Source organism: Salvelinus fontinalis, chromosome 10, assembly GCF_029448725.1.
Source record: "Salvelinus fontinalis isolate EN_2023a chromosome 10, ASM2944872v1, whole genome shotgun sequence".
Taxonomy (NCBI): domain Eukaryota; kingdom Metazoa; phylum Chordata; class Actinopteri; order Salmoniformes; family Salmonidae; genus Salvelinus; species Salvelinus fontinalis.
The window spans coordinates 21,676,340-21,820,518 of record NC_074674.1 but is presented as its reverse complement, the minus strand read 5'-3'; the positions used below and the strand labels follow the sequence as shown (position 1 = coordinate 21,820,518).

Below are 144,179 nucleotides of genomic sequence, written 5' to 3'. Positions count from 1 at the left end.
AGGCAGAGCCACTGAGAGATAGGCGCAGCTGCCACTGGGTCCATTACGACTCAAAAAGGCTGTAGTGCTCAATTACATTTGGAGCTGTGTCCTATTAATGACAACAGCGGGGAGATTTATTGTGCTCTGCCATGTTGCAGCTTCACTGACTGTATGGAAGAGGGAGCGACTGAGAGATGGGAGTGGCCAACCCTGAGTTCATTATGGCTCAAACCGCTGCAGCGTTGGGTTGGGTGTTGTTTAGAGTAGACGGCGTGACTGTGCAGTTCAAAGTCAAATTCACCATACGCATTGACCCAATAACAGGGCTCCTAATAATGTTCTTCACCAACTAAAGCCAACCTCTTTTTCGCTTCCATTGAAAGCGATGACGTCAGTCTACTCACTCCAGTGATGCATGGGTGTGAGCAAAACCCAACCCAAGACCCCAGCAGTCATTCAGTCATGCTGGATGATTTCTCTTCGTGCATCAGTAAGCTAAACTGCTCAAGGCTTCTCTTCGGTACCTTTTTATAAACCCAGGTGACTCACCTTCAGTCTCCGAGTCAACTAAACTCTCTCCCACGACAACAACGCAGTGAAGTCTCATTCTGTTGCCATGGTAACCCAACCCCACAAAGCGCAACAACAGCACATAAGGTAATTGCTGAAAAAAAGGTCATATGGTCTGGGTTGCTGATCCTAGATCTGTCTCTTAGGCACACACATACACACACACACTCTCTGCCATGCAGAGACTTAACACATGAGATTAGAGAGATGCAGGATCACATATTACAATACTCACCTGGTTACACACGGAGAAAGAGAGGGAGGGAGGACAGGTGGGGGGGTTAAATGGTGGTAGAGAGAGAACAATAGTGAGGGTAGAGAGAAAGAGAGGATAAAGGGAGGTGGAAAGGGACAGCACGGAACTTAGAACGAGAAAGAGAATGGCAAAGTAACCTCCAACTGAGAGACTGAAGAGGCTCATATTCAGAGAGACAAAGGGAGAGATGTCTGAGAGACGAGAAATGAGAGAAGCAGATTGGGGATCTGTAAAGTGTCTTACTCTCCAGCTGCACAGAGAGACAGACCACTGGCTTCTGTCATCTACCCACTCTCCTTCTCTCTCTCCTTTTCTCTCTTCCTCTCTCTCATTCTCTCTCCCACCACTAGCTCACAGAAAAAGGCAATTATCGTCAGTGTCACTATCTATTAACCAACACCTTAATGGGAGATGACAAATGATGGAGTGCATTGGACATCACAGCCCTCCACCCACTCGGCGTGTGGGTCCGTGTCCATCTGGACAACAACAACTAATACACTGAAAAACACCATTACAGAGGAACAATACTTTCCTTGTGTAGTTTTGTAAACACGATTGATTAGCCAATATTACTGTTATACAGAGTATGAACCTTCAACTTCACATTAGCCCATGGCAACCGTTGTAACATTTTGCTTAAGGTAACCTGCGCATGGCCCAATGGATTCTCTACCCTATCAAGGCTGTACTGTTCCATCTCTTCTCGTCTTTCCTTTCTGGGCACATAGCTACTCAGTAGTACTTCTGAAGACATTTCCCTTGGCGTGGAACCCTGCATGTTTGATTCAGCCAACAGATGGTACATGCAGTAAACATAAAGCCTTGGCTATGCGCTTCAAGGCTACTTGAAAATAAACTACAAAAGAGAGGATAAGAGGAGGTTAGAGAGGCACTGTGGGAAGAGTGATTCAAAACAACACATCTGTGTTTTCAACACAGCATGGAACATGTCAAGTCCTCTTTGGGTTATTCAAGTCATCTTTGTGGTAGATTAGACATGGACAAATGTCCAAACACCTAGTTGGAAGTGTGTTTGCGGGTGCGGCTATGTCGGCTTCAGTCTAAGGTTGAGTGACAGGATCTTTCCACATCAAAGTCAAGTGGACACTCTTGGAAGCACATTTGATGTGCTTTTAGAAACAGCTAAAACTGTCACGTCAACCACCACCTTTATTGTAGATGCACAAATCCCCAGCTGAATCTATAGTAGGAATTGTGTGTTCGTTGGATGGTGGTATGTTTTAGTGTATGAATACAGTAAACTCCCTGTCACGTTGTTTAAATGATTGGAAACAGGCGCAGGAATACGTAATAGTAAAAGAAAATACGAAGCCCAAAACAAACAGTATGCAACAACACAGGGATGTAACCCAAACAAAAGAGTGAGGTTAAACCTCTAAATACACGGGACGAGACCCATAATAACAAGTGCACACTAACACGGTAGCACGCAAGCTGATACAACAGAGCACAGGTACTCACAAGACCAACGGACATGGAAACAATAACCGACCAAGACAATTGTGAACAAAGTGCACAATTATACAATTACTAATCAGGGGAAATGGGACCTCCGGAACTGGGACATGGAATGAGCAACAGTACCCGAGGGATCCGTGACACTCCCGTTGACTATGTCCCAAATGGCCAAATGACCTGGTCATGTGGTGCCAGGACAACAACCTGTCCCTCAATGTGATCAAGACAAAGGAGATGATTGTGGACTACAGGAAAAAGAGGACCGAGCACGCCCCCAATCTCATCGATGGGGCTGCAGTGGAGCAGGTTGAGAGCTCAAGTTCCTTGGTGTCCACATCACCAACAAACTAACATGGTCCAAGCACACCAAGACAGTCGTGAAGAGGGCACGACAAAACCTATTCTCCCTCAGGAGACTGAAAAGATTTGGCATGTGTCCTCAGATCCTCAAAAGGTTCTACAGCTGCAGCATCGAGAGCATCCTGCCTGGTTGTATCACTGCCTGGTATGGTAACTGCTTGGCCTCCGACCACAAGGCACTACAGAGGGTAGTCCGAACAGCCCAGTACATCACTGGGGCAAAACTTTCTGCTATCCAGGACCTCTATACTAGGCGGTGTCAGAGGAAGGTCCTAAAAATTGTCAAAGACTCCAGTCACCCTTGTTGGAATCGGCTAAACTTTGAACATTGAGATATTAAATAAATGATAGAGACGAAGCCTTGAATAGAACAAATCTGTAGCAACGCAGAAGGCTTTGGAATGTGTTTGATAGAGGAGAGCGATGTGTTGATACAGGTAATACAGATGGATATCTGTGGATTAGGTGAAGGAGGGGTTGAGGTCAGGAGGTGAGGGGTGAGGTCCGTTCCCCTTAAGGGAGTAATCAAGGTTCGTATCTGGTTACCTTCTTTCTCTTGGGCATAAACTAAGGAGGGAGTGTCTTAAGTAGGATGTATATAACTGTGATGTCTGAAATGTTTTGCTGTCTGATTACAGCTGTACAGAACCTTTGGGAATAATTAAACTTGGTTAAAGCTTCTCTAGTGTCCGTGTGTCGTTTACTCTGAAAAATAAGAACCTAACACCCTATTCATAGATTGTTCTCTCTGCTACCGCACGGCAAGCGGTACTGGAGCGCCAAGTCTAGGTCCAAGAGGCTTCTAAACAGCTTCTACCCCCAAGCCATAAGACTCCTGAACACCTAATCAAATGGCTACCCAGACTATTTGCATTGCCCCCCCCCCCCCCCCCCCCCCTCTTTTACACCACTGCTACTCTCTGTTGTTATCATCTATGCATAGTCACTTTAATAACTCTACCTACATGTACATATTACATCAACTAACCGGATGCTCCCGCACATTGACTCCGTACCGGTACCCCCTTGTATATAGTCTCGCAATTGTTATTTTACTGCTGCTCTTTAATTATTTGTTACTTTTATTTATTTTTCTTATCCGTATTTTTTTTTAAACTGCATTGTTGGTTATGGGCTCGTAAGTAAGCATTTCACAATACAAGGTCTACATACGCCTGTTGTATTCGGCGCATGTGACTAATACAAATTGATTTGAAATTAGACCTTATTCCCTATGTAGTGCACTACTTTTGTCCAAAAGTATTGAAAACTAGCCTATTTCTGCTTCCCCTCAACACTCATTCTAACGTTACACTTCTTGATTCTCTTTTTTACAGGAATCTCCTACAGCTTGGATGAAGTAGGGGAAAACAGGAAAAGAATTACACAAGTTATCCAGCCTGCTGACTAAAATGTTAAAAGCCAATGTTTTGCTGTCTCTCTTTCTATCTCTCTCCGTCTGTCTGCCTGACAGTTGAGGGGCAACATAGTCAATGTACTTACTAAGCTAAGTCTAACTTAGTGAAGACCTTAGGTAGTGGTTAATCATGATTCGTCTCTGTCTTTACAGTTCCAGAAACCTGTCAATGACCTGATGCATGGCCCAGTATTTCAATGCATGTAATGTCTGTGGGTGAATTATGAAACAATTACTGCATGCAGATGGGCAAGAAATTGCAATGTAAATTTGTTTTTTTTGCCATTGCTTGATCTATTTTAAATGTAGGAACATGTTGCAGATTTAAACTTGAATTGGTGCCTATGGAAACAAATAGAGATGTAATGAACCATTTTTTCAATATCCAACTTTTTCCTCTGCAATACGTTTTACAGTAGGTAATACGCTGTAGTCAGGTGGTCATTACCAGGTTGTGATGAGGTCTTCATTATCACCAGTACATAAGTGTGGTCAGAAATATGACGAGCTGGTCAGACAGGTCACAATTAGAACAAACTGGTCATATGGTGGTCACGAAGGGGGTTTGGGAACCCCTGATCTAACCAAGCATGTATAGGATATTCCAAGTGTCCATGTGACCTTTGAATAGGAATAGTAATAGTTTAAACAGAGCCACACCCCAAACTGACCCCTGTTCTTGTGACGAGCGCGCTGAGAGTCGGGAAGCAAGTTCAGCGAGTGAGTGTTTTAATAAATAAACGCAACTAAATACAAAACAAGAAACACAAACAACGCTAAGACATGACACAGGAACAGAAACAGTGACGCCTGGGGAAGGAACCAAAGGGAGTGACATATATAGGGAAGGTAATCAGGGAGGTGATGCAGTCCAGGTGAGTCTGATGACACGCAGGTGTGCGTAACGATGGTGACAGGTGTGCGCCGTAACGAGCAGCCTGGTGACCTAGAGGCCGGAGAGGGAGCACAGGTGACAGTTCTACTGATTCCAAGTTTCATGTTTTAATGTCACCTGCAGTGAAATGCCTTTCTTGCAAGCTCTAAACCCAACAATGCAGTAATCAATGTACTACTAAAAAGAACATAAGGTAGAATAAAAACACAAGCAATTTAAGTAGGAAATAAGAAGAACATAAGAAAGTAAGAAGCTCCAGTATATACAGGGTTAGTTCCATATTTACAATGTGCAGGGATACTGGAGTGATGGAGGTAGATGTGTATAGGGGTAATGTGAATAGGCATCAGGATCTATGATAAACACAGTAGCGGCAGTGTAAATTAAGATTGTATGCGAGTGTGTGTGCATGTGTGTGTTGAGCAGTGGCGGTCGGTGGCGTTTAAGATTTTTTTTCATGAACATGGCCTAAGATTAAAAAAAGTATGAACATGGCCTTATTTATATTACAGCATATTGGATGACTGTCATTCATATTCCAATCACCCAGCTCAATGTAACAAAATGTTTCCCTATGTCCATCATGAGGTTGCTACAACCTAGCCTACGAATGAAAGTTTACAACGTAGGTCGAGAGAAATTAAAGTAATCAAGGTGACAGACATTGATACATTCAATGCCGCCTTGCACACTCTCGCCTGCATCTAGCTGATCTAGGGTGTAATCATAGTCCAAACAGTTGCAAACAAGAGTTTCTATTGGACTAATTCAGATATGTTTATCTCCGTTTCTTTCCGTTTGCTTACGTTTAAGAAATGTTTTTCAACAGAATCGGCGGAATGAATACACCCCTGATCACCCGCAAACATAGTTCACTTTCATAGCAGGCCTATTCAAACGGGATGATCACTTTGCTCATTGTATAATTCCTTCTCGCATCTCCACTTCTCACCTGTGCCCTTCACTTGAGCACAACACAACAGCTGTCTGTGACCAGGCAAAAAAAAACTTTCCAAGCCAAACCTTCATACCATAACCACTAACTGTAACACACACCCTAAATTGTTGTCACCATATTAGTTAACATCATAGTCAACATAACTACTAACACGTTGGAAAACCCACTACAATCATGCAGTAGAGCGTACAGCAAGCAGTTTAACAGTTACACCTGCGGGCCACGGTGGCAATAAATTATTATCTGGAATGATGGAGTTGATGTGTGCCATACCTAGGGCTGTTGCGGTGACCGTATTACTGCCAAACCGGCAGTCATGAGTCATGACCGTTGAGTCACGGTAATCTCCTTTTATGCACTCTGGACATGCATTAGTCGTGAGTACCCAACTGGCTCAGGATCATCAGGTCCTTATGGCTGGGTACTCAGGGCTCTGTTGTTCCTCTAACCACTCTGACGTCAATGCAAATGCAATGGAAAATCACATCAAGCACTTATCATCAAAACAGTATGTGCTTTTAAAACTCACCTCAATTTGAGGAAAGTTCACCAACAGGTTGAAACGGAGTGGAAAACATGGTCACTGTGGATGTTGTTTCAAAACCTAACACAATGAAACAGACAGCGCTTTCTAAGGTGATGATTCATTCAAAACCCTCATATGCATATTAGAGCTTATGCATAAACATAGGCCTACAATATACACTGCTCAAAAAAATAAAGGGAACACTTAAACAACACAATGTAACTCCAAGTCAATCACACTTCTGTGAAATCAAACTGTCCACTTAGGAAGCAACACTGATTGACAATAAGTTTCACATGCTGTTGTGCAAATGGAATAGACAAAAGGTGGAAAGAGCCCTGCGTAAAAGATGTTAGTATTGTCAGAAATGCTACAAAAAAGGTAGCACATCTTTAGTTTTTATTGGGCAGAAATGTGCACGTGAGAGCAGTAAACTGGGTATTTAATGACATCTGTTGCCCCTACAAACATATTTAGTCCAAATGGATGTAAGTCTAATGGTCAACTTATGGACGCTGTAGCCTCGTTTTAGTCTGACGTCTAGAATTTGAGCTAGGTTTGTGCCCAAACAATTCTGACGACCCTATTTCTTTAAAAAAATGTAACCTTTATTTAACGACCCTACAAAAAATAATGTATAGTGGTTCTTGGTAAAGGCCGGACAGTCTCAGAACATTTCATATTATTCTGTATGTAAATCTGAGACACTCCATTTAGTATGATATGTTACATTCGTATGGTATGTATTCATTTCTGGATGTCCATCACCTATTTCGTATGATATGTTACAAATTATCAAAATGTACAATATGCTACAAATGTGAAAAATGTACAATATGTTACGAATTTGCAAAAGGTATGACTTGTTATCAATTCTAGCTAGGTGGCTAGGTGGCTAACGTTAGCTATCTCGCTAACGTTAGCTAGGTTAGGGGTTAGGGTTAGGGTTTAGAGTTAAGATTAGGATTAAGTTTAGGAGTTAGGTAAAAGGGTTAAGCGTTAGGGGAAGGGTTAGCTAAAATGGTGAAGGTTAACTCTGTAAGGTCTGCAATGACTGACATACTAGAGGAAAACTGATGATGCACTACCCAATTTCGAAATTGCACCTTGTGCATTCTACTTTCAGGAGTAAGTTAAAAGCCGGACTGAGTTCCTTAAAAACAAATATTTCTGTATTACAATTAAAAACAAATTTGCTAAAATCTCTAAAAACATGTAATCACTTTGCCATTGAATTGCAAAGCTGGAGAAATGAGAGTTTCAGTCTCCTGTTGTCACGTTCGTTCAGAATCGAACCCAGAAGCAGACCAGGACAAGGAGCGTAGAAAGAGGGTGAGTATTTATTTACAAGTAAAATGTGAAAGAGTAGATATATCCAGATGGCGTAGCGGGCAGCGGTGGTGAATTGAGGGGAGGAGATAGGTGAATCCAATGGAGTAGCGGAATCCTCCGTCAACCAGGCGGGAATGGGGTGAATGATCCGGGTGAGTAACTGATGGCAAAACAAACGAAGGTAAGTTCAAGGCAAGCAATACGTAAACAAAAACAACAAAACAAATACTATCCAACTTGAGTCTGATACTATGGCACAACATACTGTTCATGGCTAACGATCCGGCAGGGAATGGATGTCAGGTCAGAGCTTTTGAAGGGGAGAGGTGATGATCAGGACAGGTGTGCAGATTACTGATGGGATACAGGTGCGGGTGAACATCAATCTCCCAACAAGCTAATTCGCCCGGCAACCAGACAGGGTGCGTTCCAGGACACCGGAAACACACTCCAGGACAGAAACACAGGCAAACACAGACTCAGGAAGCGGGATTCGTGACACCTGTCTATTAGAACAGAGAAGGAGAGAGATCGAAGAAAGTGAATCTCATTCTAGTTCTGTGAGAGAGATACTGGCTCGCTTCTCTCTCTTACGGCTGAGATCCTCTTAACTTCTCAATTCGGATAGCCACGCTTGTTTTGCCATCATGTTGTTTCTAGCAAGCTAGCAAGTAGGCTAGATAGTGCTAGGTACCAACAGCCAATCTAGTAGGGGCTGGAAACTATAACGACCTTCGATTGGTCAATATCAAAGCAATGTTGTGGAGTATTTACACAAAGTTCAGCTTTCCCCAACTTTGTCCTGCCTTGTTCAGTTACCTTGCCCATGCTCGCCTCGCCCAACGGTCCCCCGCCGACTTTGATTCCTTCATTGAAAATGAATGGACTTTCGTTGTTTAGTCTCCCCAACATGCTATGTGGATCTCTTGTGTTAACGCAATGGCTACGCCTGAGTTATGTTTAAATGTTACGCAAACCTAAGCATGGGTGGCCCAAACCAATTCTTAGATTATCAGGCGCGGGCTATCGCATGGCATTTTTTTTAGGGGGGATGAGAATTAACGAGGAGGGAACTCAAATTAACTCTGATCGCTTTTAGTCGAATATTTATTATACAAACAGTGAAAATTATTTTGTACGCCACGAGAGGTACCGGATCCGGCCAAACAGGTTCTGGAACGAAACAGACCAAAACTGAGAGGTGCCGGATGCTGTTCCAGCAGGTTCCGGCTCAAATTAAACACTGCCAATATATCATACTCAATGGAGTGTCACAGATTTACGTACAGAATAATAAGAATTTCCCTGAGACCACGTTGCACCTAAAGGTCAAGTGAAGAGATCAAATCTGATCAAACACACAATATTGATGATTGATGTGTCCCTCATATGCCTAGTAGCCACACCGCCCACTCCTGACTCATTGCATTACATTTCACATTACTACCCTCACTCACGGCTGTATGGGACACCGGCGGAGAATCCACACCCGCATTATATTGTGGTGCTAACTGGGAAACCCTGGCGGAAACACACAGACACACACACACACACACACACACACACACACACACACACACACACACACACACACACACACACACACACACACACACACACACACACACACACACACCAGTAGTTTTCTTCCTGCAGGTCATACATTAAGCTAAGTGCTTCCCGTGGTTGTTGGAGTTTGTAAAGGAAGACTGGACAGCCTGGGGTGGATTCCACTCCTCTTTTCATTTCCTCCCACTTCCTTTTATTTCCTCTTTTCCCCTCTTACCACACTCCCATCCCCCTCTTTCTTACTCTCCCCTCTACTCCCTTCCTTTTGTCTCGCCTCATCTCCTTTATCCCCTCTCCTCCCTCCTTATTGGTGATGGGAGGAAAAAGAGAGAAAACAAGGAGAATGGGGACAAGCGGCAGATGGGGGGAGAGAAGAAGGGATGAGAGGGAGGGGGAAGACAGTAAGGAAATAGGGAATGGGAGAAGAGAGGGAGAGGGGAAGATAGGAGAAAGAGAAGGGAAAGAGACGAAGGGATAGTGGGGAAAAGAGAGAGCAAGGGCGTAAGAGAGGTTATCCCCTGGGGAGATATTTGAGCATCATCAGGTTTGTGTTGTAGTGAGAGATGGTCCTTTCACAGCTCTCTGTATTGTCCCTTACAGTCTCCCATTGGGATTGCATTAGGAAGGACAGACACACCAGACATTAGTTAAGATACATTATACACTGTGCCTATAAAACCAGGATGTCAAGCCAGCTAATATGTACTTAGCTCACTGCAGTAGTTTAGATACTATTGTTACATGTGATTGTCGAAATACGGTACATGTGTAAAAGAGAGTATGGTTATGGACCACATATGAGTGTAATGTGTTTTGTTCTACTTTAGGCAATGACGGATAATGAAGGAAAGAAGATGCTCAGTTCCCTTGGTGAAGAAAGGAAAATAGGACAACAAGCAACAGCCAACATGACCTTAACTCACTGCAGATCACACACACACACACACACACACACACACACACACACACACACACACACACACACACACACACACACACACACACACACACACACACACACACACACACACACACACACACACACACACACACACACTCACACACACACGCTGTTACTCAGAACTCAGACACAGAGTGAGATCATTGTTGCAAATCTAAAGATACAAAGCGCAAGATGACAACAATCCTGAGAGAGAAAGAGAAGGGAGAGAGAAAGATATATATATCCATATTTTTACAAGTTACGTTTCACTGTATGTACAAAAAAAGACAAATAATAGACAAGTAATAGAAGCTATAAACCAGACCTATAGCTTCGTATAGTGGCCATAAGATTAGCCAATTATTGTAAGCAACACGCACATTTAGACAGGTAAAAACCTCCTTCTATCTGTTGAATGTGTCTTTGTTGTTATTTCTGGACCAGTAGCTGCTGACGTCTGGAGGAAAACCTCTGGGAGCTGCTTGACATTTTGGCATTTGCAGAGCCAGAATGTTCTTGGACAAAAGTTAACGTTTAGAAATGCGACAATGCTAAATATCACGCCATTCAGAGTGAATTGTTTGTTGTCATGGAACTTTCCAGAACGGAGCATGAATAAGCGTTTTTGTTCACAGCTGTTCAATGACAAGTTAGTGAGAAGAGTCGGCATATGAAGCATCGATATGTTTCTGTGTGTCTGTAAGTCCCTCTGGGAATTAATTCATAGCATGTCGACAAATGTAAAGGGTTAGAGTTACGCGCGCGCACACACACACACACACACACACACACACACACACACACACACACACACACACACACACACACACACACACACACACACACACACACCTCAGTGGAGAAAAAGATCAATGATATGCATGATGTGGATTTCCCTTACACATTTTTTTTTAAATCATGTGGAAAAAATCCCATATGTATATGTTTTTATTACAGTATATATTTTTTACACGTGTATAAAGAACATTTGTCTGACAGACTGCTCGGTGTTGTATAGTGAGGCTGCCTCTTGAGTCTGTTACTGTTCTGAAGAGCTGTGTTCTGTGACTCTCTGTCTGGTTCTTAAAGCAGCAATGTGTCTCTCTGCCTCTGGAGGAAAATAAAAGGAACAGGGACATCCCCACCACTACATAACATCTCTGTTCTCTAAGGACTGCTGAAAGGGTGAGAGAAAAAGAGAGACGGGAAGAGATCTATCTCCTTCCTTTTGACCCCTTCACCCTTTCTCCTCATCTCTATTCCTCTCTCCCTTCCCTCACAGCCCTCCTTTATTCTCCTCTCTTCCTCCACACTCCCCCCTTCCTCTCTCCTCCCCCACCTCAGTGACTCTGGACCTCTGGGTGTTAACAGATGTAGTTAACCTTGCTGTAAACCCCCCCAGCTACTATCCTATAGTCCTGCTTGTCTCACAACTTAATGCGATGTATGCATCATTCAGCCTTCAGAGGCTTGTTTATAGGCCCTGGTCTGGGAACTGTGGAATGAGGAAAGCGATGGATCAAATGCCTGCTAGAGGTGGATAGGAAATGATGGGCTGAAGGAAGATAGGAATTTATCGATGGAAACACCCATCAAGGAGCCTTGGTCTGAACGGGAATGTAGATTTTATTAGCTGTGACCCTCTCTGTAATCACTAGCAGACTGTCATCAGAAGTGATTAGCAAGTACATGCTATTTGTTCTTAACTCGTTCACTGTTGGTTAGGAGTACGGTTAGATTAGACTGAGAGCCTTAGATAGATAGAGCCACCACTAGCCAGTGGTTAAAATCCATTTTGTTGGAGAGAAGGCTCTATCGTTTTGTCAGCATTGCCAGAGAGTGACGAGTGTCTGTCAGTTCAGTGTGCGCACTACAATATCACGGAGTCAGAGGGGAAGTGCTGGAGGCTTAAAGCTTCCTCTTCACATTAAGTGGAAAGAAAAATGAATTCACAGATGAACAAACACACTATCGATATCAAGATATGGAGAGCTAATATATGGATGAATTAATGAAATGAGAGTTTTATCAACAGAGGGGCTTTCATGACAGACATTTTTTAACAAGGCAAGTCAGCTAAAGAACTAATTCTTATTTACAATGACGGCTTAGGAACAGTAGGTCAACTGCCTTGTTCAGGGAAGAATGACACAAATTTACCTTGTCAGCTCAGGGATTCGATCTAGCAACCTTTCGGTTCCTGGCCCAACGCTCTAAAAGCTAGGCTACCTGCCACCCCTATAGGAAATGGGATATCTGAACGCAGCAATTATGTTGAAGCTGATGGTATTGATGACCTCAAACTATTTACTTTGATGCATTGAGAGTTGGGTTGAGTTTATTATTGCCATGAGTTTATTATGTGTGGAGACTGTGTGAGTGCGGTGGGTTGGAAGTAAAGAGAGACACGAAGAGAGTTTTTGGCAAACAAGAGGACCAGCAATATGTAATTATCACCCACTCTTTTTACACCCACAGGTGTTTTGTGTGTGTGTGTGTGTGTGTGTGTGTGCGTTAGCATCTCTCAAAAACGGCCCCCTACTCCTCCTTTCGAAGCCTACTCACACACACACACACACACACACACACACACACACACACACACACACACACACACACACACACACACACACACACACACACACACACACACACACACACACACACACACACACACACACACACACACACACACACACACACACACACACAACCTGATTGGGAGGGGAGGACAGAGATGAGAGGAGTGTGTAATTATAGCGAAGAACAAAGCACTGCATGGTAAAGCAGACCTTAACAACCTCCTATGTTTTCAGCCTCATCTGCATGGAATTATGTGCCCCGCTAAGCCATGTAATTGGTGATCAATTAAACTCCATTTCACACCTCTACCTCCACTGATGGAACAACTTGAAGACTATCACCTACACATGCTGCCCCCGGGGCCTTCATCAGGTGTTCTGGGAACCACCTCGGAAAATGTCAACGTTCTATTGAAGGATTGGGATTTTTGAACTGCTGGAAAATAAAAGATGACTTGTTGTGAAGGAAAATGGATAGAGTATGAAGTTATTGTGTGTGCGTGTTTGTGTGTGTGTGTGTTTGGGGATGGTGCAGCGGTCATGCCTCTGCGTGTCAAGGGACGGCTGTGTGAAAAGTGAGTGTTGTATGTATTTAACGCTCAAAGTCAATGTCTGCGTGCGTGTATAGTGGTGTACCACTGCAGGTCCCCTGGGCACCAGTTCAAGTAGCCTATGTAGGCTACATGCGGCTACAGTGCATCTCGCATAGCCGCGGGAAGTAGGGGTGCTGAGACTGCTGCACTACCCCCTGAAAAATCAAAAAACAAATAATAATACATTCAAAAATATATGTAATTTTGAGAAGATAAAATCTCACAAAAGTAGTGCACTGGGCCTAGTCCTGTATTAGTGGATCGATATAGAAATCTGTGGTGCCGGCAAAACTACACTTGTGCAACAGTCGGCATGGGTTTGAATCCGGTCCACTGCCCTTTAACTCACCCTTCCCCGCCTTTCCAACACTGTTCTATCTCTCCAATAAAATGCTTTTTAAAGTATCAAAAATAAATTCCATATGCTGAGATTCAGGTCAGAGATTTTGAGGTGGAAATTAAAGACTTCAGAGGACATTTAAGCCTCCAATACATAGTTCGCCATTTCACTTTTGATTCACACATTGAGTGAGTGGAGGAGTTTCACCATTGCATCGTTATTTTGCCATGAATTTAACTAAAAAGTGGGCGAGCATCCACACTGGAGGTAAGTTAATCGTTTTACAGTAGGCCTCCATCTGTCAATCAACTGATGGGGTTTTAAAATCTGAGTCGCTCTCTTTCGTGCCATTGCATTCCAATCTGAGGGCTACCTCATTATTCTCAATTTCATCTTGTCTTTAAATCTGATATTATAGACCTCTGTGTGCAATTACACTGAAAACTAATTGTGTTGGTCCCACGTTTCATGAGCTCAAATAAAAATGTCTGTCAAATGTGGTGCACAAATCAAATTTAATTTGTCACATGCGCCGAATACAACAGGTGTAGACCTTATTGTGAAATGGTTACTTACAAGCCCTTAACCAACAATGCAGTTTTAAGAAAATAGAGTTAAGAAATAAATTCAAGAAAAGAAAAGATTTACAAAATAACAACCATGAGGCTATATACAGAGGGTACCGGTACAGAGTCAATGTGAAGGGGTACAGGTTAGTCGAGGTAATTTGTACATGTAGGTAGGGGTTAAGTAACTATGCATAGGTAATTAACAGCGAGTAGCAGCAGCTTAAAAACAAAGGTCAATGCAAATAGTCCGGGTAGACATTTGGTTAATTGTTCAGAAGTCTTATGGTCTTATGGCTTGGGGGTAGAAGCTGTTAAGGAACCATTTGGACCTAGACTTGGTGCTCCGGTACCACTTGCCGTGGAGATAGCAGAGAAAACAGTCTCTGACTTGGGTGACTGGAGTCTTTGAAATTGATTGTGCCATCCTCTGACACAGCCTAGTATAGTGGTCCTGGATGGCAGGAAGCTTGGTCCCAGTGATGTACTGTGCCGTACGCACTACCCTCTGTAGTGCCTTATGGTCGGATGCCGAGCAGTTGCCATACCAGGTGGTGATGCAACCGGTCTGGATGTTCTCGATGGTGCAGCCGTAGAACTTTTTGAGAATCTGGGGACCCATGCCAAATCTTTTTGGTCTCCTGAGGAGTAAAAGGTGTTGTTGTGTCCTCTTCACGACTTTCTTGGTGTGTTTGGAACACGATAGTTTGTTGGTGATGTGGACACCAAGGAACTTGAAACTCTTGACCCCCTCCACTACAGCCCCGTCGATGTGAATGGGGGCGTCCACGATCATCTCCTCAGTCTTGGTCACGTTGAAGGAGAGGTTGTTGTACTGGCACAACACTGTCAGGTCTCTGACCTCCTCCCTATAGGCTGTCTCGTCGTTGTCAGTGATCAGGCCTACCTCTGTTGTGTCGTCGGCAAACGTAATGATTGTGTTGGAGTCGTGCTGGCCACACAGTCTTGGGTGAACAGGGAGCACAGGAGGGGACTAAGAACGCACCCATCAGGGGCCCCCATGTTGAGGATCAGTGTGGCAAATGTATTGTTGCCTACCCCTACCACCTGGGGGCGGCCCGCCAGGAAGTCCAGAATCCAGTTGCAGAAGGAGGTGTTTAGTCCCAGGGTCCTTAGCTTAGTGATGAGCTTTGTGGGCACTATGGCGTTGAACAGCATTCTCACATAGGTGTTCCTATTGTCCAGCTGAGAAATGGCAGTGTGGAGTGCAACTGAGATTGCGTCATCTATGGATCTGTTGGGGAGGTATGTGAATTGGAGTGGGTCTATGCTTTCTCGGGATGAGAGTGTTAATGTGAGCCATGACCAGCCTTTCAAACAAATGTGTCTACATCTCTATTAGTGAGCATTTCTCCTTTGCCAAGATAATCCATTAACCTGACAGGTGTGGCATATCAAGAAGCTGATTAAACAGCACAATCACTATACAGGTGTACCTTGTGCTGGAGACAATAAAAGCCACTCTAAAATGTGCAGTTTTGTCACACAACAGAACGCCACATATGTCTCAAATGAGGGACCGTGCAATTGGCATGCTGACTGCAGGAATGTCCACCAGAACTGTTGCCAGAGAATGAAATGTACATTTTTCTAACATAAGCCGCCTCCAACGACGTTTTAGAAAATGTGGCAATACATCCAACCAGCCTCACAACCACAGACCACGTTTAACCATGCCAGAACCTCCACATCCGGCTTTTTAACCTGCACAAACTGTCAGAAACCATCTCAGGGAAGCTCATCTGCATGCTCGTCGTCCTCACCAGGGTCTTGACCTGACTGCAGTTCGGCGTCGTAACCGACTTCAGTGGGCAAATGCTCACCTTCGATGGCCACTGGCACACTGGAGAAGTGTGCTCTTCACGGATGAATCCTGGTTTGAACTGTACCGGGCAGATGGCATATAGCGTGTATGGCATTGTGTGGGCGAGTGGTTTACGCTGTGAACAGAGAGCCCCATGGTAGCGCGGGGTTATGTTACGGGCAGGCATAAGCTACGGACAATGAACACAATTGCATTTTATCAATGGCAATTTGAATGCACACAGATATCGTGACGAGATCCTCAGGTCCATTGTCGTGCCATTCGTCCACCGCCATCACCTCATGTTTCATCATGATAATGCACAGCCCCATGTCTCAAGGATCTGTACACAACTCATGGAAACTAAAAATGTCTCAGTTCTTCCATGGCCTGCATACTCACCAGACATGTCACCCATTGACCATGTTTGGGATGCTCTGGATCGACGTGTACGACAGCGTGTTCCAGTTCCCGTCAATATCCAGCCACTTTGCACAGCTTTTGAAGAGGAGTAGAACAACATTACACAGGCCACAAGTAACAGCCTGATCAACTCTATGCGAAGGAGTCGCGCTGCATTAGGCAAATTGTGGTCACACCAGATACTGAATCGTTTTCTAATCCACACCCCTACTTTTTATTTAAAGGTATCTTTAACCAACTGATGAATATCTGTATTCCCATCATGTGAAACCAATATTAGGGCCTAATGAATTTAATTAAATTGACTGATTTCCTTATATGAACTGTAACTCAGTAAAATCTTTGAAATTGTTGCATGTTGTGTTTATATTTTTGTTTGTGTAATTTTAATAGTCTAAAGTAGAATATAGTTTAGGTGCATTTCAGATACACTTATGTTGTGGAAACCAATTTTGGTCTAGTTTTATTAAGCCATATAATGCATTCGAGATACATTTTTGTACGTTTGAATGTTGCAGTAATAGGACCATAGGCCTACAGTACTGTAGCAGTAAGACATTTATTAATATTCTGTCTGGTGTTTTTAGCGTTTGAGCGAGCGACAGGGAGGATGATTTTGATAGCTGGCACTGGTCCAAATGATTTGACTGCCCCCGCATGGAGAGAAATAGAACTGCGTGTTTTCAGTTCCTGTATCTAAATCACAATGTATTTATTTTAGTTATTTAACCTTTATTTAACCTTTATTTAACCTTTATTTAACGAGGCAAGTCAGTTAAGAACAAATTCTTATTTACAATGACGGCCTACCCCAGCCAAGCCCGGACGACGCTGGGCCAATTGTGTGCCACCCTATTGGACTCCCAATCATGGCCGGATGTGATACAGCCTGGATTCGAACCAGGGACTGTGGTGATGCCTCTTGCACTGCGATGTAGTGCCTTAGACCGCTGCGCCACTCACACAAGGCTCATTTGAATTTCCTGATGCCCAGGAAAAAAAGTGCAACAAAAGTGTGAGCAAATTAAGATCCAACATCTGTAGGAAATGTGGGGGCGGTGGGGGGTAGATGAGGTAGGACAGTGGGTGGGTTGATCAAATCAAAGGAGCAGGTTGTCTAATAAAGATGCTATGAAACACACCAGATGCCCAGAGCCTGACTTCTAACATGGACACGTTACACAACTCATATTAATTAAATAATGCCGGAGCAATTAGTGGCTGTGGAGCCAGGAGTGTGTGTTTATGCATGGTGTGCACGCGTGTGTGTGTGTTGGTGTGAGAGAGAGAGAGAGAGAGAGAGAGAGAGAGAGAGAGAGAGAGAGGGAGTGTGTGTGTGTGTGTGTGTGTGTGTGTGTGTGTGTGTGTGTGTGTGTGTGTGTGTGTGTGTGTGTGTGTGTGTGTGTGTGTGTGTGTGTGTGTGTGTGTGTGTGTGTGTGTGTGTGTGTGTGTGTGCGTGTGCCAATCTGTGCATGTGAGTGTGTAGATGAAACAGCAGCTGGTCGATATAAATGCACATTTATTAGCATTTTCATTTGAGTTGGAAAAAAGGGAGGTCCTTCCTTGCTTCCTTCCTCTCTACTTGAGATTTCTCTCTCTAATGGTTTTTTTTCGAGAAGAGAAGAGTAAAAAAAAGAGATGCTGGAAAAGGAGAGGAACAGGGGGAGAGGATAGGAGAGAAAAGGAGAGGAGAGGATAGGAGAGGAAAGGAGAGGAACGGGAGGAGAGGATAGGAGAGAAAAGGAGAGGAGAGGATAGGAGAGGAAAGAAGAGGAACGGGAGGAGAGGATAGGAGAGAAAAGGAGAGGAGAGGATAGGAGCGGAAAGGAGAGGAACAGGAGGAGAGGATAGGAGAGGAAAGGATAGGACAGAAGAGGAGAGGATAGGAGAGGAAAGGAGAGGAAAGGAAAGGAGAGGAGAGGATAGGAGAGGAAAGGAGAGGAGAGGAACGGGAGGAGAGGATAGGAGAGGAAAGGATAGGACAGAAGAGGAGAGGAGGATTCATTCACCAGAGTTGATAATGGAGGTTGTCTAGCCAAGCAGAATAGATGGCGCTTTTTGGGAAGATGGGATTTTCTACCCACAAGTCTCTGGGGTCCTCTTCAGAGCCTAAACAATCAACACACACACAAGCACACACGCACACACAGTTTGTCTGTTCTCATTTGACCCATGATGAAGGATAAACCTATTAAGTATGCATCATTAAAAGTACAATTATACTTGTTTCATTTCTCTATTTGGAAAGTTAATGACACATGTAAAAACCCTACCAGGCCTGCTTGGATGATAAATCATTATTGAATTCACTGAATAAGTCAAGTGTCTATCTCTTGCTTAGGATTGTCCTCAGAATTCCAGGAAACAGTGAGTCATAATCTGACAGAAGTATGTGTCAATGCAAGGGTGAAGTGGATTAGTCTATCTATGCACAATAGTTCAACAGTGTTAGCTAGCCTACTGAACAGTAGTATTTGGGGAATTATAGGGTCAACTCAGACACACTCTCACTATATTCAAATCAAATATTATTTGTCACCTGCTTTGTAAACAACAGGTGTAGACCAACAGTGAAATGCAGAGATGCAGAGAGAAAAAAAGACAAATGATAGAAAAATTAAAACACGAGGAATAAATACACAATGAGTAACGATGACTTGGCTATATACACGAGGTACCAGTACTGAGTCGATGTGCAGGGATACAAGGTAATTGAGCTAGATACTGTATGTACAGGTGTTGGTTCCACTTTTCTGGGCTCCGTTATTTACTTAACAAATAAGGAACACTCAAAATGTGCATATATAAAATTAAGATATTTTAATTAGAATACAGCTGTAGACAGAAGTTAAAGATCAAACATCAGACATACAACTGATGTATCTCCTGAGTTCTGCCCCGAACAGAAGAAAGACAGGATCTTATATACCCTGCACCTTATGGTGTGATCTCCTATATCACCTTATGGTGTGATCTCTTATATCACCTTATGGTGTGATCTCCTATATCACCTTATAGTGTGATCTCCTATATCACCTTATGGTGTGATCTCCTGTGTCCAAACCCTGCATGTGCAGCTCAAAGAACAAGTTATTCTTAACACAAAGTTTCTGAGAACCTGTCTCAGTGGCATGCAAATCTGCCCTTGTTTCAGAGAAAAACAGACACTGTCTCTCTGTGTCTCGCTATCACCCTCAGTACCTTTCTCACCTTCTTTCACAAACGCACTATACAGGGGTGCAACTTTCATTGGGGACCTGGGGGTCATGGCCAATCCACATTTGAAATTGCATTTTTGTCCCTCCTAGTTTTATCTTTGCAATGTGATACAAAAAGCGGCAACGGTGTGCTTTAAACAGTCTTTGAACGACGGGGACGGTCTTAGAACCACACGGACACCGCAGAGTAGGCTGACTGGCTGTGTGAACTGCGAAGGCAAAGCTTCTAGAAGGCTGGCTGAACCAGCATGGGACAGTTGAGCATAGTTCAGTGTGTATGTGTTGTGTTCTTTCACCGAAGTTGTAAAAGCAAGAGGAGCAGAAACTGGCTACTCTTTAGTTGACTGATGTAGCTGGCAAGGTAACTGCTGTTTAACTTAACAGAAAAAACAAAACTAGTGTTTATTCGCAATGCTGAGCTACTATTGTAACTGACATGTAACATTAGCTAATGTTTCATCCTCTCTCGACTGAGGTGAATGAATAAGCTACACTAGCTAGTAACTACCACAGCCAGGTCAGCTCTAGCCTCTAGTTATCTGTCAGAAAGAGATATGAGGTGGCAATTATTACTATCTAACAGCTGTTGTTTGTATGGAAATGTTTAGTAGCCTTTGTCCCGTTTCAGAAGTAAATTAACTTGGCTAGCTTAGGCCAGTTTATGTACCGTTAGAAAGAGAGCTGGCCAAAAGTTGGTTAACGTTAGCTATTATTTTTGCTTCAATCATTATATTACTGGGTAAAATAACGTATAATTGTACACCAAGGTAATTCTTTATCATGCCTCATTTTAGGAGGATCAGACAGGGGTCTCAGCACTGTCAGGCAGACAGGGAAGACCAGTCTGTGACAAAGATGAGGTGAATTTTTGCAGATACAACACTTTATTCTCTCTGTCTAGCGAACACTGGACAAGCCAGATGCTATTTTAAGGCAGTCTGACAAACCTCCAAAGTTGATTTCCAAACTGTATCAAGGGTCGATAGAGGCTTTTACAGGGCTCTAACTCCTCTGGCTCCACAATGAGATAGGGTGCCTGCTTAGTGGAGTCTGCCACTAGCACAGTCAGTGTAGTCAGCTCAGCTATCCCTATTGAGACCGTGCCTGTGCCTTGATCTCTGATCCGAATCTTGATGTGACTGGCCTGACTGAAACATGGTTCAAGTCTGATGAATTTACTGTGTTAAATGAGGCCTCTCCTCCTGGTTACACGAGTGACGATATCCCCTGCGCAGCAAATTTCAATCCCCCCCCCCCCCCCCCCAAAAAATGCCTGCATTTTTGTATTTTGAGCTTCTATTCATGGTATCTATGCAGCCTACTCAATCACTTTTTATAGCTAGTGTTTAAAGGCCTCCTGGTTCATATACAGTGTTCCTCACGGATTTCCCTGAATTCCTATTGGACCTTGTAGTCATGGCAGATAATATTCAAATTTTTGGGGACTTTAAATATCAACTCAGAGGGTTTTGTCCAACATGTCTCCAAACCTACTCATTGCTACAGTCATACCCAGTATCAATATTGAGGATCTAAATGCTTTTTCTCATAATCCTGGACTATCGGACTACCATTTTATTACATTTGAAATCGCAACAAATAATCTGCTCAGACCCCAACCAAGGATCATCAAAAGCCGTGCAATACATTTTCGGACATCCCAAAGATTCCTAGATGCCCTTCCAGACTCCCTCCACCTTCCCAAGGACATCAGAGTGCAACAATCGGTTAACCACCTAACTGAGGATCTTAATTTAACCTTGCATAATACCATAGATGCAGTCACACCCCTAAAAACAAGAACATTTGTTACAAGAAATGTACTCTCTGGTATACAGAAAATACCTGAGCCCTGAATGAAGCAAGCTTCCAGAAAATTGGAACAGAAATGGGACTCCACCAAACTGGAAGTCTTCCGACTAGATTGGAAAGACAGTAACGTGCAATATCGAAGAGCCCTCACTGCTGCTCGATCATCCTATTTTTACAACCGAATTGAGGAGAATAAGAACAATCCCCCCAAAAAATATATAAGGTTGCAAAGCTAACTAAAAAGCAGCATTCAACAAGGGAGGATTGCTTTCACTTCAGCAGTGATAAATTCATGAACTTCTATGATGAAAAGATCATGATCATTAGAAAGCAAATTACGGACTCCACTTTGAATCTGTGTATTTATCTAAAGTTCAGTTGTTCTGAGTTTGCACAGAACTGCCAGGGATCAATGGAGACACTCTTGACACATTCATGAAAATAGTCATGCCTCTAAACCGTCAAGCTGCATACTGGACCCTATTCCAACTAAACTACTGAAAGAGCTACTTCCTGTGCTTGGCACTCCTATGCTGAACATAATAAATTGCTCCCTACCACCGGATGTGTACCAAACTCACTAAAAGGGGAAGTAATAAAGCCCCTCTTGAAAAGCCAAACCTTGACACGGAAAATGTAAAAATGTATAGGCCTATATGAATCTCCCATTCCTCTCAAAAATTGTAGAAAAAGCTGTTGCGCAGTAACTCACTGCCTTCCTGAAGACAAATAATATATACAGTCTGGTTTTAGACCCCATCATAGCACTGACACTGCACTCGCGAAGGTGGTAAATTACCTTTTAATGGCGTCAGACCAAGGCTCTGCATCTTTCCTCGTGCTCATAGACCTTAGTGCTTCTTTCAACACCATCTATCACCACATTCTTTTGGAGAGATTAGAAACCCTAATTGGTCTACATGGACAAGTTCTTGCCTGGTTTAGATCTTATATATTGGAAAGATATCAGTTCTTCTCTGTAGATTGTTTGTCCCCTGACAAATCAATTGTAAGTTTTGGCATTCCTCAAGGTTTTGTTTTAGGACCACTATTGTTTTCACTATATATTCTACCTCTTGGTGATGTCATTCAGAAACACAATGTCAACTTTCTCTGCTATGCGGATGACACACAGCTGTACATTTCGATGAACATTGGTGAAGCCCCAAAATTGACTACCCTGGAAGCCTATGTTTTTTTTTTTTTTTTTTTTTTTTTTTTTTGTTTTTTTTTGGGGGTGGATCAGCTTAGTATTGCGGAAAGAATGTTGCTTCCAATGTAATTGTCTGCATCATTTCCATTCCCCCATATTTTTTTGGGTAAATATATATATCCATATACGTATGCATACATATACACATATATACATACACATACCTATATAGACATACATACTTTTTTAAAGAATATGCCTTTATTATTATTCCCCGCGACCCTACCACCAATCCCCCAATTGGAGTAAACTTATAAACACTTCTGCTTTTACCTTCAATTTCTACATCTTATACCTATCTTACAGACACAGTCCACTTTACAATAGTTCTCTCTTATTTGTTCTTAGTCCTTCCTCTATTTCTGTTGTCCATCCAATTTTATTTCCACTTGTAACTGTGCTATTTCACAAAAGCTCCGCACCTATACACATTTCACAGATCCCGTATGCCCTATATTGTTTATCTTGTTATTAGTCCCACCCTTCAGCTCCACCCAACCCCTCCCATCTATCTTCCAACATCATCCATTTCGGATTTCTATTTGCCATACATTTCTCAACTGTGCTGTGATGCTTCACAAAAGACCTGAACCTTCCTATTCTCATAGCTTCTACAGATTGTAAATTAAAAATAAACATCTTTGCCAAAATAATTATTATATTATTGATTGATTGACTATGGCTTTTCAAATCCCCCAGTATTGCTATCTGTAGCGTTAGTTTTAGGCAAATGTTGCAATTCTTCAGCCATTCCTGGACCTGTGACCAAAAACGAGCTACATATGGACAATACCAAAATAAATGATCTAATGACTCTGCCTCCTCACATGTTTCAGACATAAGGAAGTGTATGGCGGCACATGTTTTACTTTTAAACTTGGACAAAACAGAGATGCTAGTTCTAGGTCTCACGAAGAGATTGACTGTTGGATCTGACAATTAACCTTGATGGTTATACAGTCGTCTCAAATAAAACTGTGAAGGACCTCGGCGTTACTCTGGACCCTGATCTCTCTTTTGACGAACATATCAAAACATTTTCAAGGAGAGCTTTTTTACATCTTCGTAACATTGCAAAAAACAGAAACTTTTTGTCCAAAAATGACAAAAAATCGAATTCATGCTTTTGTCACTTCTAGATTAGACGACCGCAATACCTTACTCTCCGGCTACCCAGATAAAGCACTAAATAAACTTTAGTTAATGCTAGAGTCCTGACTAGAACCCTAAAATTTGATCATCTTACTCCAGTGCTAGCCTCTCTATATTGGCTTCCTGTTAAGGCTAGGGCTGATTTCAAGGTTTTACTGATAACCTACAAAGCATTACATGGGCTTGCTCCTACCTATCTCTCCGATTTGGTCCTACCTACATACCTACATGTACGCTACGGTCACAAGAAGCAGGCTTCCTTATTGTCCCTAGAATTTCTAAGCTAACAGCTGGAGGCAGGGCTTTCTCCAATAGAGCTCAATTTTTATGGAATGGTCAGCCTATCCATGTGAGAGAGGCAGACTCGGTCTCGACCTTTAAGTCTTTACTGAAGACTCATCTCTTCAGCAGGTCCTATGATTGAGTGTAGTCTGGCCCATGGGTGCGAAGGTGAACGGCAAGGCACTGGAGCGACGACCTGCCCTTGCTGTCTCTGCCTGGCCGTCTCCCCTCTCTCCACTGGGATTTTCTGCCTCTGTCCCTTTTACGGCGTCTGAGTCACTGGCTTACTAGTGCTCTTCCATGCCATCATTGGGGGGTTGCGTCACTTTAGTGAGTTGAGTCACAGATGTAATCTTCCTGTCCAGTTTTGCGTCCCCCTCGGCCTCTAGTGGTGTTTCCTCCTAGGTTCCCGCCTTTCTAGGAAGTTTTTCCTAGCCACTGAGCTACTACATCTGCATTGCTTGCTGTTTTGAGTTTTAGGCTGGGCTTATGTAGAGCACTTTGGGACATCTGCTGATGTAAAAAGGGCTTTATAAATACATTTGATTGATTTTCCCGATGACGCAAAACTTGTAAAACAAAAATGTGAGGAATACCTGGTAAAAGCTATCGATGATGATGCATGGATACAGATATGTTTGAATGCCCAGTCATGTTCATATCATCATAGACATAAATTACTGCAGTTGAAGACCATCCATAGAACGTACTATATATGCCAGTGAAACGGAATAACATGCAGTTAGAAATGTCATTCCTCTGCTAGAGCTGTAAAACACTAAAGGGGACATATTTCCATATGGTCTTGTCGAGGCTGGCTGAATTCTGGCAAATAGTATGTTATTATATCACAGATTCTCCCTTCTGCCTGTTTTTGTTTGCTTTGAAAAGTTGATACTGGAGACTGTTATCTGAAGAAACTGTGTAACCAAGCATTTATATCGGCTAAGCAATCCATTGCCATTAATAGGAAGGTTGGATATCCTCCCACAATATCAAGTTATACAGTTGAAGTCTGAAGTTTACATACACCACAGCCAAATACATTTAAACTCAGTTTTTCACAATTCCTGACATTTAATCATAGTAAAATTTCCCTGGCTTAGGTCAGTTAGGATCTCCACTTTCTTTTAGTTAAAACTTCTTATGGCTTGGGGGCAGTATATTGAATTTTTGCCTGACTGACTTGCCCAAAGTAAACTGCCTGTTACTCAGGCCCAGAAGCTAGAATTAGATAGAAAACACTTTGAAGTTTCTAAAACTGTTAAAATAATGTCTGTGAGTATAACATAAATGATATGGCAGGCGAAAACCTGAGGAAAATCCATCCGGAATAATTTTTTTTGAGCTGACATGCCTTTCCAATGAAAGTCTATGGGTCTATATATAAACAATTCCTTTCAGACTGCAGTACCTATGGCTTCCAATAGATGTCAACAGTCTTTATACAGGGTTTCAGGCTTGTTTCTTGAAAAACTAACAAGTAATAGTAGTTTTTCCAAAGTGACCTCAACAGGAAAAGTAAGCTTTTGGCGCACGTGAATGAGGGCACGCTCTTCGTTATTTTCCTTTCCTATTGAACACTGTTCTTTCCGTCTGAAATAGTATCATTTATTTACATATTAGGGTACCTGAGGATTGTTTAGAAACATTGTTTGACTTGTTTGGATGAAGTTTACCGGTAACTTTTTGGATTCCTTTGTCTGCATGTTGAAGGAGTGGATTACTGAAATAAATGGCGCCAACTAAACTGACTTTTTTGAATATAAAGAAGTATAAAGAAGGACTTTATCGAACAAAACAAACATTCATTGTGTAGCTGGGACCCGTGGGATTGCAAACAGAGGAAGATCTTCAAAGGTAAGTGATTTATTTAATCGCTATTTGTGATTTTTGTGAAGCCTGTGCTGGTTGAAAACGTATTTTGATGTGGGGCGCTGTCCTCAGATAATCGCATGGTATGCTTTCGCCGTAAAGCCTTTTTGAAATCTGATTAACAAGAAGTTAAACTTTTAAATGATATAAGACACTTGTATGTTCATGAATGTTTAATATTACGATTTTGTCATTTGATTTTGGCGCCTTGCAATTTCACCGGATGTGATCCCGCTAGCGGAACACCTAGCCCAAAGAGGTATTTTAAGAATGTGAAATGTCAGAATAATAGTAGAGAGAATGATTTATTTCAGCTTTTATTTCTTTCATCACATTCCCAGTGGGTCAGAAGTTTACATACACTCAATTAGTATTTGGTAACATTGACTTTAAATTGTTTAACTTGGGTCAAACGTTTCGGGTAGCCTTCCACAATCTTCCCACAATAAGTTGGGTGAATTCTGGCCCATTCCTCCTGACAGAGCTGGTGTAACTGAGTCAGGTTTGTAGGCCTCCTTGCTCGCACACACTTTTTCAGTTCTGCCCCACACATTTTCTATAGGATTGAGGTCAGGGCTTTGTGATGGCCACTCCAATACCTTGATTGTGTTGTCCTTAAGCCATTTTGCCACAACTTTGGAAGTATGCTTGGAGTCATTGTCCATTTGGAAGACCCATTTGCGACCAAGCTTTAACTTCCTGACTGATGTCTTGAGATGTTGCTTCAATATATCCACATACTTTTCCTCCCTCATGATGCCATCTATTTTGTAAAGTGCACCAGTTCCTCCTGCAGCAATGCACCCCCACAACATGATGCTGCCACCCCCGTGCTTCACGGTTGGGACGCTGTTCTTCAGCTTGCAAGCCTCCCCCTTTTTCCTACAAAACATAATGATGGTCATTATGGCCAAACAGTTTTTCTATTTTTGTTTCATCAGACCAGAGGACATTTCTCCAAAAAGTACAATCTTTGTCCCCAATGTGCAGTTGCAAACCAGTCTGGCTTTTTTATGGCGGTTTTGGAGCAGTGGCTTCTTCCTTGCTGAGAGGCCTTTCAGGTTATGTCGATATAGAACTCGTTTTACTGTGGAAATAGATACTTTTGTACCTGTTTCCTCCAGCATCTTCACAAGGTCCTTTGCTATTGTTCTAGGATTGATTTGCACTTTTTGCACCAAAGTACGTTCATCTCTAGGAGACAGAACGTGTCTCCTTTCTGAGTGGTATGACAGCTCCTTCCTGAGTGGTATTACGTCCCATGGTGTTTATACTTGCGTACTATTGTTTGTACAGATGAACGTGGTACCTTCAGGCATTTGGAAATTGCTCCCAAGGTTGAACCAGACTTGTGAAGGTCTACCATTTTTTTCTGAGGTCTTGGCTGATTTCTTTTGATTTTCCCATGATGTCACGCAAAGAGGCACTGAGTTTGAAGGTAGGCCTTGAAATACATCCACAGGTAGACCTCCAATTGACTCAAATTATGTCAATTAGCCTATCAGAAGCTTCTAAAGCCATGACATCACTTTCTGGAATTTTCCAAGCTGTTTAAAGGCACAGTCAACTTAGTGTATGTAAACTTCTGACCCACTGGAATTTGGATACAGTGAATTATAAGTGAAATAATCTGTCTGTAAACAATTTTGGAAAAATGTATTGTGTCATGCACAAAGTAGATGTCCTAACCAACTTGCCAAAACTATAGTTTTTTTTAACAAGAAATTTGTGGAGTGGTTGAAACACTTAGGTTGGGGTCATTAAACCTTGTTTATGTAAACTTCCGACTTCAACTGTTTATCACTGGATTTTATTTATTACAAGATTAAGGTTATACTGGGCAACTTTCATAAGGTATGGATGCCTTATATGGAATACAGTATGACTAAAGGAGTCTGTATTAAAAACATGCCCACGTCAGGGGAGATACCTATTTAGGCGATCCCTAGCTGCTGGGCTGCTAAGTCCTGACCCTGAGGGTCTGCTGTCCTGTAGGTTGTCACTCTGGCCTTGGCCTAACACACCCCAAACCAATAATGAATGTTTCACTAAGATCCTAAAGCTGAGTGGTGTGTGTTTGGTTGGAAGGCTGCAGGGCCGTGGACCCCTAGAGACAGGGCGGAGCGACCCAGCTATATTGTGTGTAAGTAAAAATAGCTTTACATTACTATTAGTCCTATGAGATTAATTAAATGGAGGATTTGCTGTTTTTGTGTGTTAATGTATATTTGATGTGTATGTGTTTTATTTAGTTTTGTTGTTTTGTTTCCAAACCTTTCCCTTGGGAATATTATTTTTAATGCAGGCAGCTTGGGCTGGCTGGCCGGTCTGGCTGAAAATGTATATAGAGGATGTTTTAACAAAGACAATCAAAAGTCTTTGTATTTGTAACGGGTGACGCTCTCCTCATCCTCGGATGAGGTGAGGAGAGAAGGATCCTCAGACCAAAACGCAGGCTTTGGGAAATAAGCCATCTTTATTTAACAACGATGATGGCAACACGAAACGAAACAAAACACTTTCAAACTACAAAACAAGAAAACGACGTTGAACGAAACCTGAACATAAACTTACATAACTAAACATAAACTTACGTACAGGAAACGGACGACATCGAAACGAAACGAAACAAACAAACGCTACAGTCCCATGTGGTACGAACATACATACAGACATAGGAGACAATCACCCACAAACAAACAGTGAGAATGCCCTACCTAAATATGACTCTTAATTAGAGGCGAACGCAAACCACCTGCCTCTAATCAAGAGCCATACCAGGCAAACCAAAACCAACATAGAAACAGATAACATAGAATGCCCACCCAACCTCACGTCCTGACCAACTAACACACAAAAACTAACATAAATAGGTCAGGAACGTGACAGTACCCCCCCCACAAGGTGCGAACTCCGGACGCACCAGCACAAAGTCTAGGGGAGGGTCTGGGTGGGCATCTAACCACGGTGGTGGTTCAGGCTCGGGGCGCGGTTCCCACCCCACCATAATCCATCCTAACTTCCTCCCTCCAAGAATGTCCACCCTCTTTTGACCCCCACAAAATTCCCTTAACAACATATCTAATAGGGACAACACCGGGACAGAGAGATAAATCAAGAAAGAGGGATAGATAAGAATATAGAGATAGATGAAGATAGAGAGGGAGATTAGGATAGAGGGGCAACTCCGGACTGAAAGGCAGCTCCGGACAGAGAGACAGCTCTGGACTGATGGGCAGTTCTGGGTATCCAGCCTTTTCAGGCTGAAGGACAGCTCATGGCTGACTGACGAATCTCGATGCTCATGGCTGGCTGACGGCTCTCGACGCTCATGGCAGGCTGACGGCTCTCGACGCTCATGGCAGGCTGACGGCTCTCGACGCTCATGGCAGGCTGACGGCTCTCGACGCTCATGGCAGGCTGACGGCTCTCGACGCTCATGGCGCTCTGACGGCTCTGGCTGCTCATGGCTCTCTGACGGCTCTGGCTGCTCATGGCGCTCTGACGGCTCTGACTGCTCATGGCGCTCTGACGGCTCTGGCTGCTCATGGCTCGCTGGCGGCTCTGGCAGATCCTGTCTGGTTGGCGGCTCTGGCAGATCCTGTCTGGTTGGCGGCTCTGGCAGATCCTGTCTGGTTGGCGGCTCTGGCAGATCCTGTCTGGTTGGCGGCTCTGGCAGATCCTGTCTGGTTGGCGGCTCTGGCAGATCCTGTCTGGCTGACGGCTCTAGCGGCTCCTGTCTGGCTGATGGCTCTAGCGGCTCCTGTCTGGCTGACGGCTCTGTAGGCACATGGCAGACGGGCGGCTTTGCAGGCTCATGGCAGACGGGCGGCTTTGCAGGCTCCTGGCAGACAGATGGCTCAGACGGCGCTGGGGAGACGGATGGCTCAGATGGCGCTGGGGAGACGGATGGCTCAGATGGCGCTGGGGAGACGGATGGCTCAGATGGCGCTGGGGAGACGGATGGCTCAGATGGCGCTGGGGAGACGGATGGCTCTGGCCGGATATGGCGCACTGTAGACCTGGTGCGTGGTGCCAGAACTGGAGGCACCGTGCTAATGACAAGCACCTTCCTACTAGTGCGGGGAGCAGGGACAGGGCACACTGTATTCTCAAAGCCTACTCTATCCCTGATGCGTGGTACCGGCACTGGTGACACCGGGCTGAGGACAAGCACATCAGGATTAGTAGGGGGAGAATATACAGTGTGTACAGGGCTCTGGAGACGCACTGGTAGCTTAGTGCGTGGGGCCGGAACTGGAGGCACCGGGCTAGATACACGCACTACAGGGAGAGTGCGTGGAGGAGGAACAGGGCTCAGGATACGCACTGGTAGCCTAGTGCGTAGTGTATACACTGTAGGTACTAGGCTGGGGCGGGGAGGTGGTGCCGGAAATACCGGACCGTGGAGACGTACTGGCACTCTTGAGCATTGAGCCTGCCCAACCTTACCTGGTTGAATGCTCCCGGTTGCCCGACCAGTGCGGGGAGGTGGAATAACCCGCACCGGTCTATGTAGGCGAACCGGGGAAACCATGCGTAAGGCAGGTGCCATGTATGCCGGCCCGAGGAGACGCACTGGAGACCAGACGCGTTGAGCCGGCCTCATGACACCTGGCTCAATACTCAATCTAGCCCTACCAGTGCGGGGAGGTGGAATAACCCGCACTGGGCTATGCACTCGTACAGGAGACACCGTGCGCTCTACTGCGTACCACGGCGCCTGCCCGTACTCCCGCTCTCCACGGTAAGCCTGGGAAGTGGGCGCAGGTCTCCTACCTGCCCTTGGCCCACCACCTCCTAGCCCCCCCCCCAAGAAATTTTTGGGAATTACTTACGGGCTTTTTCGGCTTCCGTGCCAGACGCGTTCCCTCATAGCTCCGGTTCCTCTCTCCGGTAGCCTCCGCTCTCCTCAGTGCCTCCAGCTGTTCCCATGGGAGGCGATCTCTACCAGCTAGGATCTCCTCCCATGTGTAGACACCCTTTCCATCCAAAACATCGTCCCATGTCCATTGCTCCTTTCTCTCCTGTCCCTTACTCCGTTTCGTTTTCCCTTGCCGCTTGGTCTTAGCGTGTTGGTGGGTGATTCTGTAACGGGTGACGCTCTCCTCATCCTCGGATGAGGTGAGGAGAGAAGGATCCTCAGACCAAAACGCAGGCTTTGGGAAATAAGCCATCTTTATTTAACAACGATGATGGCAACACGAAACGAAACAAAACACTTTCAAACTACAAAACAAGAAAACGACGTTGAACGAAACCTGAACATAAACTTACATAACTAAACATAAACTTACGTACAGGAAACGGACGACATCGAAACGAAACGAAACAAACAAACGCTACAGTCCCATGTGGTACGAACATACATACAGACATAGGAGACAATCACCCACAAACAAACAGTGAGAATGCCCTACCTAAATATGACTCTTAATTAGAGGCGAACGCAAACCACCTGCCTCTAATCAAGAGCCATACCAGGCAAACCAAAACCAACATAGAAACAGATAACATAGAATGCCCACCCAACCTCACGTCCTGACCAACTAACACACAAAAACTAACATAAATAGGTCAGGAACGTGACAGTATTGTTGATTTTTTTTTAGGCAATTGGTTGAAGGTGCAACACAATATTTATTATTGAATTACCTTTGATCTAGTTCAGTCTTATTAATCACTTAAACATATGTAATAATGATCTCTTACCTAGCTTGATGACTGTGGCTTATTTTGCTTACTTTTTGTTCTAAATAGAGACGGCATATTGGATTGTGTAAAAATGCAGGAAATTTGCTTAAAATGCCTTAAAAAAAATGATTGGGGGAGGACCCCCAGAGCCCTCGCCAGGTTATGTCCCCCCACTACTAAAACCAAAGTGGCACCCCTGGAATAATATCAATTTTATTTTTTATATAGCCCTTCGTACATCAGATAATATCTCGAAGTGCTGTACAGAAACCCAGCCTAAAACCCCAAACAGCTAGAATGCAGGTGTAGAAGCACGGTGGCTAGGAAAAACTCCCTAGAAAGGCCAAAACCTAGGAAGAAACCTAGAGAGGAACCAGGCTATGAGGGGTGGCCAGTCCTCTTCTGGCTGTGCCGGGTGGAGATTATAACAGAACTATGCCAAGATGTTCAAAAATGTTCATAAGTGACAAGCATGGTCAAATAATAATAATAGATAATAGAACTGAGCTGCAGGGATACTCTCTATCTTTCCAGCTGTACCTACTATATTAAGCAGGCAGCATCAGCTCAGTAGTGGCCAAGCTTCTGGAATGACTTCTCTCAGAATATATCTCTATCCTTATACATCTTTCACATTACCATGTACGATAAATAAACGTCTTGTAGACTCACTCGCAAGTTTTATTCAGATTGATTCAGACCGAGTTTCAGTCAACTTGGAACACTTATACTAATTGTAAAACGGAATGCACAACGAGTCTGATTTCCTATTCAGTTGTAATAAACATGATGTGTGTTTTGATCGCGAATATTCGCTGTTAGATGTTGTGGCCTATTCCTCTGCATCAAAGTATTGCTTTATTATTTGAATATCCTCTCAACGTAGCAGCCAGTGTCCCATCCAACCCTCATCCCTCCCCGCATCAGATACTAGACAGATTGTTCCATTATAGGGGATTGCCCACTACTATTATTGATTTCATTCACCCTATTCCATCGTAGGCTAGGATAATGGATAATTAAATGAAAAACACAATACAAAGATATGTACACCTTATAAATCCCGGAGTGTCTCTTGGGACTCAACAATCAATCAACACAGACTACACCCCAAATGTGTAGTACTCGTTCTCTCTCTCTCTCTCTCTCTCTCTCTCTCTCTCTCTCTCTCTCTCTCTCTCTCTCTCTCTCTCTCTCTCTCTCTCTCTCTGTTTTTCTTTCCCTCTCGGCGTCTCTTCTCTTTATTGGAGTACTGCAGAGGCACCGCTGCATCGTGCATCGTGTAGGAGAGGGGGAGAAAAAAAGAAGAGAGAAATAGCACTCCTTGCGCGGTCACTAACTACCTCAGCTTCTGCGTCGCGAGGGGAAACAGGAAATATCCGCTGGAGAAGGCTGGCTCCCTGCGCTGTTTTACCGAACTGTCCATCTTCGGTAGTCTGTGAGTATAGTTGTTTTCCTCTCTTTATACTTACATTTGACTTCAACTCTTTGATGCAAACCCTGTGTATTGTGAGTGCCCTATCCCAGTGATTCCTTTTATTTTTGCCAGGTTTACCGTTGGATAAATGTAGATTTGAAATGTGTATCAAACCGTAGTGGGTACTCATCTGCACTATAATATCTCATCAATAGCTCGAAATACGCTATTTATTGTCATGTATGATAAGACATGAATGGAATAAGACGTTCGCATATTTTGGGAAAACTTTTAAAAGGTATGTCACGTTTCTAAACTTCAAACGGTGTAGTTTGCCATCCGCTGTCCTCCGTGTAATTCAGCAGCTGTCGCTGTTGGAGAGGGACACTTTGATCAACACGTCTCACCCTGCTGAGATCACAACACCGTACATGAATTATCACACATTTAGCTGTATTCATGTAGGCTACTCTAGGCTACAAGATGCTTAATTTATTTAAATTGAATTAATATAGTTATGCTGTTTAAACTTTAACAGTTTTGCAGAAAGGCAATTGACTAATTAACGAATTCACACTCTCTTTCATTCTAATAAACAACATTTTGTACTGAAGGATAATGAAATAAAGAACACAGTACAAAGATATTTACACCTTATAAGTCCCTGAGCGTCACTTGGGACTCATGAACCAATCAACACACATTACAACGAATTTGTATCACTCTCTCTCGCTCTCTCTCACTGCACACACACACACACACACACACACACACACACACACACACACACACACACACACACACACACACACACACACACACACACACACACACACACACACACACACATACACACACATACACACACACACACGGACACACACACGCACACACACGCACACACACACACATTATGCATAAAGAGAACAGATCCATCTACAGCAGAGAGAGCGAGCGAGAAAGAGATTGAGTTTGATGCAGATAGTAGCCTAGACTCATAGACTAGGCGTAACATAGTACATATAAATTAGTATGATATGTTATGTTTGGTATGGTTATATAAGACAAGGTTACTTGTTAAAGCAAAAAATGAAATGGATGGGTTTGGTGTATAGCGCAAACATCCAGCAACCCAAGGGTTGAGCGTTCAAATCTCATCATGGACAATTTTAGCATTTTAGCTAATTTGCAACTACTCAACTTGTTAGCTAACCCTTCCCCTTACCCCCTTAACCTAACTCATAGCCTAGCTAACAGTAGCCACCGAGCCACCTAGCTAACGTCAGACGCACCAAATGCATAACATATACTGTACTTATTGCAAATTCGTAACATATTGTACTAATTGCAATTCATAACATATATGAAATACAGGAGCATGTGCCTTGGGTTAAGTGCCTTGCTCAAGGGCACATTGACCGTTTTTTCAACTGGGCTCAGAGATGCGAACGCGCTTAAACCATTAAGCTACCTGCCACTGAGACGTCTGTAGATAGGAGAGCAGTTAGAGGATAGAGGAGGATGGAGGTTTGAATCCCGTCCACAATGTCAGGACAAGCCCTAGAATCTCATTACAGAACGCGGCTTTCGTCAAAAGGCCGGTCGGTGATTGATGTCCTTCCTGGCCGGGTTTACTGTGACCAAGTAGCAGCAGCGCAGCCTCTCACGAGCTGATAGAACCGCGGTAGTAAAGGGGGAACCCGTGGTGCGTGAAACGACCAGCAGAGAGAGGGGGTGGGTAGAACGAGAGCCAGAGAGAGAGAAAAGAAAGAGAGGAAGAGAGAAAGAAGGAGAGAAAGAACACTCAAGATATTCTCTCTTTGCCCAGTACTACTATCTCTGCTTCCATTGTTGGTGCTGAACATACACAACACCCCGCTGTCTCTCTTTGTACTGTAACATTGGCGATGTGTCCATTTGATGGAGACCGACACTAAACAGTTGAAACAGTTAATTATGGGAGCTTGAGCAGGACTGAACGTGGGCGTATTGACATTTCCCTGGCTCAGCTATACATCGTGGGCGTGTGTCTCAAATGGCACCCTTTTCCCTATAGTGCGCTCCTTTTGACAAGAATCACCAATGGGCCTTGGGTATAGGGAATAGGGTGCCAATTGGGACTGACTCTGGAGAACGTTATCTGGCTACCAGACAGACATCTACCTTAATTAACTCAATGTTGACTGTAAATTGGAATAGAGGTATATCAACGTTGGAATAGAGTGTATCAACTCACGAAAAGATTGTTCCATTGATTATAGTAGTCACATTTAATGTAATTGGGACTTTCTATAAACTAGGGTACCAGTGAAGAGTTCCAATGCTGGACAACTTGTTACAGTGGAAGTCATTCATAATAATATGCCACTTTGTTTAATGTCATTACATCAAGATATAGGGGGGGGGGGGGACATAAAACCTATGTTTAACTCTTTATCATGGTTGGTGACTTGACGGATTTAGTCGAAAATCGTTTAACATAAACATAATTTTTCTGTCTTTGCATTTATGGTAGAGTAAGTTGTCGCTATATCATAAATTAACCATTAATTAGTTCAATTATACATTGAATTTGAACCCTGTAAGAATACTGGATCTTGCTGTCGGACATCTCACAAATGCAGTGTAACTATGTAACATTTCATGTATTATGTTACTGGGTGAAAACAGTTTTCGTGGGCATACAAATCCAAAATAATAAATGCAATTGCAAAATCGAATGCTTCTAACCGAAAGAGTCATATTACCTTGATAATTAAAACCTAATTCGATACAGTCAATGACGTGGTTGATCAATAATGATGTTTAATACTTGTTGGATGCACACTTGGTGTTGAGCTGCAATTATGCTGTGATAATTTCACACGTCATCATCTGATCCAGGAAGGAACGCGAGGAACAGGAACAGCTGTTGTGACAGCGCGTGCAATGCTACGACAGCCCGAGTGCTGAAAAAAAGGTGTTCACTAGGAATGTCCAGAATATTTAGGTGTCTCATTCGTTAAACAGGTGAAGACAGTTGTGAATGGATTCACGTCGGGTCTAATATCCCTAGTGAATTGATGTTCATCATCTGTTGTCTGCTTGATTTACAGCAAGGTCTCCTTAGATTTAACAGAGAAAAGCATCAAGGTAATGAGTTCACGTTTTCATATGTTTTTAGCCCTGGGATTGAACACGTGTGTAGTATATATTATTGCGCAACACTATTCCTATGAATTATTCTTGATATAATGACAACACATTACGTAGCCTCGTGGGCTTCTTCACACTATGATCTGGTAATGAAATAACATGACGAATACATTTTGTTCTCCATGTTAGACCTCCAATTTTAAACAACACGGGGCTTGAAGTAATCTACTTGAATTTGAATTTGGAGCTCCGAAATTCAAGTAGGAATAGGCCTACCTTGAAATTCAGACATTTCCTCAATTTGGTGCTTGAAAAGTCCTTGTAATTATTGTAGCCAATTTCTAACTTCTCCTGCTACCTTATAATTATCCGTGATTACATTTTTGATACGTTTTTGTGAGAGATGTGACCAGTTTCGGGTTGTTTCCCGCCGCTTCAATTGAAGGGTGTTGTTGAGCTAATCTGTTGCGGTTAAACCACGTGCGGTTATTATGAGGATGACAATATCTATTGTTGGCTTCAACTTGGCTTCTCATAAAAATCCTCCCATTACAAAAGTAACCTGGTTTTTGGTCGTTTTCTCATTATAGAAACAGATGGCGAGATTAATGCTCCCGCTACTCATGGTTTTATTATGTTTGCCTGTGTGGGCAACATAGGCTACAGAAAACCGGCATGGATGCGTTCATTCAATTAATTTAGTCAGGCAAGTACACATTATTCTCACATATTTTAGGTATATAATAATAATTATAAAATCAATGCATTTACAAGGCCTAAACAATTCATTATTCTGAAAGTGTGTTAATTGCCTACTTATTTATTTATTTTTTACACTTTTTGCATGTTTTTTTTGTTGGGAGGGGGGGGGGGGGGTGTTCTATATTAAGCCCTATATGTGCATACATATAAATTATGGCATTTTAGTCATTTAGCAGACACTCTTATCTAGATCGTTTTACAGGAGCAATTAAAGTTAAGTGCCTTGCTCAAGGGCACATGGACATATTTTTAACCTAGTCGGCTTGGGGATTCAAACCAGCAACCTTTAGGTTACTGGCCCAATGCTCTTAGCCACCAGGCTAACTGCTCATTGAGGTATTTGAAAATACAATTAAGTGCTTGAGAAAGTCCCTGAATGGCCTTGAATTTGACTCGCCGATGTCTGTATCAACCTTGCTTAAAGGATGTATTGTCCTAGGTCGATGTTGAAATTGGAATTATGGGTCAATTTGCATATATTCCTCTATTCCTGGAGCTGCATAAAAATCATTTTTATTTTTTGTTTCAAACCATTTAGAAATGTTGAGCCCAATGTCACACATTGGCCCCATTATTGATGGAAAGACCAAATTCCTTTTTGATACTTAAATTTTATGGTCTTTATGTCAGTATTGGTACATACATTGAACGCCGACTGCGAGCCAGGCCTAATCGCCCAAACACCAGTGCCCGACCTCACTAATGCTCTTGTGGCTGAATGGAAGCAAGTCCTCGCAGCAAGGTTCCAACATCCAGTGGGAAGTCTTCCCAGAAGAGTGGAGGCTGTTCTAGCAGCAAAGGGGGACCAACTCCATATTAATGTCCATGATTTTGGAATGAGATGTCCGACGAGCAGGTGTCCATGTAGTGCTTGTGATAGTCATTGCTAAACAACACACACACACACACACACACACACACACACACACACACACACACACACACACACACACACACACACACACACACAGTCCTCAGTGCCTCTATGAAACCAGTTTGATCTCTTACAGCTGTTGTGCAGTCATCCCCAGCAGCCAGTCAACCCACACAGCCATCCATCACCATATTACTGCACGCAGCCAGGCAGCTTGGTGGGTGTTGGTGCGTGCCCACGTGTGTGTCCTGAGACTATGACAGCTTTCATGCAGTGTGTGTGTGTGTGACTCCATAAATACATAATTGAGTCCCAGTGTAATGAATGGTTGTTATACTGCCCTCTGTCTTAAGCAGTCAGTAACCAATCACCAGACAATGCTATGTGGAGTACAGTAGGGAGACACACAAAATGTCGCAATGTGACATCACTGAGACTATGACGTCATAGCGCCAAGAGAGGCAGAGCAGTGAATTTACACAACTTTTTCAGCCAGTACTTTTTCACCTCTGGACCAATCATTAAAAAAAAATATATATATATAGTTTTCTTGTTTTTTATTTCTATTTTCCAATTGATGCAGGATGATTAAGAACAAGCCTGTACTGTAACCTTTGTTGCCCCTGAGAGGTAGAGTTTTGGGGTTGGCTGGGATGAAATGATTAAAGAGGGAATGAGAGCATGGGGAAACCACGTCTGATGCTACTGCAGTATCCTGCAGCTACCTAGACAAGAGGACGGGTGTCGTTCCTTCTTCAAACATCCTTATAAGGAAACATCGCCACCCTGCACACACACACATTCACTCCCTGAGGAATACCTGGGTAGTGTTCAGAAAGCACGAAAAACAGGAGGAAACATTTTTTTTTAAACGTTAAAGGTACTACATATATCTAAACAGTTCTCTCCAATCAGAATACAGATTTTTCTTTTAAAAACTTTCTGTTTGCAACCCTGGTTGGATATGGAAAGCTGCATGTTAGTCATTGAGCAGACACTCTTATCCAGAGCGGAGCTATCAGGTTTAAGTTTGTATTTTTGTTTTAATTTAAAAAAATTATCCCACCATCTCCTACAGAACGGGAAAAATCTCCCCTGCTCTTTGAGCCACTGTGTGTGCATGCACGTGTGTGTCCGTGCGTAGGTGTGTGTGTGTGTGTGCGTTCGTGCATGCACGTGTGTGTGTGATTAATGAAGGTGGCTGGGTGGCGTCAGCGGGCCATGACAGCCCCACTAGGAGGAAATCATTTGTCCCCCTCAGCAGGCTCCTGATTCCAGCCAGCAGGAAATGTGCTGATTGCTTAAAACACATCTTGAGGCTGCGGCAGCTATATTAACCCCAATCACTGCACTAGGCACAGCAGCTACGCAGGGAGAGGGACGTGGAAAGGCATTTGACTCTGGATTTGAAATTGGAAGGGTACAGTGTGTGTGTGTGTGTGTGTGTGTGTGTGTGTGTGTGTGTGTGTGTGTGTGTGTGTGTGTGTGTGTGTGTGTGTGTGTGTGTGTGTGTGATTTTCTGTTCGCACCTGCGTCAGTGTGTGTTTATACTGATGTACCATATAAATCCATAGTGTGTTATCTGTGACGCTCAAGGTGCATAGTTGTGATTTATAAATGTCAGCATTAATGAGCATTAGCATATTAACTGTAGTAGGAAGGAATGGATCCACCATCATACGTAATGAAATGTCAACAGACAGACATACAAGGCCTTTAAGTCCCAGATTGCCTGTATGAAGATGACTTTGAAGCGTTTTTACACTGTAGAGAGAGCGAGGGAGAGAGAGAGGGGGAGAGGGAGGGAGAGAAGGGGAGAGGGAGAAAGAAGGACAGTGTGGTAAAGTGACGAGTCTTTCAATCAACCTTTACTAAAACATTTCACGGGTATTCCTATTCCACAGTCTACATCCCACCCCTACCTTGGCTGCTTGGTTATCCCATCCTCACCGGTATTCTTACCCCGTTTTGTAAAAGGTGTGCCGAAATTAGTCAGGTAGAGTTAATCAGCTATTCCCTCAACCTCCCCCCCTGGGTGCAAAACCTCAGCCTCCAGTGTGATTTTGGTCTGTTGTCCTGGTCAGACCCCCACTGAGCCGTCAGACACTGTGTTAAGGGAAGGAGGAGTACTGTAATTGATTTTAGGGAACTTGTCTAACATCCCAAATGATACGCTGTTCCCTATATAGTGCAGTACTTTTCACCAGGGGCCATGTAGAGAATAGGGAGCCATTTAGGACGCAGCCTCCGAGACAGCTCTCTCCTCTCTAGATGGGCCATATGAACAGGAAGTAGAGATATCTTTGTGTTTGTTGTCCTGGTGGTACATTATTGCTGTATGTTTATGGTTTGTTGCATTGTGGTTGAGGTATTTTACTTTCTTTATTGGACTGGGTTGATTGGTGCAGTGAAGTAGAAAGATACACCACATAACGTGGTTGTGTGAACACACGTCACATACTATACACATACAGTACACATGCTGCATGGGCACACACATGCGCACACACGCACGCACGCACGCACGCACGCACGCACGCACGCACGCACGCACACACACACACACACACACACACAGAAACAAGACTTCCTTCTACACTACACACACAGACATCTTCACACGAACACACACACACCCCAAATCCACCAGCAAAGACAAAGTTAGTCAGAACAATGCTGCTTTCCACTCCATTTGACTGCTGCAATGCAGCAAAATCTCCAGGGCTGGTTGAGGTTGGTCTAGACCCCAGCTTCAATGCTCCTGGTAGCATGACAGATGCATCCTCATGTCTTATCTCAGTCCTGGGACCAGAGGTTAGCACAAACACCATACATCATCCTGTCATCTGCCTATACAGGGGCCTCAACCCACACTCAGCCCTCTCTACATATGAAGGCTACTACGCTCCACTCTACACTTCTTCTGTATACGCACAGTATACAGATACAGTGCATTCGGAAAGTAATCCATCCCCTTCACTTTTTTTAAACATTTTGTTACGGTACAGCCTTATTATAAAATTGCTGAAATAGTTTTTTCCCCTCGTCAATCTACACACAATACCCCATAATGACAAAGCAAAAACAGGTTTTTAGAAAATTTGCAAATGTATTAAAAACAAACAACAGAAAGATCATATTTACATAAATATTCAGACCCTTTAATCAGTACTTTGTTGAAGCACCTTTTGGCAGCGATTACAGTCTCGAGTGTTCTTGGGTATGATGCTACAAGCTTGGCACACCTGTATTTAGGGAGTTTCTCCCATTCTTCTCTGCAGATCCTCTCAAACTCTGTCAGGTTGGATGGGGAGTGTCACAGCACAGCTATTTTCAGGTGTCTCCAGAGATGTTCGGTCGGGGTTCAAGTTCGGGCTCTGGCTGGGCCACTCCAGGACATTCAGAGACTTGTCCCGAAGCCACTCCTGCATTGTCATGGCTGTGTGCTCAGGATCAACTTCCAACCCGACTTCGCTATTAAGTTACATTTTTCACGTTGACTTTTTTGTACAGAAAGTTCATACTATTATCACATATTTGACCCAGCGCCTCTTTTCAGTCTTATATAGCAACATTAGAAATAGTGTGTTTCACATTGGATAAAAGTGCAGACTCAAAGCTACAAAATTGTATATCATAGACTGCAGTTGAGGAACAATGGCAAAATAATTATGCTTTGATAGTGAATAAACTTGTAACCCCACTTGTTTTGAATGTTTTGGTACACCCTGCTTGAGAGCTCTTCTTTGTCTACTCCCACTCAGCATTGTTCACACCCTCTTACGCCTTAATCCCACACATCTCTTTAAGGATTCACATGTGAGGCCATGTGCTAAACAGGGTGAGTAAGGTAGTGTAGTAAACAAGCAAAGATTTCAAGACTAAATGTGGTGAAAATAGTAGCCTACAATAAAGAAAAACCCAAGGTAAAAAAAATATTTATCTAGTCCTTGGCCTATATATTAATCTGACTTTGAAGCAGGTCATGTTGTTCTTCCCATTACCTTCTCTGGTAAACACACACTATATCAAATGAAATCCAAGTCTGTTTGTCACATGCACAGGATACAGCAGGTGTAAACATTACAGTGAAACGGTTACTTGCATATTTCCATAGTAACAATATCAAAAACAGAAATTGTACAGATAAAAAAAACTATAACAAAAAGTGTCAATTCCAGTAGAGAAAGAAGTAAATAATATACAGCGTGTACAAGAACAATATCAATAAGGATATCAGTGATACTGGTGATAGATGAGGTAGTTACAGTACATGCATACAATCAGGGCTAAAGTGGCTGAGCAGCAGGATAAAACAAATCTATAGCAGCAGCAACGGTATGGTGTGTGTGTGTGTTAGGAGAGAGTCATGTGAATGTGCATAGAAATGGTCCGTCCGCACCACGCATAAACAAGGGAATCTATATTCGGAGAGCCTGTTTCTGTTCTGCCCTTGACTTAGGTCAATGTCCGTGCCCTCTTCATCGCCAAACTTCCTGATCTTCTCAAAAAGCTACATTTGTCTAGTCGTGTCCAGTCCAGGTGGTGCTTGTACAGGCAGACCATCTATAAGAGGGAGGACATCAGCGTTTTGCAGCAGCAGAAACCTGGTCCCGACAGTCTGAACGCTCCTTGACAACACCAGGCTCCAGAGCCTCAAAGCTGTAAAACAGTCAAATAGACAAAACATTTACAACACAATACAACCTTAACACAACATCAATTCACCTCCCAAGTTTCGATAATAAACAATAACCTCATACAATGCAATGAAAATGATATTCACCTGAAGTGCTGGTATTGCTTGATCTGTGGCAGCGGCTTGAAGTACAGAGTCAGGTGTTGTTGCCAGCCATAGCTTTCCACCAGCACCGTACCATCCTCCAGTCCAACCAGCTGTGGGATGTTGACCCGTCACAGTACTGTCCTTCACAACACCAGAAATCTGAGGATCTGCAGAGAAGAATGGGAGAAACTCCCCAAATAACGGTGTGCCGAGCTTGTGGCGTCATACCCAAGAAGACTGAAGGCTATAATTGATGCCAAAGGTACTTCAACAAAGTACTGAGTAAAGGGTCTGAATACTTATTTAAATATGATATTTCCGTTTTTTTTAAATACATTTTCAAAAAATTCTAAAAACCTGTTTTTGCTTTGTCATTATGGGGTATTGTGTGTAGATTTATGAGGGTAAAAAATGATTTAATACATTTTAGAGTAACGCTGTAACATAACAAAATGTGGAAAAAGTCAAGGGGTCTGAATACTTTCCGAAAGCACTGTATTTAAAGTACCCGTCAAAAGTTGACACACCTACTCATTCAATGGTTTTTCTTCATTTTTTACTTTATTTTTTACTATTTTCTACATTTTAGAATAATAGTGAAGACATCAAAACTATGAAATAACACATATGGAATAATGTAGTAACCGTAAAAGTGTTAAACAAATCAAAATATATTTATTTTTTAAATCAGGAATTTCCTGATTTAATTTCAGTCAGATTCATTTTCAGTCAGATAGAATAAGCAAGGCCCGATCATCCTCCAGAAAGTAGTCAATCACAACTTTTCCCCACTGATCTTTGTCAGGGCAGCAATGTTGTTGAGAGCATTAGAAACACTTTGTAAGTTCTCCATGATATCTTTCAAAAAAGCTGCAGTAGCAAGGATTATCTACACATACTGAGCAGCTCACGTTATAGACAGAAGCATGCTACATGGCAGACCAATCTGAACTCATCTCTTGGCATGTCCAGCCATCCATTATCTCAGCCAATCATGGCTGGCGGGAAGGTTCCTGACTTTATCCGTGGTGAAACCAACTTGGCTCGTAATTTCACAATTTTATTCGTATTTACAGATGGCATGCAAGTTTGCTATTAAGGCACATGAAAGTTCACATGTTCCAGAAAGCATTTCTGCCTAAAAACACATTTAGATAACAAAAATTGTCCAGTGAAGTAGTGACGTGCGGCATACGCCTAGCTTCCTGAAATGGTTCACATATGACCATCAAGCACTTTTGGATATCAGATCGACAGTTACTAACCTCGATTTTGACTTAAAATCTGACTCAGCTATTCCCTTGTTCACACTGAACCCTATTCCTTTGTTTCATGGGCTATTAAAATGACGCTGGCGTAGGCACAGTAGATGGGCTGGCGTCCTGGTGAGACTGAGACAAAGTTAAAATCGACCAGTACTCACCTCCGTTTTATCGGCAAATGTCCAGCCACTCAAGAATAAGATGGATGAGCTTCGTTCGAGAGTCTCCTATCAGAGAGACTTGAAAAGCTGCAACATTATATGCCTTGCAGAAACTCCATGCAGCGGCATGATCAACCGACAGTAGCCTCGGGTTCATCCTGCCCAGCGCCGAGGGGTGTGCCTCTTCATAAACAACAACTGGTGCACTGTTTCCAGTGTGAAGGAAATCCCTCGCTTTTGCTCACCTGATATAGAATAAGCTGCAGACCTTTTTATCTACCGAAAGAGTTCTCGTCTGTAATTATCACAGCTGTCTACATCCCTCCACAAGCCAACACCACTTTGGCAATCAACAAACTGTATGGGGCTATAAACAAATAAGAAACCGCAAACCCAACGGCAGCATTTCTGGTGGGCGGAGACTTTAACGCAGGCAGACTTAAAACCGGTCTACCTCACTTCTACCAACACGTCTCCTCCGCCACTAGGGTCGCTAAAACTCTAGACCATGTTTATTCTACCCACAGAAACACATACAGAACTAGGGATGTTAACAGTTAACCGTTAATCCATTAGCCGACAAAAATACATTTGACCGGTCATGCTTATCGGTCTATAGGTTAATTTGCATAATTTTGAGGAATTCAATTGGCGTGTGTATTATTCCATTAGTCGTTAGGTATCTTATCACACGCACACAGCATACAGAGCCTAGTTTGAGGAGCAGAATGGCCTATCACCTGTCAGACAGCACGAGAGCAGCTCCTCAAAAAGCTGGTACTGGAGTGAAATATGCTTTTATAAGCCCAGTCATTGCGCAACCAATACTTCTAAATGCAATCACGTGTTAATTGTTTTGATGGCCACAATTCATGTATTAAAACTGTTTTGATAGTCTCGATTAAAAATAGCTACCATTTTATTTCTCAATCTCAACTCATAATTAAAGCACGTCTCCCATTCGCCATTCAAGTCATTGGTTGCTTTCAATGGTAGCCATGATATCAATGTGTTACCCACCACTTTACAATGTGAGTTTGAGGGATTAAAATGGCCCGAAAGTTGCTAAAGATGTCAGCCACCCAAGCCATAGGCTGTTCACTCTGCTACCGTCCAGCAAACGGTACCGGAACATCGGTTCTCAGACTAACATGCTCCAAGACAGCTTCTACCTCACAGCTACCTTCATGTACATATCTACCTCAGATACCTTATTATTATCTATCCGGATGCCTAGTCACTTTACCCTACCTTCATGTACATATCTACCTCAGATACCGTATTATTATCTATCCTGATGCCTAGTCACTTTACCCTGCCTTCATGTACATATCTACCTCAGATACCGTATTATTATCTATCCTGATGCCTAGTCACTTTACCCTGCCTTCATGTACATATCTACCTCAGATACCGTATTATTATCTATCCTGATGCCTAGTCACTTTACCCTGCCTTCATGTACATATCTACCTCAGATACCGTATTATTATCTATCCTGATGCCTAGTCACTTTACCCTGCCTTCATGTACATATCTACCTCAGATACCGTATTATTATCTATCCTGATGCCTAGTCACTTTACCCTGCCTTCATGTACATATCTACCTCAGATACCGTATTATTATCTATCCTGATGCCTAGTCACTTTACCCTGCCTTCATGTACATATCTACCTCAGATACCTTATTATTATCTATCCTGATGCCTAGTCACTTTACCCTGCCTTCATGTACATATCTACCTCAGATACCGTATTATTATCTATCCTGATGCCTAGTCACTTTACCCTGCCTTCATGTACATATCTACCTCAAATACCTTATTATTATCTATCCTGATGCCTAGTCACTTTACCCTACCTTCATGTACATATCTACCTCAAATACCGTATTATTATCTATCCTGATGTCTAGTCACTTTACCCTGCCTTCATGTACATATCTACCTCACATACCTTATTATTATCTATCCGGATACCTAGTCACTTTACCCTGCCTTCATGTACATATCTACCTCAAATACCTTATTATTATCTATCCTGATGCCTAGTCACTTTACCCTGCCTTCATGTACATATCTACCTCAAATACATTGTACAGCACCTCTGCACATTGATCTGGTACTGGTACTCCCTTTATATAGCTTCATTCTTGTGTATTTTATTCCTCCTGTGTGTTACTATTTAAATGTTTGTGTTATTTCTTTAATGCATCCTTGGGAAGGGCTCCAAAACAAGCATTTCACAGAAAAGTCTACACCCGTTGTATTCGGCGCATGTGACATATAAAATGTGATTACATCTTTGATTTAGTGGTGAAGCAGGATGGAACACACATGCTCAAGACAGAATACACACACTCTAGACCAGTCTAGAGACGGAACACAGAAACTAGATGGAACGTACCGTAAAGGACTAGATGGATCAGACCTAACCGGAACTCGTAGACCCCCAAACAGATCACATGGGTGTCTCAGACCCATTCCAGTCAGAGAGTGTATGGAATGGATCCACTTTTATTTAGCCCCTTCTCTCTGTCCCTTGTTTCCGCCTTTTACGTTCGTTTCCTTCCATTGACGTCACAGACAGATCCCCTGATAATGTTGAGGGAGAGTTATAGCTAGCACACTGAAGTCCTCAAGGCTTCCTCACTAAATCTACAGGCACAAACAGTCCACTCTGCAGAGAACCTGACTTTAGAGACTGACACTGAGATGGGACATTAAACCTGAACACTGCTGGATCAGAAATTAAGCAAATGTATCTCTCTCCACAGAAAGATGAGCTGTGACCAGACCTAAAGACAGCGTGGATGGTGATCTCTCCTACTGGAACTCAGCTGTCTTCACCTCTCAACCGTGTGACTGCTCCCATCCCACTGCCATAGAGATCTGCTCTCCCTCACACCAGCAGCATCAGCTAGCTATCCTAGCCAACGCTAGTATCATTTGAACCATCTCCGAACTTACTGTCATTTGCTGCAGCTGAGTTGCCCTGTTGTAACTTACATCAGAAGAAAGTAAGAACTTAAGCTAATGTTTGTTACTTTCTAATTTTCTCTCACACTTAGGTCAGCTTTTTTGGCAGTTCTTTTTGCCAGTGAGCATTGGTTCCCAACTGACCTAGCTGGTTCGATAAAGGACAAATAAAGACAGGTAGATAGAATCAGAGTCAGCAAGATGGATGAGCCGTACAACAACAGGACGTCACTGGTGAAGGGCGCCAAGGACATCGCCAAGGAGGCCAAACGTCATGCCGCTAAGAAGGTCAGCAAGGTCGTCAACCGCGCCGCGGACGAGTACTCCTCCCAACGCAACTACAGCCAGTTCCAGAATGAGGACGAGGACGATGATGATGGACGCTACGCCTACACGCAGCCCGACGGCAACGACCACTTCCTCGGTGGTCTTACCGCCAAAGACGAAGACGGGGAAGACTACGCCAGTGACGCCACTGAGGGTCACGATGATGAAGATGAGATCTATGAGGGGGAGTATCAGGGGGTGCCTGCTGACGGGAAGCCTAGGGACGGGCATGATTCTCTGGGTCAACTTGTCTCAGACAGCATGAGGGACCGTAAGGACCTGGAGCAGGAGAGACAGGCGGACGAGGAGGAGCTGGCCCAGCAGTATGAGCTGATCATGCAGGAGTGTGGCCACGGCAGGTTCCAGTGGCAGCTGTTCTTCGTGCTGGGCATGGCGCTGATGTCTGATGGAGTGGAGGTGTTCGTGGTGGGGTTCGTCCTGCCCAGCGCCGAGCTGGACATGTGTGTCCCCAACTCTGGAGCAGGGTGGCTAGGTAAGGTGTGTGTGTGTGTGTGCGTGTGCGTGTGCGTTTGCGTGTGTGTGTGTGTGTTGATAGAAACTAGTGATTGGGGGAAATAACAATACAGTTATATATCGGGACATTATTTTTGATGATATATCGTATCGTGTCATTTTGACAACAGAGCAATATTATTTTTGCGCTAGTTGGAATTGTCCTTTGATAGCATGTTCCCCATGTTCTTTTTCAATAGTGAGCCAATTTGATTTCAGCACTTTTATTTCCATGACTGATCAAAACTCGTTTTCTCATGGCTCTTTCTTGTACCTCAGCAGCAGACATACAGTGCATTCGGAATGTATTCAGACCCCTTGACTTTTTCTACATTTTGTTACACTACAGCCTTATTCCAAAAAGGATTAAATAGATATTTTCCCTCATCAAATTACACACAATACCTATAATGACAAAGCAAAACAAGCTTGGCACACCTGTATTTGGGGAGTTTCTCCCATTCTTCTCTGCACAGCGTTGCTGCACAGCTATTTTCAGGTCTCTCTAGAAATGTTTGATCAGGTTCGATCAAGTCCGGGCTCTGTCTGGGCCACTCAAGGACATTCAGAGTGTCACGTTCCTGACCTATTTCTGTTAGTTTGTTATGTGTGTTAGTTGGTCAGGACGTGAGGTTGGGTGGGCATTCTATGTTTTCTGTTTCTATGTTGGTTTATGGGTTGCCTGGTATGGCTCTTAATTAGAGGCAGGTGTTTGGCGTTCCTCTAATTAAGAGTCATATTTAGGTAGGCGTTTTCACAGTGTTCGTTGTGGGTGATTGTCTTCCGTGTCTGTGTCTGTACACCACGCGGGACTGTTTTCGGTTTGTTTGTTCCTCGTTCATTTGTGTAGCCTATGTTTCCTATTCGTGCGTTCTTCTTGTTTTATGTAAGTTCGTCGTCTAGGTCTGTCTACACCGTTTGTTGTTTTTGTTAGTTTAGTCAAGTTTCGTGTTTTTCGTTAATAAATCATGTCTATGTTATACGTTTGTAGCCTGTGTGTGCACTTCGTTCTTAGCTTCACGATCGTTTTCTTGTTTTGTTTAGTGTATAAGTGTTTTTGTTTCGTTTTGCCTTCGTATTCATTAAAAGGAATATGGCTTATTTTCCTACTGCTGCGTTTTGGTCCGTCAATCTTCCACACGATCGTGACACAGAGGCTCCCAAGACATCTTCTGTGTTGTTTTTGCTGTGTGGTTAGGGTCGTTGTCCTGTTGGAAGGTGAACCATTGCCCCAGTCTGAGGTCCTGAGCGCTCTGAAGCAGGTTTCCATCAAGGATCTCTGTACTTTGCTCTGTTCATCTTTCCCTCGATCCTGACTAGTCTCCCAGTCCCTGCCGCTGAAAAACATCCCCACAGCATGATGCTGCCACCACCACGCTTCACCGTAGGGATGGTGCCAGGTTTCTTCCAGATTTGACACTTGTCATTCAGGCCAAAGAGTTCAATCTTGGTTTCATCAGACCAGAGAATCTTGTTTCTCATGGTCTGAGAGGTTTTTTAGGTGCCTTTTGGCAAACTCCAAGCGGGCTATCATGTGCCTCACTGAGGAGTGGCTTCCATCTTGCCACTCTACCATAAAGGCCTGATTGGTGGAGTGCTCCAGAGATGGATGTCCTTCTGGAAGGTTCTCCCATCTCCACAGAGGAGAGTGACCATAGGGTTTTTGGTAACCTCCCTGATCAAGGCCCTTCTCCCCCGACTGCTCAGTTTGACTGGGCGGCCAGCTTTAGGAAGAGTCTTGGTGGTTCCAAACTTCTTCCATTTTCTTGGGGACCTTCAGACCTCCAGATCTGTGCCTCGACACAATCCTGTCTCGGAGCTCTACGGACAATTCCTTCGACCTCATGTCTTGGTTTTTGCTCTGACACCTTATATAGACAGTTATGTGCCTTTCCAAATCATGTACAATAAATAGAATTTACCACAGGTGGACTCCAATCAAGTTGTAGAAACATCTCAAGGATGATCAATGGGAACAGGATGCACCTGAGCTCAATTTCGAGTCTCGTAGCAAAGGGTCTGAATAAGGTATTTCTGTTTTTTAAGGTGAATAAATCTGAAAACCTCTTTTTGCTTTGTCATTATGGCGTATTGTGTGTAGATTTATGATTAAAAAATGTATTTAATCAATTTTAGAATAAGGTTGTAACGTAACAAAATGTGGAAAAAGTCAAGGGGTCTGAATACTTTCCAAATGCACTGTATGGTGAGCAATATGTTTGGAATATCGAATCACAATTAAATCACAGTATCGAATCAAAATACATATAGAATCGTGATAATCGTGATAATCGCAAAACATATCGTATCGGCCTAAGTATCATGATAATATCATATCGTGAGGTACCTGGCAATTCCCAGCCCTAGTAGAAACAGGGGCAGTGAGGACATTGGATGCCATTTACAACTGTATTCTCATTGCGTTCGAGCATGTTGAGTTATCATGCCTCCTATGGAACGCCGTTTTGGTCTTTGCGTGTCAAATGACTGCAGTTTCTACTGGTCATTGTTTTCAGGCTGGTTGTATTGGTGCTAGCTAGTTACCAAGCTAAAGCTAGCTACCCCAGAAGTTGCGGTCGAACAAATAATGCCTTATTACCATCGCGGTATTGAAAACACATCGTTCGTGGCCAGTGTGTCTAGGTCACAAAGGTTCCTTAATAGCTTCTACCCCCAAGCCATAAGACGGCTGAACAATTAATCAAATGGACACCGCCCTTTGTTTTTACACTGCTGCTAATAGTGTTATTTGACGCGTAAAATAGTGTTATTTGACGTGTATCTTTTTTGACACGTAAAGACCCAAACGGCGTTCCATACCCACCCGCTATTTGTATACCTGAGTAGGAGGTGTTTTCTTTCCTTCCGCACTATGTTGTTAGTGTCTACAGAACTATGAATTCCAAGGCCACATAAACCCAGATGCAGTTAACACGTCATCCTGTCTGAGGTAATGGTGACTCACACTAAAGAAACTGAGAAACCACCCACTGCGCAAGCCAATTCATCACCAAGTCATTTCAACGAGGATAATTGGGTAATATTTGTTTGAAATTCAGGTGGCAGGTGCTCAAAATGAGAAAAAAAACTTCTGTAGCAAACATTTTTCTTTTTTTTGAGCATAGCCCTATTTATTTCTGCAGCAACATATTCACTCACGCAACCTGACAGAGCTTGAGAGGATCTGCAGAGAAGAATGGGCGAAACTCCCCAAATACAGGTGTCCCAAGGTGTGCCAAAACATATAATAATAATAGAAAAAAAGAACACAATAAAATAGCAATAATGAGGCTATATATACAGGGGGTACCGGTACCGAGTCAATGTACGGGGGTACAGGTTAGTCGAGGTAATTTGTACATGTAGGTAGGGGTGAAGTGACCATGCATAGATAACAACAGCAGGTAGCAGGTAGCAGCAGCTTAAAAACAAAGGGCGGTGTCAATGCAAATAGTCCAAGTGGCCATTTGATTCATTGTTCAGCAGTCTTATGGCTTGGGGGTAGAAGCTATTAAGGAACCTTTGTGACCTAGACTTGGCACTCCGGTATCGCTTTTCGTGCTGTAGCAGAGAGAACAGTCTATGACTTGGGTGACTGGAGTCTTTGACAATGTTTTGGGCCTTCCTCTGACACCGCTTAGTATATAGGTCCTGGATGGCAGGAAACTTGGTCCCAGTGATGTACTGGGCCGTACGCACTACCCTCTCTAGCGCCTTATGGTCGGATGCAGAGCAGTTACCATACCAGGTGGTGATGCAACTGGTCAGGATGCTCTCGATGGTGCAGTTGTAGAACTTTTTGAGGATCTGGGGACCCATGCCAAATCTTTTTAGTCTCCTGAGGGGGAAAAGGTGTTGTCTTGTCCTCTTCACAACTTTCTTGGTGTGTTTGGAATATAATAGTTAGTTGTTGATGTGGACACCAAGGAACTCAACCCGCTCCACTACAGCCCCGTCGATGTGAATGGGGGTGTGTTCGGGCTCTCCTTTTCCTGTAGTCCACAATCAGCTCCTTTGTCTTGCTCACATTGAGGGAGAGGTTGTTGTCATGGCACCACACTGCCAAGTCTGACCTCCTCCCAATAGGCTGTCTCATCATTGTCTGTGATCAGGCCTACCACATTGTCTAGTCAGCAAACGTAATGATGGTGTTGGAGTCGTGCTTGGCCACGCAGTCGTGGGTGAACAGGGAGTACAGGAGGAGACTAAGCGCGCACTGCTGAGGGGCCCCAGTGTTGAGGATCAGCCTGGCAGATGTGTTGTTGCCTACTTTTAACACCTAGGGGCGGCCCGTCAGGAAGTCCAGGATCCAGTTGCAGAGGGAGGTGTTTAGTCCCAGGGTCCTTAGATTAGTGATGAGCTTTGTGAGCACTATGGTGTTGAACGCTGAGCTGTAGTCAATGAACAGCATTCTCACATAGGTGTTCCTTTTGTCCAGGTGGGAAAGGGCAGTATGGAGTGCGATTGAGATTGGAGCGGGTCTAGGGTTACCTGGGATGATGGTGTTGATGTGAGCCATGACCAGCCTTTCAAAGCAATTCCTGGCTACAGACGTGAGTGCTACGAGACGATAGTCATTTAGGCAGGTTACCTTTCTTTTCTTGGACACAAGGACTATTGTGTCTGCTTGAAACATGTAGGTATTACAGACTCGGTCAGGGAGAGGTTGAGAATATCAGTGAAGACACTTGCCAGTTGGTCTGCACATTCTCTGAGTACACCTCCTGGTAATCCGTCTGGCCCCACGGCCTTGTGAATGTTGACTTGTTTAAAGGTCTTGCTCACATCGGCTACGGAGAGCCTGATCACACAGTCTTCTGGAACAGCTGGTGCTCTCATGCTTGCTTCAATGTTGCTTGCCTCGAAGCGAGCATAAAAGGCATTTAGCCCGTCTGGTAGGCTCGCGTGACTGGGCAGCTCTCGGCTGAGTTTCCCTTTGTAGTCCATAATAGTTTTCAAGCCCTGCCACATCCGCCGAGCATCAGAGCCGGTGTAGTAGGAATCAATCCTAGTCCTGTATTGACGCTTTGCCTGTTTGATGGTTCGTTTGAGGGCATAGCTGGATTTCTTATAAGCATCCGGATTAGTGTCCCACTCCTTGAAAGCGGCATTTTAGGCTTTAGCTCAGTCCAGATGTTGCCTGTAATCCATGGCTTCTGGTTGGGAAATGTATGTACAGTCACTGTGGGGACAACGTCATCGATGCACTGATTGATGAAGCCGGTGACTGAGTTGGTATACTCCTCAATGCCATTGGATGAATCTCGGAACATATTCCAGTCTGTGCTAGCAAAACAGTGCTGTAGCATAGCATCCACGTCATCTGACCACTTCCGTATAGAGCGAGTCATACTACATCCTGCTTTAGATTTTAGCTTGAAAGTAGGAATCAGGAAGATAGAATTATGGTCAGATTTGCCAAATAGAGAGTGAGGAAGAGCTTTGTACGCATCTCTGTGTGTGGAGTAAAAGTTGTTTAGATTTTTTTCCCTCTGGTTGCACATGTGAAATGCTGGTAGAAATTAGGTAAAATGGATTTAAGTTTGCCTGCATTATGGTCCCCGTCCACTAGGAGCACCGCTTCTGGATGTGCATTTTATTTTTAGCTTATGGCCTTACACAGCTCGTTCAGTGCGGTCTTAGTGCCAGCGTCGGTTTGTGGTGGTAAATAGAAAAAAATACTAAAAATATAGATGAAAACGCTCCTGGTTGATGGTGTGGTCAACAGCTTATCATAAGGTACTCTACCTCTGGCAAGCAATACCTCAAGACTACCTTAATATTAGACATCACGCACCAGCTGTTACTGACAAATAGACACACACTCCCACCTCTTGTTTTACCGGACGTAGATGTTCTGTCCTGCCGATGCACGGAAAACCCAGCCAACTATTTGCTGTCCGTGTCGTCGTTCAGCCACGACACTGTGAAACATAAAATATTACCGTTTTTAATGTCCCGTTGGTAGGGTAGTCTCGAATGGATCTCATCCAGTTTATTCTCCAGTGATTGCACGTTGGCCAATAGAATGGATGGTAGAGGTTTGTTACCCACTCGCCGACGAATTCTCACAAGGCACCCTGATCTGCGCCCCCTGTATTTCCTTATTTTCATCATGCGAATGACAGGGATTTGGGCCTTGTCCGGGAGCAACATTATATCCTTTGTGTCAGACTAATTAAAGAAAAAATCTTTGTCCAGTTCCAGGTGAGTAATCACCCAGAAGCTCTTTTCGGTCATAAGAGACGGTAGCATCAATATTATGTACAAACTGTGTTACAAGCAATGTGAAAAAACACACAAAATAGCACAATAGGTTAAACAGCAGCCATCCACTCCGGCAACATTTTTCTGGACAATAATCACGATTAGATAAATCAAGTTCTTGACCTCAGCTGAATCTGGTAATGAATGGTGTGGGTGGTGTGAGCTGAGGAGACTAAATTACTTGGTGTTACCGTAGATTGCAAACTGTCATGTTCAAAACATATAGATTCAATGGTTGTAAAGATGGGGAGAAGTCTGCCTGTAATAAATAGATTCTGTGCTTTTTTGACACCACACACAAGTGCTGCAAAGAAAGCTGCTGCTGGCCCAGAGCAGAGCTGAACGTCTTGCTCTTCATTGTAATCAGAGGGCTAAGAGGGCTGCCACCAGGGGTCTTTTCACAGTCCCCAGGTCCAGAACAAATTCAAGGAAATGTACAGTATTATACAGAGCCATGAGTGCATGGAACTCCCTTCCATCTTTTATAGCGCAAGTAAACAGCAAACCTGGTTCCAAAAACAAATAAAGCAACACCTCACGGTGCAACGCCTTTCCACCTTGTGACCTACTTGCTGTGTGTATGTACTGACATGTATGTGTAACTGATAGATGCACTTACACACACACTCTACATGTTAATGTTTTAAATATAATTTTTTTAATCTGCCATTGGAGTTGGCCAAGGATGTGTTACGCATTTTACGTTTGTAAGATAGCCTTAACTTTAGGCTATTTGCTTCATTACTCAACCAAATATCAACATTTAAAGTAGATGTATCTACTGAATGGATAGTTCCATCTGAGCCACTGGCATAATTAATCCCGTATTTTCACTTGTATTTTTGGTTGAGTTGGAGACGTGAATCCAACATATAATTTGTTAACATGTCGACAAGTTAATAGGCTATTTATTGTGTTTCAAGTGGGATATTGTCACGACTTCCGCCGAAGTCGGCTCCTCTCCTTGTTCGGGTGGCGTTCGGCGGTCGACGTCACCGGCTTTCTAGCCATCGCCGCTCCATTTTTCATGTATCCATTTGTTTTGTCTTGTTCCCTGCACACCTGGGTTTTCATTCCCCAATTAATCTACATGTATTTATTCCTCTGTTCCCCATCATGTCTTTGTGTAAGATTGTTTGTGTTACGTGTTTGTTGTTGACGCGCCAGACTGGTTTGTTTTTTCCGTGGTATTTCACGAAGATGTTTATTGTTAAACATAATTCTTGTGACTGTTTTGCGCGTTTTGCACTTTTGCCTCAATAAAGTGTGCGGCTGTTTCACAAATCTCTGCTCTCCTGCACCTGACTTCGCTACCAGTACGCACACACCTGACAGATATTGAATTGTGTTTGGTTGTCAAATCAACCAAATATCAACATTCGAAGGAGATGGATCTTCCGCTTGGCTAGTTTAATTCCAGTTTGTCTACAAATTAATAATTGATAAGTTGGATTCACGTCTCCATCTGAATCAAAAATCTAAGTTAAAGAACAGGACTAAATCAAATCAAATCAAACTTTAAATGTACTTTAAATTAAGTTAGATTTGATTTAAAAATGAAGTTTGATAAGATTTAGTCGTAGGGAGACAGGTAGCCTAGCGGTTAAGAGCGTTGGGCCAGTAACTGAAAGGTTACTGGTTCAAATCCTAGAGCCGACTAGATGAAATATATAACAATGTACCTTTGAGTGAGGCACTTAATCATAATTACTTCTGTAAGTTGCTCTGGACAAGAGTGTCTGCTAAATGTAGTCAGTCCTGTTCTTTATCTTAGATTTTGGATGGAGATGGAAATCCAACATAATAATAATTAATTTGTAGACAAACTGGAATTAAAGTTAGATACTAAATATCATGCCATTTTAAACCAACCAGACTTTGAAACCGATGGCCGGCCCGCTCATTAGGCAACACCTCCAACAACAACACATAAAACCTCATATAATTCTGCCCCAAAACAATGACATTTTCTCTGAACCAGTGGCATAAGGGCTTTTTACATGAGCGTTGATGCTGTCCTGTGATAAGCGGTGCTCACTTTGTCGTATCACAGATCTGGGGAAGGGTACCAAAAAAATTCTCTAGCATTGAAGGTCCCCAGGAACAAAGTGGCCTCCATCATTCTTAAATAGAAGAAGTTTGGAACCACCAAGACTCTTCCTAGAGCTGGCCGCCCGGCCAAACTGAACAATCGGGGGAGAAGGGCCTTGGTCAGGGAGGTGACCAAGAACTCGATGGTCACTCTGACAGAGCTCCAGAGTTCCTCTGTGGAGATGGGAGAACCTTCCAGAAGTACAACCCTCTCTGTAGCACTCCACCAATCAGGCCTTTATGGTAGAGTGGCCAGAGAGCTCCTTGATGAAAAACTGCTCCATAGCACTCAGCACACAGCCAAGACAACACAGGAGTGGCTTCCGGACTTGAACACGATCGAACATCTCTGGAGAGATTGAAAATAGCCGTGCAGAGACGCTCCCCATCTAACCTGACAGAGCTTGAGAGGATCTGCAGAGAAGAATGGGAGAAACTCCTCAAATACATGTGTGCCAAGCTTGTAGGGTCATACCCAAGAAGACTCGAGGCTGTAATCGCTGCCAAAGGTGCTTCAATAAAGTACTGAGTAAAGGGTCTGAATACTTATGTAAATGTTATATTTCAGTTTCTAAACTTATTTTTGCTTTGTCATAATGGGGTATTCTGTGTAGATTGATCCGGATTTTTTTTCCAATCCATTTTAGAATAAGGCTGTAATGTAACAAAATGTGGAAAAAGTCAAGGGGTCTGAATTCTTTCAGAAAGCACTGTAAATCATGTAGCAGATATAGGATATGGTAGAAAGAGTATGTGGCCTTTTCTGTAGCCTACAGGCTGGAGATAAAATGTATGACAATGTAATGAGATGGACACTTTTTACATCATGCAGGTTTCTCTGATCAAATAGCCTAACCTAAGACACGTTTTACATCAAATAGCTTAACCTAAATGACGCCCAATCAAAGAAAATGCATTGTCATGATAACAAACAACATATCTTAAAAACAGGACAGGTCAAAGTAAAATGGACAATATGGAATGAACAATCACAACTGTTGTCCAAGAGTTTCACCCCTTGTCATGATCATTGGTTTCAAGTGTGTATCTGTAAATTTTTGACAAGCTGATAATAGCGAAAGAATAAAATACTTTTGCATTTCCCGCTGTGTAAACACATTGCAAATAGGCTCACAATAACTCCTGATAAAGTTGGGTAGCTGATATTCAGAGCTTAAATAGCCAAATTGATAAGTCAGGACTAACAAAGCATTTGCAACAGCCTGTTTTACAAATGGTGGGCCTACCACATGGATGGGAATTCATAAAATTCCATTGTGGGCCAACATGGGAGGCTACACCCCAGTAAGCAAGAGGCAACGTCTTTTGGACTTATTTTTTTGTTTTTTTTAATAGACGGTAGGCTTACCACATACTGTAGATGGGCATTCATAACATTCAATTTCACCTCAGTAAGCATGGACTGACGCCAATGCCTTTTTAATGTTTTTTTTTTGGTGCAGTTCAGACTGCCTTGATTTCCACATCCATGGACATTGGTCTTTGGTCCGGTCCAGACCAAATTTGAAACAATAATAGACGTCTATGTTTGGTTCAGATTTTGTTCATTCTGGACAGCCTTGATTTGGCCCAAAAAATAAGTATTTTCAATTTTGATTCAGAACCAAAAATAAGCGTGATTTCAACATCCGGAAAATACATATTTTCAACGTCTGGAAAAAAACTATTTTTAACATTCGGAAAATGTATATTTTCCATTTTTAATTCCGAGCTAAAAATGAACCTGATTTCAACGTCCACAAAGTACGTATTTTCAACGTTTGAAAAATATGCATTTTCACCTTTCATTCAGAACTTAAATTGAACCTAACTTCAACGTCTTTTCAATCTTTTAGACGTCTTTCCAACATCATCTTTCTTAATGGGACTATTCTAGTTTTGCATGGGAGCATTTTTTGGTCTCACCTAGGGCTGCAGAATGGCAAGGGCCGGCACTGGGCCTATTTCTTGTCTATTTTTTTATGAATCATGGGTTGAATTGAGACAATAGCTGTTGATGGCTTTGCAAATGCCATATAGTGTTAAACGGCATCATTGATGATATATGAGTGATAAAGTATGGGTACATTTAATTTGCTCTGTTAAACCTACCCTTTGGAATGACTTTCATAGCAACAGTAAATATATTTAGTGGAGATCACTCAACATTTATTCTCATGATTGCAGATGGTCAGAGACAAGTATCATAGCTAAGCAGGGCTGGGCTTGGTTATAACCCTGGATGGGAGAGCAAAACATTGCTCTAGAAAGATCAATTTAGCGTTGACGATCTGGTGATACTTTAAAGGTACAAATTCAACATATTTTATCCAGGTTTGTCTAAAATGGGGTTACCATGATGACATAATCCTGTGGTTGAAATTCCACTCTCAAAACAGCAGTTGATCATTTTTCAAATCCAAGGTATTATCCACTTAGATTTCACATCACAATACATTGACAAAGACTCAAGCAGTTTGTGCTGAGATACAGAGGAACTTGTGCCTTAACCAGACCTCTTCAATTACAGACCAAACTCTTTAGGTGCGGTGTGCGGTGTGCAGTGTGTGTGGTGTGCGGTGTGTGCGGTGTGTGTGTGTGTGCGTGTGCGTGTGTGTGTGGTGTGCCTGTGCGTGTGTGTAGAGGCCTTGGGGCCCTGAAATAGCCCTCTGGTACAGTATAGCCTAGCCTCATCATGGCTCTATATGAAGGTCATCCACACTGTTAGTGGAGAAGGGCTCCTAATTGACTGTCTGGTTAAGGAGAGAGAGAGATAGATTGTTAACAATAGTATTGTTGTTCTGATTAATATTGTTGTAGTTGTTGTTAATGCTAATCCCATGTCCACTACTACTATTATTATTGCTGTTGGTCCCACCATTTATTTATATATAAATATATATATATTTTGTATATATATACATATATATATATATATACATATAAATTTTTCGATATGTATACTTTGACAATGTAAGTAATAATGAACTTGCCATGTCAATAAAGTCAATTGAATTGAATTGATAGATAAATAGAGCGATAGAGAGAGAGCCAGAGAGAGAGAGAGAGATGGGGGTCGGAAGAGACAGAGAGAGAAGTCAGAGAGGGAGACAGTCAGAGAGAGACGGAGAGAGAGAGAGAGAGAGTCAGAGAGAGAGAGAGAGAGAGAGACAGTCAGAGAGAACCGGAGAGAGAGAGAGACAGTCAGAGAGAGATGGAGAGGGAGAGACAGTCAGAGAGGGCGAGAGAGAGAGAGAGAGAGACAGTCAGAGAGAGACGGAGAGAGAGAGACAGTCAGAGAGAGACGGAGAGAAAGAGAGAGAGACAGTCAGAGAGAGACGAAGAGAGAGAGAGAGAGACAGTCAGAGAGAGACGGAGAGAGAGAGACAGTCAGAGAGAGACGGAGAGAGAGAGAGAGAGACAGTCAGAGAGAGACAGAGAGAGAGAGACAGTCAGAGAGAGCGAGACAGTCAGAGAGAGACGGAGAGAGAGAGACAGTCAGAGAGAGGCGGAGAGAAAGAGAGAGAGACGAAGAGAGAGAGAGAGAGACAGTCAGAGAGAGACGGAGAGAGAGAGAGAGTCAGAGAGAGACAGAGAGAGAGAGAGCGATGGAAGACAGGATAAAAATGATAAAAAGATTCACATAGACATTCGACCAGGCCCAGCCCAGGCCAATGGTCTCACTCCAAGATTTTTTTTTATTCAGGCAAGTGTTATAGTTCTGCAATGGCTGGTCAGAGACAAAGAGAGGCATGATTGACTCCAACGAGAAAACACTGCAGCTTTTCTTTTCCCTGATTTCCTTCATTGTCTCTATCCATTCACACCCCTCTCTCATTGTGCTACCTCCCACCTTCATCCCTTTTATCTCTTCCTCTTCCTCTTTTTATTCCATGTCCTCTTCATTACATCCCCCTCTCTCTCCCTCCCTCTCTGTGTCTCACTGCTATTAGGTGATTGTGAGGGTGAGATATTACTGTGAGGTAGTATAATCGCTACGGCATTGTGTTTCTCGCTGCAGTTTAGCCATGCTTAGCTGGCTCAGTTAAACCCGCTTGACTGAGGAGAACAGAGAGGAGGAGGAGGAGAGAGCAGGAGACTACGGTTGAGCCTGCCTCCCTACAAAACACTCCGACACACTTCAAATCTCTCCTCCTCTCTTCCTGTCTTCACTCCTCCTCTCCCTCCAACTATCTTCTCTGTGTTCTGTTGAAGGTTTGACTCAGGGTCAGTGGATAGACACAGCAGGGGTCAGCAGAGAATGATTGGAGATGTGTGTGTCTGTGTGTGTGCGCGTCTGTGTGGGTCTGTTAATCAACACAATGGGGTGATAAATTGGCTGAACTGGAGCTTGAGGTCAACTAATTAAAGCATACAGGGATAAAGCACCAACGCAGTGCATGTGTCTGTGTGTGTCTTTGTGTGTGTGTGTGTGTGTGTGTGTGTGTGTGTGTGTGTGTGTGTGTGTGTGTGTGTGTGTGTGTGTGTGTGTGTGTGTGTGTTGTTGTGGGTGTGTGAAATAGATGGGTTAAGCTGAAAAAACTGACAGACACAAACCAGCTCACAGTCTGATGTCAAGCGTTCAGTCCACCCTGGCCTGCCCCCTCCTGTCAGTAGGCTAGTGAAGACTTGGGGCTGTAGGCAGGCAGGAGGCAGGATGCTAATACAAGTGTCTGCCTCAACATGATAATGGACTGCTTTGTTTCCTGTCAGGCCTCCTGTCTCTATGTGTGCCTGCGTGTGTGTGTGTGTGTGTGTGTGTGTGTGTGTGTGTGTGTGTGTGTGTGTGTGTGTGTGTGTGTGTGTGTGTGTGTGTGTGGGCCTGCGTTTGTGCGTGCCTGTGAATGTGTGTGTAATACAGGCATTTTCTCAAATGAATCAGAATCAAAAGACACTGAACCAAAATATAAATGCAACATGTCAATTGTTGGTCCCACGTTTCATGAGCTGAAATAAAAGATGCAAGAAATGTTCCATATTCACAGAAAGCTTATTCTTCTGAAATTTTGTGCACAAATTTGTTACATCCCTGTCAGTGAGCATTTCTCCTTTGCCAAGATAATCCATCCACCTGACAGGTGTGGCATATCAAGAAGCTGATTAAACAGCATAATCAATACACAGGTGCACCTTGTGCTGGGGACAATAAAAGGCCACTCCAAAATGTGTAGTTTTGTCACACAACACAATGCCACAGATGTCTCCAGTTTTGAGGGAGAGTGCAATTGGCATGCTGACTGCAGGAATGTCCACCAAAGCTGTTGCCAGAGAATTTAATGTAAATGTTCACACCATAAGTCGTTTTAGAGAATTTGGCAGTACGTCCAACCGGCCTCACAACCACAGACTACGTGTAACCACGCCAGTCCCGGACCGCCACATCTGGCTTCTTCACCTTTCGGGATCGTCTGAGACCAGCCAACCGGACAGCTGATGAAACTGTGGGTTTGCACAACCGAAGAACAAACAAACTGTTGCACAAACAAACTGTCAGAAACCGTCTCAGGGATGTTCATCTGCATGCTCGACTTCCTCACCAGGGTCTTGATCTGACTGCAGTTTGCTGTGGTAACCAACTTCAGTGGGCAAATGCTCAACTTCGGTGGCCACTGGCATACTGGAGAAGTGTGCTCTTCACGGATTAATCCCAGTTTGAACTATTCTGGGCAGATGGCAGACAGCGTCTATAGGGGGCGAGCAGTTTGCTGATGTCAACGCTGTGAACAGAGAGCCCCATGGTGGCGGTGGGGTTATGGTATTGGCAGGCATAAACTTCAGACAACAAACATAATATCATTTTATCAATGGCAATTTGAAAGCACAGAGATCGTGATTCTGAGGCCCATTGTTGTGTCATTCATCCACCACCATCACCTCATGTTTCAGCATGATAATGCACGGCCCCATGTCACAAGGACCTGTACACAATTCCTGGAAGCTGAAATTGTCCCAGTTCTTCCATGGGCTGCATACTCACCAGGCATGTCACCCATTGAGCATGTTTGGGATGCCCTGGATCGACGTGTACGACAGCGTGTTCCAGTTCCCGCCAATATCCAGAAACTTCGCACAGCCATTGAAGAGGAGTGGGACAACATTCCACAGGCCACAATCAACAGCCTGATCAGCGCTATGTCGCGCTGCATGATGCAAATGGTGGTCACACCAGATACTGACTGGTTTTCTGATCCACGTCACTACCTTTTTTTTAAGCTATCTCTGACCAACAGATGCATATCTGTATTCCCAGTCATGTGAAATCCATAGATTAGGGCCTAATTATTTATTTAAATTGACTGATTTCCTTATGTGAACTGTAACTCAGTAAAATCTTTATATTTTTATAATTTTGTTCGGTGTCATTTAGAACAGTTGTAAGATGATATAACTGTATTCCTTCTCTACACCATTCTAATATTCCTTGTAATAGATGCTCTCAGACAGACCTGTCAATCAAACGTCAACCTCAGGGGATTCCCGGAATCTTGGGGGAATCCCTTAAGAACCCCGGAATGCACCCAATGTTCCAGTTCCGGAATTACTCAGCTGTTTCTCTCTGTTGTCGCCCTTCTCTCCTCTTCTCCACTCCTCCTCTCTCATCCTCTCCTCCTTTCTTTTTATCCTCTCATCCGTGCTGAGAGTGTAGTGGCGAGGAGCGTAGCGTGGACGGGGAATTATGCTTATGCATAAGAGCTAATTACCATAGAGACAAACCCACCGCGCCGCTCCCCGCTTGACGCTTACTGCTCCCGTCTCGTCTGGCGGAGATAGCAGCAGCAGCTAAAGTTGAGTTAGTGAAGTATTCCCTCTGGGTTGGAGGCAGAGCTGCACACTGTACCGTACCGTTGGAGAGGAGAGAGATAGACAGTCTGCAGAAATATCTCTCTAAAGTCTATGATTAGTTTCTAATTCAGTTGGACTAAATGCAGCGTTATTTGATGAATGCTTTTTACGCAGTCATTTGTAATGGAAGTCAACTCTGAAACTGTGTTTGTGTGTCTGTGTATGAATCACATCGTCCAGATGTGAGGGTTTTGATTTGATTAGGATCTCTTAGTCCTCATTTGGCCTAATCTTCCAGGAGTCCTTAAACATTAAAATACAATTTATAATACGTTCACATTTTCACATATAACACACCGTTACAAACAGACATAATACACGGACATGTTGACCAGATAAACACTCTAACAATCTGAAAAGATAGATTGATTCCTTAATCGACCATAGTCCTGCACAACCTTCCAATGTATTATATTTAAATGGTTTTAAAGTATTATTTGGATTTATATATTGAAAGGTTTCTGGTTTGCTCAGATACATTATTACATTTCTTTATTAGTTTTGAATCGACATTTTATTTTGCCTATTTTTCTTTACTGTCTGGATAACACATAGATGGTGGACAGTCTATTCCTAGTATTTACTGAATGACTGTCTCTGACTAACTGAATACTGTTGTGAATAGAGTTTGGCCATTTTAAATGGTGTATATTAGGAAATAAAATAAGCATGTTTATTTCTCAATTATCTTGTTGATCAAATTACCACCCAATAGCATTGTGCGAGACTGCAACAGAAGTACTATATCTCCACCTTCAAACAATCCTTGCTGCTTTGTTCTGTACTATCTGTATCCTCCTAATTTAACTTGCTGATGCATTTTCCCAGAACACAGAACAATAGTTCACCTGACTCCCAAGTAATGTTTTGAGACGACCATGATAAGCAGTTGTCTAGCTGCACTCCTAGTAGTTTGGTTTCTGATACTTCCTCAAGTTGTACTCCCCCCCCCCCCATGCTTAACTGTATCCCATGCTGTGTTGGCCTTTTCCTGGTGGAACAGGCCAACATAACCTTGGTTTTCATGGTGTTCAGAACAGGTTGGTTCCGGCAAACCCACTCCCTGATATCTACTTGTAGAGCTTGCTGTACCTGTTGAACCGATTGTATTGCTGTATAAATTGTAGTATCATCTGCAAATATAGTAGCTTGAGTTTCAAGGTCATTGGTGTACTAAGTAAAGAAGTGGCCCAAGGCAGCTCCCTGCAGTGTGTCAGTTAGATATGATTGTATCCAATTCAATGCTGCCTCCTTAAAACCATCATGCATTAATTTTGTCAAAATGATTTTATGATCCACTAAATCAAATGCTGCACTAAAATCTAAAAATAATACACCCACAAACCTGCCATTATCCATAACATTGAGCCACTGGTCAGTCATGTCAACCAATGCAGTGGTGGTGGAATGGTTTGTGCGATAAGCATGGTGATTGGCTGTGATCAGATCCTTTTTCTCCATGACCTCCTATATGTGTCTACTCACAATACCCTCCAACATCTTACTGAGTGAACGGAGTAGACTGATTGGTCGACTATGGGCAGTAGTAATGGGTTCTTTGCTGTCTTTTGGGATAGGACACAGTTTAGCAGGCTTCCATACATTTGGAAATGTCCCCTTTTCCAGTGACCAATTAAATATGTATTTCAGTGGAGCTGCAATCTGGGGAGCAGCATAGTGAAGTGAAACATTGTCCATAAGATCATAACCTGTAGATTTACCATTGGGTAAAGAATTCAATAGGTTTAACACCACCTCTACTGATGCCATTTGTAGACTAAAAGAGCAGGTTTTTTGCTCATAATATGATCATCAATCCATTGGACAATAGCTTGTTTGGAGGAATGGGTGTTCACATTATCGCTCAGTAAATACGTTTTCTTTGTCAAGAAATCTGCAAAATGATTGGTAATATCAACTGGTTATGTTGTTGTTCTCCCGTCAACCTCCACACTAGATGGACATGATGAAATAGATGTACCAAGTAAGCCCTTCACTGTATTCTATACCTTTAAAAAAAAAAAAAAATCTTACAACAATAAAAGCATTTTTGTCCCCCCAAAAACGTCTAATGATTTAATTTAACTGCGTAATTGCGTAGTGTTCTATAATTCTGTTAATCAGTTTCTAGTTTAGATTTGGCTGCTAAGACATTTTTACATATTTCTTTGAGGAAATGCCTCACCCAGTTCATCATCAATCCATGGAGATGGACGAGCCCTAACTGTACTCTTTCTTACTGGGGCATGATGGTCCATTACCTCAGTGAGCAAATCAATAAAACATTCTGTAGTGTGATTTAGATCATCCTCTAGATAAATCAGCTCCCAGGGTACAGCAGCCAAATCATTTTGAAATAGCTCATGATTAAATGTCTTAACATTTCTCTTGACCACAATCCTTGGGGTTTTCTTTGGAACCTTGGTGTTCATGGTTATGGTCACAATATTATGGTCTGTCCAGCCCACTGGCATTGATCTGGCTTTTAAGCATTGCAATGGTATATTACAGAAGATCAGATCAATGCACGTGTCCGGACTGTGACCCAACTTAGTTGATGATCTAGTAGTATCATTAACCTGTTGTTTCAAACCACAACTCTCGGCATATCTCATCAATTTAGTTCCATTTGATTTATTTTGATCCTTCCAATTTATATTAAAATCACCCAAGATAAATACATCTCTGTTGCTATCTGTGGCCTGGTCAAACCCAGTACATAAGTCATCCAGATAGGACACCTTAGGAGGTCTATACACACATCCTACCAATATGGGTGCCTGGTGAGGCAGATGTACTTCAGCCCATAGTGCCACTACTTGACATACATTAAGGTCATCCCTCCTCTTAAAAGGTATATGATTCTGAATGTACAGTGCTACACCCCCACCAGTCCTATTCCTATCTCTTCTCAGTAGACTATATCTATGATTCCTGTCCCTTCGCAGTAGACTATATCCATGAATGTCCATTTGCCCATCATTTACAGATGCATCCAAATGCGTTTCGGTCAAAGCCAAAATATGAATATTATTTATGTTGACCAAGTTAAAAACCTCATGTATTTTGTTAGGAAGGCTACATACATTAACCTGAGCTATATGCAACCCTTTCCTTATTAAGTGGAGATCAATAGAGCATGTATTCGTTATAGTTTAAATTGTCATGATACACTACAACACACAAACTCAGATTTGAACATTGGATTAAAATAGCCAGGTAGTTACTCTAGAGTCCTGATACAGTTGGATTAAAATAGCCAGGGAGTTACTCTAGAGTCCTGATATAGCTGGATTAAAATAGCCAGGGAGTTACTCTAGAGTCCTGATATAGTTGGATTAAATAGCCAGGTAGTTACTCTAGAGTCCTGATATAGTTGGATTAAAATATCAAGGGAGTTACTCTAGAGTCCTGATATAGTTGGATTAAATAGCCAGGGAGTTACTCTAGAGTCCTGATACAGCTGGATTAAAATAGCCAGGGAGTTACTCTAGAGTCCTGATATAGTTGGATTAAATAGCCAGGGAGTTACTCTAGAGTCCTGATATAGCTGGATTAAAATAGCCAGGGAGTTACTCTAGACTCCCGATACAGTTGCCTGTTGATGTAAAGTTTATTCATCACCAAGGAGACTCGTTGGTTCAGGCAACGCTTTTCTTTCATGATGGGATACAGTTTTTTTTCTCCTTTCATTGATCTCCGTGGGGAAGTGATCATTCATTCCAAAATCAGTGTTTCTGAGTTCTCTGCCCCTGCTCTTCGCCATTTCATGTTGCTTAAAATGTTCAAAACATTTGGCCTTACCCATTCTATGGACTCTGGAGAAAGTGACATGACACACAACGTCAGTGGTCAGTTTCAGTTGAGTTGACCTAGGGTCTCGGACAGTGTCCTCACAGCTTCTGCTGTTGTCATTCTCCAGTATCCCTGAAAAGATTAGATTGTCCCGCATTGATCGACACTGTACGTCAAGCAAGGTTTCTTTAAGTTGTTTGTTTTCCCTCTGCACCACCTCCACCTTGCCATTGTCACGATCGTCTTGCTGTGAGAAATTGGACCAAGGCGCAGCGTGTGTAAAATACATCTTCTTTATTAAAAGAAGAGAGAAACAAACAAGAAACGAACAACTATACACAAACTAACAAAACTGACGACCGTGAAGCTATAAAGACAGATAGTGCTGCCACAAACACTACACATAGACAGTTACCCACAAACAGCTAAAGCCTATGGCTGCCTTAAATATGGCTCCCAATCAGAGACAACAATAACCAGCTGTCTCTGATTGAGAGCCAATTCAGGCAACCATAGACTTTCCTAGACACCTATACTAAACACTAACCCATCTACTCTACTTAACCCCCTAAACCATACAACACCCTAGACAATACAAAAACACACAAAGACAACCCACCCCAACTCACGCCCTGACCAACTAAATAAATGAAAGAAAAGGGAACAATAGGTCAGGAACGTGACAGCCATGAAGAGTCTACAGTACCTTTCAGCTCCGTGTTCTCTTTCCTTAGATCATCAATCTAACATTGGCTGAATTCTAGACTGGCACATAATGCATTGATGTCCTCTCGTAATATATCCAATATATCAAGTTTGGCAAGCCTTTCATTGATGGATTTCAGCAAGTCATCATCCATATCAGTAAACCATTCCCCACCCTCCTGATTTGCTGTCGTTAGACTCTAGTTCCGATTCTTCTCTGAGATCTTTGATTGGACAAAACTCTTAAGAAAGCAAACCAAGTCTGGATCATTCATGCTGTTGGGTGGAGATAAATACTGTACATGTGTGGGTAAGGGGTAAAGACTGGGGTGTCACTGTGGGAAAGTCTCAAATGACAACCTATTTTGTCCCAGGAACAAGGAATATAGGGTATCATTTGGGATGCAGTCTGAGGTTCTACTACACCCTGACCCCTGGTTGAACCCTACAGGAAATCACCTCGTCTAGAAAAGGTTGTTTCCTATACTCTGATACCAGCCCAGCTGTGGGGAGTCATAAAGTAAAGGAGGTGTTGTTAGCCGATACCATGGACTGTGTCTCTGCATTGCTCCCGAGTGGCACAGCGGTCTAAGGCACTGCATCTCAGTGCTAGAGGCGTCAATATAGACTCTGGTTCGATTCCAGGCTGTATCACAGCTGACCGTTATTGGGAGTCCCATACTGCGGCACACAATTGGCCCAGCGTTGTCCGGGTTAGGATTTGGCCGGGGTAGGCCAACTTTGTAAATAAGAATTTGTTCTTAACTGACTTGCCTAGTTAAAAAAAAAAAAAAACAGAGAGGTGCTGGGCTCTGGGCTTCCCGGCAGCGATGGGGCACAGCATCTGTGAACGATCGCCTCTCCCCATAAAAACAGATTAGCATTTTTATTAGCATATCTAGACTCTGGCTGAGTGAAGTGGATTATTTACTGCCCCCCACCCGCCTCCATTTCCCAGTGTCCACTGGGACTGGAAGAGAGATCACACTTACTTCCTGTGGAAAAACAACCTTATCTGATAGTTTATAGGTCAGTCAATGCTCGCTTATCAAATGCTGTGGTCAGAACATAGTACCGTTGAAATTCAGTTAGTGTTTAGGCTTCCATAGTGAGGTTCAGTTAGTGTTGAGTCTTCCATAGTGAGGTTCAGTTAGTGTTGAGTCTTCCATAGTGAGGTTCAGTTAGTGTTGAGTCTTCCATAGTGAGGTTCAGTTAGTGTTGAGTCTTCCATAGTGAGGTTCAGTTAGTGTTTAGGCTTCCATAGTGAGGTTCAGTTAGTGTTGAGTCTTCCATAGTGAGGTTCAGTTAGTGTTGAGTCTTCCATAGTGAGGTTCAGTTAGTGTTGAGTCTTCCATAGTGAGGTTCAGTTAGTGTTTAGGCTTCCATAGTGATTTTCAGTTAGTGTTGAGTCTTCCATAGTGAGGTTCAGTTAGTGTTGAGTCTTCCATAGTGAGGTTCAGTTAGTGTTTAGGCTTCCATAGTGAGGTTCAGTTAGTGTTTAGGCTTCCATAGTGAGGTTCAGTTAGTGTTTATGCTTCCATAGTGAGGTTCAGTTAGTGTTTAGGCTTCCATACTGAGGTTCAGTTAGTGTTTAGGCTTCCATAGTGAGGTTCAGTTAGTGTTGAGGCTTCCATAATGAGGTTCAGTTAGTGTTGAGGCTTCCATAGGGAAGTTCAGTTAGTGTTTAGGCTTCCATAGTGAAATTCAGTTAGTGTTTAGGCTTCCATAGTGAAATTCAGTTATTGTTTAGGCTTCCATAGGGAGGTTCAGTTAGTGTTGAGTCTTCCATAGTGAGGTTCAGTTAGTGTTGAGTCTTCCATAGTGAGGTTCAGTTAGTGTTGAGTCTTCCATAGTGAGGTTCAGTTAGTGTTGAGTCTTCCATAGGGAGGTTCAGTTAGTGTTGAGTCTTCCATAGTGAAGTTCAGTTAGTGTTGAGGCTTCCATAGTGAGGTTCAGTTAGTGTTGAGTCTTCCATAGTGAGGTTCAGTTAGTGTTGAGTCTTCCATAGTGAGGTTCAGTTAGTGTTGAGTCTTCCATAGTGAGGTTCAGTTAGTGTTGAGTCTTCCATAGTGAAATTCAGTTAGTGTTGAGTCTTCCATAGTGAGATTCAGTTAGTGTTGAGGCTTCCATAGTGAAATTCAGTTAGTGTTTAGGCTTCTATAGTGAGGTTCAGTTAGTGTTTAGGCTTCCATAGTGAGGTTCAGTTAGTGTTGAGTCTTCCATAGTGAGGTTCAGTTAGTGTTGAGTCTTCCATAGTGAGGTTCAATTAGTGTTGAGTCTTCCATAGGGAGGTTCAGTTAGTGTTGAGTCTTCCATAGTGAGGTTCAGTTAGTGTTGAGGCTTCCATAGTGTGGTTCAGTTAGTGTTGAGTCTTCAATAGTGAGATTCAGTTAGTGTTGAGGCTTCCATAGTGATGTTCAGTTAGTGTTGAGTCTTCCATAGTGAGGTTCAGTTAGTGTTGAGTCTTCCATAGTGAGGTTCAGTTAGTGTTTAGGCTTCCATAGTGAGGTTCAGTTAGTGTTGAGTCTTCCATAGTGAGGTTCAGTTAGTGTTGAGTCTTCCATAGTGAGGTTCAGTTAGTGTTGAGTCTTCCATAGTGAGGTTCAGTTAGTGTTGAGTCTTCCATAGTGAGGTTCAGTTAGTGTTTAGGCTTCCATAGTGATTTTCAGTTAGTGTTGAGTCTTCCATAGTGAGGTTCAGTTAGTGTTGAGTCTTCCATAGTGAGGTTCAGTTAGTGTTTAGGCTTCCATAGTGAGGTTCAGTTAGTGTTTAGGCTTCCATAGTGAGGTTCAGTTAGTGTTTATGCTTCCATAGTGAGGTTCAGTTAGTGTTTAGGCTTCCATACTGAGGTTCAGTTAGTGTTTAGGCTTCCATAGTGAGGTTCAGTTAGTGTTGAGGCTTCCATAATGAGGTTCAGTTAGTGTTGAGGCTTCCATAGGGAAGTTCAGTTAGTGTTTAGGCTTCCATAGTGAAATTCAGTTAGTGTTTAGGCTTCCATAGTGAAATTCAGTTAGTGTTTAGGCTTCCATAGTGAAATTCAGTTATTGTTTATGCTTCCATAGTGAGGTTCAGTTAGTGTTTAGGCTTCCATACTGAGGTTCAGTTAGTGTTTAGGCTTCCATAGTGAGGTTCAGTTAGTGTTGAGTCTTCCATAGGGAGGTTCAGTTAGTGTTGAGTCTTCCATAGTGAAGTTCAGTTAGTGTTGAGGCTTCCATAGTGAGGTTCAGTTAGTGTTGAGTCTTCCATAGTGAGGTTCAGTTAGTGTTGAGTCTTCCATAGTGAGGTTCAGTTAGTGTTGAGTCTTCCATAGTGAGGTTCAGTTAGTGTTGATTCTTCCATAGTGAAATTCAGTTAGTGTTGAGTCTTCCATAGTGAGATTCAGTTAGTGTTGAGGCTTCCATAGTGAAATTCAGTTAGTGTTTAGGCTTCTATAGTGAGGTTCAGTTAGTGTTTAGGCTTCCATAGTGAGGTTCAGTTAGTGTTGAGTCTTCCATAGTGAGGTTCAGTTAGTGTTGAGTCTTCCATAGTGAGGTTCAATTAGTGTTGAGTCTTCCATAGGGAGGTTCAGTTAGTGTTGAGTCTTCCATAGTGAGGTTCAGTTAGTGTTGAGGCTTCCATAGTGTGGTTCAGTTAGTGTTGAGTCTTCAATAGTGAGATTCAGTTAGTGTTGAGGCTTCCATAGTGATGTTCAGTTAGTGTTGAGTCTTCCATAGTGAGGTTCAGTTAGTGTTGAGTATTCCATAGTGAAATTCAGTTAGTGTTGAGGCTTCCATAGTGAGGTTCAGTTAGTGTTGAGTCTTCCATAGTGAGGTTCAGTTAGTGTTGAGTCTTCCATAGTGAGATTCAGTTAGTGTTGAGGCTTCCATAGTGAGGTTCAGTTAGTGTTGAGTCTTCCATAGTGAGGTTCAGTTAGTGTTTAGGCTTCCATAGTGAGGTTCAGTTAGTGTTGAGTCTTCCATAGTGAGGTTCAGTTAGTGTTGAGTCTTCCATAGTGAGGTTCAGTTAGTGTTGAGTCTTCCATAGTGAGGTTCAGTTAGTGTTGAGTCTTCCATAGTGTGGTTCAGTTAGTGTTGAGTCTTCCATAGTAAGGTTCAGTTAGTGTTGAGTCTTCCATAGTGAGGTTCAGTTAGTGTTGAGTCTTCCATAGTGTGGTTCAGTTAGTGTTGTATCTTCATGGCTGCCTCTGTGTTCTTTATTAGGTTTGTCTGTCTGCAGGTCCCCAGGCAAATCAGATCGACTGGATCTCTGTGACCCCTCAGTGGTTTATCAATGACTGGGAAATGACAAGCCTGGTTAAATCACATAACTCTTTCTGCTCTGGACTCCACTAATACAGTCAGACATGCAGCGATACTGATACAGTTGCTGTGTGTGAGACACACCGGCTTCTCTGTGTGGGACTGTGTGTGTGTCCTCCCTAGTCAGCAGTTTGCCTGAAAAGCCATTTTGGTCCAGATGGTTCAGATCATTTTCAAGTGCTGAAAATCTAGAAGTGTCAAGTAAAAAGTTAACACTAAATACATTTTCTCTCTCCTTTTATCCAACCTAATTATCTTCCCTCTCTTCCTGCCCCCCTCTCCCTCCCCCGCTTCTCTCTCCCGCTCTCTTTTTCTATCGTTCATTCTCTTTTTTTTTCTTCTTTCGATCTCGCTCCTCTCCCTCTCCGTCCTCTCTGCAGGCAGCATAGTGTACCTGGGGATGATGATGGGGGCATTCTTCTGGGGGGGTCTGTCGGACAAGGTGGGCCGTAAACAGTGTCTGCTTATCGCTATGTCGGTCAACGGCTTCTTCTCCTTCCTCTCCTCCTTCGTCCAGGGGTACGGCATGTTTCTCTTCTGCCGCATGCTCTCCGGCTTCGGGTGAGTGTTGTCTGATTTGTTCTGTTCTATTCTTTTCTATTCTATTCTACTATTCTAAAATACTCTACTCTTCTCTACTGTACTCTACTCTGTTGTGTTCTTTTCTATTCCATTCCATTCTACAATACTATACTATAATATACAGTGTTCTATTCTATTCTACTCTATTACAGTCCTTTATAATGTGGCTTCCCACTGTCTTGAAAAACAGTTCATTTCCCTTCGCTCTTCCAGAACACCATTACGTTCTACTAAATTGTTCTTGAACACTCTCCATCACTAATAGTCTTCCATGATGACATTGTGTTCTTGGTTGAGAGTTAGTGGTCCTCCACTCAATATCTCGCTATATCTCTATATCTCTCTCTATGTCTATATATATCTCTATATCTCTCTCTAAGTCTCTATATCTCTATATATTGCTATATCTCTCTCTATATCTCTATCTCTCTACAGTATATCTCTCTATATCTCTCTATATATCTCTATATCTCTCTCTAAATCTCTATATCTTTCTACAGTATATCTCTCTATATTTCTATCTCTCTATATCTCTCTCTAAATCTCTACATCTCTCTATTTCTATATCTCGATATCTCTGTATCTCTCTATATCTCTACCTCTCTAAATATCTCTAAATCTCTCTGTATCTCTCTATACCTCTACATCTCTCTATATATCTCTATATCTCTATCTCTCTATATCTCCCTATGTCTCTCTATATCTCTATATCTCTATATAGCTTTATATCTCTCTTTATCTCTCTCTCTCTCTATCTCTATATCTCTCTCCACCTCTCTAATTCTCTATCTCTCTCTATTTCTCTATATATTTCTCTAAATCTCTATCTCTCTCTATGTGTCTCTATCTCTCTCTATATCTCTCTTTATCTGTCTATATCTCTCTCTATCTTTCTATAACTCTATCTCCCTATATCTCCCTATATCTCCCTATATCTCCCTATATCTCCCTATATCTCCCTATATCTCCCTATATCTCCCTATATCTCCCTATATCTCCCTATATCTCCCTATATCTCCCTATATCTCTATCTATCTGTCTATCTATCTATCTATCTGTCTATCTATCTATCTGTCTGTCTGTCTGTCTGTCTGTCTGTCTGTCTGTCTGTCTGTCTGTCTGTATCTCCCTCTCTATGTCTCCCTCTCTCTCTGTCTCTCCCTCTCTCTCTATGTCTCTACACTCTTAGAAAGAAAGGTGATATCTAGTACCTGAAAGGGTTCTTTGGCTCTCCCCACAGGAGAACCCTTTGTGGTTCCAAGTAGAACTGTTTTGAGGTCCATGTAGAACCCTTTCCATAGAGGTTTCTAACTGGAACCTGTGACCAAAAAGAGTTATCCTATGGGGACAGCCGCAGAACCCTTTTGGAATCCTTTTCTCTAGGAGTGTAGTCCTCCAAAGTCAGAGAACAGGACAGGAGGTTATTCTAACTGTCTGGCATCAGCCCATCCCCTGAGTGGAAGACAGAAAGAACAGAGAGAAACACAAATGTTAGCTAAACATTCACAGCAGACTAAATGTCTTTAAGTTTCTGTTTATGACTGATTAAAAGTCGGTTCATAGGTCACAAGATGTCTCAGACTTTGACAGTGGAAAGAATTTTCTTTTGTTGTTGTCCTCAGTAAATAAAATAAAAACATTGCTAAGATGCATTGGTCAAAACTGAAGTTACATTGTCAAAACTCTTCACACAGTCAGCAAAACAGAAGTGTATGTGGACCAAACTGTAAATCATTTTTCATTGCTTTCATACAAAATGTATTCAATGAACACATTCTCTGAAATCCATTAACTATTTTCTCTTTCATACTCCACCACCTGCAAAACTATATATTTGCTGCACATGTTTTCAAACGCTAACACACTGTTTCCAAAACGGTTAAAAACACATTCAAAACAGAATGATGGAAAATGTCATGCATTTCTGCAGTAACCAGATAGAAACATATAGAAATTCATTCCGAACACTGATTGCAGTTTCAGCTGAAAGCATTACCTGTCCTGTTTAAGTCTCATTACCAAACAGACAAAAGAGGACGGCTTCGGAATGATTTAGTTTGGAAACATGGATCAAGGAAGACAGGTTGGTGGGGAAAGAAGAGTGGCAGGAGAGGGAGAATGTGTGGAGGACAAAGGAGAGGAAGACTAAGAGCGGTGGTCACTGATGAGATAAGGGCCACAATTATTTTTATTATTTTTAATTTTTTAATTTTAAATTTTAACCCCTTTTCTCCCCAATTTTCGTGGTATCCAATCGCTAGTAATTACTATCTTGTCTCATCGCTACAACTCCCGTACGGGCTCGGGAGAGACGAAGGTCGAAAGCCACACGTCCTCCGAAGCACAACCCAACCAAGCCGCACTGCTTCTTAACACCGTGCGCCTCCAACCCGGAAGCCAGTCGCACCAATGTGTCGGAGGAAACACCGTGCACCTGGCCCCCTTGGTTAGCGCGCACTGCGCCCGGCCCGCCACAGGAGTCGCTGGAGCGCGATGAGACAAGGAAATCCCTACCGGCCAAACCCTCCCTAACCCGGACGACGCTAGCCCAATTGTGCGTCGCCCCACGGACCTCCCGGTCGCGGCCGGCTGCGACAGAGCCTGGGCGTGAACCCAGAGACTCTGGTAGCGCAGCTAGCACTGCGATGCAGTGCCCTAGACCACTGCCCCACCCGGGAGGCCCTGGGCCACAATTATTGACCATGTTGTAAACCATGGTCTCTCTTTGAGAGAGGCCGGTTTAAGGGTGCAACCAAATCTGCAGCGTTCAACAGTTGCATCAATAGTACGAATTTTCCAGCAAAACAACAGGTGAGATGTGCATCCTTTAATGATAATTGAACTACATATTACAGTACAATACACTATGTTCACATTTTTACATGTACTGACATTTTGAAATATATTGATTGTTTTGTGTTTTCAGTAGGATCCAAAGGTTGCCTCCAACAGGAGGGAGAGGCAGAATATTATCAGATGTGCAGGAAATTGCCATTGTTGACATGGTAATTGGCAACAATAAAATAAAACTGTGGGAAATTCAGGACAGAGTGCTGGCAGGCAGTATCACTTTTGGGAATGTGAATACGGTCAGCACAACGATAATTGCCAGAGTCCCAGAGAAACATAAAATAAGGATTAAGCAGCTGTACACTGTACCCTTTGAGAGAAACGGTGAACGTGTGAAAGAAATCCAGTATCAATATGTCCAGGTAAGATGTCTGTTCAATAACCAAACAGGGTACATACACAGCTATGCATAATGTAAAGTACTGTCAAACTGGATTTACTGTATTTTAGAGAGTAATGGAGATGGAAGCCAGGCAAACTGCACATACATTCATCTTTGTAGATGAAGCTGGTTACAACCTGGCAAAAACACGCCGCAGGGTAAGAAATGTGATTGGACAGAGAGCAACCGTGGATGTCCCAGGCCAGAGAGGCACTAACATCCCCATGTGTGCAGCACTGTCCAACGACCGTTTGCTGTTACACAAACAAACCACTCATTGGCCCCTACAATTCAGAGAGGCTCATTTCTTTTCTGGATGACCTGCATAATCAACTTGTGCCAGCTGAGGAGAGAGGGGCAAGAAACTCCCCTACCTTCATTGTGGTGTGGGATAATGTGGCATTCCACCACTCTACTGCAGTCAGACTGGCTTGCTGCACATCCCAGGATGTCAGTTCTATTCCGACCTCCATTCTCCCCCTTCCTAAACCCCATAGAGGAGTTTTTCTCTGCGTGGAGGTGGAAGGTTTATGACCACCATCCACATGGCCAGATGTCCTCACTGAACATGAATGCGGGGTGTGGAGACACTTCTCCTGAAGACTGCTAGGGTTGGATTAGACATTCCAGAAGATACTTTCCAAGATGCATCACCAGAGAAGACATAAGATGTGATGTTGATGAGAACTTGTGGCCAAATGCAGGAGAGAGAGAGAACTAGAACCCTCACAGTACTGTACAGTATGAGTGATTATACTATACATGTTGATGAGAACTAGAACCCTCACAGTACTGTACAGTATGAGTGATTATATTATACATGTTGATGAGAACTAGAACCCTCACAGTACTGTACAGTATGAGTGATTATACTCTACAGGTTGATGAGAACTAGAACCCTCACAGTACTGTACAGTATGAGTGATTATACTATACATGTTGATGAGAACTAGAACCCTCACAATACTGTACAGTATGAGTGATTATACTATACATGTTGATAAGAACTAGAACCCTCACAGTACTGTACAGTATGAGTGTTATACTATACATGTTGATGAGAACTAGAACCCTCACAGTACTGTACAGTATGATTGATTATACTATACATGTTGATGAGAACTAGAACCCTCACAATACTGTACAGTATGCGTGATTATACTCTACAGGTTGATGAGAACTAGAACCCTCACAATACTGTACAGTATGAGGGATTATACTATACATGTTGATGAGAACTAGAACCCTCACAGTACTGTACAGTATTAGTGATTATACTCTACAGGTTGATGAGAACTAGAACCCTCACAGTACTGTACAGTATGAGTGATTATACTACATGTTGATGAGAACTAGAACCCTCACAGTACTGTACAGTATGAGTGATTATACTAAACAGGTTGATGAGAACTAGAACCCTCACAGTACTGTACAGTATGAGTGTTATACTATACATGTTGATGAGAACTAGAACCCTCACAGTACTGTACAGTATGAGTGATTATATTATACATGTTGATGAGAACTAGAACCCTCACAGTACTGTACAGTATTAGTGATTATACTCTACATGTTGATGAGAACTAGAACCCTCACAGTACTGTACAATATGAGTGTTATACTATACATGTTGATGAGAACTAGAACCCTCACAGTACTGTACAGTATTAGTGATTATACTCTACATGTTGATGAGAACTAGAACCCTCACAGTACTGTACAGTATGAGTGATTATACTATACATGTTGATGAGAACTAGAACCCTCACAGTACTGTACAGTATGAGTATTATACTATACATGTTGATGAGAACTAGAACCCTCACAGTACTGTACAGTATGAGTGATTATACTATACATGTTGATGAGAACTAGAACCCTCACAGTACTGTACAGTATGAGCGATTATACTATACATGTTGTTGAGAACTAGAACCCTCACAGTACTGTACAGTATGAGTGATTATACTATACATGTTGATGAGAACTAGAACCCTCACCGTACTGTACAGTATGAGTGATTATACTATACATGTTGATGAGAACTAGAACCCTCACAGTACTGTACAGTATGAGTGATTATACTATACATGTTGATGAGAACTAGAACCCTCACAGTACTGTACAGTATGAGTGATTATACTACATGTTGATGAGGACTAGAACCCTCACAGTACTGTACAGTATGAGTGATTATACTATACATGTTGATGAGAACTAGAACCCTGAAAGTACTGTACAGTATGAGTGTTATATTATACATGTTGATGAGAACTAGAACCCTCACAGTACTGTACAGTATGAGTGTTATACTATACATGTTGATGAGAACTAGAACCCTCACAGTACTGTACAGTATGAGTGTTTTACTATACATGTTGATGAGAACTAGAACCCTCACAGTACTGTACAGTATGAGTGTTATACTATACATGTTGATGAGAACTAGAACCCTCACAGTACTGTACAGTATGAGTGTTATACTATACATGTTGATGAGAACTAGAACCCTCACATTACTGTACAGTATGAGTGTTATACTCTACATGTTGATGAGAACTAGAACCCTCACAGTACTGTACAGTATGAGCGATTATACTATACATGTTGATGAGAACTAGAACCCTCACAGTACTGTACAGTATGAGTGATTATACTATACATGTTGATGAGAACTAGAACCCTCACAGTACTGTACAGTATGAGTGATTATACTATACATGTTGATGAGAACTAGAACCCTGAAAGTACTGTACAGTATGAGTGTTATATTATACATGTTGATGAGAACTAGGACCCTCACAGTACTGTACAGTATGAGTGTTATACTATACATGTTGATGAGAACTAGAACCCTCACAGTACTGTACAGTATGAGTGTTTTACTATACATGTTGATGAGAACTAGAACCCTCACAGTACTGTACAGTATGAGTGATTATACTAAACAGGTTGATGAGAACTAGAACCCTCACAGTACTGTACAGTATGAGTGTTATACTATACATGTTGATGAGAACTAGAACCCTCACAGTACTGTACAGTATGAGTGATTATATTATACATGTTGATGAGAACTAGAACCCTCACAGTACTGTACAGTATTAGTGATTATACTCTACATGTTGATGAGAACTAGAACCCTCACAGTACTGTACAATATGAGTGTTATACTATACATGTTGATGAGAACTAGAACCCTCACAGTACTGTACAGTATTAGTGATTATACTCTACATGTTGATGAGAACTAGAACCCTCACAGTACTGTACAGTATGAGTATTATACTATACATGTTGATGAGAACTAGAACCCTCACAGTACTGTACAGTATGAGTGATTATACTATACATGTTGATGAGAACTAGAACCCTCACAGTACTGTACAGTATGAGTGATTATACTATACATGTTGATGAGAACTAGAACCCTCACAGTACTGTACAGTATGAGTGATTATACTATACATGTTGATGAGAACTAGAACCCTCACAGTACTGTACAGTATGAGTGATTATACTACATGTTGATGAGGACTAGAACCCTCACAGTACTGTACAGTATGAGTGATTATACTATACATGTTGATGAGAACTAGAACCCTGAAAGTACTGTACAGTATGAGTGTTATATTATACATGTTGATGAGAACTAGAACCCTCACAGTACTGTACAGTATGAGTGTTATACTATACATGTTGATGAGAACTAGAACCCTCACAGTACTGTACAGTATGAGTGTTTTACTATACATGTTGATGAGAACTAGAACCCTCACAGTACTGTACAGTATGAGTGTTATACTATACATGTTGATGAGAACTAGAACCCTCACAGTACTGTACAGTATGAGTGTTATACTATACATGTTGATGAGAACTAGAACCCTCACATTACTGTACAGTATGAGTGTTATACTCTACATGTTGATGAGAACTAGAACCCTCACAGTACTGTACAGTATGAGCGATTATACTATACATGTTGATGAGAACTAGAACCCTCACAGTACTGTACAGTATGAGTGATTATACTATACATGTTGATGAGAACTAGAACCCTCACAGTACTGTACAGTATGAGTGATTATACTATACATGTTGATGAGAACTAGAACCCTGAAAGTACTGTACAGTATGAGTGTTATATTATACATGTTGATGAGAACTAGAACCCTCACAGTACTGTACAGTATGAGTGTTATACTATACATGTTGATGAGAACTAGAACCCTCACAGTACTGTACAGTATGAGTGTTTTACTATACATGTTGATGAGAACTAGAACCCTCACAGTACTGTACAGTATGAGTGTTATACTATACATGTTGATGAGAACTAGAACCCTCACAGTACTGTACAGTATGAGTGTTATACTATACATGTTGATGAGAACTAGAACCCTCACATTACTGTACAGTATGAGTGTTATACTCTACATGTTGATGAGAACTAGAACCCGCACAGTACTGTACAGTATGAGTGTTATACTATACATGTTGATGAGAACTAGAACCCTCACAGCACTGTACAGTATGAGTGATTATACTCTACATGTTGATGAGAACTAGAACCCTCACAGTACTGTACAGTATGAGTGATTATACTATACATGTTGATGAGAACTAGAACCCTCACAGTACTGTACAGTATGAGTGATTATACTATACATGTTGATGAGAACTAGAACCCTCACAGTACTGTACAGTATGAGTGCTATACTATACATGTTGATGAGAACTAGAACCCTCACAGTACTGTACAGTATGAGTGTTATACTATACATGTTGATGAGAACTAGAACCCTCACAGTACTGTACAGTATGAGTGATTATACTATACATGTTGATGAGAACTAGAACCCTCACAGTACTGTACAGTATGAGTGATTATACTATACATGTTGATGAGAACTAGAACCCTCACATTACTGTACAGTATGAGTGTTATACTCTACATGTTGATGAGAACTAGAACCCTCACAGTACTGTACAGTATGAGTGATTATACTATACATGTTGATGAGAACTAGAACCCTCACAGTACTGTACAGTATGAGTGATTATACTATACATGTTGATGAGAACTAGAACCCTCACAGTACTGTACAGTATGAGTGCTATACTATACATGTTGATGAGAACTAGAACCCTCACAGTACTGTACAGTATTAGTGATTATACTATACATGTTGATGAGAACTAGAACCCTCACAGTACTGTACAGTATGAGTGCTATACTATACATGTTGATGAGAACTAGAACCCTCACAGTACTGTACAGTATGAGTGATTATACTATACATGTTGATGAGAACTAGAATCCTCACAGTACTGTACAGTATGAGTGATTATACTATACATGTTGATGAGAACTAGAACCCTCACAGTACTGTACAGTATGAGTGCTATACTATACACTTTGATGAGAACTAGAACCCTCACAGTACTGTACAGTATGAGTGATTATACTATACATGTTGATGAGAACTAGAACCCTCACAGTACTGTACAGTATGAGTGCTATACTATACATGTTGATGAGAACTAGAACCCTCACAGTACTGTACAGTATGAGTGATTATACTATACATGTTGATGAGAACTAGAACCCTCACAGTACTGTACAGTATGAGTGCTATACTATACATGTTGATGAGAACTAGAACCCTCACAGTACTGTACAGTATGAGTGCTATACTATACATGTTGATGTTTTTGTTTTGTAATTATTATTTCAGCCCTGGAATTTCTGGAATTTTTTTGTTTAAACTTTTTTATTTTTCACAAGTAAATTACTATTTGCGATGATATAGAACAAGTAAAGGCTATTGAAACAAATTGCTGCAATTCTGATTAATTCTTGTTACATATACTTTACTACAGTCAATAAAGTGATAAGGTGATATTCTTATTCTATAATGAAATACTGATTCATGTGAAAATCATTCAAACTTCAAAGAGAAGTCCACCATTTATGTAATGCTCCCTATTAGTGTTTTGTAGGTCAGTGTGTTATGAGTGACAACGTATGCTTTCTGAGTGAGAACTGTTGCCAGTGTTATGGTCGAACAATCTTTTTTTGAGACATGTATGAAGTGTTTGGTGGTTTGAGTGAGTTTTGGAGGTGAGATTAGCTGTTTGGCCAAGATGCATGTTGGTAATGCAGACTGACGAGTTTTGAAAAAGTGGCTTCAGTATTGACCGATGCTTGTTAGCGTTTGAAGAAAACTGTAAACAAGAAAATAGAGACATTGATACTACATACAGACTTTTGCAAAATGGAAAAAAAAGGTCTGCAAAAAGATGAATAACCAGATGATATATAGAGACTTTGACAGAATATATGCCCTTTGCTCTTAGCTAATACACTCTCTGCACGATTAGCTGGTGATTGTTGCACATGATTATTCATAGCCTGTCCTGGCTCTCCGGTGGGTTTACATTAAAAGTAACTGTAATTGAATCTGAGACAGCCTGTTTTAACCTCAGGGGATTCATAAATCATAGGACTGTTTCTAAAGCAGGGTTTCACTTGTACAGAGCAACACAATAGATTTACACTCAGCTGTGTGTGCGTGTGCGTAAGCCTGTGTGTGTTGTGTGCACGTGTGTGTTCGTGCGTGTGCATCATAGACTTCACCTTACTGCAGCTCCACTCTACCAGACCTACTTATCCTCAACATGTTCTATCTAATACAATACCTGTCTTTTATTTCCATGTCGATTTAAAGACTCTTCTCTCCTCTCTTCAATAGCCACCAGCTGGTGGTTTCCACTACTTGTCAGAGGAATGGTACCTACTACCATTTCACTAGAATTGCTACACTTACAGGTAGCTTATACTCAATTCCACTCTATTCTCAATAAGACAGAAGAAAGAAAAAGTTACTTTCAGATTCACAAGACAAGTCTCCATTTTGTTCCCTTCCCAAACAAACCCGTCAATAGAGACCCTAACAACAAAAGCAGCAGAAATAGACAGACAAACAGCGGAGGAAAAAGTACCCAATGATACTTGAGGAAAAATCGATATATACCTTAAAATAGAAAATGACTCACGTAAAAGTGAGTCACCCAGTAAAATACTACTTGAGTAAAAGTATTTGGTTTTAAATATACTTAATTATCAAAAGTAAATATAATTTGCAGAAATATTGCCGTGGTAATTATTCTACTGAAAGGAAAGACTTTTAGAATTCTTCAAAAAAATTATTTAATTACTGCAGTAATGGAGCTTGTCAACGACCTGCCCGTAGGTGATTCGTGGAGAGCCCAACCACCAGGACTAAGCCACAGTATTTTATAGCAAAGTCCATCCTCCTGGATGTTCATGACAAACAACTGATGTGTGGAATGGGTCAATAGGTTAGAATTTGTATGAAAGAAATTAATAATTCACAGTAGACAGTATCTGCTGTGAAAACTGTTCTAAATGTAAGGAAACCAGGGTTTGCCCCCCCAAAACGAGGTTTCTCTCAACCTGAGCCATCTCTCCCTGGTACCTTCCATTACACAAACACTAATTCAACATGCTTCAAGAGGGCCACCAGTGTTCCTGTTCCCAAGAAAGCTAAGGTAACTGAGATAAATGACTATCGCCCCGTAGCACTCACTTCCGTCATCATGAAGTGCTTTGAGAGACTAGTCAAGGACCATATCACCTCCACCCTACCTGACACCCTAGACTCACTCCAATTTGCTTACCGCCCCAATAGATCCACAGACGACGCAAACGCAATCACACTGCACACTGCACACTGCACACCCTAACCCATCTGGACAAGAGGAATACCTATGTGAGAATGCTGTTCATCGACTACAGCTCAGCATTTCAAATCAAATTGATTTATATATCAAATCAAATCAAATTTATTCATATAGCCCTTCGTACATCAGCTGATATCTCAACGTGCTGTACAGAAACCCAGCCTAAAACCCCAAACAGCAAGCAATGCAGGTGTAGAAGCACGGTGGCTAGTAAAAACTCCCTAGAAAGGCCAAAACCTAGGAAGAAACCTAGAGAGGAACCAGGCTATGAGGGGTGGCCAGTCCTCTTCTGGCTGTGCCGGGTGGAGATTATAACAGAACATGGCCAAGATGTTCAAATGTTCATAAATGACCAGCATGGTCAAATAATAATAATCACAGTAGTTATCGAGGGTGCAGCAAGTCAGCACCTCAGGAGTAAATGTCAGTTGGCTTTTTTAGCACGTCCGGTGAACAGGTCAGGGTTCCATATCCGCAGGTAGAACAGTAGAAACTGGAGCAGCAGCAAGGCCATGTGGACTGGGGACAGCAAGGAGTCATCATGCCAGGTAGTCCTGACCAATGGTCCTAGGGCTCAGGTCCTACAAGAGAGAGAAAGAAAGAGAGAGAGAATACTGAGAGAATACTGAGAATTAGAGAGAGCATACTTAAATTCACACAGGACACCGGATAAGACAGGAGAAGTCCTCCAGATATAACAAACTGACCCTAGCCCCCCGACACATTAACTACTGCAGCATAAATACTGGAGGCTTAGACAGGAGGGGTCAGGAGACACTGTGGCCCCATCCGATGATACCCCCGGACAGGGACAAACAGGCAGGATATAACCCCACCCACTTTGCCAAAGCACACCCCTCACACCACTAGAGGGATATCTTCAACCACCAACTTACCATCCTGAGATAAGGCCGAGTATAGCCCACAAAGATCTCCGCCACGGCACAACCCAAGGGGTGGGGCGCCAACCCAGACAGGAAGACCACGTCAGTGACTCAACCCACTCAAGTGACGCACCCCTCCAAGGGACGGCATGGAAGAGCACCAGTAAGCCAGTGACTCAGCCCATGTAATAGGGTTAGAGGCAGAGAATCCCAGTGGAGAGAGGGGAACCGGCTAGGCAGAGACAGCAAGGGCGGTTCGTTGCTCCAGTGCCTTTCTGTTCACCTTCACACTCCTGGGCTCAACATACACTCAATCATAGGACCTACTGAAGAGATGAGTCTTCAATAAAGACTTAACCTCTCTAGGGTACGTGAGACGTTAGCGTCCCACCTCTTCAACAGCCAGTGAAAGTGCAGGGCGCCAAATACAAAACAACAGAAATCCCATAATTAAAATTCCTCAAACATACATGTATTTTACAGCATTTTAAAGATACACTTGTTGTAAATCCAGCCACAGTGTCCGATTTCAAAAAAGCTTTACGACGAAAGCAAACCAAACGATTATGTTAGGTGAGTGCCTATTTACAGAATAACACAGACATTTTTTTAGCCAAAGAGAGGATTCACAAAAAGCAGAAATATAGATCAAATTAATCACTAACCTTTGATGATCTTCATCAGATGACACTCATAGAACTTCTTTTTACACAATACATCTATGTTTTGTTCGGTAAAGTTCATATTAATCCAGAAATCGGAGTTTACATTGGCGCTTTACGTTCAGAAGTCACAAAACATCCTTTGATTTTGCAGAGAGCCACATCAATTTACAGGAATACTCATAATAAACATTGCTAAAAGATACAACAGTTATGCATGGACTTTTAGATGCACTTCTCCTTAATGCAACCGCTGTGTCAGATTTAAAAAAAGCTTTATGGAAAAAGCAAACCATGCAATAATCTGAGTCGGTGCTCAGAGCCCAATCAAGACACAAATATAGCCGCCATATTAGGCATATTATGGTCCTAAAACTGAACCTTGAGGAACACCGAAATTTACAGTTGATTTGTCAGAGGACAAACCATTCACAGAGACAAACTGATATCTTTCCGAAAGATAAGATCTAAAACAGGCCAGAACTTGTCCGTGTAGACCAATTTGGGTTTCCAATCTCTCCAAAAGAATGTGGTGATCGATGGTATCAAAAGCAGCACTAAGGTCTAGGAGCACGAGGACAGATGCAGAGCCTCGGTCTGACGTCATTAAAAGGTCATTTACCACCTTCACAAGTGCAGTCTCAGTGCTATGATGGGGTCTAAAACCAGACTGAAGCATTCCGTATACATTGATTGTCTTCAGGTAGGCAGTGAGTTGCTGCGCAACAGCTTTTTCAATTTTTTTTGAGAGGAATGGGAGATATATAGGCCGATACTTTTTTTATATTTTCTGGGTCAAAATTTGGCTTTTTCAAGAGAGGCTTTATTACTGCCACTTTTAGTGAGTTTGGAACACATCCGGTGGATAGAGAGCCGTTTATTATGTTCAACATAGGAGGGCCAAGCACAGGAAGCAGCTCTTTCAGTAGTTTAGTTGGAATAGGGTCCAGAATGCAGCTTGAAGGTTTAGAGGCCATGATTATTTTCATCATTTAACACCATAGTACCCTCCAAACTCGTCATTAAGCTCAAGACCCTGGGTCTCGACCCCGCCCTGTGCAACTGGGTCCTGGACTTCCTGACGGGCCGCCCCCAGGTGTTGAGGGTAGGAAACAACATCTCCACCCCGCTGATCCTCTACACTGGGGCCCCACAAGGGTGCGTTCTCAGCCCCCTCCTGTACTCCCTGTTCACCCATGACTGCGTGGCCATGCATGCCTCCAACTCAATCATCAAGTTTGCAGATGACACTACAGTGGTACGCTTGATTACCAACAACGACGAGACGGCCTACAGGGAGGAGGTGAGGGCCCTCGGAGTGTGGTGTCAGGAAAATAACCTCACACTCAATGTCAACAAAACAAAGGAGATTATCGTGGACTTCAGCAAACAGCAGAGGGAGCAGCCCCCTATCCACATCGACGGGACAGTAGTGGAGAAGGTGGAACGTTTTAAGTTCCTCGGCGTACACATCACGGACAAACTGAAATGGTCCACCCACACAGACAGCGTGGTGAAGAAGGCGCAACAGCTCCTCTTCAACCTCAGGAGGCTGAAGAAATTCAGCTTGTCACCAAAAACGCTCACAAACTTTTACAGATGCACAATCGAGAGCATCCTGTCGGGCTGTATCACCGCCTGGTATGGCAACTGCTCCGCCCACAACCGTAAGGCTCTCCAGAGGGTAGTGAGGTCTGCACAACGCATCACCGGGGGCAAACTACCTTCCCTCCAGGACACCTACACCACCCGATGTCACAGGAAGGCCAAAAAGATCATCAAGGACAACAACCACCCAAGCCACTGCCTGTTCACCCCGCTATCATCCAGAAGGCGAGGTCAGTACAGGTGCATCAAAGCTGGGACCGAGAGACTGAAAAACAGCTTCTATCATAAGGCCATCAGACTGTTGAACGGCCATCAGACTGTTAAACAGCCATCACTAACATTGAGTGGCTGCTGCCAACATACTGACTCAATCTCTAGACACTTTAGTAATAAAAAATTGGACATCGTAAATGTATCACTAACCACTTTAAACAATGCAACTTTAAATAATGTTTACATACCTTACATTACTCATCTCATATGTATATCCTGTACTCTATACCATCTACTGCATCTTGCCTATTCCGTTCGGCCATCGCTTATCCATATATTTTTATGTACATATTCTTATTAATTCCTTTACACTTGTGTGTATAAGGTAGTTGTTTTTATACTCTCCGACATAATTTACAAACAAAGCATTTGTGTTTCGTAAGTCCTCCAGATCAGAGGCAGTAGGGATGACCAGGGATGTTCTCTTGATGAGTACGTAAAATTGACATTATTTTCTTTAGGAATGTAGTGAAGTAAAATATGAATCGTAAAGTACAGATACCCCAAAAAACAACTTAAGTAGTACTTTACAGTAGTTTTACCAAAGTACTTTACACCTCTGCGGATAAATAGCAATCTATTAATAGTTTGATGTCTCTTGTACTGTGTTGCCAATGTGACCAGATGAAAGGCTGTTTGGCTGCTAACTGCTGGCCTATTGATTTTGCTCTCTCTCTCTCTCTCTCTCTCTCTCTCTCTCTCTCTCTCTCTCTCTCTCTCTCTCTCTCTCTCTCTCTCTCTCTCTCTCTCTCTCTAACTCTCTTTCTCTCTCTCTCTCTCTCTCTCTCTCTCTCTCTCTCTCTCTCTCTCTCTCTCTCTCTCTCTCTCTCTCTATTTCTCTCTCTCTCTCTAACTCTCTCTCTAACTCTCTCTCTCTCTAACTCTCTCTCTCTCTCTCTTTCTCTCTCTCTATTTCTCTCCCTCTCTCTCTAACTCTCTCTCTCTCTAACTCTCTCTCTCTCTAACTCTTTATTTCTCTCGTTCTGTCTTTCTGTTTCTCTCTCCAGACTCAATCCCATTGCGTTAGATGAGAGCAGCCATGTTTCCCGAACTGCTCACACAAACACACATACAACTTGATTTGTCCATATAGTGCTGACTATGTTTCCCATGTCCCCGTGCAGGATTGGTGGGGCTGTGCCCATCGTGTTCCCCTACTTTGCTGAGTTCCTGGCGAGGGAGAAGAGAGGAGAGCACCTGAGCTGGCTCTGCATGTTCTGGATGATAGGAGGGATCTACGCCTCAGCCATGGCTTGGCTCATCATACCACACTACGGTGAGTGACTGACAGCCCTGTCCTCCTATCAGGTGCAGGATTATCTGAGTGACTCACTTCGTTCACCAATAATAACCGTTCTAAGGCAAGCTACATTTGTCACATGATTGACATTAGCCACTTAGGCCTGAACGGGCTGCAACCCGTATCCTAGAATGGACAAGTATATTTAACAGCAACCAAAGCTAGAGAAGAGGGAAGCAAGAGAGAAAGAGAGGGGATCCAAGAAAGAAAGGACAGAATAGAGGAGAGAGGGCCAACAGTTAGAAAAGAGAAGGAGAGACGGAGGGGAATGAAAAGAGGAAAAGGAAAGAAAGAAAAAGCAGGAGGGAAGGAGAGGTGGATAAGTGAAGATGATTTATGTGGGCGGTGTCAGGGATATTTAACGGGTGAAGGAAAAACAGAGCGAGGGAGGGACAGAGCGTGATCGATAAAGAAAAACAGAGTGGGAGAGACAGGGGTAGAGAGAGAGAGAAGGGACGAGGGAGAACGTGAACAGGAAAAAGAAAGACTGGTGAAGAGAGAGAAAAGGAGAGCAAATGAAGGATAGAGACGAAGGGGGGGGGGGGTAATTGAAGAGGTGTGGTGAATGCATGGTGGTGTATGCAATGTGGTGGGTGTGGGTGTAGGCAGGTGTAGAATTTTCAGTGAAGTCATTGATTTACTATAAAAGACTATTGAGGACAGAAGATAAAAAAGCACTCGTCATAAAACACACGACATGTCTTCACACACACACACGCACCACACACCGTTAACACCTTGGTCTCTCTGTGTGTAGCAGCCGTGTGTGTGTGTGTGTGTGTGTGTGTGTGTGTGTGTGTGTGTGTGTGTGTGTGTGTGTGTGTGTGTGTGTGTGTGTGTGTGTGTGTGTGTGTGTGTGTGTGTGTGTGTGTGTGTGTGTGTGTGTGTGTGTGTGAAGCAGCCGTGTGTGTGTCGTAGGTTCCGCCGCAGTGGACTCTTCAATGACTGCTGCTAGCCAGGGGCTGCAGGACTCCTCTTCCTGGAAAACCTCAGTGTTTGTGTGTGTTTGTGTGTTTGCTGAATTAAGTTGAGGGGCGTGGCGTAACCTCACAGCCGTAATGTTTTGTACGTGAAGTGTGTCTGTGAGGAGCTGTGCATGTCTGTGGTTACTGTATACTGTACACTCGAATTGCAAATCTAATCAAGGTTTATTTATCATGTACATAGATTAGCAGATGTTAAAGGAGTAGTTCACTATTTTACAACATGATGTTAGATGGTTCCTGACCCTGAAGGTAGTTTATGGGCAAGGAGAAACTGTATATATATATCATTTTTATATATCATTTCCAAACCACCTGAAGTCAACTCCACATTTGGTTTGATGATACCAAAAGCTGATTATTTTTTTTACATGTACCCATCACTTCAATAGATTTTTAGCTAGCGGTGGCTAAAGTTAGCTGAAGTTTGTCATGGCTGATTAACGAAAAACTGAAACCCCCCGCCCCCCAATATTAGAAACAGGTCAATTTGACTCCCCCAATAATATAATATGATGAGTTTGATTGGAAAAACATCCCCACTGCAGAGTGGCAGGCAGCTAATGGCTTTATGTGGCTTAGCACCACAGTGACTCAGTTTATAATTTTATGAGGAGGCAGCCTGCCCAATGTATTGCTTTGGCCTGCAGTGACAGTTCAAAAGCATGCACTACGCTCTCTTTTTCTCTTTGTGGTGTTTGCTGAGGAGAGGTAGCGCAGCTATATTCATGAGCGCTCCAATGTATAAATGTTTTGAGAGTTTCCAAACGAGTAAATGTTCCTGAACATTTCATAAATGTATTCCTATGTTGTTGTTTAACTAGCAAACTATTGCTGATGAGATAAGATTGTGTAAAAAACTGTTTTATACCGAGTGACCCAATGCTAAGTTGGCTATTTTAGCTAGGCTAACATTAGCTAGCTAGCTAAGCTAGCACCAAAGCACAGATGGAAGAGTGAGCCAGATGTTTCACTGGATGTATACATCTGAAGCATCTGGCCAAATTTGTTGATGAGAGGAAGACCAGTGGCCAACAGTGGGAGAAGGTGGAGCGAGATGGATTTTGCCCGACATTCTGCTAATTTTCTCATCAATGAAACATTTGATTTCAACACAGTGTTCTGTCCCAAAACTAGCATATGTTATGAACAGAGTGGACTAAGTTTTGTAGACTTTACCCTTTGCCAAAGTTTTAAGAAATGGCATTTTTTAGAAAGAGTGCAAGGGCGAATTGGGTTATTGCACACACGCACATCACAGAGTAGGTGTTTCCTGACAGAAATATGTGAATACATGCTAGAATGTGACGATATGATCTCACTAGCTCATGCTTGGCTCTGCCTACCTCTTTGCTTGTTCTGCCCACTATGATTAATTTGCTCCCATTGGAAATGACAGGCTGTGGTCTATCTTGGCTTGGTAATAAACATCTTTGACCAAAGCCAGCACAGTATCTGGATCTTCCCCTTTTCCTTTTCAATTGCAGTTTCAGATAAGCAGCACTCAAAGGGTCACTGTTCACCCTAGTGAAAAGGTAGCTAGTGCCCTTCATGCCAAAGAGGAGAAAAATGCAGGACAAATATTTTTGGTGAGAGTGCAGAGGGCTGTAAGCTACACTGTACAATTCATAATAAACAGGTACTATGTAGTCGGATTGCTAGCTATACCTATTACCACACAGTAAATCATTAATTTAGCTTAGAAAAGTACAATTGAATTCATGTTAATAAGCTAACACCATCATTGTTAAGGCCAGCCATTTTTGTCATGTGATAATTGTAGATGATCATATGATTATGGCTGGGCTCAAAGTGAGTGAGAGAGAGAAATATAGTGAGTGAGAGAGAGAGATCAATATAGTGAGTGAGAGAGAGAGAGCAATATAGTGAGTGAGAGAGAGAGAGCAATATAGTGAGTGATAGAGAGCGAGCAATATAGTGAGTGAGAGAGAGAGAGAGAGCAATATAGTGAGTGAGAGAGAGAGCAATATAGTGAGTGAGAGAGAGAGAGAAAAATATAGTAAGTGAGAGAGAGAGCAATATAGTGAGTGAGAGAGAGAGAGCAATATAGTGAGTGAGAGAGAGAGCAATATAGTGAGAGAGAGAGAGAGAGAGAGAGCAATATAGTGAGTGAGAGAATGAGCAATATAGTGAGTGAGAGAGAGAGAGAGAGAAAAATATAGTGAGTGAGAGAGAGAGAGAAATATAGTGAGTGAGAGAGAGAGAGAGAGCAATATAGTGAGTGAGAGAGAGAGCAATATAGTGAGTGAGAGAGAAAAATATAGTAAGTGAGAGAGAGAGAGCAATATAGTGAGTGAGAGGGAGAGAGCAATACAGTGAGTGAGAGAGAGGGAGAGCAATATAGTGAGTGAGAGAGAGGGAGAGCAATATAGTGAGTGAGAGAGAGAGCAATATAGTGAGTGAGAGAGAGAGAGCAATATAGTGAGTTAGAGAGAGAGAGCAATATAGTGAGTGAGAGAGAGAGAGCAATATAGTGAGTGAGAGAGAGAGCAATATATGGTCTCCCGGGTGGCGCAGTGGTCTAGGGCACTGCATCGCAGTGCTAGCTGCGCCACCAGAGTCTCTGGGTTCGCGCCCAGGCTCTGTCGCAGCCGGCCCCGACCGGGGGGTCCGTGGGGCGACGCACAATTGGCATAGCATCGTCCGGGTTAGGGAGGGTTTGGCCGGTAGGGATATCCTTGTCTCAGTATGTAAATGTAATAAAATGTATGCACTCTACTGTAAGTCGCTCTGGATAAGAGGTTGAAGACGTGGCTGCGCTCCACAATGACACAAAGCAGATAAACTGGTTACCAACGTAATTACAACAGTAAAAAGTCATTTTTGGTCATACCTGTGGTATACGGTCTGATATACCCCAGCTTTCAGCCAATCAGCATTCAGGGCTCGAACCACCCGGTTTATAATGACTGTTATTGATTGTGTATGTTTGTTGAATGACAATGAGTTTCTTCTATGCATTACGCCATACGCTTGATCCATATTAAAGGGCTATACACTATATATACAAAAGTATGTGGACACCCCTTCAAATTATGGATGTGGCAATTTCAGCCACACCCGTTGCTGACAGGTGTATAAAATCAAGCACAAAGCCATGCAATCTCCATAGACAAACATTGGCAGTAGAATGGCCTTACTGAAGAGCTCAGTGACTTTCAATGTGGCACTGTCATAGGATGCCACCTTTCCAACAAGTCAGTTTGTGAAATTTCTGCCCTGCTAGAGCTGCCCCGGTCAACTGTAAGTGGTATAATTTTGTGAAGTGGAAACGTCTAGGAGAAACAACGGTTCAGCCGCAAAGTGGTAGGCCACACAAGCTCACAGAACAGGACCGCTGAGTGCTGAAGCACCTAGCACGTAAAGATCATCTGTCCTCTTTTGCAACACTCCAAACTGCCTCTGGAGGGAACATCAGCACAATAACTGTTCATTGGGAGCTTCATTAAATGGGTTTCCATGGCCAAGCAGCCGCACACAAGCTTAAGATTGCAATGTCCAAAGCCAAGCGTTGGCTGAAGTGGTGTAAAGCTTGCCGCCATTGAACTCTGGAGCAGTGGAAATGCTGGAGTGAATCTGGGTTTGGCAGATGACAGGAGAACGCTACCTGCTCGAATGCATAGTGCCAACTGTAAAGTTTGGTGGAGGAGGAAAAATGTTCTGGGGCTGTTTTTCATGGTTTGAGCTAGGTCGCCTTGTTCCAGTGAAAGGAAATCTTAACGTCACAGCATACAATGACATACTAGGTGATTCTGTGCTTTCAACTTTCAAATCAAATCAAATGTTATTGGTCACATACACATGGTTAGCAGATGTTATTGCGAGTGTAGCGAAATGCTTATGCTTCTACTATAGATCCAACGATACAGCAGTATCTAACAGGTAATATCTAACAATTCCACAACAATCCCTAATACACACCATCTAGTAAAGGAACGGGATGAGGATATATAAGTATAAAATATATGGATGAGCACTGACAGAGCGGCTAAGATGCAATAGATAGTAAAGAATAGATAGCGAAGGATACAGTATACAGTATATACATATGGGATGAGTAATCCGAGATATGTAAACATTCTTAAAATGGCATTATCAAAGTGACTAGTGTTCCATTTATTAAAGTGGCCAATGATATCAAGTCTGTAGGTAGTGTCATGACGTTGCCTGCGTGGGTATAGCAAACCCCATCCCCCTGTCCCTGCCTCCCCCTTTCCTCCTTCAACCCATGCTGTGATCACAGAGAGACGTTGTAAATTCCTGAGGATCTCCGCATGGCTAAACAGTATTAAGAGAGAGGGTAAACTTTCACGACAAAGGAATTCTCTTCCACCTCACAGAACTTGAGGTACGAACATATTTCATATTTCTGCACAAGTAGGAAAGATCGGTGGACAGTCCAGCTATTAACATGTCCATTGGTCGCCACGTGGGAAACTCACGTGAGACTGTGGGACCACATTACCATACCGCTGTTTATATAATAACCTCAGATATGAGGTTTACATCTGTGTGTTGTATAAAATGAATGAGTGAGTATGATACTGTTTGTATAATTGTGTAATATGATTTTGGACTGTTCTTGAACTAAATCCAAGGACCGCCCTGAGCCCAGTATGGGTCAGAGACCATGGGACCACCCCTCTCTGCTATCTGAATAAAAGCCAACTCTTAAGAAATTACCCAAGACCATGTTTCTCTCAATCACGAGAGGACAAAGGTTGCAGACCAGCTGACCTCGATAACGAGAGGGCCAAGGTTTGAGACCAGACTGCTGAATCTTTTAAATATACCACGTGGTAAAACTCTTATACCAATAATAACAAGTTTTGATATTGACTTCTAGTCTGCAGCTAGGAATTCGGTATCATTGAACGCGAAGAAAGACAACCGCCGAAACATTCATTCTATAACGAATGTCACTCTGAACTCTCCACAATAACTCCAACAAAAACTAACTTCTCTCCAACGATCAAGACGACACACACACTGAACGTAACTATATATATATTGATTGCAATTGTTCCCGAATGAGTGAGCGTTCATGTGTAAGGATTAGCATGTCAATTGTTATAGTTATGGACTCTGTAGTGAATTATTAGTCGAACGCAACTTTCCCTTTGTCTAACAGCCGCCATGCCGGTTCAGCCCACTAGGGTATATTGCTCCCATCATTTCATGTAACTATTTTAAGTTTGTTTGCTTGTTTGTGCATTTCTGTGAATTAATTAGTTAGTAATAAATAAATGATTTAAGACAATTGATGTATGGATGACTCATAGTGAAGACTGGGTTCGTGCAGATCAACGATTTACGACGTTTGGAATGAGACTAACGTGAGAAAGAGTAAATAAATCATTAATTAGAAGACTATTGATCAGATATGAAAATATCTGAAAGGTTATATTGGGAAATTATAACTTTGTAATCTAATAACTTTCCCTGGTGCCCTCGAATTCATAGTTAATTAATTACGTTATTACTCAAGTGACCGCGTAATCCCTAATTACAGGAATCTATGATAAAAACTATAAGTCTTCAATTTAACGATAGCAAAGACACAACAGTAGGCAGTCGCCTCTCTGTGCTGGTGTTGGCTGTTTAACAATCTGATGGCCTTGAGATAAAAGCTGTTTTTCAATCTCTCTGTCCCAGCTTTGATGCACCTGTACTGACCTTGCCTTCTGGATGATAGCGGGGTGAACAGGTAGTGGCTCGGGTGGTTTTTGTCCTTGATGATCTTTTTTTCCTTCCTGTGCCACGGGTGTTGTAGGTGTCCTGGAGGGCAGGTCGTTTGCCTCCGTTGATGCGTTGTGCAGACCACACCACCCTCTGGAGAGCCCTGCGGTTGTGGGTGGTGCAGTTGCCGTACCAGGCGGTGATACAGCCCGACAGGATGCTCTCAAATGTGCACCTGTAAAAGTTAGTGAGGGTTTTTGGTGTCAAGCCTTCTTCACCACACTGTCTGTGTGCGTGGACCATTTCAGTTTGTCGATGATATGTACACCGAGGAACTGAAAACTTTTCACCTTCTCCACTGTTGTCCCGTCGATGTGGACAGGGCATTGCTCCCTTTGCTGTTTCCTGAAGTCCATGATAATTTCTTTTGTTTTGCTGATATTGAGTGAGAGGATATTTTCCTGACACCACACTCCGAGGTCCCTCACCTCCTCCCTGTAGAGTGTCTCGTCATTGTTGGTAATCAAGCCTACCACTGTAGTGTCATCTGCAAACTTGATGATTGAGTTGGATGCGTGCATGGCCACGCAGTCGTGGGTGAACAGGGAGTACAGGAGAGGGCTGAGAACGCAGCCTTGTGGGGCCCCAGTGTTGAGGATGAGCATTGGATAGACCTATGCACGGGCACTTCCTGTTTTACTTTCTGCCTAAAGGAGGGGAGCAACAAGATGAAGTCATGGTCAGATTTGCAAAAAGGAGGGTGGGGGAGGGCCTTGTATGCATCGCGGAAGTTCGAGTATCAGTGGTTGAGCATGTTACTCGCTCGTGAACTGCAATCGATATGCTGATACAATTTGCGAACAAGGCTACCTAAATTCTATGTCCCTAGCTAGCCATGTCTCCGTGAAATGGAGTATGTTACAATCACAGATAACTCTTTGGAAAGCAACTCTTGCCCTAATTTTGTCGACTTTGTTAACTAGGGACTGGACATTAGCGAGTAATATACTCGGAAGTGGTGGGTGGTGTGCGCTTTGTGGCAATAGTTTGGGGAAGGCCCTTTCCTGTTTCAGCATGACAAGGCCCCCATCCACAAAGCGAGGTCCATACAGAAATTGCTTGGTGAGATCTGGCCTGCACAGAGCCCTGACCTCAACCTCATCAAAAACCATTGGGATGAATTGGAACGCTGACTGCGAGCCAAGCCTAATCGCCCAGCATCAGTGCCCGACCTCACTAATGCTCTTGTGGCTGAATGGAGTGGAGAGAGGAAGCTGTTATAGCAGCAAAGGGAGGACACTCCATATTAATGCCCATGATTTTAGAATGAGATGTTCGACGAGCAGGTGTCCACATACTTTTGGTCATGTAGTGTAGTTTGACTGTCACTGAAATATTTCATGAATTAACACTGCAATTAAATTGTGTAACCAACTAAAACGTTTGTGGACTCAGATTCCCTCGACTCATTGTAAGTTCATTGGGTATAAGAAATGAGTTATTCAAGACCATGTACTAGCCAAGCGTAACGCTGGGTACATAAATAGAATAATAGTTTTAGACATGTAAATGTAGTTAAATAAGGGTTGTGGTGGTGACTTTCTGAACGGTTAAGAGTAAAAACACAGTTTAAAGTAATATAGAAAAATATTGGTGTTTCCATTGTGATTGTAGTATATTGACCAATTTATCAGCACATTTTATGATGTATTTTCGCTTCAAAATTAACCAGAAATAACAATTTCACAGCTTTTTAATGTTTTTTTTATCTCCCATGTGGGGCATAGGAGATCCGGCTGCATACTGTACCGCCGGAGCCCCCTACAGTGGTGTTGACAACGGAAACTCATTGGCCCTAATCCCCCCAAAATCCAACACAAAGTTACACCCTTGAACTAAACCATGGATTACAGTTTCTTCTGTAGACTACTTTCAGGGCGAGGAACCTTCTAACATCAAGTTGTAAAATAGTGAACTACTCCTTTAAAGCAGATAGAAGCGAAATGCTTGTGTTTCTAGCTCCAGCTGTACAGTAAATGTCTAACATACTAATACAAAGAATATACAGTACCAGTCAAAAGCTTGGACACAGCTACTTATTCAAGGGTTTTTCTTTATTTGTACTATTTTCTACATTGTATAATAATAGTGAAGACTTCAAAACTATGGAATAACAAATATGGAATCATGTTGTAACCAAAAAAGTATTAAACAAGTCAAAATATATTTTAGATTTTAGATTCTTCAAAGTAGCCAACCTTTGCCTGGATGATAGTTTTGCACACTCTTGCCATTCTCTCAACCAGCTTCATGTAAAGAGCTTTTTTTTGTTTTAAAAGGCCAATGTTGTGTTTTGAGACAGGCTTGAAAAAGCTAAGTAGCCAGTAGGCAGAGGGTAGCATAATTTTCCTGATTCTCTGTTATAATGTAATGGGAATAATGATGCATTTTTTTGTTTTGTAAAGTGATTTCTTGCGTCAAACAACACAATAACATTTCAGTCACCTCCTTGTCTGAAGGACAAGTGGATAAACAGGTTAAGGGCCTCCCAAGTGGCGCAGCAATCTAAGGCATCGTAGTGCTAAAGGCGTTACTACAGTCCTGGATTCGATCCCAGGCAGTGTCACAACCGGACGTGATCGGGAGTCCCATAAGGGCGGCACACAATTGGCCCAGCGTCGCCCAGGTTATCGGAGGGTTTGGCCGGGCGTGCTTTACTTGGCTCATCGCGCTCTAGCGACTCCTTGTGGTGGGCCGGGCGTCTGCAGGCTGACCTCGGTTGTCAGTTCGAACTGTGTTTCGACGACACATTGGTGCAGCTGGCTTCCGGGTTAAGCGTGCGGGTGTTAAGAAGCGTTTGGCGGGTCATGTTTCGGAGGACGTATGATCTGTCCTTCACCTCCCAAGCCCGTTGGGGAGTTGCAGCGATGAGACAAGATCGAAATTGGGGAGAAAAAGGAGGTAAAAAAATTATTATAATAATAATAATAACTTAAAGCAGATACAGCCTCAGTGTTCACAGTAAGTGTGCGCTGGAAGTTGCACAGAATTTTCATAACGTTCAAGTTTGCGCTCAGCAGACCTGAAATTTGCTCAGTGATTTAACATTGGTTGTGGGCAATGCGCTGAGACCAAGGATACTGCAGGTTTGTATGTGTGTGTGGTGTGACATTGCGTTATTCTGCATAGCGTAGCTCAATAAATCTTGCTGTGTGTGTGTGCGCGCGGATGCCTGTACGTGTGCATATGTGTGTGTGAGTCAGTCAGCCATACCCTCCAGTCCATTATAATTCTCCTAATGAGATTTGTACTGGTAGAATCTAACGCATCCCCATGGGATACACACACACACACACACACACACACACACACACACACACACACACACACACACACACACACACACACACACACACACACACACACACACACACACACACACACACACACACACACACACACACACACACACACACCAACAACCCTCAAACAGACATGATTTGGTTTACAATACTGTGATATCACCATAACTCCCCCTTACACTTCTGCTATCTCCCTGCCATAACCATAGAAACAGAATCCATGGATTGATTTACTTATTAAATAGAATAAATTGATCATATTTTTATGTATTCTATTCTATGACAGCTCTGTGGCTTTCTCCCTCCACCCCAGGGGCAAGCCATAATACCACCCATACACTGACTGTAAAATCACCAGCTGTCTGCTTGCTGTGTGTCTTTATTTTCATTCTGTTCAGGGGATGCTGAAGATATACTTTATGTGCTGTCGGCCTACATTCCTTCCTGTAAGAAAGAGAATAATAGATACAGAGAAGAAAAGACAGAGAGGAATCAAACAAAAAGAAGGGAAGAGAGAGAGAGAGAGAGAGAGAGAGAGAGAGAGAGAGAGAGAGAGAGAGAGAGAGAGAGAAAAGGTAGTGTGTGCAGTGGTTGCTAACTGAGGCTGTTACCTGAGTTCTTGCTTTGCTGTCCTCAGAGATTGCTGTATCAATTAGTCTCACTGAATGCCTCCAATAAGAATTGAACCCAACGCTTTGTCATTCTCTCTCCTTCTCTCTCTCTCTTTCTCTCCCGTTCTCTTCACCATATGGTGTTCTTCAGCCTCTAGTCATTCTCATTACCATCAACATGCTGTGTCTCATGTGGAAAATAGAAGTGTGTGTTTCCTCATAAGAGACAATAATGAAACAGGTTGATGATTTAAGGGTGCTTGGTGGCACTTTAAGATTTTCAGACCTTCATACTTTTTACAAAAATACGTCATATTAGGCATGGAATTTGTATTTCTGTGCTAATTTTGCTTGTATCTGATTGGTGGTTTCTGTTTGTGTGTGCAGGTTGGAGTTTCAGTATGGGCTCGGCTTACCAGTTCCACAGTTGGAGAGTGTTTGTGGTGGTGTGTGCTCTGCCCTGTGTGTGTGCTGTTGTAGCACTCACCTTCATACCTGAGAGCCCACGGTTTTTCCTAGAGGTAAGGAGTGTGTGTTTGTGTGTGCGTGTGCGTGTGTGCGTGTGTGTGTGTGTGTAACCCTCCTCTCTGTGTATAGATGGGTAAACATGACGAGGCCTGGATGGTGCTGAAACAGATCCACGACACCAACATGAGGGCCCGCGGAGAACCAGAGAAAGTCTTTACTGTGAGTATACAGTACCTCTCTCTCTCTTGCTTGCTCGCACTTGTCTGTCTGCCTGCCTGCCTGCCTGCCTGTCTGTCTGTCTGCCTGTCTGCTTGCCTGCCTGTCTGCCTGCCTGCCTGCCTCTCTGTCTGTCTGTCTGTTTGTTTGTTTGTCCGTCTCTCTTTCTCTCTTTCGCTCTCTCTCTCTCGCTTTATTGGCATGGGAAACATATGTTTACATTGGCAAAGCAAGTGAAGTAGATAATAAACAAAAATGAACTAAACAATAAAAATGTACTGTTAACATTACACTCACAGAAGTTTCAAAAGAATAAAGACATTTCAAATGTCATATTATGTCTATATACAGTGTTGTAACGATGTGCAAATAGTTAAAGTACAAAAGGGAAAATAAATAAACATAAATATGGGTTGTATATACAATGGTGTTTGTTCTTCACTGGTTGCCCTTTTCCTGTGGCAACAGGTCACAAATCTTGCTGCTGTGATGGCACACTGTGGTATTTCACCCAGTAGATGTGGGAGTTTATCAAAATAGTTTTTGTTTTCAAATTCTTTGTGGATCTGTGTAATCTGAGGGAAATATGTGTCTCTAATATGGTCATACATTTGGCAGGAGGTTAGGAAGTGCAGCTCAGTTTCCACATCAGTTTGTGGGCAGTGAGCACATAGTCTTCTCTTGAGAGCCAGGTCTGCCCACGGCGGTCTGCCCACGCCTTTCTCAATAGCAAGGCTATGCTCACTGAGTCTGTACACAGTCAAAGCTTTCCTTAAGTTTGGGTCAGTCACAGTGGTCAGGTATTCTGCCACTGTGTACTCTCTGTTTAGGGCCAAATAGCATTCTAGTTTGCTCAGTTTTTTTGTTAATTCTTTCCAAGGTGTCAAGTAATTATCTCTTTGTTTTCTCATGATTTGGTTGGATCTAATTGTGTTATCTATCTATCTATCTATCTATCTATCTATCTATCTATCTATCTATCTATCACAAACACACACACACATTGACTGTGTCTACCCCTGTACTGTAGGTGAACAGGATAAAGCTTCCTAAGCATCTGGATGAGTTGGTGGAGATGCAGTCAGACTCAGCCAACCCTGTGGCCAAAGTCCTCTTCAGGATCAGGACCGAACTCAGAGGGGTAGGAGTCCGATTCCCAGGTGATATTAAAGCATTATGATGAACGAATTTATCACCCTCTCCCTATTTCCATCTCTCTCTCATTTACTCTGTTTAGATCTGGTTAACGTTCATGAAATGTTTCAACTACCCGGTCAGAGACAACACCATCAAACTGGCCATCGTGTGGTTCACACTGTCTTTTGGGTAAGATTGTCCTCTCAACCCCACTCTGTTTATTAAATGAAGGTGTTGAAGTGTTGCTCTTCTCTCAGCAGTACTTATCCCAGTTATCAGTCTGTCCCAGCTGAGTCTGTGTGTTCATAATGATAAGTGTCTGACTCTGAGATATAGCCAGTGTCTCGCTGATATCCCTGTGATAAATGCTAACACGCTAACAGGGAAAGAGATCACCCATCTAGACTGAACAAAAATATAAATGCAACATGCAGCAATTTCCAAGATTTTACTGAGTTAAATTTCAGAGAAGTAAATCAGTCAATTTAAATAAACGTATTATGCCCTAATCTATGGATTTCACATGACTGGGCAGGGGCACAGCCATGAGTTGGCCTCGGAGGGCGTAGGCCCACCCACTGAGGAGCCAGGCCCAGCCAATCGGAATGAGTTTTTCCCCACAAAAGACAGAAGTACTCCTCAGCACCCCCCCTCCCCCTCCTCAGACGATCCCGCAAGTGAAGAAGCCAGATGTGGTCCTGGGCTGGCGTGGTTACACGTGGTGTGCGGTTGGAGGCCGGTTGGATAAACTGCCAAAATCCCTAAAACAGCTCTGTTGGACATTCCTGCAGCCAGCATGCCAATTGCACGCTCCCTCAAAACTTGAGACATCTGTAGCATTGTGTAGTGGGACAGAACTGTACATTTTAGAGTGGCCTTTTATTGTCCCCAGCACAAGGTGCTCCTGTGTAATGATCATGCTGTTTAATCAGCTTCTTGATAAGACACAACTGTCAGGTGGATGGATTATCTTGGCAAAGGAGAAATGCTCACTAACAGGGATGTAAACAAATTTGTGCACAAAATTTGACAGAAATAAGCTTTTTGTGCATATGGAAAATGTATGGAATTTTTCTATTTCACTTCATGAAACATGCGACCAACACTTTACATGTTGCATTTATATCTTTGTTCAGTATAGCTAAAGGAACCACTTAGTATCAATAATACATTGCACTACTTTTCAAATGAACAACGTTGAAACAAAACAAGCTACGATGATGTAATCTCCTGTGTGCAGGTACTACGGCCTATCAGTGTGGTTCCCTGATGTCATCCATCACCTTCAGTCTGATGAGTACGCCTCCAGAGTGAAGACTCACAACAACGAACGTATAGAAGACTTCACCTTTAACTTCACCCTGGAGAACCAGATACACACCAACGGAGTGTTCGTCAACGACAGGTACTGTGTCCGCACGCGCACACACACACACACACACACACACACACACACACACACACACACACACACACACACACACACACACACACACACACACACACACACACACACACACACACACACACACACACACACACACACACACACACACACACACACACACACACCAACGGAGTCTTCATCAATGACAGGTATTGTAACCAACAGACTCTCTTAAAGAGACTGTCTTTAATGTGTTCAACAGACTTTGTCAGAACCCCCAGTTTCTCCAATGATAATATATTTAAAGTAGCCTGTCTCATTCCATGTTTGCAGTGTGATCCGTCATTCCCGTAAACAACACACCGTTCCTTTATCTACACCGCCTCCAGGAAATTAAAAAACATCATCTCTCTACCTCGCCTCCTCCCTACCATTCCTTCTCTGTCTCTCTCTTTCTCCCTCCCTCTCTCTTTCTCTCACTCCCTCTTCTCCTCGCACTCCTTCTTCGATCACTCTCTCTCTCTCTCTCTCTATGGCAAGGTTATTATTGCCTCTTTCAGTGGCCAGAGGAGACACCACAATGTATATTTGTATTATGCTTCTCCTCTGTACCTCATCTATGAATACAACATGACACAACACACATATATTAGATTAGATGAGAGGCAGTATCGTAATACAGTAGCTGTGGGGTGGATAAGAGACAGGCATGCTGGGATACACACAATATCACAGGACCATGTTGACGTACTACACCGCTTACATTAGAAACCATGGTTACCTCAGAACTGAAAACAATCTATTCGAGCTGTAATACGTGAGAGATGAACTTTGTTCATCTCAACACCGCGTGTGTGTGTTCGTGTACGTGTGTGCGTGTGTGTGTTCGTGTACGCGTGTGTGTGTGTGTGTGTTCGGGTGTGTGTGTGTGCACTTATGCTGTGTTTTGTTTGTGCATCAACAATACTGGCCAGTGGACCTGCGTTGCTTCTCTGTTTTGTAAAGTCTTTAATCAGTCCAGTCCAGCCGTCCAGTTCAACACGTCTCCTTATCTCGCGGATAGAAAGGGCTGAGTCAGCGTATAGGCCAGGATTGGCTCCTAGTTAGTGGTCTCACACCGCTGTCTGCTGGAGAGGATATCATAAATCGTTTATTTGCCTGATTACAATCTCAGCTCCCCGGCTTTGTGTGTGTCGACCATAAATAAGTGTTGGTGTAATGGAGTTTTTTATTTATTTCTGTGTTCTTCTTTTTTTCTTCTTGTTTTCTTATTTTCTTCTCCTCTCCTCCTCTCATTCTGTCCTAATCGCATATCCGGCTCGCTAGGTTCATCAGCATGAAGTTGAAGTCCGTCACCTTCGTAGACTCCACCTTTCAGAACTGTTACTTTGATGACGTGTCAACAGTAGGCTCATTATTCAAGAACTGCAGCTTCGTAGAGGCCTTCTTTTATAACACTGGTGAGAGTTGACACACACACACTTGGATATTTACTTGAAATGTAACTCACGTCTCTTCCTCACAGCAACCATGTTACAGATGAGGTGTCCCCTTGCCTAGCCTCTCCTAAAACCCTATTATGCTTCAGACATAACTCTCTTTCTCTCCTCTCTCTATATTTCTCTGCTCTCTCTCTCTGCTCCCCCTCTCTCTATTCTCTCTTTCTTTCTGCTCTCACTCTCTCTGTCTCTGCTCTCTTGCTCTCTCTTGCTCTCTCTCTCTTTGTCTCTCTCTCTCTCTGCCTCTATCTCTCTTTGTGTTCTCTTGCTCTCTCTGCTCTCTCTCTCTCTGCCTCTCTATCTCTCTTTGTGTTTTCTTGCTCTCTCTGCTCTCTCTCTCTCTGCTCTCTCTCTCTTTGTGTCTCTCTATCTCTATCTCTTTCTGCCTCTCTATCTCTCTTTGTCTCTATCTCTCTCCCTCTCTCTCTCTCTCTCTCTCTCTCTCTCTCTCTCTCTCTCTCTCTCTCTCTCTCTCTCTCTCTCTCTCTCTCTCTCTCTCTCGCTCTCTCGCTCTCTCGCTCTCTCCCTCTCTCCCTCTCTCCCTCTCTCCCTCTCTCCCTCTCTCCCTCTCTCTCTCCCTCTCTCCCTCTCTCTCTCTCTCTCTCTCTCTCTCTCTCTCTCTCTCCCTCTCTCAGACACCTCATTCTCTGTATTGTGCCAGAGACAGGTTGTAGAGGAGAGTGAAGAGTGGGTTCAGGCAGTTATAGCTTTTCCTTTGAATTTTCCCCTGCTGAGATTGCCTCTTTGCTTCCTGTTCATTGTGCTTGACAAAGAAACCGAGCCGTGTGCACCACCTACAATAGCATTGCAATGATCGTTACACACACATAGGCTCCTGCAGCATTAAGTTCAATTCCATTTGATAGACAGAGGGTCACCAAATTAAACATTCTGCTCTAAAGTTAAGGCAAGGAAAGATATCCTTTCTAAATTGGCTTCACACAGACCAATTCACGTTGTAATGGTTAACGCTCCCAGATCTTGGTTAACGCTATCTTATAGTACTGTTTATGACATACAGTAACAGTCAAAAGTTTGGACCCAGCTACTCATTCAAGGGTTTTTCTTTATTTGTACTATTTTCTACATTGTAGAATAATAGTGAAGACATCAAAACTATGAAATAACACATATGGAATCATGTAGTAACCAAAAAAAGAGTTCAACATATCAAAATATATTTTAGATTTTAGATTCTTCAAAGTAGCCACCCTTTGTCTTGATGACAGCTTTGCACATTCTTGGCATTCTCTCAACCAGCTTCATCTGTTATTCCATAGTTTTGATGTATTCACTATTATTCTACAGAGTAGAACATTGTAAAAATAAAGAAAAACCCTTGAATGAGTAGGTGTGTCCAAACTTTTGACTGGTACTCTATGTTATATCATCGTTATGACTGTTACGTAGCTCTTATGAAGTAAGGTTCTGGTAGAGTGCAATTTAAATATAAGAGGACCTGACTAATGGTTGAACCAGACAACACCTCCAGGACACCAAGTGTTTCTGAGGGAGTAGTGAATTTGGGGGACTGTAAACAGCCACGGTGCAGTTCAGCTGACACAGGTTTAGAAACGGTTCCCCCTCAGCCTTTCGGAAACAGCTGAACATGAAAACAATTTGGGCGTGTCAGCTTGGTGCAAAAGCCACATGGGAAATGTAGTCTTACTGCCTCTAGCAGTGACACTCCTCCTGGGAGCAGAGACCAAAGAGAGAGGAATGGGGAAGAGTGTGGTAATGGAGGGAGCGGGGAGAGAGAAAAAGGGAGTGAGAGATGACGAGAGAGAGGTAAAGAGAGAGAAAAAGGGAGTGAGAGAGGAAGAGAGAGAGGTAAAGAGAGAGAAAAAGGGAGTGGGAGATGACGAGAGAGAGGTAAAGAGAGATAAAAAGGGAGTGAGATAGGAAGAGAGAGAGGTAAAGAGAGAGAAAAAGGGAGTGGGAGATGACGAGAGAGAGGTAAAGAGAGAGAAAAAGGGAGTGAGAGAGGAAGAGAGAGAGGTAAAGAGAGAGAAAAAGGGAGTGGGAGATGAAGAGAGAGAGGTAAAGAGAGGGCAGTGATTGTCTCCTTTATGTGTATTAATAGTTCTTCGATCAGAGGGGAGTTACGTAGTTATCCCTAAAAGACCTGGGATGTTTTTGCTGATGGACCATGTTTTTGACCCCCCTCCCACCCCCTGTTCACCCTTCCCTTCATGAAGAGAAGTTACTGAGGCAAAGAGGCAGGGTGGTACCATTTGTGAATGATAGTGGGCAAACATGAGTTAATAAAAGAGTTATAGGCCTACTGTCTTTCCTTATGAAAAGGGGATACCTAGTCAGTTGTACAACTGAATGCATTCAACTGAAATGTGTCCTCCGCATTTGACTCAACCCGTTTGAATCAGAGAGGTGCGGGGGGGGGGGGGGGCTGCCTTAATCGACATCCACGTCTTCAGCATCCAGGGAACAGTGGGTTAACTGCCTTGCTTAGGGGCAGAACGGCAGATCTTTACCTTGTCAGCTCGGGGATTCGATCCAGCAACCTTTCAGTTACTGGACCAACGCTTCTACCCGCTAGGCTACCTGCCGCGGGTTCAACCACAGCGGGTTCAACCACAGCAACAAAATCCACCTGCCAGACAAAAAGCACAGAAAGGAGTCAAATTAGTACTCTTCATTCTCTGTTCGTCTCCATGTCTTTCTCTCCAGATATTGACGATTCTAAGCTGGTTGGGTCGAGGGTGATCAACAGTTCATTTCATCACAACAAAACGGGCTGTCAGATGACTTTCGACGACGACTACAGCGCCTACTGGGTCTACTTTGTCAACTTCCTGGGGACACTCGCCGTGTTGCCCGGCAACATAGTCTCCGCCCTCCTCATGGACAAGATAGGGCGCCTGAGCATGCTGGGTAGGAGTGTTTCAATTGTACACGTTTTTGAAATTCTACTGCATACAGAGTATGTCTTTGGAATTCAGACAGAGTTTCAATTGCATGACTACCCCACTGGAGTTTGACCTTGCTGTGAAATGAAGAAAAACAATCATCACCAAGAAGAGTATGTATTTGTAATGTGTTATCAAATGACATCTTGTGTTTTTGTGATCTTGTGTGTAATAGCATGTTTTGTCCTTCAGGGGGCTCCATGGTGCTGTCAGGCATCAGTTGTTTCTTCCTGTGGTTTGGTACCAGTGAGTCTATGATGATCTTCATGCTGTGTCTCTATAACGGCCTCAGTATATCAGCCTGGAACTCCCTGGATGTAGTCACTGCTGAGCTTTACCCTACAGACAGGAGGTGGATAGATCACACACACACACACACACACACACACACACACACACACACACACACACACACACACACACACACACACACACACACACACACACACACACACACACACACACACACACACACACACACATACAGAGACACATGTACCCTGACTCTCTCCTCCTCTCCTCTCCAGGGGTACAGGCTTTGGCTTCTGTAATGCCATGTGTAAGCTGGCAGCGGTGCTGGGGAACCTGATCTTCGGCTCTCTGGTTGGCATCACTAAGGCCATCCCCATCCTGCTGGCGTCCACTGTACTGGTGGGAGGAGGACTGGTGGGGCTACGGCTGCCTGACACACGCGGCAATGTCCTGATGTAGAACTACACTACCCAGCAGCCTTCACTCATGTGCCGGTTAGGCTTTTGTTGAACATGCTGTCATAAGGACTACATATCTGGGCTGGGTAGAATTAGCTAAGCTAAACAATAGTACACGCCGTAACAGTACAAAGTCCGTCATAAGCTGACATGTACTGTCTTTGTTTTAAGACAGTGTTATGTAGGCCTTATTACAGCATGTTCAAATAAGGTAATAGAGAAACACCAATGGTTGCCCTACACAGGCGCCACACAGAACACATGTGTGTAAAAGGCTTTACCACCAACCACTCACAGACTGTACTCTGTCTTCAGTCCAGATTTTACTGTAAAATATGGGCCATCATTTGTTTGCTTGTTTATTTATTAATTTGTCTATCAATAATGTAATAATGTTATTTATTGTGTCGCTGCTGTGCTATCTTGTACTTCAAACCAAAATGCCAAGAAGTGCTGTACACTTCAGAGTGGGGCGTGATTTCTCCTTTCAAAGTAGTCAGTTATTCATGATGTATGTTCAAGCCTTTTGCACCCCCAGCTCCAATTGCAAGAAAAACATGGCCATAGTAAAATAGAAATAGTAAGAAATAGCTTTTAGTGTCGTCAAAAGTTACAGGAAATTAAGCAGCTACATTTCTAAAGAAAACTGTGCGTGTGTGTGTGTGTGTGTGTGTGTGTGTGTGTGTGTGTGTGTGTGTGTGTGTGTGTGTGTGTGTGTGTGTGTGTGTGTGTGTGTGTGTGTGTGTGTGTGTGTGTGTGTGTGTGTGTTGTGGGACAGCTTTAGGGCTTTGTTCTCTGTTGCTATGGGTCTCTGTCAAAAGGAATTTATTCAGTAAGAAACCTCTGAGCTGCTAGCGATAGCTCTTCCCCGTTTCTTTGTTTCTTTGTATCTGTTTAACTCTTTCTTTGTCTTTACCTGTATCCCTACATCTCTCTCTCTCTCTCTCTCTCTCTCTCTCGCTCTCTCTCTCACTCTCTCGGTCTTTCCATTTATCTTTCTTACGTTGTCTCTCTCTCCTTACCTTGCTCTCTCTGTTTCTTTCTGTTTTGATTCTCTCTCCATCCCTCTGTCTTTCTCTCTCTCTGCCATGCTGCTTGTCTCATACGGTAGCTTACCCTCTACAAAACTCGATGGCCTTTCTCAAATGTCGTGCCTCGTTCCCTCCAACCTTTCTCTCTTATGAAACTGCTGGAAATCGCTCGAGTATGTAGTTCTTCTCTTCTTCGCTCTAGTGTGTGTGTGTGTGTGTGTGTGTGTGTGTGTGTGTGTGTGTGTCTGTGTGTGTGTTTGTGTGTCTGCGGGTGTGTGTGATATATGGGCAATCTCCTGTGAGCTAGCTTGTCAGTTTCACCATCTTGGTGTGTGACCTAATTTAAATCCATAAACAGAAAAGTAATATCTGCTTATGCGTGTTTAGGTTATTTGTTGCCGAGTTGGTATAACCTTAAACTATGTGTTTAAGCAGAACGCAGGTGGACTTTAATGGGATGATATATGAAAAAGCCATTGTAACAGCCTGGTCTCATTGACTAGACCTAACATGGTAAACGTAAATCCGGGACACTCAAATTAGTATGATATGTTGATTTGATATGATTTGTCACGTTTGGTAGGGTTACATAAGACCGATGGTTACTTAAGGCAAAAACTAAAGATAGGATGGTTGATCGGGGTGGATGGGTTGGCGTATAACACAAACGTCTAGAAACCCAAACGTTGCGAGTTTGAATCTCATTACGGACAACTGTTGCTAATTAGCACCTTTTCAACTACTTAGTATTCTTTAGCTACTTCGCAATTCTTTTGCATGTTAGCTAACCCTTCCCCTAACCCTAACCTTATGTCATGCCCTGTTTCTGTTCTGTTTCACCTGTCCTTGTGCTCGTCTCCACCTCCCTCCAGGTGTCGTCCATCTTCCCTATTATCCCCTGTGTATTTATACCTGTGTTCTCTGTCTGATTGTTACCAGTTCGTCTTGTTCGTTCAAGCTTACCAGCGGTTTTTCCTGTCAGCTCCTATCGTTTCCCAGCCTCTCTTTGCTAAATCAAATCAAATCAAATTGTATTGGTCGCATACACATGGTTAGCAGATGTTAATGCGAGTGTAGCGAAATGCTTGTGCTTCTAGTTCCGACCGAGCAGTAATATCTAACAACGGTTTTGACCATTGCCTGTCCTGACCCAGTACCCGCCCTCCTAAACCTCTCTGCCTGACCCAGAGTCCTGTACCTTTGCCTTACCCTGGATTTCCGACCCATGCCAACCTTGACCTGTCTTTGTCTGCCTCTGTTGCCACAATAAACAGTGTTACTTCGACAGTCTGCATCTGGGTCTTACCTTGATCCCTGATACCTTAACCCATTAACCTAACCCCTAAACTTAACCCTAACACCCAACCCTAACTCCTAGCCTAGCTAATGTTAGCCAGCTAGCTATAATTCGTAACATATCATATGAAATGGGTGATGGTGATCCACAAATGAATACATACCATACGAAACGTAACATAGTGTTTTCAGATTTACGTACAGAATCATACGAAATGCTCTGAGACCAGGTTGATTGTAAACGTAGCCTGAGTTTTATCAAAGGTACATATTGCTGCTACCCTCAGTGCTACGGTTCTGATGTGAATACAAGTTAGGTGATAAGATACGTACTTTAGTCAGCCTAGGTGCCTATGTTACAAAATATTGATTCTGTAAGGACAGAATCCGAACTAGAGAAACGTCAATGAAGGATTCCGGCTTGTCATGTTAAAGGGATGTTTCACCCATTTCACTCTTTTACATGGATTACTTTCTAGGTATCCATACGATTATCTAAATGTCTAGTTTGTGGGGAAACTGCAGTAGGATATTGGCATTACTGCAGTGCATGCTTTTGCTTTTGACCAGGAATGGATAGTTTGTGTAGATGTACAATATGTGTGTGCATGTGTGTGTGTGTATGATATCGGGTGTGCGTGTGTGTTTATTCTAATGTATACGTTCAAAAGTTTTTAGTTTTCCAACCATGGGTTGGGGTCGATATTGATGAGTTGATTTGACTCACTGAGGTGTCTGATTGGTTTGTTAATGAGTTTCTGTGTCTGTCAGCTTATCCAACTGCATAATTTGCAGCCATCTATCCCTCCTCACATCACTCTGTGTGAAACAAACTCTAAGGCCTAGATTCAATCAGATCAAGCATTAACTGGAGACAGCAGACACCAGCATAGTGGATGTTTTGGCAGCATCAAATCTGTGAGCAGCTGCTCTTTTGCGATCATTGTCACAAAGAGTTGGAAGTTCCGAACGAGAAAGTATAGGCTATACAGAAATAATTATGCTCAGAATGAAAAATCATGAAATCAAAATTAGGATTTCTGTCAGCCTAATTGATGTGTAGATTACATCTCAAATTCCTGTGTTCCAACTTGTAAACAAGGCTGCATAGGATTTACGTTAATGCGATGGCAATGTCCGCTTTAGGTATAATGCCAGGAGCCGCTTGTGGATTTGACAGCTCTAACGCAGTTCCGCCTCCGCCAGAACAAACGCTATGCGGATCTGATTGAATAGAGCCCTAAAACTACACCTCTGTTAAAATAGGAAACTTTGCACGTGTGCTACTAAAGTATTTATGTTGCTGTGCTGTTTTTGTGTCTCTGCTTACAGGGATGTAGTGGTAAAAAATATATAAAGGTGGCTATACGTTGAATGCCGGCCGAGATGACAGGCGTAGAGGATCGAGTAACGTAAGCACTAATGCTAACCATGCTAGTTGATGTAATAGCCAGGTGTGCTAACAACGTAATAAACACTTTTTTAACGTTTGTTTCCGCTCAACTACATCCCTGCTGCTGTTCTTCTGTAGAGGAGCTGCTATGTTAATCTGGGTCAAAGGTGAATGTATCATTCTGGTGAGGTCCTTGTTGTCAGGTTGTTCTGTGGGCAGGTGTCTGTCCCTTCTTCTGAGTTGACTTCTGGGTAGTTGTGACAGGCATGCCAGTGGTGAGATGACTGTACTATACGTAGCTACAGACATGTTATAGACCAGGACACCTCAACTCCAGGCCCTCCAGGTCCATCCACAGTACTGCTAGGTTTCTCTTCTCCCCTTCTCTCTCTCCTTCTTCTCACCGATCATTCAATAATTCAAGTTTATCTGTACTTTTCCCAAAAACATTTGTGCTTTACAGTAACCCAGTCTAGACCCTGAAAGAACAAGCATGTGTTAGATTGGCCAGAGAATCCACTGAATCAGTCCCTGATCAGAGGGGAGGGATGAAAACCAGCAGTGCTGCAGTTTACTAGTCCTTTAGGCCCAGGTTGGAATAGCCCTGCTATAGACAATACATAGATAGAGGTGTGTGTTAAACCATTTACTAAATACCTGTCCTTGATGTAATTTATCTTGAGGAGGGAACATTAACATGTGCAATGTCTAAAGTCTAAAGAGGTAGGTTCTACTGGGATCTACATGTATTCAATAAAGGCTTACATTATCTAACAACCATGGTACTTGTATTACAGATTTTACATTGGTGTCATTTGTCAAGATGGACAGAGGGTGGAGCTGTTCATTCAGTATGTGTGTGTGTGTGTTACAACTGTTTTGGCTTAGAGTTATAGGGCTAATGTGCTCTTCTGTTGCGCATGGGATCCAGTTTGACCATAACTGAGTGTTGCTGAGTATCTCACAGTTGTACATAAGCTTCAGCAACATCATAAGTGATTTCCAATAACACCCTTCATGTTATCTACAGGCTACTGTGTGTGTGTGTGTGTGTGTGTGTGTGTGTGTGTGTGTGTGTGTGTGTGTGTGTGTGTGTGTGTGTGTGTGTGTGTGTGTGTGTGTGTGTGTGTGTGTGTGTGTGTGTGTGTGTGTGTGTGTGTGTGTGTGTTTGTCCTTTATCCGGATCCTTTGAGAACCCTGTTACTACTAAAGTCACTACTACTAATATTACTACGTAGTAATACTAATACTACTACTGCAGCATTCTAGTTTCAGAGATCAGTGACAACAACAAGAGCAAAAACTCCCTTGAGGATCAACTTTGCTCTTTCTGCTACACATTATATAAGCTGTACGAGCATCCTATGGCAATACATTGGACTGAATGTTGCTGAATTGCTCACAGTTGCACATCAACCACAATAGGATCATATGATGATGTAATAGCTAAGTCAATTATTTGTACTGATGACACCCTTCATTCTACACTTCTCTACTTGACTTACAGAGTGTGGGGGGGGGAGGGGAGTACCTGAGAAGAGAAGTACCTAAGTAAAGGTGAAAGTGAAATTTCCTGTACAGGCCAAAAGAGTGTTCAGTAAAAATGTTGAATACATACAGTGCATTCGGAAAGTATTTAGACCCCTTGACTTTTTCCACATTTTGTTACGTTACAGTCTTGTTCTGAAATGGACTAAATATTTGTTTTCCCTCATCAATCTACACACAATACCCAATAATGACAAAGCCAAATCAGGTTCGAAGGTCCCCAAGAACACAGTGGCCTCCATCACTCTTAGATGGAGGAAATTTGGAATCACCAATACTCTTCCTAGAGCTGGCCGCCTGGCCAAACTGAGCAATCGGGGGAGAAGGGCCTTGGTCAGGGAGGTGAAATCCTTGATGAAAACCTGCTCCAGAGTGCTCAGGACCTTAGACTGGGGCGAAGGGTCACCTTCCAACAAGACAATGATCCTAAGCACACAGCCAAGACAACGCAGGAGTGGCTTTGGGTAAAGTCTCTAAATGTCCTAGAGTGGCCCAGCCAGAGCCAGGACTTGAACCCAATCGAAAATCTTTGGAGAGACCTGAAAATAGCTGTACAGCGACACTACCCATCCAACCTGACCGAGCTTGATAGGATCTGCAGAGAAGAATAGGAACACCACAAATATAGGTGTGCCAAGCTTGTAGCATCATACCATCATCACCTTTATTTAACCAGGTAGGCTAGTTGAGAACAAGTTCTCATTTACAACTGCGACCTGGCCAAGATAAAGCAAAGCAGTGTGACAGAGACAACAACACATAGTTACACATGGACTAAACAATAAACAAGCCAATAACACAATAAACAAGTCAATGACACAGTAGAAAACAAAAATAAAGTCTATATACAGTGTGTGCGAAAGGCATGAGGAGGTAGGCAATAAATAGGCCATGGTAGCGAAGAATTACAATTTAGCAGATTAACTTCTTCTGGCTGCAAGCCCGAGGCCGCCCACAATATGACAACAGCCACTTCAAGTGCAGGGCGCGAAATTCAAAATATATTTTTTAGAAATATTTAACTTTCACACATTAACAAGTCCAATACAGCAAATGAAAGGTACACATCTTGTGAATCCAGCCAACATGTCCGATTTTTAAAATGTTATACAGCGAAAACAGCACGTATATTTATGTTAGCTCACCACCAAATACAAAAAAGGACAGACATTTTTCACAGCACAGGTAGCATGCACAAAGCCAACCTAACTAACCAAGAACCAACCAAACTAACCAAGAAACAACTTCATCAGATGACAGTCTTATAACATGTTATTCAATAAATCTATGTTTTGTTCGAAAAATTTGCATATTTCAGGTATAAATCATAGTTTACATTGCAGCTACAATCAGAAATTGCACCGAAAGCAGACTAATTACAGACACCAACGCCAAATACCTAAATACTCATCATAAAACATTTCTGAAAAATACATAGTGTACAGCAAATGAAAGACAGGCATCTTGTGATTCCAGACAATATTCCAGACAATATTTCCGATTTATCGAGAGCTTCTGGTCAGCGGGGTGGTGGCACAGGGATCCTCATCTCTCCCAAGTGGACATTCTCTCTTTCTCCCCTGACCCATCTGTCTATCGCCTCCTTTGAATTCCATGCTGTCACAGTTACCAGCCCTTTCAAGCTTAACATCCTTATCGTTTATCGCCCTCCAGGTTCCCTTGCAGAGTTCATCAATGAGCTTGACGCCTTGATAAGTTCCTTTCCTGAGGATGGCTCACCTCTCACAGTTCTGGGTGACTTTAACCTGTTGAGGCTGGGGGCGCTGTTGTCACTATTTATGGTAATCGTGTAATTTTTGAAACGGCTTCTTACAAAATTCTTGATCGTACAATATGCATATTATTATTATTATTGGATAGAAAACAGTCTATAGTTTCTATAGGAGTTGAAATTTTGTCTCTAAGTGGAACAGAACCCATTCTACAGCAATTTCCCTGACATGGAGTCAGATTTCAGAAATGTTGGCCCCTGATCTGGAGTCAGTTAAAAGGCCACTGTTATTGCTATGAGTATACGGACACTGCTTACGTCTTCCCCTGGATGCCTTTACGTGATGACGATTTGAATGGGGTCGATTGCGCGTTCACAGGCACTATAAATTAAAAAACCCTGTAGCTAGTCACTCTTTTGGAGCTGCGTCATACGCCTGGAGGACACCGACCCGCACCTGTTCCAAGCATTAGTGTTGGGAGTAATCTTTCTCCGGTCATGTTAAGACTCGTTATAGGAGTTAAAAACATCATAAGGTAGTTAATTTAAAGCGTTTTATAGCAATTTATATCCGTTTAGTGCGATTTTGGGACATTTATTTCTGAAACGCTGTGAATCGCTGGGCACGCTTCCAGTTCATGCTGAACGCAGTTGGCATTTCCACATGGCAAGAGGACAGCTTTCCACCAAAAGACGATTAGACCCAAGAAAGGATCCTTTGCCCAAGATACTGATGGAAGAACAGCTCAAAGTAGGAAATTTTTATTATGATAAATCGTGTTTCTGTCGAAAAATGTTAGTGGCTTAGGACGCCATGTTTTTTGACGTAGCTTCGCTTGGCGCAAACTGTATTGAAAAGTAAGGATAATTAAAAAAATGTAATTCCACGATTGTATTAAGAATTAAATTGTCTATCAATCGCTGTCCACCCTATATTTTTTAGTCACGTTTATGAGTATTTATGTATACGAGTAGATCACTGTCTAATATGGCGCACGGACATTTTCTCACCAGCTGGGCTACTTTCCCCATTGTCTAACCATGATTTTGGTGGCTAAATATGCACATTTTCGAACAAACTGTATATGCATGTTGTAATGTGATGTTACAGGGGTGTCATCTGAAGAATTCTGAGAAGGTTAGTGAAAAAAATAATAAATTTTGGCGATGTTTACGTTATCGCTCACTTTGGCTAGAATTAATGCTGGGGTAATGTTTGCACATGTGCTATGCTAATATAACGATTTATTGTGTTTTCGCTGTAAGACACTTAGAAAATCTGAAATATTGTCTGTATTCACAGGATCTGTGTCTTTCGATTAGTGTATGCTGTGTATTTTTACGAAATGTTTGATGATTAGTAAGTAGGTAAACACGTTGCTCTATGTAGTTATTCTAGTCCATTTGTGACGGTGGGTGCAATTGTAACCTATGCCATCTACCTGAAATATGCACATTTTTCTAACAAAACCTATCCCATACCATAAATATGTTATCAGACTGTCATCTGATGAGTTTTTTTCTTGGTTAGGGGCTATAAATATCTTAGTTTAGCCGAATTGGTGATAGCTACTGGTGTTGGTGGACAAATAAAAGATGGTGGATTATGCTAATGTGTTTTTAGGTAATAGATTTACATCTTTACATATTGTGTCTTCCCTGTAAAACATTTTAAAAATCGGACATGTTGGCTGGATTCACAAGATCTGTGTCTTTCATTAGCTTTATTGGACTTTAATGTGTGAAAGTTAAATATTTAAAAAAAAAAATTTTTTTGAATTTCGCGGCTCTGCCTTTTCAGTGGGGGGGGGGGGGGGGGGAGTGCCGCTAGCGTCACCCTCATCCTAGACAGGTTAACCTCCCCACGTCTACCTTTGACTCATTCCTCTCTGCCTCCTTCTTTCCACTCCTCTCCTCTTTTGACCTCACCCTCTCACCTTCCCCCCCTACTCACAAGGCAGGCAATACGCTTGACCTCATCTTTACTAGATGCTGTTTTTCCACTAATCTCATTGCAACTCCCCTCCAAGTCTCCGACCACTACCTTGTATCCTTTTCCCTCTTGCTCTCATCCAACACTTCCCACTCTGCCCCTACTCGGATGGTATCGCGCCGTCCCAACCTTCGCTCTCTCTCCCCCGCTATTCTCTCCTCTTCCATCCTATCATCTCTTCCCTCTGCTCAAACCATCTCCAACCTATCTCCTGAATCTGCCTCCTCAACCCTCCTCTCCTCCCTTTCTGCATCCTTTGACTCTCTATGTCCCCTATCCTCCAGGCCGGCTCGGTCCTCCCCTCCTGCTCCGTGGCTCGACGACTCATTGCGAGCTCACAGAACAGGGCTCCGGGCAGCCGAGCGGAAATGGAGGAAAACTCGCCTCCCTGCGGACCTGGCATCCTTTCACTCCCTCCTCTCTACATTTTCCTCTTCTGTCTCTGCTGCTAAAGCCACTTTCTACCACTCTAAATTCCAAGCATCTGCCTCTAACCCTAGGAAGCTCTTTGCCACCTTCTCCTCCCTCCTGAATCCTCCTCCACCTCCCCCCCTCCTCCCTCTCTGCGGATGACTTCGTCAACCATTTTGAAAAGAAGGTCGACGACATCCGATCCTCGTTTGCTAAGTCAAACGACACCGCTGATTCTGCTCACACTGCCCTACCCTGTGCTTTGACCTCTTTCTCCCCTCTCTCTCCAGATGAAATCTCGTGTCTTGTGACGGCCGCCCGCCCAACAACCTGCCCGCTTGACCCACGTGCTCTCACCACTGGTGTCCCCCAGGGCTCTGTTCTAGGCCCTCTCCTATTCTCGCTATACACCAAGTCACTTGGCTCTGTCATATCCTCACATGGTCTCTCCTATCATTGCTATGCAGACGACACAATTAATCTTCTCCTTTCCCCCTTCTGATAACCAGGTGGCGAATCGCATCTCTGCATGTCTGGCAGACATATCAGTGTGGATGACGGATCACCACCTCAAGCTGAACCTCGGCAAGACGGAGCTGCTCTTCCTCCCGGGGAAGGACTGCCCGTTCCATGATCTCGCCATCACGGTTAACAACTCCATTCTGTCCTCCTCCCAGAGTGCTAAGTACCTTGGCGTGATCCTGGACAACACCCTGTCGTTCTCAACTAACATCAAGGCGGTGACCCGTTCCTGTAGGTTCATGCTCTACAACATTCGCAGAGTACGACGCTGCCTCACACAGGAAGCGGCGCAGGTCCTAATCCAGGCACTTGTCATCTCCCGTCTGGATTACTGCAACTCGCTGTTGGCTGAGCTCCCTGCCTGTGCCATTAAACCCCTACAACTCATCCAGAACGCCGCAGCCCGTCTGGTGTTCAACCTTCCCAAGTTCTCTCACGTCACCCCGCTCCTCCGCTCTCTCCACTGGCTTCCAGTTGAAGCTCGCATCCGCTACAAGACCATGGTGCTTGCCTACGGAGCTGTGAGGGGAACGGCACCTCCGTACCTTCAGGCTCTGATCAGGCCCTACACCCAAACAAGGGCACTGCGTTCATCCACCTCTGGCCTGCTCGCCTCCCTACCTCTGAGGAAGTACAGTTCCCGCTCAGCCCAGTCAAAACTGTTCGCTGCTCTGGCACCCCAATTGTGGAACAAACTCCCTCACGACGCCAGGTCAGCGGAGTCAATCACCACCTTCCGGAGACACCTGAAACCCCACCTCTTTAAGGAATACCTAGGATAGGATAAAGTAATCCTTCCAACCCCCCCCCCTTAAAAGATTTAGATGCACTATTGTAAAGTGGTTGTTCCACTGGATATCATAAGGTGAGTGCACCAATTTGTAAGTCGCTCTGGATAAGAGCGTCTGCTAAATGACTTAAATGTAAATGTAAATGTATTAAGTGTTTTACAGCGAAAACACAATATAGCGTTATATTAGCTTACCACAATAGCCAAAAACACAAGCCATTTCCCAGCAGTAAAAGTTAGCGATCGTAACAAATCAGTAAAAGATATATAATTTTTAACTAACCTTGATATTCTTCATCAGATGACAGTCCTATAACATCAGGTTATACATACACTTATGTTTTGTTCGAAAATGTGCATATTTAGAGCTGAAATCAATGGTTATACATTGTGCTAACTTAGCTACTTTTTCCCACAACGTCCGGATTTTTTTCTGACACTTTTTCTGACACACATATTCTGACCAAATAGCTATTCATAAACATAACTAAAAAAGACATGTTGTATAGGAAATGATAGATCCACTAGTTCTTAATGCAATCGCCGTGTTAGAATTCTAAAAATAACTTCATTTCGACATACAGCTTCGGTATAGCTAGAGTACCCAAAAGCTGGGCGCCGACGACTAGTTCACATGTACGACAGATATATGAAATAGCATCATAAAATGTTTCCTACTTTTGCTGATCTTTCATCAGAATGTTGTACAAGGGGTCCTTTGTCAAGAACAATCGTTGTTTGGATTTAGAACGGCCTCTTTCCCTCTCGATTTAGCAAGCACACTAGCCAAGTGGCACGAATCTCTCCATGTCAACAAACGGAAGAGAACGGAACACGGCAAAACTCCCGAAAAAAATTCAATAATCTGATTAAACTATATTGAAAAAACATACTTTACGATGATATGGTCACATGTATCAAATAAAATCAAAGCCGGAGATAGTAGTCGCCTATAACGACAGCTTTTCAAAAGGCAAATCCAGGTCCCTCTTCGCGCCTTCCTGAAAACAGGAAATGGGTGACATGTCATTCCAAGAGCTGTAATTCGAGTCCAGATACACACTCCATTTCTTCTCTCACTCCTTGTCGACATCTAGTGGAAGACGTATGAAGTGCATCTAAACTAATAAATAACAAGGACTTTAATAGGCACCCCCTAGAACAGAGCCTCAATTTCAGACTTTCCACTTCCTGTCAGGAAGTTTGCTGCAAAATGAGTTCTGTTTTACTCACAGATATAATTCAAACGGTTTTAGAAACTAGAGAGTGTTTTCTATCCAATAGTAATAATAATATGCATATTGTACGAGCAAGAATTGAGTACGAGGCCGTTTGAAATGGGCACCTTTTATCTGGCTACTCAATACTGCCCCTGCAGCCAAAACAGGTTAACACTGGAGTGATAAATGAGCAGATGACGATGTGCAAGTAGAGATACTGGTGCGCAAAGGAGCAGAAAAGTAAATAAAAACAGTATGGGGATGAGGTAGGTAGATGGGTGGGCTATTTACAGATGGACTATGTACAGCTGCAGCGATCGGTTAGCTGCTACTTGAGGCTGCATTCGCTTCCAAAGATGCATCAACAAAGTACTGAATAAAAGGTCTGAATACTTATGTTGATGTGATATTTCCGTTTTATATTTTTAATGCATTTGCAAACATTTCTAAAAACCTGTTTTGCTTTGTCATTATGGGATATTGTATGTAGATTAAAATCGAGGGAAAAAACAACTGAATCTATTTTTGAATAAGGCTGTAACGTAACGTGGAAGAAGTGAAGGGGTCTGAAAACGTTCCGCAAGCACTGTATGTCTGTACATACTCATGTACTGTAACAGCAGTCTAAGTCGTCCTCCTCCTCAGACGAGGAGAGGCGAGAAGGATCGGAGAACCAATGTGCAGCGTGGTAAGATTCCATGATTTAATGAACATGAAAACAAGACACTAAACAAAATAACAAACAAACTAACCGTCACAGTCCCGTGTGGCACAAACACTGACACAGAAAACAACCACCCACAAAATCCCAACACAAAACAAGCCACCTATATATGATTCTCAATCAGGGACAACGATTGACAGCTGCCTCTGATTGAGAACCATATTAGGCTGAACACAGAAACAGACAAACTAGACACACAACATAGAATGCCCACCCAGCTCACGTCCTGACCAACACTAAAACAAGCACAACACATAAGAACTCTGGTCAGGACTCCGAACGCACCCCTAAAACTCAAGGGGAGGGTCTGGGTGGGCATCTGTCCGCGGTGGCGGCTCCGGCGCAGGACGAGGACACCACTCCACCACTGTCTTTGTCCCCCTCAGCGTCCTTTGAGTGGCGACCCTCGCCTCTGACCTTGGCCTAGGAATCCTCCCCAAGGCCCCCACATGATTTAGGAGACAGCTCAGGACAGAGAGGTATCTCAGGACAGAGAGGTAGCTCAGGACAGAGAGGCAGCTCCGGACTGAATGGCAGCTCCGGACTGAGGGGCAGCTCCGGGCTGAGGGGCAGCTCATGACTGGAGGGCAGCTCATGACTGGAGGGCAGCTCATGACTGGAGGGCAGCTCATGACTGGAGGGAAACTCATGACTGGAGGGCAACTCATGACTGGAGGGCAACTCATGACTGGAGGGCAGCTCATGACTGGAGGGCAGCTCATGACTGGAGGGCAGCTCATGACTGGAGGGCAGCTCATGACTGGCTGGCGGCTCTGGCAGCTCCTGACTGGCTGGCGGCTCTGGCAGCTCCTGACTGGCTGACGGCTCTGGCAGCTCCTGACTGACGGACGGCTCTAGCGGCTCCTGACTGACGGACGGCTCTAATGGCTCGGGACAGACAGGCGGCTTTGAAGGCTCGGGACAGACGGATGGCTCAGATGGCGCTGGGCAGACGGATGGCTCAGATGGCGCTGGGCAGACGGATGGCTCAGACGGCGCTAGGCAGGCAAGCAGCTCAGACGGCGCTAGGCAGATGAGCAGTGCAGGCGGCGTTGGGCAGACGGCCGACTCTGACCTGCTGAGGCACACAGTAGGCCTGATGCGTGGTGCCGGAACTGGTGGTACTGGGCTGGAGACATGCACCTCAAGGCTAGTGCGGGGAGCAGGAACAGTGCGTACAGGGCTCTGGAGACGCACAGGAGGCTTAGTGCGTGGTGCCGGAACTGGAGGTACTGGGCTGGAGACACGCACCACAGGGAGAGTGCGTGGAGGAGGAACAGGGCTCTGGAGACGTACTGGAAGCCTGGTGCGTGGTGTAGGCAATGATGGTACTGGGCTGGGGCGGGAAGATGGCGCCGGATATACCGGACCGTGCAGGCGTACTGGCTCCCTTGAGCACCGAGCCTGCCCAACCTTACCTGGTTGAATGCTCCCCGTAGCCCGTCCAGTGCGGGGAGGTGGAATAACCCGCACTGGGCTGTGTTGGTGAACCGGGGTCACCATGCGTAAGGCTGGTGCCATGTACACCGGCCCAAGGAGACGTACTGGAGGCCAGATATGTTGAGCCGGCTTCATGGCACTTGGCTCAATGCTCAATCTAGCCCGGCCAGTGCGGGGAGGTGGAATAACCCGCACCGGGCTATGCACACGTACAGGAGACACCGTGCGCTCTTCCGCATAACACGGTGTCTGCCCGTACTCCCGCTCTCCACGGTAAGCATGGGAAGTGGGCGCAGGTTTCCTACCTGCCTTCGCCACACTACCCTTTAGCCCCCCCCCCCAAGAAATGTTTGGGGTTTCTTCACGGGCTACCAGCCACGCTTCCGTGCTGCCTCCTCATACCACCGCTCCTGGGCTTTAGCTGCCTCCATCTCTTCCCGACAGCGGCAATATTCTCCAATGTGAGCCCAGTGTCCTTTTCCCTCCAAAATGTTCTCCCATGTCCAGGAGTCCTGTGTAGCTGGCCGCTGCTGCTGCTGTCGCTGCCCATAGCCACGCTGCTTGGTCCGAGTTAGGTGGGTGGTTCTGTAACGGCAGTCTAAGTCGTCCTCCTCCTCAGACGAGGAGAGGCGAGAAGGATCGGAGGACCAATGTGCAGCGTGGTAAGTTTCCATGATTTAATGAACATGAAAACAAGACACTATACAAAATAACAAACAAACTAACCGTCACAGTCCCGTGTGGCACAAACACTGACACAGAAAACAACCACCCACAAAATCCCAACACAAAACAAGCCACCTATATATGATTCTCAATCAGGGACAACGATTGACAGCTGCCTCTGATTGAGAACCATATTAGGCTGAACACAGAAACAGACAAACTAGACACACAACATAGAATGCCCACCCAGCTCACGTCCTGACCAACACTAAAACAAGCACAACACATAAGAACTCTGGTCAGGACGTGACATGTACGGTATGTTTTTCATGAATAATGGGTCATTGTGGATTTAAATCAATCATGTATCATCTGAAGTGGAGGACGTGAAGACCAGCGCGTGAAAACAATGAGTGGAGAAAGAGGAAGAGGTGTTTGGTGCGTGCCTGACAAAGAGACAATCTGATGAATAGTTGTTGGATGTAAACGTTAACATTTTATTGCAGGCAAGATGGCATAGCTCGGGAGATGTAGAACCACTAATAGTAAGTCACTATGATATAATTAAGCAATAAGGCGGTGTGGTATATGGCCCTTTCCCACCTGGACAAAATGAACACCTCAGAGAGAATGCTGTTCATTGACTACAGCTCAGCGTTTAACACCATTGTGCCCACAAAGGTCATCACTAAGCTAAGGACCCTGGGACTAAACACCTCCCTCTGCAACTTGATCGTGGACTTCCTGACGGGCCGCCCCCAGGTGGTAGGGTTAGGCAACAACACATCTGCCACGCTGATCTTCAACAAGGGGGCCCCTCAGGGGTGCGTGCTTAGACTCCTGTACTACCTGTTCACCCACAACTGCGTGTCCAAGCACGACTCCAACACCATCATTAAGTTTGCTGACGTCACACCGGTGGTAGGCCTGATCACTGACAACGATGAGACAGCCTATAGGGAGGAGGTCAGAGACCTGGCCGGGTGGTGCCAGAATAACAACCTATCCCTCAACGTAACCAAGACTAAGGAGATGATTGTGGACTACAGGAAAAGGAGGACCGAGCACGCCCCCATTCTCATCGACGGGGCTTTAGTGGAGCAGGTTGAGAGCTTCAAGTTCCTTGGTGTCCATATCACCGACAAACTAGAACGGTCTAAACACACCAAGACAGTCATGAAGAGGGCACGACAACGCCTATTCCCCCTCAGGAAACTAAAAAGATGTGGCATGGGTCCTCAGATCCTCAAAAGGTTCTACAGCTGCAACATCGAGAGCATCCTGACTGGTTGCATCACTGCCTGGTATGGCAATTGCTCGGCCTCTGACTGCAAGGCACTACAGAGGGTAGTGCATACGGCCCAGTACATCACTGTTATTTTTCACTGTCTTTTTACTGTTGTTTTATTTCTTTACTTACCTCTTGTTCACCTAATACATTTTTTGCGCTAATGGTTAGAGCCTGTAAGTAAACATTTCACTGTAAGGTCTACTACACCTGTTGTATTCGGCGCACGTGACAAATACATTTTATTTTGATTTGATTTGATCTTTGGGGCATTCTACAAGATGATGTAAACATCCCACAGTGAAGTTGACGCGATGGCATCAGGCAGTTGCTGCAGATTGGATGGCGATACATTCATGAGGCGAACAGACCGTTCCATCTCATCCCAAAGATGTTCTATTGGGTTGAGGTCTGGGGACTGTGCAGCTCACTCAAGTCAACTGAACTCGCTGTCATGTTCCCACTCCTCAATTGTCCAGTGTTGGTGATCGCGTGCCCACTGGACACGCTGCTTCTTGTTTTTTACCTCATAGGAGTGGAACCCGGTGTGGTCGTCTGCTGCAATAGCCCATCCGTAACAAGGATCGGCGAGTTGTGCTTTCCGAGGTGCCATTCTGCACACCACCGGTGTTTTGCACCATTATGTCTGTTTGTGGCCCGCCTCTTAGTTTGCACGATTCTTGTCATTTTCCTTCAACCTCTTTCATCAACGAGCTGTTTTCACCCACAGGACTGCCACTGACTGGATGTTTTTTGTTTGTTGCAACATTTTCGGTAAACCCTAGACACGGTCATACGTGAAAAGCCCTGGAGGACGGCCGTTTCTGAGATACTGGATCCGTCGCGCCTGGCACCGATGATCATACCACGCTCAAAGTCGCTTAGGTCACTCGTTTTGTCCAAAATTACATCTAACAGTAACTGAATGCCTCGATGCCTGTCTGCCTGCTTTATATAACAAGACGCGGCCACGTGAATCCCTGTCTGTAGGAGCATTCCCTTTTCTGGAACAGGGTGGTGTACCTTATAAAAACTGGCCTTTGAGTGTAGTTTGTGGTCATATTTCTCTGCACATATACAGAGAGTGTACAAAACATTAGAAAGACCTTCCTAATATTGAGTTGCACCCCCTTTTGCCCTTAGAACAGCCTCAGTTAGTCGGAGCATGAACTCTGAGCCATGTTGATTCCAATGCTTTCTTTCCACATGTATGTCAAGTTGACTGGATGTCCTTTGGGTGGTGGACCATTCTTGAAAAACCCAGCAGCATTGCAATTCTTGACACAAACCGGTGCGCCTGGCTCCTACTACCATACCCCGTTCAAAGGCTCTTAACTTACCCATTACCCTCTGAATGGCACACATACAAAATCTGTCTCAATTGTCTCAAGGCTTAAAAATCCTTCTTTAACCTGTCTCTTCCTTTTCAGCTACACTGATTGAAGTGGATTTAAGTGACATCAATAAGGGATCATAGCTTTCAACGGGATTCACCTGGTCGGTCTATGTCATGGAAAAAGCTGGTTTTGTTAAACATGCTAATGTTTTGTTAAGTCAGTGTATGTGTTTATAAGCTCAGGAGTTGATAGTCTGTTTATATACACTGCTCAAAAAAATAAAGGGAACACTTAAACAACACAATGTAACTCCAAGTCAATCACACTTCTGTGAAATCAAACTGTCCACTTAGGAAGCAACACTGATTGACAATAAATTTCACATGCTGTTGTGCAAATGGAATAGACAAAAGGTGGAAATTATAGGCAATTAGCAAGACACCCCCAAAAAAGGAGTGATTCTGCAGGTGGTGACCACAGACCACTTCTCAGTTCCTATGCTTCCTGGCTGATGTTTTGGTCACTTTTGAATGCTGGCGGTGCTCTCACTCTAGTGGTAGCATGAGACGGAGTCTACAACCCACACAAGTGGCTCAAGGTAGTGCAGTTCATCCAGAATGGCACATCAATGCGAGCTGTGGCAAAAAGGTTTGCTGCATCTGTCAGCGTAGTGTCCAGAGCATGGAGGCGCTACCAGGAGACAGGCCAGTACATCAGGAGACGTGGAGGAGGCCGTAGGATGGCAACAACCCAGCAGCAGGACCGCTACCTCCGCTTTTGTGCAAGGAGGTGCACAGCCAGCGCCCTGCAAAATGACCTCCAGCAGGCCACAAATGTGCATGTGTCTGCTCAAACGGTCAGAAACAGACTCCATGAGGGTGGTATGAGGGCCCGACGTCCACAGGTGGGGGTTGTGCTTACAGCCCAACACCGTGCAGGACGTTTGGCATTTGCCAGAGAACACCAAGATTGGCAAATTCGCCACTGGCGCCCTGTGCTCTTCACAGATGAAAGCAGGTTCACACTAAGCACTTGAGCACATGTGACAGACTTGACAGAGTCTGGAGACGCCGTGGAGAACGTTCTGCTGCCTGCAACATCCTCCAGCATGACCGGTTTGGCGATGGGTCAGTCATGGTGTGGGGTGGCATTTCTTTGTGGGGCCGCACAGCCCTCCATGTGCTCGCCAGAGGTAGCCTGACTGCCATTAGGTACCGAGATGAGATCCTCAGACCCCTTGTGAGACCATATGCTGACACATGCACATTTGTGGCCTGCTGGAGGTCATTTTGCAGGGCTCTGGCAGTGCACCTCCTTGCACAAAGGCGGAGGTAGCGGTCCTGCTGCTGGGTTGTTGCCCTCCTACGGCCTCCTCCATGTCTCCTGATGTACTGGCCTGTCTCCTGGTAGCGCCTCCATGCTCTGGACACTACGCTGACAGACACAGCAAACCTTTTTGCCACAGCTCGCATTGATATGCCATCCTGGATGAACTGCACTACCTGAGCCACTTGTGTGGGTTGTAGACTCCGTCTCATGCTACCACTAGAGTGAGAGCACCGCCAGCATTCAAAAGTGACCAAAACATTAGCCAGGAAGCATAGGAACTGAGAAGTGGTCTGTGGTCACCACCTGCAGAATCACTCCTTTTTTTGGGGTGTCTTGCTAATTGCCTATAATTTCCACCTTTTGTCTATTCCATTTGCACAACAGCATGTGAAATTTATTGTCAATCAGTGTTGCTTCCTAAGTGGACAGTTTGATTTCACAGAAGTGTGATTGACTTGGAGTTACATTGTGTTGTTTAAGTGTTCCCTTTATTTTTTTGAGCAGTGTACTTAAAATAGTCTGGAGGAGAGAGGATATGTTCAGGGAACATGATTGATCTCATTCAGTTTGACAGTGACTAATTAATGAATGATAATGAAATCAGCTGACTTGATTGTCAGAGTGGCTGGATGCAGATATACAGTAGCTGGTTGGTTTAACTGATTAAATCAGATTGTGAAAGTGTCTGTATGAATGAATGAATTAATTAATATCAGGGTTGTGTTCTAGACCAACTAAAGCGAGAACGATCCATGACCGGGGCAAACCCAGTCCAAGTCAAGACCGAGACCAGAACAATGTGAGTCCAATTCTAGACCATGATTGTAATGTTGTCAAATCACCACCATAGTAAGAGATCAAAATGTCCAGTATTTCTGTGTTCATATTTCAGAACAACATGTGGATTCTTTAAAACATTCAGAATGGTGAAAAAGATGCATTCTGCAGAAAATAGAGCCACTACAAATTATTACTAACCCAAATACAGCAGGGAACAATGGACCTTCTATGCCTTCAGAGAAGGACTAAGGATTTATAAAATAATGATTTTAATAATTTAATCTTCAAAGATTCTATGATTTAATCTCTTGAGTTTTTGTTGGAAAGCAAAGGTTTAACACTGAAGAGAAAAAAAGAGTTCTAATCAGGATTGTTCTTCGCTGGTCTCTGGAGAGATAAATCTAGCCAATCAGCCATTGGCTAGGCCATAAGAAGCTAGATAAAGGCATCTGCCTTTCAAATGTATTCGGGCAACATTTTGGAGTGACAGTGGAATCGACCAATCACATTTTGAATTAATGAGTGGGACCGTTTTTACAACATGTATGGTAATTTCTGCTTTCTTGAAAGCCAACAGGTCACTGCGAAATAGCAAGCAGGAGTTTTCCCACGCTCTAGCTAGCTAGCTTTTGTTATCAAAGAGGATGTTGTTCATTTGTTAGCTTCTCCCTTTTCAAGAATAACTTTCAACAAGAAGTTAAGTTTCAAATGATCATCATCTGGTTAGTGGAACTGTTTTTTATTGCAGTGCACTTGCTGTTGTCAGCCGTCTCTTTGAAAATAACTTGCGTGTGAAACATTGTTGCATTTAAAGTAGAACTGACAGCATTTTAGTGACCACTTAGATATGGTAATTTTCACGTTTCCTAAAATTATGTATACTAAGGAATTTGTGAAAATTCTATTGCAATATAGAGTGGGAAAGCGGCTGTGTGTTTGTACAATTAATAGACCAAAAAAAAACATCTGTCTTGTCCAGGACCGGAGTCTACACAGACCGGTGCGCTATAGCCAATCGGAAATTCAGTAGACCTATATACAAACAAACAATTTGCCATCATTGAACTGGACTGTGTGTTTACAGGCAGTAGCAACAACTTTAGATCATTAGAATACATTCGCCAAAAGCCACAAAATGCACCTGAATGGATTTCTGCAAATAATTAAACACCACGGGAGTCCTCTTACATTTGTGAACTTGAATCCTATTGATCAAACAACCAAAAGGTAGGCTCTCTCTCCCTCAGTTATTCATAACAGCAACAAGATCAACAACTAATCCTAGCCAGAGCAAGATGAGCTAAAATCTAACAAAGGAACATTAGATAAATCCTCTCAAACTTGTTCAGCTAGTTTGCCGTCAAAATTGCAGTGCTAAACGATGGAGAATTTCAGCCTCCTCATCCTTCTGCAGCTTGCCTGTCAAATGTGTGCTTTCCCCAACCAAGCACCCAAGCTAACTGGCTAAAGTTGGCTAGCTTGCTAGCTAACGTTAGCTACTTCCAGACAGAAATGAGAGAACACCTCACTCTGACCATTTTTTGGACGTCAGGAAACAGCAGAGGGAGCACCCCCTATCCACATCGACGGGACAGTAGTGGAGAAGGTGGAAAGTTTTAAGTTCCTCGGCGTACACATCACGGACAAACTGAAAAGGCCTACCCAGACAGACGGTGTGGTGAAGAAGGCGCAACAGCTCCTCCTCAACCTCAGGATGCTGAAGAAATTTGGCTTGTCACCAAAAACACTCAAACTTTTACAGATGCACAATCGAGAGCATCCTGTCGGGCTGTATTACCGTCTGGTACGGCAACTGCTCCGCCCACAACTGTAAGGCTCTCCAGAGGGTAGTGAGGTCTGCACAACGCATCACCGGGGGCAAACTACTGCCCTCCAGGACACCTACACCACCCGATGTCACAGGAAGGCCAAAAAGATCATCAAGGACAACAACCACCTGTGCCAATGCCTGTTCACCCCGCTATCATCCAGAAGGCGAGGTCAGTACAGGTGCATCAAAGCTGGGACCAAGAGACTGAAAAACAGCTTCTATCTCAAGGCCATCAGACTGTTAAACAGCCATCACTAACATTGAGTGGCTGCTGCCAACATACTGACTCAATCTCTAGCCACTTAATAATTACAAATTGGATGTAATTAATGTATAACTAATCACTTTAAACAATGCCACTTTACATAATGTTTACATACCCTACATTACTCATATCATATGTATATACTGTATTCTATACCAACTACTGCATCTTGTCTATGCCGTTCGGCCATCGCTCATCCATATATTTATACACTGCTCAAAAAAATAAAGGGAACACTTAAACAACACAATGTAACTCCAAGTCAATCACACTTCTGTGAAATCAAACTGTCCACTTAGGAAGCAACACTGATTGACAATAAATTTCACATGCTGTTGTGCAAATGGAATAGACAAAAGGTGGAAATTATAGGCAATTAGCAAGACACCCCCCAAAACAGGAGTGATTCTGCAGGTGGTGACCACAGACCTCTTCTCAGTTCCTATGCTTCCTGGCTGATGTGTGCAAATGTGCATGTGTCTGCTCAAACGGTCAGAAACAGACTCCATGAGGGTGGTATGAGCGCCCGACGTCCACAGATGGGGGTTGTGCTTACAGCCCAACACCGTGCAGGATGTTTGGCATTTGCCAGAGAACACCAAGATTGGCAAATTCGCCACTGGCGCCCTGTGCTCTTCACAGATGAAAGCAGGTTCACACTGAGCACATGAGCACATGTAACAGACGTGACAGAGTCTGGAGACGCCGTGGAGCACGTTCTGCTGCCTGCAACATCCTCCAGCATGACCGGTTTGGCGATGGGTCAGTCATGGTGTGGGGTGGCATTTCTTTGTGGGGCCGCACAGCCCTCCATGTGCTCGCCAGAGGTAGCCTGACTGCCATTAGGTACCGAGATGAGATCCTCAGACCCCTTGTGAGACCATATGCTGACACATGCACATTTGTGGCCTGCTGGAGGTCATTTTGCAGGGCTCTGGCAGTGCACCTCCTTGCACTAAGGCGGAGGTACCGATCCTGCTGCTGGGTTGTTGCCCTCCTACGGCCTCCTCCACGTCTCCTGATGTACTGGCCTGTCTCCTGGTAGCGCCTGCATGCTCTGGACACTACGCTGACAGACACAGCAAACCTTTTTGCCACACTTCGCATTGATGTGCCATCCTGGATGAACTGCACTACCTGAGCCACTTGTGTGGGTTGTAGACTCCGTCTCATGCTACCACTAGAGTGAGAGCACCGCCAGCATTCAAAAGTGACCAAAACATCAGCCAGGAAGCATAGGAACTGAGAAGTGGTCTGTGGTCACCACCTGCAGAATCACTCCTTTTTTTGGGGTGTCTTGCTAATTGCCTATAATTTCCACCTTTTGTCTATTCCATTTGCACAACAGCATGTGAAATTTATTGTCAATCAGTGTTGCTTCCTAAGTGGACAGTTTGATTTCACAGAAGTGTGATTGACTTGGAGTTACATTGTGTTGTTTAAGTGTTCCCTTTATTTTTTTGAGCAGTGTATGTACATATTCTTATTCATTCCTTTACACTTGTGTGTTTAAGGTAGCTGTTGTGAAATTGTTAGATATTACTGCATGGTTAGAACTAGAAGCACAAGCATTTCGCTACACTCGCATTAACATCTGCTAACCATGTGTATGTGACCAATAAAATTTGATTTGATTTACTTGTCGTAGCAGAGTTGTTTACACAGAGCGTTCTTGACTAACTATTACTGTTTTTGCCTACATTTACTAACCCCGGTCATATTCAGCAGGTGTTGCACATTCGTAAATTCAGTTGTTCTGCACTCTGGCACACTCAGATGAGTGCTCTGAAATCAGAGTAGATAGCTAGAGTGAATCTGCGAATGCAAGAGAGATGCTAACTATATAACAGTCGTTCAAATTCTTGCTCGCTAACCAAGTTACACCTGACTCTCTAGCTGTTTTTAGTCACCGAAGAACGATATGAGGGGAAAATGTCAGTTGCTGTAAGGGTGTTTAACTGGCGGCAGAGAAGTCAGACACAGGAAAGAAATAACTGTGTTTCCAACGGCGCAGTTTGCTCACAAAAAACCCACCGGAAAACATAATAATAAAAATCAACGGGTAACATAACCCGACGCACACCAGTACAGATGTACACACATACTTACAATAAACAATCACTGACAAGGACATGAGGGGAAACAGATGGTTAAAAACACAACATGTAATTGATGGGATTGGAACCAGGTGTGATGGAAGACAAAACAAAACCAATGGAAATTGAAAAATGGATCAGTGATGGCTAGAAGGTCGGTGACGTCGACCGCCGAACACGGAGAGGGACCAACTTCGGGGGAAGTCGTGACAGTTGCTCATCCACTCTTCCAATGGCATGACATGACATACTTGTCAGGTTTTGGCCAGGACTGTTCTGGTTTTTGTCACTAGATGTCCCCATTGCACTTTTTTTGTACCTTTTTGTTTTTTCCTTGCTCTAATTATTGTTTGCACCTGTAGGTCGTTCCCTTGTTTGGTATTTAAACCCTGTGTGTTCCTCAGTTCTTTGCTCAGTGTTTGTACGTTAGCACCCAGCCCCAGCCCTGGTGTTAACTTTTTCTCTTGTTGGAGTTTCCAGAGGTTCTCTGGTATTGTTCTTGTTTATTTTGGATTAGTCTTTTGAGGTTTGTTTTTCCCTTGCTGTTCTTACCACTTTGTGGATTTTCTTTGTATTTTGGAAGATATCTATTTTTGTCTCTTGGCTTTTGTTTTGGACGTTGTGGATTTATATTTTTGCCGGAAGATCTTTCCTTTGATTAAACCACCGTCTCTAGTACTGCTGTGTCTGCCTCATCTTCTGGGTTCTGCCGATTTATTAGTGACTTTCTCACACTGGGTCCTGACAATACTCCTAGCAGCTATCTATCTAGCTAACGTTAGGATCTGTGTTTTTAGCTTGCTACATAAATAGATACAATAGCCTATTACCCACATTATGACTGACTTGTGATCATTGACTTTGATAGTTTGATTAAATTGACATTCCCAGCCTTAGTTACATTCGTCTGTTTTTGTCCCGAATATTTACCAGTTGAAACTGAAACAGTGCAGCAAACAATGTACCAGGCCAGCTGTGATTTACAACCTGATAGTAATATTCTTTAGACTAACAAGAAATGTATTGGTGAGTTATATGAATCATGCATTGAATTGCATGATTGGGGCGGCAGGTAGCCTAGTGGTTAGAGCATTGGGCCAGTAACTAGAAGGTTGTTAGATCGAATCCCTGAGCTGACAATGTAAAAAAATCTGTTGTTCTGCCCACTGTTCCTAGGCCGTCATTGTAAAAAATAATTTGTTCTTAAACTGACATGTCTACTTAAATAAAAGTGTACATCATGGAACGTTGAGTCAAATAGAACCTATTTTTAAAACCTCTTATAAAGTTAGCTTTGTAGCATAAACTTGGAATTTGTATTTTTATTAGTTTTCACATAGATTTTTCAGATTTTCACTCTCAATATCCCTTTTTTTATAGACCATATTTTGTTTTAATTTTTCTAAGTCCACAACAATGCTTAAACCACATCAATCTGATTGGGTGGGCCTGTCAGGGCCTGTCTGCCCAGTGAGTATGTAACGGCAGTCCTCCTCCTCTTCATCAGAAGAGGAGGAGTAGTGATCGAACCAAGGCGCAGCGTAGTGAAATGACATGATTTATTGAACACGACGGAAAAACAAACTAAACTTGCATAAACAAACAAAACAAATAAACGATGCAGACAGACCTGAACGACGAACTTACATATAACGTGAAGAACGCAATGAACAGGAACAGACTACATAAAACGAACAAACCGCAAACAGTCCCGTATGGTGCAAACATATACACAGACACAGGAGACAACCACCCACAACGAACACTGTGAAAACGCCTACCTAAATATGACTCTTAATTAGAGGAACGCCAAACACCTGCCTCTAATTAGGAGCCATACCAGGCAACCCAATAAACCAACACAGAAACAGAAAACATAGAATGCCCACCCAAACTCACGTCCTGACCAACTAACACATATAACAAACTAACAGAAATAGGTCAGGAACGTGACATAACCCCCCCCATAAGGTGCGAACTCTGGGCGCACCAGCACAAAGTCTAGGGGAGGGTCTGGGTGGGCATCTGACCACGGTGGTGGCTCAGGCTCTGGACGAGGTCCCCACCCCACCATAGTCAATCCCAGCTTACGTTTACCCCTTATCATGACCACCCTCTTATTTCCCCCACCTAATTTAAGGGGCAACACCAAGCTAAAGTACATCTCCGGGACAGTGTAGCTCAGGTTAAAGAGGTAGCTTAGGATAAAGAGGTAGCTTAGGATAAAGAGGTAGCTTAGGATAGAGGGGCAACTCCGGACCGAAGGGCAGCTCCGGACAGAGAGACAGCTCTGGACTGAGGGGCAGTTCTGGATTACTAGCCGCTTCTGGCTGAGGGGCAGCTCATGGCTGACTGACGGCTCTGGACGCTCATGGCAGGCTGACGGCTCTGGACGCTCATGGCTCTCTGACGGCTCTGGCTGCTCATGGCTCGCTGACGGCTCTGGCTGCTCATGGCTCGCTGACGGCTCTGGCTGCTCATGGCTCACTGGCGGCTCTGGCAGATCCTGTCTGGCTGACGGCTCTGGCAGATCCTGTCTGGTTGGCGGCTCTGGCAGATCCTGTCTGGTTGGCGGCTCTGGCAGATCCTGTCTGGCGGGCGGCTCTGGCAGATCCTGTCTGGCGGGCGGCTCTGGCAGATCCTGTCTGGCGGGCGGCTCTGGCAGATCCTGTCTGGCGGGCGGCTCTAGCGGCTCCTGTCTGGCGGGCGGCTCTAGCGGCTCCTGTCTGGCGGACGGCTCTGTAGGCTCATGGCAGACGGGCGGCTTTGCAGGCTCATGGCAGACGGATGGCTCAGACGGCGCTGGGGAGACGGATGGCTCAGACGGCGCTGGGGAGACGGATGGCTCAGATGGCGCTGGGGAGACGGATGGCTCAGATGGCGCTGGGGAGACGGATGGCTCAGATGGCGCTGGGGAGACGGATGGCTCTGGCCGGATAAGGCGCACTGTAGACCTGGTGCGTGGTGCCGGAACTGGAGGCACCGGGCTAAGGACACGCACCTTCATGCTAGTGCGGGGAGCAGGGACAGGGCACACTGGACTCTCAAAGCGTACTCTATACCTGGTGCGTGGTACCGGCACTGGTGGCACCGGGCTGAGGGCAAGCACATCAGGATTAGTACGGGGAGAAGAAACAGTGTGTACAGGGCTCTGGAGACGCACAGGTGGCTTAGTGCGTGGTGCCGGAACTGGAGGCACCGAACTGGATACACGCACTACAGGGAGAGTGCGTGGAGGAGGAACAGGGCTCTGGAAACGCACTGGTAGCCTAGTGCGTAGTGTAGGCACTGTAGGTACTAGGCTGGGGCGGGGAGGTGGCGCCGGAAATACCGGACCGTGCAGGCGTACTGGCTCTCTTGAGCATTGAGCCTGCCCAACCTTACCTGGTTGAATGCTCCCGGTCGCCCGACCAGTGCGGGGAGGTGGAATAACCCGCACTGGGCTATGTAGGCGAACCGGAGAAACCATGCGTAAGGCAGGTGCCATGTATGCCGGCCCGAGGAGACGCACTGGAGACCAGACGCGTTGAGCCGGCCTCATGACACCTGGCTCAATGCCCAATCTAGCCCTACCAGTGCGGGGAGGTGGAATAACCCGCACCGGGCTATGCACACTTACAGGAGACACCCTGCGCTCTACTGCGTAACATGGTGTCTGCCCGTACTCCCGCTCTCCACGGTTAGCCTGAGAAGTGGGCGCAGGTCTCCTACCTGCCCTTGGCCCACTACCTCTTAGCCCCCCCCCAATAAATTTTTGGGTGTTACTCACGGGCTTTTCGGGCTTCCGTGCAAGACGCGTCCCCTCATAACGCCTGTTCCTCTCTCTCTTCTCCTCCGCTCTCCGAACTGCCTCCAGCTGTTCCCATGGACGGTGATTCACTTTAGCCCATGGTCCTTCTCCGTTAAATACCTGCTCCCAACTCCACAAGTCCTGTAAACTCTCCAGAACTGCCTCCAGCTGTTCCCATGGACGGTGATTCACTTTAGCCCATGGTCCTTCTCCGTTAAATACCTGCTCCCAACTCCACAAGTCCTGTAAACTCTCCCGTTGCTCGACATTACGCTGCTTGGTTCTGGAGATTTGGTGGGTGGTTCTTTAACGGCAGTCCTCCTCCTCTTCATCAGAAGAGGAGGAGTAGTGATCGAACCAAGGCGCAGCGTAGTGAAATGACATGATTTATTGAACACGACGGAAAAACAAACTAAACTTGCATAAACAAACAAAACAAATAAACGATGCAGACAGACCTGAATGACGAACTTACATATAACGTGAAGAACGCAATGAACAGGAACAGACTACATAAAACGAACAAACCGCAAACAGTCCCGTATGGTGCAAACATATACACAGACACAGGAGACAACCACCCACAACGAACACTGTGAAAACGCCTACCTAAATATGACTCTTAATTAGAGGAACGCCAAACACCTGCCTCTAATTAAGAGCCATACCAGGCAACCCAATAAACCAACACAGAAACAGAAAACATAGAATGCCCACCCAAACTCACGTCCTGACCAACTAACACATATAACAAACTAACAGAAATAGGTCAGGAACGTGACAGAGTAAGCCTCTGTCCCTCTACGCCCCTGATGCAAACATGCATGATGACGAGTTGCAGCGATGAGACAAGACTGTAACTACCAAGAAATTGGGGAGAAAGAAAGGCCAGAACCTAGGAAGAAACCTAGAGAGGAACCAGGCTATGAGGGGTGGCCAGTTCTCTTCTGGCTGTGCCGGGTGGAGATTATAACAGAACATGTTCAAATGTTCATAAATGACCAGCAGGGTCAAATAATAATAATCACAGTGGTTGTTGAGGGTGCAACAGGTCAGCACCTCAGGAGTAAATGTCAGTGAGCTTTTCATAGACTCTCTCAACTCTCTACCGCTCCTGCTGTCTCTAGAGAGTTGAAAACAGCAGGTCTGGGACAGGTAGCACGTCCGGTGAACAGGTCAGGGTTCCATAGCCGCAGGCAGAACAGTTGAAACTGGAGCAGCAGCATGACCAGGTGGACTGGGGACAGCAACGAGTCATCAGGCCAGATGGTCCTAGGGCTCAGGTCCTCTGAGAAAGAAAGAAAGAGAGGAGAATAGAGAGAGTATACTTAAATTCACACAGGACACCGGATAAGACAGGAGAAATTCTCCAGATATAGCAGACTGACCCTAGCCCCCCGACACATAAACTATTGCAGCATAATACTGGAGGCTGAGACAGGAGGGGTCGAGACACACAACCCCACCCACTTTGGCAAAGCACAGCCCCCACACCACTAGAGGGATATCTTCAACCACCAAATTACCATCCTGAGACAAGGCCGAGTATAGCCCACAGTGACCCAGAGGAGTAAGAGGGACCTGTGTGGGAGACAGCTGGTGCTGGTGGACACTCCAGACTGGTTCTGCCCTGGACTCTCTCTGGAGGAGATGAGACAGTATGTGGGGCTCTGTGTCCATCTGTCTGCCCCGGGACCCCACGCCTTCCTCCTGGTCATACTAGTGGAGCCCTCCAAGGGGAGGAGAGAGAATAGAGGAGATGTTTGGGGAGGGGGGTTTGTGAACACACTGTGATTCTATTCACCCATACGTATAGCCTGAGAGAGCAGAGTGGGGAGTCAGGACATCCAGCAGCTTGTACAGAAGTGTGGGAGCAGGTATCATGTCCTCAACATTAAGGACAGGGCCCTTGGCACTCAGGTCCCAGAGCTGCTAGAGCAGGTAGAGGAGACGGTGGCAGGAAACAGAGAGAGCTTCTACAGCAGTCAGACCTACCAGCAGGCAGAGGCCCAGGTTAGAGGGATGGAGGGAAAGATCCAGAGAGAAAGAGAGGAGAGGAAACAGAGGGAGGAGAGAGAGGAGAGAGAGAGAGAGAGGCTTAAGAAGGAGTTGCAAGACTCTGGAAAAGATAGAGGGAGAGATCCAGGAGCACGAGGGAGATATTATCTGAACTCTCAGCGAAAAAAACTACTGAACTGGAGAGAAAGGTGATGGAGATGAAGCTGGAGACATCTAAAGAGAGGAGAGATAATGAAAGGAGGGAAACAGACGGAGGAGAGACACAAACATGAGACTGAGAAGATGAGGAAGCACTATGAAGGAAAGGCCAGAGTTGAAACAGAGAGAAACCTGATGAAGATAGTTCTACTTGACTTACAGAGGGATATCATGATCGTAAAGATAAAGACGCAGAGGGAGTTCAGAAGATTGATGGAGGAGAAGGATAGACAGATGAATGAGAAGAATATGCAGATGGCGGGAAATGAGAGATAGAGGGACTGATAGAAAGACTGAAGGATTTCAGTGGGGGATGTGTAAATTACCTCATGTAACTACCCTGAAAAGCAGTTCACAGATACAGGGAGAAGGAGAAAGAGGAAAGGGAATAGAGATCTGATGAATGTTAGGGCAGATGAGACTCCTTTGTGGAGGGGTTAGAGAGGAGACAAGTTCGGGAGAATCACACTGGATTTATCCCACAATGTGAGTTCAACATGGTAGTCTTACTATTTGACCAAAGAGTCATTCCGTTTTCTTCAGTTAGTATATTTCCATTAATCAAAGTGCACAGACTGTATTTGTCATGTTGAAACTAGGTTTAAGAGTAATGTATTTGTTTGTTGTGCAGTGTTTGTTGATTGAACCTGTAATAAGTGATGTGAAAGTATTTTTTTCCTACCAATGATAGCTCCAGAGCAGTAGCCTACCTTGTCCCACCAAATTGATGTCTATTGTTCAAAGAAAATGGTCAAAAAGAAACAAAAATAGCTTTTTAGCACAGAAAACTATTCCTCAACCAATAATTTTGCTTGGATTGTCTGGGAGCGGTCTTATAAGGGGCCTAATAGGAGGGATATGTCCAGCCAGATTGCTCTAGATTGACTTCGAAGTTGGATATCTGTCCATGTCCCGAGGACGTCGGTAAATGCCTTCAAAACTGTCCACTAGGGGCAACAGTGAGCGCTGAGGATCGGGTTTTGCTAGGGCGTTATTTTCAACCAACATCTATTTTATTTTATTTTATTTTATTTTACCGTTATTTTACCAGGTAAGTTGACTGAGAACACGTTCTCATTTGCAGCAACGACCTGGGGAATAGTTACAGGGGAGAGGAGGGGGATGAATGAGCCAATTGTAAACTAAATCTATCAGGAAATAACAAGGATCACATCGTCACAGTTTGTCACACTTTTACAGCTGTACAATATGATACAAAACACAGGTAAAAAAAGATGTCTAGACGACCAGAAGATGGCAGTGTTAAATCCTTTGAAGAGATGGCATTGTTATTTCTCTCGTGACCTGTGTAACTACACGGAATGATGCGAGACGTTAGCTAACGCTTTATCCATTTAAGACATAACCAGAAAGACAGCAGCTTTAAGAGTATAGATGAACAACATTCCACACAGATTCTATCAGCAAACTGGCCTGATTAGAGAGACCTACCCCCTTTAATCAACATACTTGGCAGAAAATACCAACACAGTGAGAGAGAGAGCGGTGTCGATACATTTGCATCTTTGCTCAATTTTTGAATGAAGTCCTGAAGTGGTGTCGATATATTGACAAAACATTTTTGCACATGGGGAGGAACAGGAAAAGAGCTGTCAGACTTTATGGCATCACTCAATGACATTGACCCCAATCTCAAATTCACTATTGAATGTGACACTCAACGTGTTCATTACCTCGATTGTGGTTGGAAATCAAATGGAACCCTGTTTACAACTCTGTATAGAAAAGAAACGGCCAGAAATACTCTATTACAGGGGGACAGCTTTCACCATCAGCCATTAAAAAGAGGACTTCCAAGAAGCCCGTTTTTCAGACTGCACCGTTGTGCTGAAAAGCTCCCCCCTGCCAGAATCCGCCACCCCCCCCACTTCGCGTGAATGCACACGCACTCAATTCTTCATTGCTGAAACTTGCTTGCTAGTTGAGATTTCTGATCACGTTAGGCTGCGTTTCATTTTATTTTTATGTCGGTTTGATAGCGGGGAGGCACTAATAATGTCTGCAGTTTTCGGTTTGGCTATTTGTTTCAAGTGTATTAGTCTATAAATACATCTCTTTGCCAAAATGTGTCATCTCTCCCATGTCTTATTCGACTAGTATTTTTGAAATTGTAATGATAATAATTCAGCCATAGATGTTCTGAAATGTTTATTGCTTGCCTACATTTTACTCCCTCCTCTATGTTTAATATAACACACATACATTTGAAGTCAGAAGTTTCAAACACCTTAGCCAAATACATTTAAACTCAGTTTCACAATTCCTGACAATTAATCCTAGTAAAAATTCCCTGTCTTAGGTCAGTTAGGATCACCACTTTATTTTAAGAATGTGAAATGCCAGAATAATAGTAGAGAGGGTGATTTATTTCAGCTTTTATATCTTTCACATTCCCAGTGAGTCAGAAGTTTACATACTCAATTAGTATTTGGTAGCATTGCCTTAAATTGTTCAACTTGGGTCAAACGGCTAGCCTTCCACAAGCTTCCCACAATAAGTTGGTGAATTTTGACCCATTCCTCCTGACAGAGCTGGTGGAACTGAATCAGGTTTGTAGGCCTCCTTGCTCACACACACCTTTTCAGTTCTGACCACACATTTATGGGATTGAGGTCAGGGCTTTGTGATGACCACTCCAATAGCTTGACTTTGTCCTTAAGCAATTTTGCCACAACTTTGGAAGTATGCTTGGGGTCATTGTCCATTTGGAAGACCCATTTGCAACCAAGCTTTAACTTCCTGACTAATGTCTTGAGATGTTGCTTCAATATATCCACAATATCCGCATCTTCTCATGATGCCATCTATTTTGTGAAGTGCACCAGTCCCTCCTGTAGCAATGCATCCCCACAACATGATGCTGCCACCCCCATGCTTCACGGTTGGGATGGTGTTCAGCTTGAAAGCCTCCCTCTTTTTCCTCCAAACATAACTACTATCGTTATGACCAAACAGTTCCATTTTTGTTTCATCAGACCAGAGGACATTTCTCCAAAAGTATGATCTTTGTCCCCATGTGCATTTGCAAACCAAAGTGATGGCGGTTTTGGAGAAGTGGCTTCTTCCTTGCTGAGCAGCCTTTCAGGTTATGTCAATATAGGGCTTGTTTTACTGTGGATATAGATACTTTTGTACCCGTTTCCTCCAGCATCTTCACAAGGTCCTTTGCAGTTGTTCTGGGATTGATTTGCACTTTTCGCACCAAAGTACGTTCATCTCTAGAAGACAGAACGCGTCTCCTTCCTGAGCGGTATGATGGCTACGTGGTCCCATGGTGTTTATACTTGCGTACTATAGTTTGTATAGATGAACATGGTACCTTCAGGCATTTGGAAATTGCTCCCAAGGATGAACAAGACTTGTGGAGGTCTCCTATTTTTTTCTGGGGTCTTGGCTGATTTCTTTTGATTTTCCCATGATGTCAAGCAAAGAGGGACTGAGTTTGAAGGTAGGCCTTGAAATACATCCACAGGTACACCTCCAATTGACTCAAATTATGTCAATTAGCATAACAAAAACTTCTAAAGCCATGCCATCATTTTCTGGAATTTGTCAGGTTTGTATGTAAACTTCCGACCGACTGGAATTGTGATAAGGTGAATTATGAGTGAAATAATCTTTCATTTCGGTTGCCTATCCTGATGTGAAGTTTGTTCTATAGAAAGTATTTGACTCTAGCCACAAATTTAAGGATATTAGAAGGGGTAGGGGGATTTCGGCAGGGCTATTTTCTTGCCTGCCGAAATTCTGTTCTCTTGTGTAAATGTTTTATTTGTATGCTGCCAGTTCTGCAATTGTAATGAGATTGATTTAAGTGCATGTGATTTCAAAGAAGCTACTAACGTATGGTTTCCACCACTTCTGAATTCTGGCAGACTAAGTTCCACCCCATTTATTTTCCACGGTAGAACGAGGAGCATTGCGCAGGGGATTGTAGGAAGGTGAGTGGCGCGACAGAAACGTACAGACAAAAATCATAAGGTAAATGGAGGAGGATTTCAGAGATTGTTGGTGTTGATGTTGGGTGAAGAGAGATTTGCAAAACAATGTCTGCTTGTGCTGCTAGCTAGCAATGAACATCAAGCAACCTGAACCCCTAAACTGTGATCAAAGCCACCGTTTGTGAATGTGTTGACTAAATTAATTTGTGATTTTTACTCATTAAAGCAGGGGTGTCAAACTCATTCCACGGAGGGCCTAGTGTCTGCAGGTTTTTGTTTTTTCCTTTCAATAAAGCCCTAGACAACCAGGTGTGGGGAGTTCCTAACTAATTAGTGATGTTAATTCATCAATCAAGTACAAGGGAGGAGCGAAAACCCGCAGACACTCGGCCCCCCGTGGAATGAGTTTGACACCTGTGCATTAAAGGAGAGAAATCACCAGTAGCACGCATTACAACTGACTAGGTATCCCCCTTTCCCTTCTATAACATTGTAATGATTTAAGCATGAATTTCTCATGTAATATGCTACCAATTGGATTATGGTATCTTAACATTATGATTCCAATATATTATAGCTTATGGTTCTTTCATAGTACTTGTATCATGAGATTGATGATTGTAAGTCACTTCCTGTGAAATACACAGGCCTATATTCATGTGAATGGGTCATTTGGGTAAATTGTGGCTTTTCAAATCTCTCTTTACCCACCAACACCAACATCTCTGCATTCCTCTTCCATGCCATTTACCTTCTGATTTTGTCTCTGTTCTAAAATCATTCTCGGGCAAATAAATGTGGAATTACAATGCTCCCCATGTCAACCCCTAGTTAAATAAAGGTTAAAGAAATAAATAAAACGCTCCCCACGCTAGCTAGCAAACATGCATCTCATTAGCTTACACACAGTGGCCTGCTGTAAGCAAGCCAGCTAGCTAATAGTACAAGACTCTTCCTAAAGTTGGCCGCCCGGCCAAACTGAGAAGGGCCTTGGTCAGGGAGGTGAGCAAGAACCTGATGGTCACTCTGATAGAGCTCCAGAGGTCCTCTGTGGAGATGGGAGAACCTTCCAGAAGAACAACCATCTCCACAGCCCTCCACCAATCAGACGGAAGACGGAAGCCAATCCTCAGTAAAAGGCACATGACAGCCTGCTTGGAGTTTGCCAAAATACACCTAAAGACTCTCAGACCATGAGAAATGAGATTCTCTGGTATGATGAAACCAAGATTGAAATCTTTGGCCTGAATGCCAAGAGTCACGTCTGGAGGAAACCTGGCCACATCCATACAGTGAAGCACGGTGGTGGCAGCATCATGCTATGGGGATGTTTTTCTGGGCAGGGACTGGGAGACTAGTCAGGATCGAGGCAAAGATGAACGGAACAAAGTACAAAGAGGTCCTTGATGAAAACCTGCTCCAGCGCGCTCAGGACCTCAAACTGGGGCAAATGTTCACCTTCCAACAGGACAACTACTCTAAGCACACAGCCAAGACAACTCAGGAGTGGCTTCGGAACAAGTCTCTGAATGTCCTTGAGTGGCCCAGTCAGAGCCCGGACCTGAACCCGTTTGAACATCTCTGGAGAGACCTGAAAATAGCTGTGCAGCAATGCTCCCCATTCAATCTGACAGAGCTTGAGAGGATCTGCAGAGAAGAATCTGAGAAACTCCCCAGATACAGGTGTGCCAAGCTTGTAGCGTCATACCCAAGAAGACTCAAGGCTGTAATTGCTGCCAAAGGTGCTTCAACACAGTACTGAGTAAAGGGTCTGAATACTTGTAATGTAAATGTAATATTTCAGTTTTTTATACATTTGCAAACATTTCTTTAAAACCTGTTTTTGCTTTGTCATTTTGGGGTATTGGGTGTAGATTAATGAGGAACAAAAACAATTTAATCAATTTTAGAATAAGGCTGTAACCTGAATACTTTCCGAAGGCACTGCAAAGGGTTATGTTTGGGGCAAATCCAATACAACCCATTACCGAGTAGCACACTCTATTTTCAAGCATAAGGGGGGCTGCATCATGTTATGGGTATGCTTGTAATCATTAAGGACTGGGGAGTTTTCAGGACAAAAAAATCTATGGAATGGAGCTAAGCACAAGCAAAATCCTAGAGGAATTCCTGGTTCAGTCTTCTTTCCACCAGACACTGGGAGATGAATTCACCTTTTAGCAGGACAAAAACCTAGGCCAAATCTACACTGGAGTTGTTTACTAAGAAGACAGTGAATGTCCCTGAGTGGCCGAGTTACAGTTTTGACTTAAATCTGCTTGGAAATCTATGGCAAGACCTGAAAATGGTTGTCTAGCAATGATCAACAACCAATTTGACAGATCTTGAAGAATTCTGAAAATGATAATGGGCAAATGTTGCACAATCCAGGTGTGGAACGCTCTTAGAGACTTACTGTAACGGATGTTTGAAGAAGAGGACCAAGGTGCAGCGTGGTACGTGTTCAGGATTTTTAATACAGCTGAACACTAAAACAAAAAATAACAAAGCGGAACAAACGAAACAGTTCTGTCTGGTGCAGACACACAAAACAGAAAATAACTACCCACAAAACCCATGTGGGCAAGAGCTACCTAAGTATGGTTCTCAATCAGAGACAACGATAGACAGCTGCCTCTGATTGAGAACCACACCCGGCCAAGCAACAAAGAAATACAAAACATAGAACACAAAACATAGAATGCCCACCCCAACTCACACCCTGACCAAAACAAAATAGAGACATAAAAAGGATCTCTAAGGTCAGGGCGTGACACTTACCCAGAAAGACTCACAGCTATAATCGCTGCCAAGGTGAATCTAGCATTTATTGACCTAGGGGGTTGAATACGTATCTAATCAAGATATACTAGTGTTATATTTTTCATTAATGTTTTACAAATGTTAGAATTTTTCTTCCATATTGACATTACAGAGTATTCTGTGTAGATCTTTGACAGAAAATGCACAACTAAATTAATTTTAATCCCACTTTGGCCAAATGTAATATTTCACATGTATCCTTAAAAAAAAAATCAAATAGGTTTTGTAAGGAAACAACACATACAATAGACATATATAGGCCCGCCCGCACACCACACACACACACACACACACACACACACA

At 43.5% G+C, this 144,179-nt stretch overlaps 2 protein-coding genes across 3 annotated transcripts in view; one reads left to right on the top strand and one right to left on the bottom strand.

Moving 5' to 3' along the window:
* The first annotated feature begins 33,088 nt into the window (after positions 1-33,088).
* On the top strand, positions 33,089-111,889 carry LOC129863818 (synaptic vesicle glycoprotein 2C-like). 2 transcript variants are annotated; one of them, XM_055936099.1, is made up of 13 exons: positions 33,089-33,303; positions 47,041-48,062; positions 72,462-72,600; positions 88,217-88,368; positions 99,436-99,569; positions 99,646-99,735; positions 100,763-100,873; positions 100,970-101,058; positions 102,110-102,274; positions 103,583-103,716; positions 106,444-106,647; positions 106,875-107,034; positions 107,210-111,889. In XM_055936099.1, exons 2-13 carry the CDS (start codon positions 47,444-47,446, stop codon positions 107,391-107,393), a joined length of 2,181 nt encoding a protein of 726 aa, XP_055792074.1. In that variant the 5' UTR covers positions 33,089-33,303; positions 47,041-47,443; the 3' UTR covers positions 107,394-111,889. The 2 variants fall into 2 exon arrangements, with proteins under 2 accessions (XP_055792074.1, XP_055792073.1); XM_055936098.1 differs by having other exon boundaries at positions 33,090-33,303; positions 72,462-72,642.
* Positions 111,890-143,510: 31,621 nt separating this feature from the next.
* The window catches only part of LOC129863817 (proteinase-activated receptor 3), a 3,304-nt gene continuing 2,635 nt past the window's right edge, over positions 143,511-144,179 (bottom strand). The window contains exon 2 of the mRNA XM_055936096.1: positions 143,511-144,179. This exon is cut by the window's right edge and continues 1,733 nt beyond it. The gene's annotated coding sequence lies outside the window, so the exon portion shown is untranslated.

Coding starts and splice junctions, on each gene's coding strand:
- LOC129863818 (XM_055936098.1), top strand. CDS start 47,444: ATGGATGAGCCGTACAACAACAGGACGTCACTGGTGAAGGGCGCCAAG. Junction 100,874..100,969: donor TCAGGACCGAACTCAGAGGG/GTAGGAGTCCGA, acceptor TACTCTGTTTAG/ATCTGGTTAACGTTCATGAA. Junction 106,648..106,874: donor AGGGCGCCTGAGCATGCTGG/GTAGGAGTGTTT, acceptor TTTGTCCTTCAG/GGGGCTCCATGGTGCTGTCA.